At 34.8% G+C, this 144,179-nt stretch overlaps 11 protein-coding genes, 2 long non-coding RNA genes, 1 other non-coding gene and 1 pseudogene across 18 annotated transcripts; 7 read left to right on the top strand and 8 right to left on the bottom strand.

Moving 5' to 3' along the window:
- Positions 1-16,461: 16,461 nt before the first annotated feature.
- Positions 16,462-18,085, bottom strand: LOC107620068 (Ran BP2/NZF zinc finger-like superfamily protein). 3 transcript variants are annotated; one of them, XM_088505203.1, is made up of 3 exons: positions 17,998-18,085; positions 17,267-17,626; positions 16,462-16,869 (listed from the first exon to the last, which is right to left on the bottom strand). In XM_088505203.1, the coding sequence occupies exons 2-3, from the start codon at positions 17,602-17,604 to the stop codon at positions 16,776-16,778; spliced, it is 432 nt and encodes a 143-aa protein (XP_088361329.1). In that variant the 5' UTR covers positions 17,605-17,626; positions 17,998-18,085; the 3' UTR covers positions 16,462-16,775. The 3 variants fall into 3 exon arrangements, with proteins under 3 accessions (XP_088361329.1, XP_088361327.1, XP_088361324.1); XM_088505201.1 differs by lacking the exon at positions 17,998-18,085 and having other exon boundaries at positions 16,462-16,696; positions 16,799-16,869; positions 17,267-17,776; XM_088505198.1 differs by lacking the exon at positions 17,998-18,085 and having other exon boundaries at positions 17,267-17,782.
- Positions 18,086-24,755: 6,670 nt separating this feature from the next.
- On the top strand, positions 24,756-27,203 carry OTP82 (Tetratricopeptide repeat (TPR)-like superfamily protein). Its single transcript, XM_016326173.3, has one exon. It carries the CDS (start codon positions 24,852-24,854, stop codon positions 27,108-27,110), a length of 2,259 nt encoding a protein of 752 aa, XP_016181659.2. The 5' UTR covers positions 24,756-24,851; the 3' UTR covers positions 27,111-27,203.
- LOC107623802 (early nodulin-93) lies at positions 27,200-28,046 on the bottom strand. Its single transcript, XM_016326174.3, has 3 exons — positions 27,816-28,046; positions 27,640-27,701; positions 27,200-27,542 (listed from the first exon to the last, which is right to left on the bottom strand). Exons 1-3 carry the CDS (start codon positions 27,913-27,915, stop codon positions 27,378-27,380), a joined length of 327 nt encoding a protein of 108 aa, XP_016181660.1. The 5' UTR covers positions 27,916-28,046; the 3' UTR covers positions 27,200-27,377.
- Positions 28,047-35,747: 7,701 nt separating this feature from the next.
- Positions 35,748-36,199, bottom strand: LOC148579112 (uncharacterized; annotated as a pseudogene).
- Positions 36,200-41,361: 5,162 nt separating this feature from the next.
- LOC107621998 (early nodulin-93) lies at positions 41,362-42,191 on the bottom strand. Its single transcript, XM_016323942.3, has 3 exons — positions 41,982-42,191; positions 41,789-41,850; positions 41,362-41,687 (listed from the first exon to the last, which is right to left on the bottom strand). The coding sequence occupies exons 1-3, from the start codon at positions 42,076-42,078 to the stop codon at positions 41,517-41,519; spliced, it is 330 nt and encodes a 109-aa protein (XP_016179428.1). The 5' UTR covers positions 42,079-42,191; the 3' UTR covers positions 41,362-41,516.
- A 15,609-nt stretch (positions 42,192-57,800) lies between these two features.
- LOC148579111 (small nucleolar RNA R71) lies at positions 57,801-57,904 on the top strand. The gene has a single exon (XR_015898432.1). It is a non-coding gene; the product is annotated as a small nucleolar RNA R71 (small nucleolar RNA).
- Positions 57,905-65,270: 7,366 nt separating this feature from the next.
- Positions 65,271-67,442, bottom strand: LOC148579110 (protein FAR1-RELATED SEQUENCE 4-like). The gene is made up of 3 exons (XM_088488623.1): positions 66,812-67,442; positions 66,391-66,582; positions 65,271-65,455 (listed from the first exon to the last, which is right to left on the bottom strand). The coding sequence occupies exons 1-3, from the start codon at positions 67,440-67,442 to the stop codon at positions 65,271-65,273; spliced, it is 1,008 nt and encodes a 335-aa protein (XP_088344749.1).
- A 14,405-nt stretch (positions 67,443-81,847) lies between these two features.
- Positions 81,848-83,638, bottom strand: PID2 (AGC (cAMP-dependent, cGMP-dependent and protein kinase C) kinase family protein). Its single transcript, XM_016326831.3, has 2 exons — positions 82,883-83,638; positions 81,848-82,788 (listed from the first exon to the last, which is right to left on the bottom strand). Exons 1-2 carry the CDS (start codon positions 83,518-83,520, stop codon positions 81,912-81,914), a joined length of 1,515 nt encoding a protein of 504 aa, XP_016182317.1. The 5' UTR covers positions 83,521-83,638; the 3' UTR covers positions 81,848-81,911.
- Positions 83,639-91,911: 8,273 nt separating this feature from the next.
- Positions 91,912-92,606, bottom strand: LOC107623214 (plastid transcriptionally active protein). Its single transcript, XM_016325400.3, has 3 exons — positions 92,472-92,606; positions 92,234-92,382; positions 91,912-92,113 (listed from the first exon to the last, which is right to left on the bottom strand). The coding sequence occupies exons 1-3, from the start codon at positions 92,598-92,600 to the stop codon at positions 92,071-92,073; spliced, it is 321 nt and encodes a 106-aa protein (XP_016180886.1). The 5' UTR covers positions 92,601-92,606; the 3' UTR covers positions 91,912-92,070.
- A 130-nt stretch (positions 92,607-92,736) lies between these two features.
- Positions 92,737-96,235, top strand: LOC107623213 (uncharacterized). Its single transcript, XM_016325399.2, has 3 exons — positions 92,737-94,870; positions 95,043-95,133; positions 95,645-96,235. Exons 1-3 carry the CDS (start codon positions 92,930-92,932, stop codon positions 95,827-95,829), a joined length of 2,217 nt encoding a protein of 738 aa, XP_016180885.1. The 5' UTR covers positions 92,737-92,929; the 3' UTR covers positions 95,830-96,235.
- Positions 96,236-100,377: 4,142 nt separating this feature from the next.
- Positions 100,378-102,057, top strand: LOC148579109 (uncharacterized). The gene is made up of 3 exons (XR_015904883.1): positions 100,378-100,515; positions 100,607-100,661; positions 100,750-102,057. It is a non-coding gene; the product is annotated as an uncharacterized LOC148579109 (long non-coding RNA).
- Positions 102,058-106,701: 4,644 nt separating this feature from the next.
- Positions 106,702-108,381, top strand: LOC148579108 (uncharacterized). Its single transcript, XR_015904868.1, has 3 exons — positions 106,702-106,839; positions 106,931-106,985; positions 107,074-108,381. It is a non-coding gene; the product is annotated as an uncharacterized LOC148579108 (long non-coding RNA).
- Positions 108,382-121,085: 12,704 nt separating this feature from the next.
- LOC107622477 (MAP kinase kinase kinase, putative (DUF1644)) lies at positions 121,086-124,187 on the top strand. 2 transcript variants are annotated; one of them, XM_016324385.3, is made up of 3 exons: positions 121,086-121,390; positions 122,750-123,860; positions 123,949-124,187. In XM_016324385.3, exon 2 carries the CDS (start codon positions 122,828-122,830, stop codon positions 123,821-123,823), a length of 996 nt encoding a protein of 331 aa, XP_016179871.1. In that variant the 5' UTR covers positions 121,086-121,390; positions 122,750-122,827; the 3' UTR covers positions 123,824-123,860; positions 123,949-124,187. The 2 variants fall into 2 exon arrangements, with proteins under 2 accessions (XP_016179871.1, XP_016179873.1); XM_016324387.3 differs by having other exon boundaries at positions 121,151-121,390; positions 122,750-123,846.
- Positions 124,188-125,923: 1,736 nt separating this feature from the next.
- LOC107622479 (deSI-like protein At4g17486) lies at positions 125,924-129,003 on the top strand. Of its 2 annotated transcripts, XM_016324389.3 has the most exons (5): positions 125,947-126,490; positions 127,095-127,382; positions 127,965-128,045; positions 128,167-128,322; positions 128,729-129,003. In XM_016324389.3, exons 1-4 carry the CDS (start codon positions 126,337-126,339, stop codon positions 128,304-128,306), a joined length of 663 nt encoding a protein of 220 aa, XP_016179875.1. In that variant the 5' UTR covers positions 125,947-126,336; the 3' UTR covers positions 128,307-128,322; positions 128,729-129,003. The 2 variants fall into 2 exon arrangements, with proteins under 2 accessions (XP_016179874.1, XP_016179875.1); XM_016324388.3 differs by having other exon boundaries at positions 125,924-126,490; positions 128,167-129,003.
- Positions 129,004-130,122: 1,119 nt separating this feature from the next.
- On the bottom strand, positions 130,123-131,891 carry LOC107624268 (Protein kinase superfamily protein). Its single transcript, XM_016326759.3, has one exon. It carries the CDS (start codon positions 131,736-131,738, stop codon positions 130,365-130,367), a length of 1,374 nt encoding a protein of 457 aa, XP_016182245.1. The 5' UTR covers positions 131,739-131,891; the 3' UTR covers positions 130,123-130,364.
- Positions 131,892-144,179: the final 12,288 nt, after the last annotated feature.

Raw genomic sequence — 144,179 nt, 5'->3', positions numbered from 1 at the left:
ATACCAAGAGTTTATCACAATGTCATAGTTCTAAAGTATCCAAGCAGACTACTACAGTATCAGATTGAGCCGAAACAAGCCAAATATCAATAAAAGAGAGAACACAGTTATTAATCATCAGATAAATTAAACTCAGAGCCATCTGCCTCTTCTTCACTAGCAGCACCCAACTCCTCCTCAAAACTCTGCAACATCAGACTCACCCTATCTTTTCACCTTATCCAAGCCCTCTCATGTTCAAAGGCTTGCTTGCGGGTTGCCTTATAGGATTATACCATTAGCTCCGACATGTTGGTAAATTCGGTGGGATTTCTTTGATTGATTCTATTGTCTTGGAAAACTCAGGCCGACTCTCAAACTCACTATCCGAGGCTACTGACTTCTTCCCCTTGGTTCCCTTCATAGCTCCTCCTCTTTTAATCATTGAGACCTTATTTTCTACAGCTTCATTTGTTAGATCAATTTTAAAATATTCAAAAATATTTCTGAGAAACATACCATAAGGTAGACTCGTCTTTTTTGTAATTTTAACAGATTCCCACATGTGCCTTATCATAAGGTAACCAAATGAGATAGGAGTAAAAGTAACAAGAGCAAAAGTAAGAAAGAGTCAGAAACAGTTACTCTGTTATGTGAACCGCTTTGAGGGGTTAGGATATGAGTGATGATCCTGTGGAGCAGGGAGTTTGTGGGGCCGAGTGCCTTGTGAGTTGGAATGGTGCCATCCAAGCCAGATAAATTTTCACAAATATGTTGCAGGGCAATCTTGTATGTGACTCCAACCTGGGAATCCCATTTCTCAGTAGGGGTGGAAAAAGGCCAGGCGGCCTGCCAGGGACCTGCAGCCTGGCCTGTGTTTGGCCTGACCTGGCCTGGCCTATTATAAAATAGGCACAGGCCCAGACTCTTTTAAAAGCCTTAATACATTAATAGGCCAGGCCCAAGCTCACTAATTAGCCTTATTGGCCTGTCAGGCCTGCCTGGGCCTGTTAAAATATAATTAAATATATAAATAATTATTTATTATAACAAAATTATGAGATATTTTAAATCTATTATATTTTATTATAAATATTTTTGTATATTTTAACTATATTAAAAGTTTAAATTTTTTTATAAATATTAAATATATGACATATTACATATAAATATTTTTATTAAAAAATAATTTTTTTAAATAATATTTTTATTTTTGTAAAAATAAATTATCAGGCCTTTTAACAGGCTTCAGGCCAGGCTAGGCTAATAATAGGCCAGACCTAGTACCTTATAAAGAGCCTATAACAGGCTGCAGGCCAGGCTCAGGCCAATTAACTGTATGATAGGCCATGCCTGTTAAGAGCAAAGCCTGGCCTAGCCTGGCCTGTTTCCACCCCTACTTCTCAGTCATGTATGCTCTTGGCCCCTCATCTGTATAGCCTAGGGCAACCCCGATTGTCTCAGAGTTCAGAGTCATGTATACCCTTTTAACATAGGAGTGAATGGTACCATTGATCATCCTCATATTAGCATAGAACTCACGTACCAATCCAGGGTAAACAGGTTTCTGAATATGGAACAGTGGAGTCTATTGTAGAAGTTCAAACAGAGGAGAAATGTTGATCCCTTTGTTTGTGAGTGAGTCGAGATTGACTAGGTAGGTGGCACAAAGGTGGCGTTTTTCCAATACCTCCTTGTGGAACTCATAGGAGGCACATGAATTGAACCTGGCTAGATCAAAGTGTGAATGTGATTTGTTGAACTTGTTTTTGAAATCCAACGATTCCAAATTTGCGGGCTCCCTGGTATTGTGCAACACAAAACTTTTTTACTTCTGGGAACTGCGCCTGGGGGTGGTCTTCTTAGGTGGTGATGGCGGCAGTGATGGAAGAGGTGAGGTGTGGGATTCTTCTTCTTCAGCCACGGGTACCTTCTCCTTCTTTTTCCTTGAAGAAGTCTTCGTTGCTATCACTTTCCTCCTCATGGTGTTTGTGTGTTTGGAGGATGATGAGGGAGAAGATGAAGAGGTAGAATGAATGTGTATATGAGTGTGGGTTTGAGGTGTGGAAGGTTTTTGGGAGAAGAGAATTCGCTCACTTTTTCTTGGAGCGGTTTTCTTTTTCATGATAATGAAAATTGAGAAGTGGAAGGAGGAAGATGAAGAGAGCCGAATTGAGTGGAGAGAAGAGGGAGGTTAGAGACGCATTAAATGTGGAGTGGAGAGAGAATTGGAGGGAGTTAATACTCATTAATGGGCGGTTATTAACCAAAGATAGTTTCTTTTTATTTGAAATGAAAACTAAAAAGTGGTTTTCTAGAATCAAGGGATGAGAAGAGGGAAAAGATTTGATTTGACATTAACCTCTTCCAACAAGATTTGATGAGACATCAAAAAAGGAATGGTGATTTACACAAAGAGAAACTAACAAAACGGTCAGAGTGAGGTCAAAGAAGTTTGGTGGGGCCCAAAAAAATTGATGTCTGCGCAGTCTCCCCCTTGATCATAGCCCTTTCAACAAATCCTGATTTTTATCTCCTACTTTCCTACGAGACAAAACTGAGCAAAATAAAAAATTTCACAAGTTATCAATAGAGCTTAAATCTATCATTCCCAAACTTTTTCTCAAAGTGCAGAATCTGTCTTCACAGAGGGGTTTTGTAAAAATGTCAGCGAGTTGGTCTTCAGATTTTACAAATTGAATATCAATAGTACCCTTTTGCATATGTTCTCTAATAAAATGATATTTGATTTCAATGTGCTTAGTTCTTGAGTGCAGAACAGGATTTTTTGAAATGTTTATAGCACTCATATTATCACAAAATAAGGGTATACTATTGATATTTAATTTGTAATATTTCAACTACGTTTTTAACCAAATTAGTTGTGAACAACATGCAGATGCAGAAATATATTCAGCTTCAGCTGTGGATAGAGCCACTGTGGCTTGTTTTTTACTTGACCACATGTTGAGTAAGCTTCCAAGGAAGCAACACATGCCGGATGTGCTCCTTTTATCCACCCTATCTCCCGCATAATCTGCATCACAAAACTCTACTGCACAAAAATCATCAGATTTTGGATACCACAAGCCATAATCACTAGTTCCCTTAATGTATCTAATGATGCGCTTAACGGCTGAAAGATGGGATTCTTTTGGGTGAGATTGAAACCTTGAGCATACACTCACACTTTGAACAATATCCGGTCTAGAGGAGGTAAGGTATATAAGTGAACCTATCATACCTCTATACCGTGTTTCATCCACATCTTTACCATCATCATCCTTTTCAAGTTTAGTGTTCGGATGCATTGGTGTTCCCATTGGTTTGGAACTTTCTAAGCCAATTTTTTTAATAAGTTCTTTTGCATACTTTTCTTGGTGAATGAAAGTGCCACTAGGAGTTTGTTTAATTTGGAGGCCAAGAAAGAAAGTTAGCTCTCCCATTAAACTCATCTCAAACTCACTAGTCATGAGTTTTCCAAACTCTTCAAACAAGGACTCATTGGCTGATCCAAATACAATGTCATCCACATAAACTTGAACTAGGAGAATATCATCATTAGATGCTTTAATAAATAAAGTAGTGTCGGTGGTACCCCTTTGAAATTGATTTTCCAACAAGAAGGCACTAAGCCTTTCATACCAAGCTCTTGGAGCTTGTCTAAGGCCATAAAGAGCCTTTGAGAGTTTGAAAACATGGTTTGGAAATACTTTATCTTCAAAATCGGGGGGTTGTGCCACAAACACTTCTCTATCAATAAAGCCATTAAGAAAAGCACATTTCACATCCATTTGAAACATTTTAAAACCCTTATGGGTAGCATAGGCAAGAAGCAACCTAATTGCTTCCATTCTAGCTACCGGAGCAAAAGACTCATAAAAATCTATACCCTCTTCTTGATCGTAATCTTAGGCCACTAGTCTAGCCTTGTTACGAACAACTTTTCCATCCTCACATAATTTATTTTTGAACACCCACTTAGTACCCGTAACTTTCTTACCATCCGGATGAGGTACTAGTGTCCAAACCTCATTCTTGTCGAATTGAGCAAGCTCTTCTTGCATGGCTTTGACCCATGATGGATCTTCAAGAGCTTGTTTTACATTGTTAGGCTCTATTTGTGACAAGAGGGCAAAATTGCTTGGTTCGGATTGCCTTTTGGTTGAGGATCTTATTGTTACACCTTGAGAGGGATCACCAATGATAAAGTCATGAGGATAACCCCTCATGGACTTCCATTCTCTAGGCTTCCGTAGTGGTGTTGAGCTTTGATGAGCTTCTGTGGGTCTTACTGTTTCAGTTTCTCTTGCTGGCTCAGGAGACAAAATGGAAATGTCTACTCCAATCTGATGAGACAAAATTGGACTGGCAGATTCTTCATTTTGAGCAGACTTGGGATTTTCTTCACTGGTTTTCTTGTTGATAACATCTTCACAATATGTATCATCTTCTATCACAGTACTGGAAATTGAATTAGAATCACAAAAGAGACATGTATAGATTCTTCTATGGTCCTATGTTCTTTGAGATAAATCCTATAGGCCTTGCTAGTGGTGGAGTATCCAACAAACATCCCTTCATAGGATTTTGGATCAAATTTGCCAAGTTTTTTATTGTTAAGTACAAAGCATTTGCATCCAAAAACATAGAAATACTTAAGATTTGGAGGGGTTCCTTTCCATAGCTCATAAGGAGTTTTCTTCAACCCTTTTCTAATAATGGCCCTATTCAAAATGTAACAAGCTGTATTTACAGCTTCAGCCCATAGAAATTTTAGAATCTCATTATCACAAAGCATGGCTCTAGTCATCTCTTGAAGGCTTCTATTCCTTCTCTCAACCATCCCATTTTGTTGAGGAGTTCTAGGGCATGAAAAGTTATGAGCAATTCCAAAGTCATCACATAATTTTTCAAAGTTTTGGTTTTCAAATTCTCTTCCGTGATCACTTCTCAAATGGGCAATTTTTAAATCTTTTTCATTCTGAATTTTTTTACAAAGGGTGGAGAAAGCATGGAAAGCATCATTTTTATGAGCAAAAAAAAGTACCCAACCAAATCTAGAGTAATCATATACCACCACTAGACCATAGTGTTTATCTCCTAAATTTTGAGTTCTTGTTGGACCAAAAAGATCAATGTGTAATATTTCTAATGGCCTTTTGGTTGAAATTCCATCTTTTGGTTTAAAAGAGGATTTTACTTGTTTGCCTAATTGGCAAGCCTCACAAGTAAGATCCTTATCGAATTTGATATCTGGAATTCCTCTAACCAACTTTTTCTTGACTAGCTTAAAAATTTGGTACATGCTAGCATGACCCAACTTTCTATGCCATAGCCATTTTTCAGATTCAAGAGAAGTAAAACATGTTACATTTTGTTCTTTCAAGTACTCAAGAGTCAATCCATACACATTATTGCACCTTTTAGCCTCAAATAAAATATCCCCAGTTTTTTTACAAACAACCAAACATACAAACTTTCTAAAAATGACTTCAAATCCTAGATCACACAATTGGCTTACACTAAGTAAATTATGTTTCAAACCATTTACAAGAAGAACATCATTTATACAAGATGAAAAGCTTTTACCAACTTTTCCAACGGTCACTATCTTTCGTTTACCATCATCACTGAAAGTGACAAGTCCTCCATCATACTCATCAAGCTTTATGAAGAAGGTTGTCTTTCCGGTCATGTGCCTAGAGCATCCACTGTCCATGTACCACATATTCTCCTTCCGTTTGGATGCTAGGCACACCTACAAAACAAGCTTAAGTGACCTTAGGTATCCAAATCTTCTTGGATCCTTTCACGTTAAACTATCTCTTATGTCCTAATCCATTATAATCAAAAACAACTTTGTAAACTTTATCACCAATCATCCTCTCACCAAAAAAGTATTGAATGAGAAAGTGTCCATTTCGGTTACATAGTCTACAAAATCTTGGAGTTGCTGTTTTGTTAAAACTTGTTGGGTTTTGAAACCTTGTATCATTAGAAGATGAGGCAATGTTTTCAAAATAAGATTTCTCAAAGATTTATAGAAGCCAAAGCCAGCTTTATCATAAAGAGGTTTTTGACTAGCCAAGATTTGATTCAGATTTTCAGAACTTTGAGTGAACTTGGCTAAGTCTTCTTTAAGCCTTTTGACCTCTTTAAGCAACTCTTCATTTTCCTTAAAACAGTTTACATATGCAACAACAGAATGATCACTTTCACAGCTCCTAAGTTGGGCTTTTAACTACTTGTTTTCTTCAACAAGCTCAATAGCAGTTTCGGCCTCCCTTAGTTTTTCTTTGAGAAAACCATTTTTTGCTTTAAGAATGGTGATTTGTTGTTCAAGTTCTTGATTATCCAGCAAGAAGCATCTAATTTTTTCAGAAAGGTGATATATCATAAGATGAAGAGCTTCAGTGTCAGGGTTATAAGTGACTACTTGTTCAACGTGGTCTACCATAAGGCATGGTTGAGACTTGGTTTCAAATTCTTCATCATCTTCAGAATCGTTTTCCAAGTCCTCCCAAGAAGCCATCAGACCTTTCTTCTTTCCCTTCTTTGGCTTCTCTTCTTTCTTCAACTTAGGGCAGTCTGACTTGAAGTGCCCAGTTTCTTTGCAGTTGTAAGATATCACCTTGCTGAGATCTTTCCTTTGTTTCCTAGAGCTGCTTCCCTTGCTTCTCTCCTTAAACTTCACCATTTTCCTGAATTTTTTTGCAAATAACACAAATTCATTTTCAGAGGAATTATCACTGGATTCATCATCTAGGGGGTTAGTAATAGATGTAAAAGCAATTCCTTTCTTTTTTGAATCTTTTTTCAAATAAGTGTTTTCAAAAGCAAGTAGGTTTCCTCTCAAGTCATCATATGTCATGGAATCTAAACTACTACTCTCAGAAATGATTAAGGCTTTTATTTTCCACTCTTTAGTAAGACATCTTAGGACTCTCCTCACAAGCACAGAATCAGGATACGTAATTCCCAGCATCCAGCCAACAATGATGATGTTGAATCTCTCAAACATTTCATCTATTGATTCTCCTTCCTTCATTGAGAACATTTCATATTCTCTGTTCAACATGTCTATCCTTGTCTTCTTTACTATGGTGGTTCCTTCATGATCATTTGAAGTTTGTCCCAGATTTCCTTTGCCGTTGTGCATCGTGATATCCGTCGGTACTCCTCGAAGCTGATAGCACAGTTGAGCAAGTTGATAGCCTTGGCATTGAGCTCCACCTTCTTTCTGTCTTCTTCGGTCTAGCTGGCTTCTGGTTTGAGTGAGATTACTCCTTCAGCACTTGTAGTGGTTGGAAACTGAGGACCCTCAAGGATGATCTTCCATAGTCTGTAATCTACTGCTTGCACAAAAATCTTCATTCTCTCCTTCCAATAGGTGTAGTTTTTTCCATTGAAAAGAGGAGGTCTGTTGCTTGACTGTCTTTCTGTCAGATTATAGGACACCAGAGTTGAGCCACTGTTCTCTGCCATCTGGATCTTTTTTCCAAGCTGCAAAACTTGATCTCTTTGAGACCAAGCTCTGATACCAATTGATGGTTTTCAGTGGCTAAGAGAAGGGGGGTTGAATCTTAGCCCCTTTTTCACTTAATAACACTTGCTGGTCTTTGAAACAGCTTATGGAGACTTTATGATTTTTGTCTCGTACCCAGCCACAAGACTTTTTCTTTTTATCTCGTCACCCGACACGAGATATTTTTCAGTTTTATCTCCTGGGCAGCAGAAACAGAAATGGAGTAGAAGAGAGAGAGAATTACACTAAGATATATCCTGGTTCAGCTGCTAAGTACAAGGCAGCCTACATCCAGTCTCCATCACAACAATGATGGAATTTCACTATAATAATTCTTGATTACAAACACCAATTCTCCCTAGGAACTACCCTTCCTATTCGGAACAAGTCCAGAATCTAAACTCCAATCCTGAACTTGACTTGGTCACTGCCAAGCTTTCAACTGCTAAGTGCTAACCCAACTTGCAAGGAGATTCCCACAGAATCATGAAACACAATACAGATGTACAAAGGACCTCTAAGGACATCTATGGCTTTTTCATACAAACCTCACTGTTTGTCTTTTTCCATGAGACTCAAGACAGACAAAATTAAACAGAAAAATACAAAATGAAGAACATTGAAGGAGAAGAACTTCTGTTAGCTTAGGTAGCTATGAGAACTCTGTGCCTTACACTCTCAACTCCTTACTTCAAGCCTTGGCTGTTCTCCCTTACTTATAGGGGGAAGCCTCCACGGTTGAAACTCAAATAAACCAAGCTAAACTTATTCTTCTTCATGAAAACCGGTTCGGCCAGAGAGAGAGGAGAGATAACCAAATGTAAAACCCAACATGCAATTACCTCTAGTCCTTCCTTGGTCACCAATCTTCATCAATTTGAGTCCTCCATCTTGCCTTGCTCTCCAAGACGGATTCCTAGCCCTTGATGAGTTATGATGATGATAGCTTCATCTGCTCCAACTTCTGCCTCCTCCATCACGTAGCCACTGTAGCTACCTCTTGTGGTGGTTGAGCAAAATCAGAGACAAGCCATCCCTCCAAGGATCTTCCTCTACTGACCGAAATCTTCTTCTTCCATTTTTGGTATGAAGAAGACAAGATCTCTTCACCAAATCTTATCATAAGTGATGAGAATCTCAGCCACAGCATACTTTTTGTTTTCTTTTTCTTGCCATCATTGTGATGGTCTTGTTACTTGTTTCACCTTCTTTTCGGTGGCTAGGCTTAGCTTCCATAGTTTCCTCTGTGATATGACCAAAAGAAGAAGAAAGAGTAGAGAGAGAAGAAAGAAAAAAACAAATCTATGAGTGTTAGATAAATTAATTAGGCGCAACTCTCCATGCTTTGTGTAGTAGCGTGTAAGCTATACTTAATTGCCATCAAATCACTTTGATATTTTCTCTTTCATGTTTCCAAGGTAATTAACTCAAGTAAAGAAAATTTTGAAATCCACCACATGATAGAAATGGAATCCGTTGGAAGCATGAAGCAAAAACATTTGCTTTCTCTCTCAATTGGTTTCGAACCAAGCAAGCAAAACAATTTGGGCTCATAGTAATAATTGTATTCAGGCCCAACTAAATAATTCAGCCAACTTTTGTATTACAATTTTGCATAAGGCTGATTGTTAATTTTAATTTGGGCTTGCTTAAATCAATCTGACCCAATAATCAAAAATTGCTTTAGCCACAACATTTAGCAATTTTTATAACCAAGGCTGATTCACTTCCATCATCTTGGGCTTGCTATTTTTTCAGCCCAATAGCAAAATCTGCACCAACAAAATTATTAATTAAACAAGTATAAATTGAGATCAAATTAATAATTTTGTAAATAATTATATTAATAATGTTTAGTTATCACTAATATTAACTTAGAGTTTTCCAAACTCATCACTTATATATATATATATATATATATATATATATATATATATATATATATATATATAATTTATATTTTTTTTAATAGAATAATGAGTAACAATGAATCTCTAAAGACAAAAGCAGCATAGGACATGGAGACTACTAAATAATTTATTCAAGCATGTTTAGATCAAGTTGCTAAACAGCAACGTAATAGAACCTCTCTTACAAAAAAAAAAGTTGGAAGGATGTTTTGTCTCAATTTAATGAAAAAACTGGAAAACAATATGATAAGATTCAATTAAAAAATAAGTGGGACAATCTTAGGAAGGAATGATCAGCATGGTACAAGCTTTTTGGCAAAAAAACAGGTTTAGGATGGGATTATACTAAACATATCGTTGATGCACCAAATGAATGGTGGGAGAGAAAACAATTGGTACTAGTAACTTATTATTAAAGCAAAAATTTTAACTTTAATTTTGGTAATAAGTCTCGTGTTGATTAGTTGTACACATGCAGAAAAATCCCTTATATGGAAAATTCAGAAATAAAGGGCTTCCTTTTAAGGATGAGTTAACTATATTATTTAAAGATGTTATGACCGATGGCAAATTTGCTTGTGTTCCCTCATCTGGGATGTTACCTAGTGGCATAGAAGAAAATGATGATGGATATCGACCATACTTTGAGGAAGGTCATGTTGACATAGAAGAAGGTTCTGGAGATAGTGAAGAAGGTATAGGTGCTAGTGTGGGAGTTAGTTCTGAATTCCAACATATAAATCTGAGCTCTTCTCAAGAAAATAATAGTCAAAAGAGTACGAAAAAAAGAAAGAGAGATGTGGTTTGTGAAACAACAAAAAAGAAGAAAAATTTTAAAGTCCCTGCCTCAAAACAAATTGCAGATGCAATAAGTAGAATTGCCTTTGCATCTGAATCATGCTCAACTATTGTGTCCACATTTCTAGTACCCGGTGCATCTATTGGGGAAGTAATGGCTGAGATTCAAAAGATAGAAATGATCACTAGTGATCCCGATTTTCATGGTCGATGTTGTCAACTAATGATATTTAAACCTACTAGAGAAATGTTTGTATCCTTAAAAAGATATGAGCAAAGATTGTTAGATTGGCTCAAACATGCAGCATATAATCCATTACCATTCATGCAAATTTTTTTTTTTTTTTTTTTTTTTTGTGATTTTCATGCAAAATTTTATGGGTTGCTTATTTATCATTTTATAATATAATGTTTGTGGTACTTAATTATTGTTCTTATTATATATAATTTATTTCTTAGCTTGGTATTGATAAGAATTTATTTATATTTTTATGTAGGACTTAATTTTTGTTAATTAATTTGGAATGAACATGGAGTACTTGTTTGAAGAGTATGAAAAAGAACAACATGAAGAATTAAAATTACTTTCCATTATAAAAGAAGAAACGGATGAAATTGAAAATATTTCTGCATTAATTGGTCAATATATAGTCAATTATCTGTGCAAAAAACTATGCAGAACTAGTAAACAAACAAGTTATTTATGGGTACAAAAAATTTTATGTGGCCATGGCATTCGTTGTTATGAAATGTTTCGGATGGAAAAACATGTTTTTTTCAATTTTGTGATGAATTAGTTGAACAAGGATTAAAATGTACAAGACAAATGGGAGTTCAGAAAATGGTTGCAATGTTCTTAAATACGATTGGTCATGGAGTGGGTAATAGGATGATAGAAGAAAGGTTTCAACATTCTAGAGAGACAGTAAATAGACATTTTCATGAGGTATTGGTTGCTTGCTTGAGATTATCTATTAAATATATTAAGCCATCGGATTCTAAGTTTCAGAATGTTCATAGCAAAATAAAAAATGACCAACTATATTGATGGTACTCATATCCCAGTGATCAACCCAAATTTATTAGAAGAAAAGGATATCCAACACAAAATATAATGGCTATATGTGATTGGGACATGTGCTTTATTTTTGCTTTACCTGGATGGGAAGGCACTGCGCATGATACTCGTGTATTTGATAATGCTATTATAATTCCTACCATGAATTTTTCGCATCCTCCTCTAGGTTAATTTTTATCATTTTCTTACAAATAAGCTATACTTACTTGGTTATCATGTAACTAATTTTATTCCTCATTAGGTAAATATTATTTGGTAGATGCCGGTTATCCAACACCGAAAGGATATATTGGTCCATATAAATGTGAGCGCTATCATCTTGCAGATTTTAGACGTTCTTCTAGATTTACAAATCATAATGAAGTATTTAATTATTATCACTCAAGCTTAAAATGCACAATAGAAAGGACTTTTGGAGTGTGGAAAAATAAATTTGTTATCTTGCGACACATGCCCAAGTTCAAAATTGAAACTCAAGTGCAGATAGTGTGTGCAACAATGACTATTCATAATTTTATTAGAAAACATTCTGAAACAGATACTGAGTTTAATCAATATGACACATGCAAACATTGTTGATGGAGAAGATAATAGTTATGTTGGTGAAAGCTCAGATCAAACTCTAACTATTAACTCTTCTGCGAAAATGGACCGTGTTCGAGACTCAATTAGGGATCAAATTATTAATCATATGCAGTAAAAATAATAGTGTTCTTATATACTAATTTTGTATAAGATATTATTTTTTATGTATTTCATTAGTATTTTATTTTTTAATTTAATATTTATTAGTGTTTTTATGTATTAAAATATATTTTGTCAATTTTTATATGTTACTTTAATTTAGTAAGTAAATATTAACTTTATTATAAAATGTATTAATAAGATCTATTCAAATATCTAAAGTAAAATAATAGAATAATATAAAAAATTATTTTAATTGATGTCTCTTTTAGTAATTTTTTATCTACAAGTGATTTTGAGTAATATAATCTAAACAACATTTATTTTACTATAATCCATTTTGATATAAAGATTCCCAAACATAAATCACGTTAACACAAACTTACTTCTCATCAAAATCAAGTTTACAAAATCACTTTTATGCAAACTCCCGTTTGCAAACTGTAATCCAAACACACACTAAATTCTTCAAGTATTTATTAGGAAAAAAATATATTAGTAGATATTATAATCAAATTAACTTTTAAGATTAAGTTAAACCTATTTGATTTTTAATATGATATTAAAAAAAATATATTATGAACCATCCTCACTACATACACAATTTCAAATTCAACAAAAAGAGATGTACTAAGTCTCACATTCTCTTAAATTAAAAGCATATTATTGTGACTTGTTTAGTTTTATGTTTTTTTTATTTGTACGTTTCATTTCATTAGATTATTATGTATGCATTTATAATATAAAAAGAGTTTTTGCATAAAAAATGTAAAAAAGTATATATATATTGTCACTCAATAATAATAATAGTGTTGTTCAATAAAGTTATTGAGATTATTCTACAAAAATTTAAGGTTAAAACTATTTGATATTTTTTGTATTTAATATAACTTAGTTTAGCATGATAGTTAGGAATTAAATATAATTAAAGTTATTCTTCTATTTTCACTTGAATTTCAAATTGATCACCAAATTATTAATTAATTCAAAAAATTAATTGAATTTCTACATCATAATAAATACCATATTAGAAATCAAATATGTTTAACTTAATTTTAAAAGTTAATTTGATTATAATATCCACTAATATTCTTTTTCTAATAAATACTTAAAGAATTTAGTGAGTCATATAGAAAAATAGACGAGAGACTATTATGTCTAATAAAAAAAAACATTAGGAATTGGTGAGTATTAATTTTTTTTGAAAACTAAAATATTTGTTTTTAAAATTTTTGGAGACTGATTTAAAAAATTATTTTGTCAAGAAATGAATCAAAAACTAATTTATCTATTAAAATAAAACTTTCAAAATATTTTTGTGTATTACTTTTTCTAAAAAACTAAAATACCTATTTTTAAAATCTTTGTGCATTTGAGTAATTATTCAAAAAATTTCTCTACATCCAACTGGCTTAAAAGAAATAAGAAGAAAAACAAATTGTAGAAGAGCTGCTGTTGAAACAAAAAGAAGGTAAAGGAGAAGAAGAAACATAAAAAAAAAATTGCAAAATAAGAAAAAACAACGAAGGAAAAAGATATGCAATAGGATTTAATTGAAAACAGTTAAAAAAATTTGTTTATCTTATTTAATTCTTATATTTATTTTCCTAATATATATAAAATAATACAAATTTATTATAAAAATAATTAAAAAATTTAGTTATTTTATATTTTAAAATCACATGTTATGAGTATAAATTAAAAAATTTGTGTCGAAAAAATAAAAATTTAAATTTTTAATGTATTTATTTGTACATATTAAAAAATAATTTTTATCAATAGTAATTTTGTTATGCGTTCTAAAATTCTGTATTAGTTAAATCGTAATTAAAAAAAAATGAAAAGCGTTATAGCTTGAATATAAATATAGATTTAAAAAACACGTGTCCGCTGCTAAGGCCCACAGGATATGGCAAGATGATATAAAAGATCGCTATCCAATAACTTCAACTTTCATTTCATAGGAGTGTCACTTGTTGAGTGTTGAACCAACCAAGGTAAGTAACATCTCTTTCTATGCCTTTCTTCTTCCTTTCCAATTTCCATGTGAAAAATATCTGTTCTCTCTGCAATCTTTCTCGGCTACAACTCATATTTATGTTATGTGCTCAAATTTCAGTTGCTACTTATTACAAGTAATGATCCTGGCCTGTTATTGATTATCATGTGCTGAGCCTTGCTTCCACATTAACAATGTTTTTAAAGCAGTTGTTATGTTTGCTAAAATGTGGAGTAATGGTATATGCCCCACTTTATATGTACACCTTATGTGCACCACTTCTCCATTAATATTAAAGTGATCGACAAAAAATTATATTAGAGATATAATTATTCATGTTGTATTCTTCTCAGGTTAAGCTTTTGAGAGAGTGGTTTTATGATATGGTATTATAGGTCTAGGTCCAAAAGGATTAGAGTTTAATTCTTAGTGAACTCTAAAAGTAAAAAAATGAAAGTAAAAAAAATAGCATAAGGTAAATAAAAAGAAAAAAGAAAGCCTATAAAAAATTAAGCAAATCCAAAAGAGATTCTTGTTTGAGGGGAGTGTTAGAGATATAATTATTTATGTTATTTTTTTCTATCGACTTAAATTTTTGGGATGAGTGGTTTCATGATAAGTTAGAAAAAGATTTAGATGAAAAGTTTGTTATAACAAGAAAAAAAAGTGTACATTTAGTGGTGTACCAAATATGGGAAAAATATCATTTCTCTTTTATTTGTAATGAAATTAGTATATTGCATTGCCTATGTTCAAACTTGGGGGGATCACAGCCTTAAACCCTGGTTAATTAGGTTGCTGGGAGAATCATTCTTGCATTTGCATAAGCCATTCTCACTCTTTCCAAGATTACTCAGCCTGTTGTTTGGATTTTAATGAAGGGAAGTTTTTAAGATCATGCTTCTGGGGAAGTCTAGAATGAATTCCTGTTAGAAAAGCCAGACAAATGATTTGTTGCACATGTCTGCATAATCTATCATTTACTGTACTTGTCTATTTTAATATCAATAATTCCTCATGGTAAATTGAATATGTGCTTGGAGACAATAGCTACTCCTCTTTTCTCACTTAAATTGTTCATTCCTTTTTACCTTTGCGTAATTAACTGATGATCATCGAGGTTGATCATTTGATGCACATTATCATGGGGTGAAAGTCAGTAGTAGTGACAATTTTGAACAGTAGTTACAAATTCATTTCACTATGGAACAATGAGAGAAAATGAGTGCATAGTTAAAGTGCAGCTACTTGAACACAAGGTTTGGGTGCATGATTACTCCTATCTTAGTTATCTTTTGTTATATTCCTGTCCCATTGTTCCTTCTCTGCCCCCCCCCCCCCCCCTCCCCCTCCTTTTCTTTTTTTTTTTCCTCCTTCTCTTTTCTCTTTCTTTGCATTCTTATTATAGTCTTGCAATGGATAAAAACATAGCCACTATCTCTAAAATAATAACAGAGTGTCGGACACTAGCCATCGAATGTAGATTTGCAGATTATAGATGCCTCTTCAAAAGTATTATTTTCTTCCTAAAGTTTAATATAATTCTTTTCTTTCCCTTCATCATGTTGCATCTTCTAATATTTATATAAGGTTAAACATTACATTTTTTTTCTTAATCCAGTTATTTTCCATGTATGAAGATACCAATAATAGATAAACTATATAATGAGAGGAAACAAAGGCATCCAACATATGCAGACTACTGGTCCAGCACTTTGGATCCCCTGCATTATGCTGGGGGAACTAGTTCACCAGAAGTGGGGTCCTTTCTTAACATCTTCAAAGCATATAAACAGAAAGCTAGCTTAAAGAAAGCCAAGAATATTTTGAAAGCTAAGTGATAGGGCACACCGAGAAAGAGAGAACATATATATTCTTTTTGACTCAACTTCCACATTCCAAAGTTGCTATTAAGTCAATGAAGGAAGATCACAAAATGATAATGAAGCTCAATGCTTGATTTGAAATTTCGAATTCCTTCCCAATTTTGGGGCATAACAAGGAATCAGGACAGTATTCATGGCCCAGAAACAGATTAATTAGCAACAAAAATATAAGTGACAAGTCTGGAATTTGTTTGAAGCATCTCTACTTTTACATAGTGCATCAAGTTCATGTTTTCTCATTTTCTTGCTCAGATTATATATGCTTAATAGTGGTAAGAGATTAAGCTGGATTTCGTAGTAAATTGTGTGCATATTTCCCTTGACTGTGAACTCATTTTAGTATACCTTCTAATTTGGAGAGTGTTGCTGAATCTATTTCTCTGCATAACTAGTGTTTAAATTATCGGCCTGCTCTATAGCCATGCAAAACCTTCTTTGGACCAGTAGAGGCAACTCATGACTAGTGCTTAAATGATCTCTCTATCTCTTTCTCTCTCTCATGGTGCTTGTCTTGCATTCAAAATAATGAAGCTAAATAGAAGTGTTTTTTAGGAAATGGGTTGTAGACCGTAAATCTTAATTACCTCAGTAAGGAAAAGTGAAAATACAAGGATTTCATAACCTTCTTGTCAGTACATGTAGCAAGAAACAATTACATCTAGAAATTCTTCTAAATGAAAGAACATTGCTTTGATTCTAACAGAGGGCCTTCATCCATGACTAGTCTAGAGCTCAACATAGGGAAAGGAAGATGGAATGTTGTTTGGAGAAGGAAGATGTTAAGGGAAATCAATGATATCACAGATGTACCGAAATTCCTTTAGTCTGCACCACCTGTAATAGAAGCAATATATGTATCATGGAACTGAGAGTGAGAGTTTATCTTAAGATACATTTGGATAATGCTTTTTGTCTAGAACACTAAACTCTTCTCACCAAAATTCCTTGGCATTTTGCACTTAAAGCATTCTGTCCTGCTAGCATAATTATGCACTCCACAGCCAATTCTGTTGCAATAGGATAAAGAAAATAAAGATGAGATACTGTACCTTGGTAAAAAGAAAAAATCATCTAAGAATTTTCGATTCTTGTTTGCATGGTCTTTATTAACTATCTCAGCGATTTATATATCAATGTGCAAGTGCTGAGTAAAGAAAATAGATTCTGCCTTCAGTACAAGACAATGCTGCATTGTAGCTTTTTTGTGTATATCAGTTTACTTCTTATTCAATCACATTGTTCAGCTTTTATGATAGTAGGACATTTATGTGTTATATAGTAGGTCATTTAAGTTGAAAGTTGCAACTGAATGCAGCTTCTTTATTAAATTATTTCACATTAACACCAACAGAAGAGATACTATTTTCAATACTCCAAATATATATAAAGATAATGTGAACTGACCTAGGACAAAGCCAGTCACCGCTCTTCCATCCCGGTGGGAAACTGCAGTCAGATCCATAGCCTACAGAGCCTGCCATGTTCCCTCCATATCCAGAAGAATAATCATCTTTGAATGCACCACATCTATAGCAGTTTGATCGGCTGGCATAGTTGTGAGCTCCACAGTTCATACCGGTGCAAAACCAGTCTCCGGCCAATGCTTCCGTCCTGTGATATCTATAAGTTGAAGGGTCAGGGCCTCCAAACTTGGGATATCCACAATTTTGGCATGCCTCCCTCTTCTTGAAATTTATGTGTTGGCAAGCACCACACATCCAATCTCCTCCTGACCAGCTCATTTTCCCTGTTTGATATGTAACTCTGTAGTGGCAAATGACAAGAAATTTAGGGTTCATAAAATCTCAGAGCAGCAAGCTAAGAGTTATATTACTTGACTCCTTGTGCATGTTGCCTAGAGTTATGTTACATGCCACTAGGAAATAATAATAATAATCCTTCACTTTTTGCTCCTAACCTCTATTAAAATTCAAAAGGCATGTAAAGTGCATAGAAGTTAGTTGCATAATTAAGTAGCTACAGTGTTGAGTGATAGCATACTCTTTCAACATAGCATAGAAGTTCTATCATTATAGTAGTTTCAATAAGTTCCCTAATTTTAAGATGAATGATCAATGACTCTGCATTTACAAGGAAAGAGTGATGATTGACAAACATAGAAACAAGAAATATACCTTATATGAAGAGTTATGAACAAAATTTGTTGCTGCTAGATTACTAGTTTTAAAACAGGTTGCTGGTGAAGATGGTGAGTTTGGTTGCTTGTGTTGTGAGGCTTTATATACTGGTTGTAAGACCTATTGTGGGGAACATGAATGTCCCTTTTAGTTCCCTGGTAATCCATAAGTGGTTTTCTTGATATGAGATTCCAAAAGTAGAAATTACTGCAATCTTTTACTACTAATTCTGTGGTTAATCTAAGAGAGAGTAGGCGAGGCTTGTAAAGTTGGTAAACAATAGTGCATGTATGCACACGTTTTTTTCCATATAGTCTTTTGGCCAATATCTTTACGTGATTCCTATGCATTATTGAGAGGAACATATCCAAGGGAAGCAAGGCTTATGAGGGGTAGCTGCTATGTGGTCTAGAATCCAAACATCCCTTAAACCAACCCCACAACATGAGTATCCGACCCGGCATTTTATCGGATCCATGCATAACGTCTCGTTTAGTAACTGTTTCAAAGAAGAAAATATTTCTGATTAAATGCATTGCTCTATATGTGCAAATAAGCCTTCACTGGTTAGGCTTATGCAGTTATGCAATGGTGTCTGTGGAGTTACACAGTTAAAAAAGAAGAAATAAAAAACATGTACATATGGAGAATAGATGCCTATCTATCTCATGCAACATCTATTTCTTTTTTTTTATTTCCCTCCTCCAATCGCTTTATTACAATAATTGAAATGCCATTCCAAGATTCGTATCCAATATGGCAATATCGACACTTCTTTAATTACTGATAAGTCTATTAAGATGATTTAAGTGTGTTTAAAACTGATGCAATGTCTCTATATCAGGGTAACATGAGTTGAAGTTATATTATATATGCAGTTAAATTCTTTGACATGTAGCCCATATGCCATTGATTAGAAAGATAATAAGCTAATCTTGTTGCTTTACTTACTTTAGTTTAATTAGAAAATTTTTAGACTAATATAATAATTTGTATTTAAAACGAGGTATATTTGTTGAGATTAAAATGAGAAGAAATTATAGTGAAAGAAAAAGGATGCGGCGAGCAGACTTTGGTGAGAATGGACAAGTCATATATAAAAATATAGGTTTCTAAAAAGTGCTACAGTGGAATCAAAGTCCCTTGGACCTCTAAACTGGAATTTTATATGCAAGAGGGTAAGAAACGGATCTAGCAGCATAAACCTTAAAAATATATTTGCCTCCTCCACATCTCTCTATCTTTATTCTTCATAAGTATCTAATCAAACTGTAAGCACAGATGAACACTACTTGAACTTCTAGTTCATTGCTCTTTTTTCTATTAAAAAAATAATAAAATAAACATGACATAAACCTCTTACCCCCACATTCTTTAACTTGAAACATGTTTCCAGAACTAGAAAGCAATGGATTTTAAGCATTTAAGTTCTAAGCTGAACTCCCTTTTCTTCATTTTTATTTTTTATTTTCAGTCTGTGGAATCAGTGAATTATTTAATTTCTCTACTTTCTGGATGGAAGAGTGAAAATACAGATGAAAGAACGAGTGGGTGGTGAAATAAAAACTTTATCCTTCTAGTATTCGCTTTCAAACTCTACCGGAAAAAAACTGGTTAATATAAAATGTAAATTACATACCATTATTTTTTCTTCTTCTTCTAACCCTTTTCTTCTCTAAAAGACTAAAACAAAAGTAGCAAATATCTTAACATCTACGGGAAAAGAAAAAGATATGAAAATTCCTGCATATCAAATTCCTGAATATTGTCACTCATATTTTAATAATGTTATTTGTATTCCCACAAATTTATATAAATATACAAAGAAAAAAATTACGTGTAAATTGTAGAACAATGTTATAAAAATAGAAATAACAATATTCTCGGCCATTTAGTTACCTGTTAGTAAAAATACCCATCGGAACTAGGCTTTGTGGTTAATTTTAAGGAGTAACGTCGGTGAACTTTAAACAAAATGGAATGCTTTGAACATATATCTAATTAGGGAAAGTACGAGGAGCCAATGGAATATTTATACAATGGATACAATAAAAGTTTAGAGAGTATTAGAGATATAATCATTAGTGTTATCTTTTCCCATCAGTTGAAACTTTTGGGATGAGTGGTATCATGCATGGTATTAAAGCGCTAAATTCAAAAGGTCAAAAGTTTGAGTTTTGGTGAATCCTAAAATCAGTTTAAATTTTTGGGAAGATGTTTATTATCGCTAGTACTCGGATGATTATTCTAGATAGTATGGGAGATGTTCATTTTGTAACTCAATAACCCATTATACACATTGTACAAATAGTCCATTGTCTCCTTATAATTCAAATGAGATAATCTTTATATACTTATGTCACAGATTTGAGTCTCATATCTTTGCAAGTATTTATCCATTTCCATCACTTATAACTAACTATATGATCAATCTAATCTTTGGACATAATATTACTTTTCAATTAGTTTTTTTTTCATCATATCTTTATATGAATTTATAGAAAAATGAAAGACATTAAAATATAAGTTATATCATTAATTTTTTTTAAAAAAATTATCTAATAAAAATATCTGGATACTGACATGGCATGTATGGGCAAAGTGGCAGATAAGCGGAATCCTGATTGGCAACCGTGCTGGCGGGGTGGCCCTGGATTCGATAAGAATGTATCCTAATCTCACTTTCACTAGTTTTTAACATGACAAGATCAATATTTCGCATATTTAAAAAAAATATATGGCTAAAATTCACGTTATAACCATTAAATATAAATATTTATTAAGTTAAATAAAAGACATAGATTTAATTTTGATGCAATATAGTATTATATTCGTTTTTTTATAATATAAAAAATAATTATTTTTATTAATATAATATTATTTAATTAAATATTAATGAATAAAATTCTTTTTATATAATCAATAAAAAATCTAATTGACATGAAATAAAACCTTAGACTGACAGTTATCACCGCCACTTTAGTTTTATTCTGAATTCCGAATTCTCTCTCAACGCGTGGAACTATTCTCTAGAGGGGCCATGCCATGCCCAATGCTAATGCCAATGGCAATTCCAACACTGTTCAACAATACCCTAAAAAAAGAAGAGAATCCAACGCTGCTTCTAAAGTATAGCCGTTCCTTTTGGATTTTCAACAACACCAACCACCACCACCACCACAAACTAAGCATATATTATACATACATTAATCTATGTTGTTGTTTACATATTATTAAAACGAACAATCCATGTATATGAGTCATCTTAGTTCATGGAAACTACTTGATAAGCCACCACTTGACAACGAACTCTTCAGGATTTTGTTTATTTTTTTTCAAAGTCACATCAAGACTTTAGTACAAGTGGGAACTTTTTAATGGTTGATAATTGCCATATTTTGTGTGTTTCGTTTTAGAATAAGCCTGCTACATACATGATTTTGTTATTTCATGCACGTGTTTATAAAGTTTAAGTGGGTTTTAATTTGCCTCGAGTTTTAGTTAAGACCTCTTAAAAAGTTTAAATATTCCAAGTTGGATAATTGGTAATGAGTAATTAGTATTAATTAATATACTATAATTAGAAATTAGTTTTTTTTTTTATTTCTAATTTCTCTTATTCATAAATAATTACTCATTCTTTAAAGCAAAAGTCAATTTTCCAATGCGATAAAATTAGTTTTTAAATGAGTTAGTAGGCAAATTCGAACCGACGAGTCAAAATTAGAAAACGAGTTAGTCTGTATTTTAAATAAGTCAAGAAAATGTTAAATCCGAGTCACAATATTAAATCTGACTTGACTCGTCAAAGTTAACAAGTTAGATAAGTCAACTCATTTATTTTTAAACATTATTGTATAATTTTAACAATCTATACAAATAAAAAAAATTATTATACATCCAAATATTTTTATAGTAAATTATTTAAAGTTTAAAATACTAGTTAACAAAAAAAAAAATTTATATGCTAACAAACTATAACTTAAAATAGCATAATCTTCCCTCCTCATTTAGAGATATCCAATTTGAATAATTTTTAAACAAATTGTAATTTTATTAATTTGATGCGCCTATTTTTAGGCATGATATGATGAGCCAGCTCAGGAGCCATCGTTTGTTTTCACGGCTCTAAGATCATGTCCAGTAGGAAACTCATTTCAGTCCCTATTTATGACCCACCTGTCACAAAAAGTAACTCTACATCAGCTTTTGTGTCATAAACAATAAATAGGAACTCAAAGAATCTCTCTCTTCTCCATTAGAAGGAACTAATTTTAATCCCTATTGTGGTCCCACTTAATTAATTAATTAAAGTAATTAAAATTAATATAATTATTATTTTTTTATAATAATATTATTTAAATGTATAAATTCAAAATAATTCAATATTATAAAATATTAAAATAAATAACTTAAATTTGATTAGTATTTTAAATTTTATAAATAAAAATAAATAATCCAACTAAAAATTATTTTATAATATAACAATATAAATAATATTAGATATTGATTTAACATAATTATTTATATTAATTATAATTTAATATAACTAATTATTAAATAATTAATATAAATAATTAATTAAATAGATATATAAGTATTTAATATAATAAATTATTATAATTATTAATAAATTAATTATAATTTAATTATTTAATATATATATTTAATATATTTTTTATTTATTTTTATTAACTTACCACATGGCATAATTTTATTAATTGTTGTAAGTTCCTGTTTAGAGGGACTCTCAATCTTGATCCACGTGAAGAGTTCTCCTTTCCTTTTCACTCCAATCGTAATTGAGTCACAAGAACTCTATTTCTTAGCATTGGAGTTGCTCTAATATTGAGATATGCTTTTGATCTCCATATGCCTTCACTTAATACCTTTTTTTATACCAGGAGAATTGAGTTCTTTATTTATCTACTTTTTAAATTAAAGAAAGCTTCAATTATATGCTACATTTCCCCTGCTTTAGCAATATGTTTTGTAAAACTATAAAGAGGTGGTGTATGAGGCCATGAAAAATAGGAGGGCAAAATAAATAAAAACAAACATATATATAAATATAGTAGGGGACTACTTGAAGCAAAGGAGCAATGTTGAGAAACGTTACATTATAGAATAAAGGAGCAACATGTGACTCATAAAAAGAAGATATTCTTTTGTCAACAATCATTCTCAACTCGCGCTAAAAAATAAAAAGTAAAAATCAAAGAAAACAAACTCTGTTACAAAAGGTGTGAGACTCTTTATTGGATCAAACAAGGGTTTTAAGGAGATCATTTTACAATGAGGAATTCATTCTACTCTTCATCATCATTATCGGTGCTCTTGCTAACTATAGCTACTACGCTTAAAGTGTGACTAAGTTTTCCATTCTTCATGTTCATACGTTATATAGATCATCACCTTGACAGAAAATATTTGGATTTATATTTTAACAAAATGCGTTTTAAATTTTTATCACTTATTCAAATTTTTTAGATGAAATTGTAACTTACTTCCTGATGTCTACTGCTACTAATTAATACAAAGTGATCATATTGATTAATTAGCCTCTGCAGGGAGATAAGTATTTGGTGCATATGATAGGCATAGGAGTACGGGTTTTTTTTTATTTTTTTTTTTCCCTTATACAAAATATAAGACAATTATTTGGTATTCTCCGAAAATTAAAGGATAAGTTAATTGCGTGAAAAATTTAACTATGCACTTATTTCATGTATGAAATAAAATTTTTTATATATTTTATTTTATTTTAAAATATCTTATTTGAATTGAATTATGAACAATTATTTATCATATTATTTTTATTATTATAGAAATATAAAACTTGATTAATATTTTACGTAATTCAAGCGCATATTTAATAAATGAGAAATGTTATTTATCCTTTAAATTTTCAGTCTTTAGTCAAATTTTTAATTTAAATATTATTTAATTAATTTAAATATTATTTAATTAATTTAAATATCTACTTTTATAGGAAATTATTTGATTTTTATAAAAAGTTACTTAGTTTTTTAGTTTCTCTCTTTTAAAGACTGAATGATAAATAATTTTTAAAAGATATTTAGTTGCACGGTCTATGTATTTTCCAAAATTTACTTTTGTCCAAATTTTAAGTTAAATTCTTTAAAGATGTGATAATTTCATGCGTTAAAAGTGAACGTAGTAAACCTATTATATGATTATAGCAAATTAGGTAAAAATTCAGGTGTAGTTAATTTCATGTGAAGTTGATAATTGAGAGTCGTTAAATGATACTAAATTATTATCTATCAGTTCTCATCTATTAACTTCATATGAAATTAACTGGAACTGAATTTTTACCAACAAACTTTACCTTGTAGTTTTGGAAAATATGGGAGCAATTGCCAACATATAGTTTCAAAGGATTTAAAAAAAAATAGAGGTTGAAATCGATCCATACATTATTTAAAAGTGTCTTTGAAAGATCGATATGGCTTAAAAATGAGATCAAATTGTGGTCAAATAAAAATAATATAAAAAAATAAATAAAAATGAAATTACCATTTTGATAATAATAATAATAGAAGAATACTAAGGGGTCAGCAACTTTTGTGATTTGTAGCCATTAATAATGATTTTAATGGTGTAAGATTGGTGTGAGATTTTATCCAATAATTTACTTTTCTTTGCTGGTTATATGCTGGCCAAAATTTAACAAAGTTGGTGCTCTTTAGACTTTTCCATAATAATAATATCCATATCCATGAGGCGCTAACTACCAAGCTCTCCAACCACATTCCAAACTGCAAATAACTAACTCCTTATGCTTTTGGCGCCAACGGTTGCAGCGTCAGCCACCACCACCGCCAACAATGCTTCTCTCTTCACTGCCCCCTCTTCCTCCTGCTCCTGCTCCTTCTTTTTCTTCTTCTTCTTCTTCTTCTTCTTCCATTCTCCACTTTCTTCCCAGCTCCACCGACCCTCCCTACACGCTCCTGGAGAACCACCCATCCCTGATTCTCCTGTCCCAATGCGAAAGCATCCACACCCTGAAGCAAGTCCACTGCCACGTCATCAAAACTGGTCTCCACAACACTCTCTTCGCCCTCAGCAAACTCATCCACTTCTGCGCCCTCTCCCCCTCCGGCGACCTCTCCTACGCTCTCTCCCTCTTCCGCTCCGCCCCCCAACAACCCAACCCCTTCATCTTCAACACCCTTATTCGCGCCCATTCCCTTACCCCTTCCCCTCTCCATTCCCTCAACACCTTCTCCGAAATGATCGCTTCTGGTGTTCAACCCAATTCCCACACTTTCCCTTCCATTTTCAAGTCTTGCGCCAAATCCAAGGCTCCCCGTCAAGGGAAACAGCTCCATTCGCAAGTCATCAAGCTTGGCCTTCAATCTGATCCCCATGTGCACACCTCGGTTATTGCTATGTACGCTAAAGTTGGTGAATTGGGTGATGCAAGGAAGGTGTTTGATAAAAGTCCTCTAAGAGATGCTGTTTCTTTTACGGCTTTGGTTACTGGGTATGTCTCGGAGGGTCGTGTGGATGATGCTAGAACTCTCTTTGATGAAATCCCCAGGAAGGATGTGGTGTCGTGGAATGCCATGATTGCGGGGTATGTGCAGAGTGATCGATTTGAAGAAGCACTGGATTGCTTTGACGTGATGAAGGAGGCAGGTGTTGAGCCTGATCAGAGCACAATGGTGACTTTGCTTTGTGCTTGTGGTCATTTGAGGAAGCTTGAGTTGGGGGAGTGGATTGGTTCTTGGGTTAGAGATCATAGGCTTAGTTCAAATCTTCAGCTTACTAGTTCACTAATTGATATGTATGCCAAGTGTGGCGAGATTGATAAGGCTCGTGATTTGTTTGATGGGGTCGAGGAAAGGGATGTGATTATATGGAATACTATGATTGGTGGTTATTCTCACCTATGCTTCTATGAGGATGCCTTGGCACTCTTTGACCTCATGCTTCGATCAAATGTGAAGCCTACCGATGTTACCTTCTTGGCTGTTCTTCCAGCTTGTGCTTGCCTTGGTGCTCTGGACCTTGGCAAGTGGATTCATGCCTATGTTGATAGGAATTTGAAGAGCATAGACAATGCTTCTGCACTTTGGACAAGTCTCATAGACATGTATGCAAAATGTGGGTCCATTGAGGTAGCGGAACAAGTATTTAGAAGCACAAGTTGTAGAAGCTTGGCTTCTTGGAATGCCATGATATCGGGATTGGCAATGTACGGGCACGCAGATCGGGCCCTCAGGCTTGTCTCCGAGATGACTGATGAAGGGTACCAGCCGGACGACATCACATTTGTTGGGGTGTTATCTGCTTGTACTCAAGCTGGTTTGGTAGATCTTGGGCGGCAGTATTTCAATTCAATGACACAAGATTACAAAATTTCACCAAAGTTGCAACACTATGGTTGCATGATAGACCTCCTAGCTAGATCTGGGAAGTTTGAAGAAGCAAAGAGCCTAATGAGAAGCATGGACATGGAGCCGGATGGAGCTATATGGGGTTCTTTGCTTAATGCTTGTAAGGTTCATGGTGATGTCGAGTTTGGTGAATATGTCGCAGAACAGCTCTTTCAATTGGAGCCGGAAAATACTGGCGCATACGTGCTTTTGTCAAATATATATGCAGGAGCAGGAAGGTGGGATGATGTAGCAAGGATAAGAACCATGTTAAATGACAAAGGGATGAAGAAAGTTCCCGGATGTACCTCTATAGAGGTTGATGGTGTTGTTCATGAGTTCCTTGTAGGCGATAAGTTCCATCCTCAGAGTAAAGAGATACATACAATGTTAGATGAGGTAGATAAGCTTTTGGGGGAGGCTGGTTTTGTGCCTGATACCTCAGAGGTGCTCTATGATATGGATGAGGAGTGGAAGGAAGGAGCTTTGAGTCATCACAGTGAGAAATTGGCTATTTCTTTTGGTTTGATTAGCACAAAACCAGGGACTACAATTAGGATCGTGAAGAATCTTCGTGTTTGTAGGAACTGCCATTTGGCGACCAAGCTTATATCCAAGATTTTCAATAGGGAAATAATAGCAAGAGATAGAAACCGATTCCACCATTTTAAAGATGGGTTATGCTCATGTAATGATTGCTGGTGAAACTTAATTTTTCTTTATATTCAAGGGGGAAAACTTAATGATTTGCATTTCTGAGAGAACTAAATGATAATTGGTACATATATGCTCTCTGTCTCTTGAAACTCTTTATTTATTAATACATATTTTGATGTGTTCCAAGGTTGGTAGATGCTGTAAGTAAATTGTCTAATACAATGTAAGCAACCGAATCCAGCATTATCCAATGGGAAATCATGCATTGGATGGTGGCTTAAACGGGTTCTTTCTTGCAATCCACTGGGAAATAAATCATGGGTTGGTGGGTTGCTTGAAGGAGTTCTTTCTTGCAGTTGCCAAAACGGTTTTGTCAGCTACTATGAAATATGCTGCTCCAGCAACTGTTGAAATTATGAGAGCTTGAGCAGTGTGGTTGAGGTTGGCTTTTGCCCATGGCAGCATCCTTACACTAGCCAGCTGTATATGAATTACCAAGAACGACCCCAATTAGGTTGATTGTAAAACAGTAGAACAAATGAAAAAAGATTGAATAGGTGGTGAAAGAAATAATTACAGTTGGAATTGCAGTGGCAACTCCAGCAGCAATAGCTGCCTTAGCTCCTGCCATCACACCCTCTGTTTACAAAATGAAATGAACAAAGTAATTTTCAGATTTTCAAGTTTATTACCAAGTGAATAAAAGAAAAGGAAGGTTAAGTATGTTAGAGGCATAGATAAGGCATGCATTACCATGAGAACAGCGCTTGGCCATGGCCAACTTGTGATCAAGAGAAGCCAAGGTAGACCTCTCAAGAGGAGAGTGAGGAGCAACATTGTTAATCTTTGCCATATCCACAGAAAAGCTAATATTGTAACAATGGAACAAGTTTTAGTAAGCAGATGATGAGTAGAGTGGATTTGAATGAAGAGGAAGAATGGTTGATGCCATATTTATAAGGGAGTCACTGATTAAGGAAACCATTAACAATTCGCCAGAGAGAGGGAAGGGGGAGTGCATTTTGCATTTGCGCCGTACGTGGCAGGTGGAGTTTGATGGTTTCATCCAAAATCCATCGTCTAAGGCAGCTGTTTTGAGTTTGTGTTGTTGTCTGTCCATTCTTTTGTTATTCCTAAAATACCACTACTTTTTCTAAGCTTGTACTTCCACTGTTGCACACCAAGCATATATTTTTCAATTTAAATGAATAAAAAAATTTGAATATGCATTAATTCAAATAACTTTATTTATTGAATTAATTATTTTTTATATTATTCCTGGTAATAAACCACATAAGAAGAGAACTAAAAAAGATTTCGTACATAATTTTTTAAAAATATTCTTCCTTAAATATAAAATTCTTTTACTATTCTTAAAACTAAAACTTAAATTAAAGTTATTAAAAAATAAAATATTTAACATCTTTATTAATCATATATTTATAGCTATTATTATTATAAAGAAATAATCATTTTTGAAAGGAAATTAGTGTTATTCAAAACTCAAAAGAAAGGAAAATCTTTTAAAAGAGTATGTGAAAAGAAACATTATCCAGTATTGCAGTTGCTTGATTTAGCATCACGTTGATTGGAAGTGCTATTAGATCCAAGATCAGATCCTACGAAAGTAAAGTATGCAAGTTTATTACGTTATCAACTCGTGTCCTAATTCCTAAAACACCCAAAAAAATGCCATTAAAAACTTTGTATTCTTCCCCTGAACCTGAACCTGTTCTTGTGCCTCTTTCTTTGCTAACTTCATACATTTTACTGGACAAGTTAAAGAACGCAACATTTTTTCCTTTAAGCTATGCCATTTTAAAAGAAAAATTGAAAGAGATGATTAAATATTTTGATAAATAAATTAGGGTTATTAAACAAATTAAGATGCCTTGTCTAGAAAATAGAAATGTTTCACATAGCGATGATAGAATTTGAATTACCAAGTAGCTTTTACTTAACAAACTAACTGATAAATCGCTAGGTCATTCTTAAATAGTTAAACTTAATTTTATATATTCTCACAACATTATAAAAAGAAGCTTAGTGATAATATTAGATTTATTTTAAATTTGTTATATTGATACCCTATCCCAACGCTAAAGCCTAGGTCCAAACGAAAGGCTCAACCCAAAGGTTTGAGCCTCACCCTGCACCGACCTTCTCCCAAAGAAGTCGGTTCATGCCACGACCTGTTCCAAAGAAGTCGGGGACGAAGATCAGCAGGCAGATAGACACTCATTCAAATGAGTAACTGTCCCTAAAATCTCTCAACCAACTTTCGGGAGCCATATCTCAACTTCCCTAAGATAAAGGGACGGTTATCCACCTTAAAAGGTGGAACTGCTTCAACGGTGGTTATTGGTTCACCACTATAAATACACTTACACCCCTCAGGTATCTCTAAGTCCCAATACTCTCTAGGCTTACTTACACCCTTGCTGACTTAGGCATCGGAGTGTCTTTGCAGGTACCACCCCCCATTCACTCATACTCACAAGTCGGACGGAGGCCCAGAAGCGCGAATCCCTTCAAAGGCTTCCCTCCTCGAACGATTGGGCCAGCCTAACAAGTCAAACCCATTAATCTCCGGTTACCCATCGTAACATTGGTGCCGTTGCCGGGGACCCGAGAGATCAACCAGTGATGGCGGACAATTCACCAGAAGATGGTCATACAACGTCCGATTCCGAACAAGAAAACCTAGATACTGGAAACAACGACGCGGACCTAACCCTTCACCAGAGAGCCAACGACCAACATAGAGAAGGCACCTCTGGGTTAAAAAACCCAAAGGTAAACTCCTCGGAGGGATGAGAATCAGGAAAGGAAGGGCCACCCTTTGAAGCCGAGCTAATGGGGTTGGTCCATGATCACCAAGGTCGTTTAGAACAGATGGAACAAGAATTAGAACGACAACGGGAGGCGGAGCGAAATCTAAGGGAAGAGATAGAGCGATGGAAAGAGTTAGAAGAAAAACTCTTGAAGCTAGAATCTTCCCTTAGAAGTCGGAACCCCCGTGGCGACCGAGAAGAGTCGCCCCTGGGAGGAGAGGATCCATTCAGTGAGGACATAATGAGGGCAAAAGTTCCAAGAAACTTCAAAAGTCCTGATATGAACCTCTATGACGGTACCACGGACCCGAAGCATCATTTAAGCAATTTTAAAAGTCGGATGTATCTGGCTGATGCTTCTGATGCTTCTGATGCAACTCGCTGCAAAGCTTTCCTGACCACCCTGTCGAAAGCGGCGATGAAGTGGTTCGATAGCCTCCCTCCAAGGTCGGTTACCAGCTTTGAGGATCTCTCGAGAAAGTTCTTAATGAGGTTCTCCATCCAAAAAGATAAAGTAAAGCACGCACCGAGCCTCCTGGGAGTAAAACAGGAGGTCGGAGAACCTTTACGGGACTACATGGAAATGTTCAACAAAGCGTGCTTGGAGATTCAAGACCTGCCCACTGAGGCAATCATCATGGGACTAGTAAATGGACCTAGAGAAGGTCCATTCTCACAGTCCATATCAAAAAGGCACCCCACCTCCTTGAGTGATGTACAAGAAAGAGCAGAAAAGTACATCAACATGGAGGAGAATGCCAGACTAAGAGAGTCGAGTTGGCGACTTGGGCACCCCCACTCGATAAAGGAGAAAGAAAGGGAGCCCAAGAAAAAAAGAAGAGGTCGGTCTCGACAGACCAAGGAGATATCACTCTTATACTCCTCTAAAAGTTTCCATAGTGGATGTATACAGAGAAATCTGCAATATTGAAAGACTGCTGCCTCCCAGGCCCATCAAAAACAAAAAGGGAGGAAGTCGCAGCGATTACTGTGAGTACCATAAGATGTATGGCCACCCAACAAATGATTGCTACGACCTCAAAAATGTGATAGAAAAGCTGGCCAGAGAAGGCCGACTTGATAGATATCTCATGGAAAGGTCAAACAATCATGGGAAAAGAAAGCGAGATGACGGGGACAGAAGAGACCCACCACCACAAACCCCCGAGAGACACATACATATGATCTCGGGAGAATTTGCGGGAGGGGGACTCACCAAGTCATCTCGTAAGAGACACCTCAAGCGAGTTCATCAGGTTGGGAACGAAGCACCCGACATCCCAACTATCTCATTTACAAAAGAAGATGGGCAAGGAGTAATCCCTGGACACGATGATCCAGTGGTGATAACCATGATCCTGGCAAATGCCCATCTCCACAGAACTCTGGTAGACCAAGGGAGTTCAGCAGACATCCTTTTCAAGCCCACGTTCGACAAACTAGGGTTCGATGAAAAAGAGTTAAGAGCTTACCCCGATATCCTGTATGGTTTGGGAGACACGCCAATAAAACTACTGGGATTCCTGCCCCTCCATACGACCTTTGGGAAAGGGGAAAAATCCAAAACTCTGAGCATAGACTTTATAGTCATCGACGTGGGGTCAGCATATAATGCATTGATTGGCAGAACTACCCTAAATCGACTCGGAGCAGTGGTATTTACCCCCCACCTTTGCATGAAATTCCCGACATATGCGAGGATAGCAACGGTACGGGGAGACCAAAAATTGGCAAAAAAATGCTACAATGAAAGCCTGAACCTGAGAGGAAAAGGCAAAGAAGTCCACACCATAGAGCTAGGCGGCACGAGAGCCAAAAAAGAGCTGCAGCCACAACCAGGGGAAAAAACTGAAGAAGTACAGGTCGGCGAAGAGGAAGGAAAAAAATACCAACATAGGAGCTGACCTAGAAGAAAACCTAAAACAAAGGTTGACAAAGCTCTTAAGAGATAATTATGACCTCTTTGCCTGGAAAGCTTCCGACATGCCAGGGATAGACCCCGAGCTCATGTCTCACAGACTCTCAATATACCCTGGATCACGACCTGTGCAGCAGCGAAGACGTAAAATTGGCCCAGAACGAGCTCAAGCGGTGGAGGAGCAGGTACAAGCACTACTGGAAGCCGACTTCATCAGAGAAGTTAAATATCCAACATGGCTAGCAAACGTAGTACTAGTCCAGAAGCAAAACGGCAAGTGGAGGATGTGCGTTGACTATACCGACCTGAATAAGGCATGCCCTAAGGACCTATATCCACTCCCAAGCATTGATACTCTAGTAGACTCTAGCTCGGGGTATCAATACTTGTCGTTTATGGATGCCTACTCGGGATACAATCGGATCCCGATGTACAAGCCGGATCAAGAAAAAACATCATTCATCACGTCTAGGGCAAACTACTGCTACGTGGTCATGCCATTTGGATTAAAGAATGCCGGGGCCACATATCAAAGGCTGATGAATAAGGTGTTCGCTCCCCACCTCGGGAACTTAATGGAAGTCTACGTAGACGACATGCTGGTAAAAACCAAGGAAGAAGCCGACCTCTTGACAGACCTCTCGCAAGTTTTCAACACTATAAGGTTGCATGGGATGAGGCTAAATCTCGCAAAATGTACCTTCGCGGTGGAGGCTGGAAAATTCCTGGGATTTATGCTGACGCAAAGGGGGATTGAAGCAAATCCCGACAAATGCAAAGTCATCCTAGAGATGAAAAGCCCGACTTGCTTAAGAGAGGTTCAACAATTGAATGGACGACTTGTAGCCCTCTCCAGGTTTTTGGCAAGATCAGCATTAAGATCCCTTCCACTGTTCTCTTTACTAAGAAAGGGATGTCAGTTTAAATGGACTCTAGAATGCGAAGAAGCATTCCAAGAGTTCAAAAGGTTCTTGAGCCAACCTCCAATTCTGACCCGACCTCTAGTTGGGGAAGAGCTCGTCCTATACTTGTCTGTAGCAGACAAAGCTGTAGCATCCGCACTAATACGAGAAGATGAGGTCGGGCAGCATCCCGTGTACTTCACCAGCAAAGTCCTACAAGGCCCTGAACTAAGGTACCACAAGCTAGAGAAGTTCGCTTACTCCTTAGTAATAGTCTCACGGAGGTTACGGCCTTACTTCCAAGCCCACACAATAAGAGTCCAAACGAACCAACCTATGAAGCAAATCCTCCAAAAGACGGATGTTGCAGGGAGAATGGTTCAGTGGGCAATAGAGCTCTCCGAGTTCGACTTGAAGTACGAAACCCGGACGGCAATTAAAACCCAATACCTCACTGACTTCATAGCGGAGTACGCAGGAGATCAAAAGGAAAAGCCAACTACATGGGAACTATACGTAGATGGATCCTCAAATAAGACAGGAAGCGGTGCAGGCATAATACTGGTTAATAAAAGGGGAACACAAATAGAGGTTTCCCTCAAATTTGAATTCCCAGCTTCAAATAATCAGGCAGAATATGAAGCCCTGATTGCAGGTTTGAAGCTGGCAGAAGAGGTTGGCGCAACAAAAGTGATGATATTCAGTGACTCCCAAGTGGTGCCTCCCAGATAAATGAAGAGTATCAAGCCAAAGACCCAAATATGAAGAGATACTTGGAAAAAACTCTGGAGCACCTTGGGCGCTTTGCAGAAACCGAGATCAGGCATATAACTCGGGATCTTAATAGCAGAGCAGACGCCCTCTCCAAGTTAGCAAGTACCAAACCAGGGGGGAATAATAGAAGCTTGATCCAGAAAACTCTCCAAGAACTCTCTGTGGTGAAAGCAGAGGACAAACAAAATGTCCTTGAAGTGACCGGGCTAAACCTCGGATGGATGAACCCCTTGGTCGAATACCTAAAATTCGACATCCTCCCCAAAGAGGAAAAAGAGGCCAAGAAAATTCGGAGGGAAGCACAATACTACACTCTGGTGAAAAATATCCTCTATAAAAGAGGAATATCAACACCATTACTGAAGTGCGTACCGACCTCAAGGGCTACGGAAATACTAGAGGAGGTTCATAATGGGATCTGTGGAAACCACCTCGGAGCCAGGTCGCTAGCCAGAAAAGTAATCCGAACTGGGTTCTACTGGCCGACCTTGCAGAAAGCTGCCACAGAATTTGTGAAAAAGTGCCAACCATGCCAGATGCATGCAAATTTCCACGTGGCTCCCCCGGAGGAGCTCATCAGTATAACTTCTCCATGGCCCTTCGCAAAATGGGGGATGGATCTGTTAGGACCTTTTTCCCAGGCCCCAGGACAAGTCAAATACTTAATTGTGGGAATAGACTACTTCACAAAGTGGATAGAAGCAGAACCATTAGCCACCATCATAGCCCAGAGAAGTCAGAGATTCCTCTACAAAAATATCATCACAAGGTATGGGATACCTCATTCCATCACTATAGATAATGGAACCCAGTTCACCGACTCTACCTTCAGAAGCCTAGTAGCCAGTATGAAGATCAAACACCAGTTCACCTCGGTGGAACATCCACAAGCAAATGGACAAATCGAGGCAGCTAACAAAGTCATACTGGCAGGACTAAAGAAAAGGCTACAAGATGCAAAAGGAGCCTGGGCCGAGGAGCTCCCACAAGAGTTATGGGCCTACCGGACGACGCCTCAATCTGCCACAGGGGAAACACCCTTCCGACTTGTCTATGGCGTAGAAGCCATGATACCAGTAGAAATCGACGAACAAAGTCCAAGGGTGATCTTCCATGATGAGGTCGGAAACATACAGGGGCACAAAGAGGAGCTTGAACTGCTCCCCGAAATCCGAGAGCAAGCCCAGATAAGAGAAGCAGCATTGAAGCAAAGAATGACTACCAGATACAACAAAAAAGTCATTCGAAGGAGTTTTTCCCCAGACGACTTGGTCTTAATCAGAAATGACATTGGAGTCAACAAATCTGGGGAAGGAAAGCTCACTGCTAATTGGAAGGGGCCATACAAAATTAGTGAAGTCTTAGGAAAAGGTTATTATAAGGTGACCGACTTAAACGGCACCGAGTTACCAAGGTCGTGGCATGCTTATAATATGAAAAGGTACTATAGCTAACTCTACTCCCTGATGTACTCTTTTCCCAACTTCATGATTTTTTCCCAAAAGAAAAGGGTTTTTTCTGAAGGGTGGTTTTTAACGAGGCATCACAGTAGAGACTAAGGGACCATAGGTAGTCAAAAACCCTTAGTAGCGGTAAAGTACCTTCGCAAATAAATAAAGATCTTTTACAATATCTCTTATAAATTCCTTCTCGTTTTCTTTCTTTCTACGAAACGCGCCGACTTAAACTCGACAAAATGTGAAAATCCCATGAATCGACCTAGATGGTCGTCAGGATGAAACGACGAGGTACAAGTCGGTGTAAAGAGGCTATAAAAGTAGATCGTGAAAAACTCGAAAACACCCGACTTATAAGTCGGAATAACCGAGAAGTAAAGAAACGCATCGCAAAAATAGCCTAAGTCATAAGAACTCAATAAATAAAAAAATTGAGTATAAGGAATACCAAAAAGAGATCAGAAAACCTATTGAAAGCGCCAAGGCAAAAGGCTGCCCCAAGTTCTTAAGGAAAACTTAAAAGAAACTTGAAAGGAGGGGCAGTCAGCCAAGAAAAAGGTTTTTCAAAACAAGGATCAAAAAGGTTTTTCGAAACCTAAAAACAGAAAAGCATGCACACAACAAGACAAAGAAATATAACCTAAACCCTTATCCAAAAAAGGGTCTTTTTTAAATATTTTGTTTACGGCCATAAAAGGCCAAGAAAATGTCAGCAGATCACCACCACCACATAAAAACAAATAGTTTAAAAAAAAGGGGGACCCACAGGCCGGGCCCCCATATAGGCACAACAAATTTTTTCAGCTAGGAAGGACGTCACCACCAGAGTCAGGGAGAGTGGTCAGAGCGCCATCAGGGCCAGGATGAGAAGCGTCCATAGGAGATGGAGTGGAAGTTCCAGGAGCCTTCGAAGAACTCGGGGCATCTTTTGGTCGGGGAGGGGACTCCATTATCCTCTGCCCCGAGTCTTTAGATCAGACTCGGTGACATAGCAGGGAGAGGGAGGAGAAACGATAGCTCCCTCGACCACAATTTTATCCGGATCCAAAGGAGAGAGATCCAGGTCGGGAGCAAGAACCCCGACCTGTTCCTTAAAGATCCTCCATGCTTCTTCAGCCCCATCAGCAATGGAGTCCTCCAACTCTGTGTAGGCCTCCCGAGCTCTCATCAAGTCCTTCTTCACCAACACAAGGTCCTCGAACAAACTCGAATAGCTCTCATGCGCCTTCTCCCTTAGACCCTCCGCCATGGAACACTGGGCCTGCAACTTCCTCTCCCTCTCCTGGAGGCCATTCCTCTCCTCCTTCAATTTGGCGACCTCCTCCCTCAGCACCTTCTCCTGCCCTTGATATAAGCGAAGCCTCCTCTCCAACTCCCCAACCCTCGAGGATGAACCCAAAAAGCTAAGGGGAGTCTTCTAAAAAATATTAAGGAACTTCGTGCACACCCCTGCCGCCCTGATACTCTTTTGAGCCAGAATAGTGAGGTGGTTTCGATCAAAAGCATCATCCATACCTATGTGAGTATGAGGATAGATATGTTTCCGAACAAACTGAGGGGCATCCACATTGGCCTCACCTTCAAAAGAAGAGCTAGACTCTAAAGTCTTGCGCTTCTTCTTTTCTGGCTCAGGGGAAGATCGGGGAGGAGGGGACGGCTGAGAAGAGGCTGAGGAAGAAAGGACAATAGGTTGGGTAGGGGTCCCCATATTGTGAGGAGGAGGGGGAGGAGAAGGAAGAGAAGGACCAGCTGCCCTGGCACCGCCGACTCTGGCGCGTGACCTCGCCTTGACCTCCTGAACTCTCTGGTAAGACTCCTTGGAATTCTTCTTCGCCATTTCTGTAAAAAGCAATTAGGAAGCTAAAGTCAGTAAAACAAGTCAGAGAATACAAGTTGTGCGACCATCAGGTCGGAAAATCTGATAAATAAATAAAATCTACCTAGTTGAGCCTGGACAAAGGTTGGAGACCCATGAAGAAACTTTTTTGTATCCAGGTAAGGGGCTCTCCCCCATACTTCTCGGAGGAACCCCACAATGGTCGCCTCTACCTCATCCAAATCCTCCAAACCATATTTTTCACAAGGAGAGGCCTCTAGCCAGTACAGGGGAAAACGAGGAGAAGAATTTTCATCCAGGAAAAAGGGGTGGTGACCCTCTACTGCTTGAACTTTGAAAAAGAAATTTTTGAAGTCATGGAAGGATTCATCAAAAAGGGTAAAAACTCTCCGACCTTGTATGGTCCGGAAAGACACCCATTGTTGTTTGTTATTTTGCCCACTGAAGGGCTTAGTCATGTGGAAGAGAAAAAAGAAAATCCTCAAGGAAGTCGGAAAGTCTAATGCATGGCTGATAAACTGGTAAATCTTCAGAAAACCCCAAGAATTAGGGTGAAGTTGGGTAGGAGCAACACGGCAGTGGCATAAAACAGCTATCTCAAAGTCGAAAAAAGGAAGAAAAACACCTAAGCGGGTAATCATGTTCTCATACATATAGAAAAAATGAGGGGCCGCCTCAGAAGCCCTCCCAAAGCAAACCTGGTCTCCTGGACCCAGGCAATCAGTTCATATCTCGGCCCATCCTCATCAGAAGTACAGAGCCTATGACGTATGCGGAGGTCGATGATGTAGTCAATATCCACCCAAGGTTCCTCCCCAAGAACCGTACCGTCAACCCATAATGAAAGAGACTCTAAGGTAGACATCTTTCTAAAGGGGGCAACGAATCCTACAAAGAAAAAAGGAAAGAAATCAAAATAAAGTTTAAGGGTCTGAGGCAGAAGTTTCCAAAACCAACGGAACGGCTAAAACTACGATCAAACGCTCCTCCGAAACAAAAACACGCAAATAAAAAGCATTTTGTGATAGAGGAGAAGGACTGACCTTTACTTCTGAAGCAATGAGAATAGCAACAGTCAATCGAAGGCAAGAACGAAGCTTTCTCCAAAAACAAGGATGCACAAATATGAAGTTTTTAGAAACGAAACAACGAAAGAGAGGGAAAGTATTTATAAACACGCTAGGGGCATAATAGTAAAAATGGAAGCAATCATTAATGGGTGCACTGTTACCAACGCAATTAATCCCTACGTGTGGATACACGAATTCCTAACAGACGCGACGGTTGATTAGACGCGACTGTGGAAATTCAAAAAGTCACGTCGGTCCCAAAAAATCACGTCGGTTCCCCTACAGGTCGGCTACAACCCCGAGTAGAATACTCGAACCAAATTCTTGAAAGAAATTGGGCTCGAGTAGGGGCACTGTTCATACCCTGACCCAATGTTAAGGCCCAGGTCCAAACGAAAGGCTCAACCCAAAGATTTGAGCCTCACCCTGCACCGACCTTCTCCCAAAGAAGTCGGTTCATGCCACGACCTGTTCCAAAGAAGTCGGGGACGAAGATCAGCTGGCAGATAGACACTCATTCAAATGAGTAACTGCCCCTAAAATCTCTCAACCCACTTCCGGGAGCCATATCTCAACTTCCCTAAGATAAAGGGACGGTTATCCACCTTAAAAGGTGGAACTGCTTCAACGGTGGTTATTGGTTCACCACTATAAATACACTGACACCCATCAGGTATCTCTAAGTCCCAATACTCTCTAGGCCTGCTTACACCCTTGCTGACTTAGGCATCGGAGTGTCTTTGCAGGTACCACCCCCATTCACTCATACTCACAAGTCGGACGGAGGCCTAGAAGCGTGAATCCCTTCAAAGGCTTCCCTCCTCGAACGATTGGACTAGCCTAACAAGTCCAGCCCATTAATCTCCGGTTACCCATAATAACAAATAGTATGATTTTTTTTACAACTATCTAATCACATTCATATTTTTTAGTTACTAACATGATAATATGCAATTAGATATATTATAAAAAAAATTATACTTAATGATACATACATCGAAATCAAATTTATAAAATTAAAACATGTACTTAAATTTATTAAAGAATCATTTACTAAAATGAAAGTTGCTTATATCTTGACACAGGGAGCCGAATCTTCTCCATTTTGGATGTTATTGCGAATTTTTTTTCTAAAATAAAGAGATTTATAAAATAATAAAATAAAAAAGTAATTACTATTAAATTTATAACATTTATCATATTCAGTTTATAACTTTAAGTTGAGGGTCTTTTTAGATTTTTTTTCTTATTTTGTCGATTTTCTCACTTAAAAAAAGAACTTAATCCACATATTACATATACAAAATATAGGATAATTTATTTTGATAACAAATGAAGTTTAAAATTATACAGATATTCTAAACAAAAATTAGGATAAAAAACTAAAATAAGTCATGGGGAAATACATATTACACGATTCACGATTCAGTCAGAAGAAAAATTGATTCACCAATCAACCAATGCACAATTTAATGTAGTTCGAATCAACTCATTTTGAATTACATAGGATTCAAGTTCGAAATGAGTTGATTCGAACTACATTAAATTGTGCATTGGTTGATTGGTGAATCAATTTTCTTTTTGGCTGAATTGTGTAATATGTATCTCCCCATGGCTTATTTTAGTTTTTTACCCTAAAAATTAGTTACGCATTCTATCTTGAACATTTATATATAGGTCGAATCAAATTGACTCGATTTATGCTATGAGAGCCACTCAAATAAAGACGTCTAAAACGTCTTTTTTTAAAGATGTTTTTTAATAATTAAAATTTAGTATTTGTTTGGGTGTCATTATCTTGATAAAAAAAGATTTTTTTAATAATGAAAAAATATCTTTTATTTTTTATTTTTAACGTGTTTGACAAATTTCTAATAGTAAAAGTAAAAGTAAAAGCACTAGAAAAATAAAAAAAAACATCTTTTTTGAGAAGTTACAATTTACATCTTTTTTTAAAAGATCTTTTTTCCTTAAAAAAAAGATATTTTTTACATAATAAATAAACAAAAAAGTACTTTTATATTGTTATACCCAAACATAATTGATAGATAAAAAGATCTTTTTACATGAGATATCCAAACATAAAATTACTTTTACTTTTTCATAAGATCTTTTAAAAAAGGATAACTCAAAAAAGATCTTTTCTTAGAAGCTTATCCAAACAAGCCCTTAACATATATTATCAATTAAACTGTATTATTTTAGTCAAAATTAGGTCAGTCAAATTAAAAAAATAGTGAATCAAATCTTGAGCTGATTTAAATTAATATTATCTTTTTTTTATAGAAAATGACTACAATATATTTATTATAAAAAATTACTAAAATATTTCTATTATATATATTAATTTTGAGAATCTTAAATTCTAGCCCTTTACTTCTCTGTAGTCATAAGGTTAGGATTTAGAGTTTTTAAAATTAATATATATATATATTAGGAGTATTTTAGTTATTTTTTATAATAGGGATATTGTGGTAATTTTTTATAAAAAAATATTAATTTAGACCGGTTCAAAATTTAATTTATTAATTTTTCGGCTGAACTGGTTTGTCCGGTCTAATTTTAATAAAAATAGAACAATTTAATCGATTATATGTGTTAAATTTTAATTATTAAAAATATCTTTAAAAAAAGACATTTTTGACATCTCTATCTAAGTGGCTCCCGCATGCTATTTGCATGTAAATCGAATTAAGTTAATCAAGAGACTAATTATATTACCAGGACTTTTAATGTTAAAAAGACTAACTATATTTATACAATATGTTATTTGAGAAATAATTCACTATCAAAGTTCCAGTAATAATTTTTTAATTACTAAATACTAAGGAGTTAAAGGATAATTATTAATGAACTTTTAAAAATAGTTTATTATTCTATTTTGAATTCATAAATTTTTTCATAAATTTATAAAAATGTAGATTTTTTGGAATTTGAATTAAAATACAAAAATTGAATTTCTATTTTTATTTATTTTATTTTTTTAATTTTTTATTTGAATTCAAACGAGAATATTTCTTTATTAACATTTATGTTTTAAAGTTAAATTTTTTATTTAGTTAAAAGTTTAACTTTAAAATATAAATGTCAATAATCTATGTTTGTGTTGTACAAATAGTGATTCGATTTACACGTAAATAGCGTAAATTAAATCAATTTGATTCGATTTATATAAAAATATTTAGGTCATGTAAATAATTATGATTTAAAATATTTATTATAATTTTAAACTCTATTTATTTTATCTAGGTGAATTACCCCCAAAAAATTTTATTATTCAAATAGACCAATTGACATTTAGATTTGAATATTAACTACCATAGTCTGACTAAAGCATGAAGATATAAAACTTGGTTTAGTTTAGGATACAATTAATTGAAATTTGTTGCATTGTATATATAAATATTTCAAACAAAGGCACTTAATTGGAATTAGTATATCAAATTAATTAGGTCTCATCACAGTAATTAACCATCAAGCTTGAAATAAAATAATCTGGCCATCAAATTTGCATTCAGATAATCAAAGACAACCATCAATCCATTCATCCATCATCATCAGATCAGTAGTACATATATCTGGATCTGAAATGCAAATTGAACTGTTTCTTTATCTATGAATACATGCATAGATATTTTTAATTTGATAGATAACAGAAGAGTTCATGGATTATTGGAGGGTTGTTGGTTGAAGGAGTTGTTTCTAGCAGTTGCCAAAACGGTTTTGTCAGCCACTATGAAGTATGCTGCTCCAGCCACGGTTGAGATTATCAAAGCTTGAGCAGTGTGATTCAGATTTGCTTTTGCCCATGGCACCATCCTTACACTAGCCAGCTACAATTAATGCAAATAATGTATTTGCATCAATCTTATTATAGTATATAATTAAATCTTAATTATTATTTGATGGAATAATCATAATACTTAATACTTACTGTTGGAATGGCAGTGGCAATGCCGGCAACAACAGCTGCCTTAGCTCCAGCCATCACTCCCTCTGTTTATAAATCATGAACAAACCAAATAATTATAAAAATTAATTAATTAATACAAGATTATTATTATTATTACTACATGCATGGAAAACTATTGATAACACAAGATAAGTGTGAAGAATAATTTAATTACCACGAGAACAACGCTTTGCCATGGCTAGCTTCTGATCCAGAGAAGCCAAGCTGGTCCTCTCAAGAGGATAATTCGCAGTAACATTTCCCTTTGCCATATTCAGATATTATATCTTACTTTGATTCAACAAAAAATTTATAATATTAATGGAAGAATAATACAAGTTCAATTTTAGTAATTAAGCAGAGCAATACAATATATATAACTCAATAGCTTTAATTTGAGTGAAGAGAGGGTTAAGTTGCTGCCATATTTATAACTCCAGAAATGTTTGGTAACAAAAGAAAATCAGTCAAAAACAGTCATAACTTGTCTTATTTAGTATTCATTAATTGTTATGATAATTAATTAATGTTAAATAAAGCAAGTTTTAGCTGTTTTTTTTTTGTCTACTTAACATTACACTCAGCTGCTTCGAAACCATCATATACTAATATATTTCTTGTTTTAATAAATAATACGTTGAAAACTCATTTTCATGTAAAGTTATTAATTAAAAATTATTACATAATAATTTAATTAAATATATCAAATTACTTAATAATTTTCAACTAATAATTTTATATGAAAATAATTGCAGGTGAGTTTTTTTTAAATAATATATATTTTATTTCTTACAACAAATCATTTTACATAATATCACACTCTTTTTAATTAGAGAAAAATATACATTAATAACATAGTAGACAATATAAAAAATAAAATATTAACACATATTTTATGATTTAACTACTTTATCTATTTTTATTACAGAAAGAGAGGGAGTTGCATTGCATCGTGCATGCATTATGCATTGCACCCGTCCTTGGCAGGTGAAGTTTGATGGTTTCTCCTAAATCCACCGTCTCAGGCAGTGGTTTTTCATTTAAGTCCTTGTCCTTGTCCCTTCATTTCTTTTGTCTTCCCAAAAATTAATGCATTATCATCTACTTTATAAAGTTGTAATTCAAATTAATCTTATTTAAACGAATAAAATCAAATGTCTGGTTAACACGTGCTTTAATTGAAATTTCTTTTATGGAAATATGTAAAATTGAAGTTTTTAATACTTTTATTTTTTATTTGTTAAAATAAAAATTTCAAAAACTTTTCTACTAATTAAAATGAAATTTTAAAAGAGAATTTTTTTTAGGCTAGCAAGTTTTAATATTTTTTGTCATTATTTGACCGCTACAAATACTAAATTATCTTTAATAGATAAATTTTATTAATTTATATGTGTAAATTCTAAAAGAATGTAGGTACAAATTATATTTATTCATGTATATAAAATTCTAATAAATATAGGTACAACTATATATTTTATGTACAAAACTCCTATAAATATTGATATAAATTATTACTGACCAAATACTAACAAAAAAATAATAATATTTATTGACTACTACGTAAAATTACTCGTTCTAAAACTAATTAATATGGAATCTAACAAAGTTTAAGTTGATATCAGTACTTTTTATATAATTCATAATTTTATTACTCTCTTCTTTTAAGAAAAAAAATAAAAAACTATATTATTTAATTAATTAGAATTTTTTCATTTAACTATAAAATTGTTGGAGATGCTAAAACTTTGATCTAATAATAAATTAAAAGAAATTAAAAACTCATATAATATGAAGTCTATATTTAATAAATTTTATATAAAAATAATTACATATAACTTTTTATATATATCTCTGACTAGTTTAAAATATTTATTTAAAAAGTCATCGATTTATTATTATAAAATCTATATTTTTCCCTATTAAAATAAAAATTAAAAAATCTCTGGTTACATATATAAAGAAACGAGTTAACCTGGGTAATATATATATAGTAAACAAATACTAACATTAAACATATATACTGACATTATCCTCTCGTGTCTCAAACATCACAAAAGTCATATAAAAAAGATCCCTTTATTTTCTTCGATTGAACCTCACACACATCCTTTGTTTTCTTGATATCAATTTAGCAACTTAAAGAAAGTACACATTTTTCTTTAATCCGCAATGGCAACAGTAGAAGAAGCCAGCGGTTTAGTCGAGAGAGAAGGCTAGAAAACCATGGGCACTGCTCATCCCAACAACAAAAAGAATTGAACTAAACAAAAAAAATTAGAAACTAAAAATAGTACTAATCAAAGGAACGAAATTAAAGCATGAGAATCATTCGGATCGAGTCAATATCATAATATATAATATGTATCTAGATAGTACAAGGGACTGATGCAGGTTAAGTTAATTAAGGCACTTTATTTATTCGTAATTTTTCAACAATCAATATAATTGTTTTGATTTCTTTTAAAAAGTTTTCTTTTCCTCTCAACTATGAAGCACGGATTCTCCTATGGTGTCTGCGTATCCGTGTCGGACACGAATCTGACACCGACACTCGACGAATACTTCAAATGAGCGTATCGGTGACGTGTTTTTTTTTGCGGTGCAGAATTTTAGTGAAGCTGTCACGAATTCGAACGAGTCCGACCCGATTTTGTGGTTTTATGGCCCAATTAACTGTTTTTTTTTCATTTTAAAATATTTTAAAATCAAAACAAATCAAAATTTAAATTTAAAAATAAAATAATTAATAGAAGCAGAGTTGATGACAACAGTCCAGATCTGAGTGAGGTTTCGTATTTATCTTTAGATGAACCAAACATAGAAGCTGTGGTATTTGCAGATGATGGACTTGGAGGAGAAGAAATTGATACATTTTCTGTTAGCGAGATGGCAAGAGTAGATTAAAATTTTTTATTTTTTTAATAATTGCATAATTTTTAGACTTTTTTATGCAACTATATTTCCTCTTATATTTACAATATGATATTTTATTAATTTAATATATTATTTAAATTTTAATTCACAACGTATCCTAAACGTGTCGTATCCAATTTTTTATAAAAAGAACGTGTCGGCGTATCCGTGTCGTGTCGTGTCCGTATCGCGTGTCGTATCGGTGCTTCCTAGCCTCTCAAGTTATGTTATACAGACACTAAAATTAACACGAATGTAGCCGACACAAACTCACTAATTTTAAATTTTTGTTAGACAAAAGAAAATACATATATAAAATATAAAGAAATTATTAAATAATGTACAAACTAACTTTGTTCACTGTTTTTAATTATATAAAGTATTTTGATAATATTTTACATTAATAATTAATAATAATTTATTTTAAACATAACAATTAAGAATAAAATGAAATATTTCTTGTCATTTTCTAAATTCGAAGAATTAGTTCTTATATCATAGTAAATAACATTTGTTTAGGTTCTTTTCGAAACTTTGGTAGATATAGTGAGTAAGGAATAATGACATTTTTAATCTTCATGAAATTTGGCTTCCAGAAAAAAAAATTTGTCTGACATTAGTTTCAGAAAATGAGTTTATGAGTATTTTTAAATTACAACATATGTCCTTCCTTTCTATTCTAAGTGGTTCTTAGAATCTCCTATTTATTGGTACTTTTAAGATTAATTATGATGTTAATTATACTGGTTCTGGTGATAGTGTTAGATTTGTTTGCATTAATAGAGATTATTGTAATGGGAGTTGGTAAAAGGGGTGTTTGAGAATGATTGAAAGTAATAGTATTTTTAAGAAAAATTGTTTGTTATTTGGAGAGGATATCTCTTAATTTGAGATGTGTGTCAACGAAATGTTATTTGTGAGACGAATTGTGTGAAAGCGTTTAATCTTATTACTAATCATCAAGATGATTTTGGGTTTATTAATTGATAAGAGATATCATGCATTGTAATTGACGTGTTGATTTTTGTTTGATTATAAGAGATACAAATATAGTGACAGACACTATAACAAAGATAGTGATAAGATTATAACCTTATCAAATAAAGTTTTGTTCTTCTTAAAAGAAATTTAAAAATAATTTTAAATGGAATTATTCTTCTGTTTAAACAGTTTTTTTATTATTTTTTTATTTAACTTATTTAAATCAGCCAAAAAAAAAAACCTTAAGAATAAGATTGCTTTGTTCAAGAAGTAATTATGTTTTGGTGTGTTCAAATGGAGAAATAATTTTGTTCCTTTTGTTAAGATAAAGTTAAACAAATAAAATTAGGAGTATTTTATATCCTCCCACTGATTACTTGTCAACCAAAAAATTAATTCTTAACAAAACCGTTCTTTATTAAAGGTGCATGCATTGAGATATCTGAAATTAGATCACACGGTCTAGAATAACTAGATTCGCAACACGTATACAAAATTCACGTGCAATACACAGAGCATGGATGACCCTTGAAAGAAAAGCACTAGAGAGAGCTAGGGTGCAAATGTTCCCACAAATAATTTTATAATTCAAATTATTCATATTAAATCACTATGTCATATTACCAAAATATATCTGTATTTATAAAAATAATTAAAGAATTATCTCAATCTTTTTTAATTAATTTTTTTTGTATTTTTGTAACTCTTTTGATAGAGAAAAGGGGGACGGGAATAGTTTTGGTGAATTGATGTCCGAAATTCTAAAATTATTATTTATATTTGAACATGACACTTATAACTTTAAAATTTAAATAAAATAGTATATTTAATTTTATTCTTATTGAATTTTAAATCAAAAGTAATCATGACTTATTCAATTTAGTATTTATGATAATAAATGAGATCAACGTTATATAAGTCATTTATTATGAAATAGCTTATTTTACGATTACAATTGATATATGTATTTGGTGCGAAATTTATAACCCACAAACTAATCGGTAAGTGCACCGGGTCATACCAAGTAGTACTTCAAGTGAACGAGGGTCGATCCCATGAGGATTGATGGACTAAGCAACAATAACTGCGTTATTTACTTAGTTAGACAAACAGAAAATGGTGTTTTGAGAGTTCAAAAGCATTAACAGTAAATTCATAATATTAGAAAGCAAGCAGTAAATTGGTGTAAATAATATGGGAGAAAACAATTAAGGTTTCAGAGATATTTATTTTCCAGATTAACTTTTCTTACCAACTATTTTAATCATGCAAGATTCAATTCATGACAAACTATATGTGACTAAACCCTAATTTCTTAGACCTTTTTAGTCTCTTCTAACCTTCATCAATCGTCAATTCCTTGGTCACTTGATTCCAATTAGAGGGTTAAGTTCAATTCTAGTTTATATACCACAGAAATCCTAATTACCCAAATATAAGAGGATTATATGTCACGTATCCCGTTAAGTCCATATAATTAGAATTTTAGGAGAAATTATTTTCAAGTTGTTGTTCAAGTAAAGAGCTTTTCCAAGTTTTACAAGAACTCAATTAGAACAAGGGTCATACTTCCGTTCCACCCAGATTCATAAGATAAAAAACGAAAACAATTCTTGAAATTGAAATCAATATATGAATTAAAATAGAAAAGTAATAGTACCAATCCATACAATAGATAGAGCTCATAACCTTAATAGTGGAGGTTTAGTTGTTCATGGTTCAGAGAGAAAATAAGAATTCTGTAAAACTGTAAAGTGCGGAATGAGGTATCAGAGAAGAGAGAAGTCCGAAGGACTGATTCTTTTCCCTTTTATATCTAATCCTAATAAATGTAAAATATATTTTCTAAAACTAAATAATATCTCTTCCTATTTGTAAATAAAATAAAGTTTTAATTAAAATTAATAAAATCTTCATTGCCATCATTATTATAGATGCAGGGACCACTCATTTCTCTTGAGCTGGTGCCTAACTTGGATAACTTATCCCAAGTTAGGCGCTGCACTGGCCGCTTGATTATGTGCATTCCTTCATCCTGGCGCCTAACTTGGTGTCACCATGGCCCGTGTGTCATTCAAAGAAAGTGTAGACTATTATATATTGTTGGAAAGTTTTGGAAGTTAGCTTTCTAATGTCACTAAAACTGCGTCAATTGGACCTCTGTAACTCAAGTTATTTCTGTTGGAGTACAAAGAGGTCAGAGTTGACAGCATCATTCATTTTATTCTCTTTTTCTATAGAAACTTCGTCAAATTCATCCAAATGCTACCTGAAACAGAATTGCACACAACTCAAAGTAGCATTCATAGTGGCTAAAAGATATTTAACTCTTGATTAAACTTAACAATTTAGATGCAAATTCACTAGGAAAAGATAGAAAAGATGCTCACGCATCAGTATTCCCCATAAATAAGTTAGCAAATTAATAATTTTCTAACAATCTTTCACTTGGACTATACATATATACTTTTCATATGAATGTTATTTTCTTGATTATTTTAACAATTTGGTCTGTCTCATATATTAGTTATGGAATTACCGCAACTTTTATCAGATTAATATCGTTACTAAACCATGATAACGACGTAGATCAAATTTGGATGAGTAATATAGAAATTACATGTCAAGTAATCTCATGTATTTCTATTTCTAGCTGATTCAACTTTAAAACTTCATTGAGATCAACACAAAATAAATATTGCAAAAATAAACGTTGCACATAACATGAAAAAAACATCAACTTGATTCTGTAGAAAGAAAATTCAATATCTGTCATAAGACATATAGCATAAAATAAGTTCCCACTAAACTAAGGCATCACATATATTGGCATCTATCCGAGTAATGTGCTCATAAAAGACTTTAGGAGATCAATTCCTTGGTTAATGGGACTGCTAGCAATACTCTATTCCTATATGTTGTATAAAAATATGTTTTTCTTGAATTTTCTCCTTGACAACTAAGAACCTGATGTCTATATGCTTCGATTTTGTCAAGCTTTTATTGTTGTTGGAATAGAGTACTGCTGACTTATTGTCACAAAATATCTTCAATGGCCTTTCAATGTCATCTACTATACGAAAATCAGTGACAAAGTTTCGCAACTATATGTCATGTTTGGATGCCTCAAAGTAAGCAACATACTATGCCTCCATTATTGAAGAAGCTACAAGAGTCTGTTTGTTAGACTTCCATGCAATAGCTCCTCCAGCCAACATGAAGACACAACTTGAAGTAGAGCATCTACTATCTTGGCATCCCGCAAAATCGAATCAGAGTACCCAATGATCTCCAAATTTTCTGATCTCTGATAAGTAAGCATGTAATCCTTTGTTCTTTTCAGATAACGCATTACGCGTTTAACAGCTATCCAATGATCTATGCCTAGATTGCTCAAGTATCTACCCAACACTCCCACTATGAATGATATATCGAAACGTATGCAAATTTGAACCTACGTTAAGCTCCCTAGTGCTGATGCATAAGGTTTATCATGCATAGCTATTCTCTCAAGATCATTTTTGGGACATTGTTTGAGACTGAATTTGTCTCTTTTAGTTACAAATGTGTCGATTGGTCTACAAATTTTCATATCATATCTACTTAAAATCTTTTCGATATAGTTCTTTTGTGATAATTCAAGAATACCTTAAGAGCAATCTCTTAGTATCTCGATTCCTAACACAAAAGGGGCATTACTAAGATCTTTCTTTTCGAATTTGTTTGATAGAAATTTCTTAGCTTCATGCAACAATCCTATATCATTATTGGCAAGTAAAATGTCATCAACATATAAGATAAAAAAATATGTATTTACTCCCACTGAACTTGACGTATACACATTCATCTATAATATTTACCTTAAAACCATACGAGGTGATGACTTGATGGAACTTATGATACTGGTACGCGAATTGTTTGTTCTTCAGCAACGACGCCAAAAATTTGGTACGCATAACGTAATCTCAACACTTCTTCACAACTCTGCGTAACTGACCAGCAAGTGTACTGGGTCGTCCAAGTAATACCTTACGTGAATAAGGGTCGATCCCACGGAGATTGTCAGCTTGAAGCAAGCTATGGTTATCCTTGTAAGTCTCAGTCAGGCGGATTCAAATGGTTATAAGGTTTTGATAATTAAAATATAAATAAAACAGGAAATAAGATAGAGATACTTTTGTAATTCATTGGTGGGAATTTCAGATAAGCGTATGGAGATGCTTTGTTGCTTCTGAACTTCTGCTTTCCTACTGCCTTCTTCCAACCATGCATTACCTCCTTCCATGACAAGCTGTATGATCCTCTCGGATGAAAACAAATTCATATTCGCTGTCACCGCACGGCTAATCATCTGTCGGTTCCCGCTAGCGTCGGAATAGGACCATTGTCCTTTTGCACATTGTCACTTGCGCCTCATATTCGCAGGTTTGAAGCACTTTACAGTCATCCCTTCCCAGATCCTAATCGGAATACCACAGACAAGGTTTAGACTTTTCGGATCTAAGGAATGCTGCCAATGGTTCTAGCCTATACCACGAAGATACTAATCTCACGAACTCGGTCCGTGTATTAGATATCCAAGAGAGTATACGCCAGCTGTCATCCAATGACTACGTTGAATATCATGTAGATCGCTTTGTGGTTGTCAGGCACACAATCTTGGCTAAGCGAGTAACGAAGATTTGGATGATCGTCACGGGTCACCCCTTCATTCTGACTTAACTGAATTAAGAACGAGAGTATATCTTGGAGAAGAAGTAGGTGTGAATTGAAGGAAAAACAATAGTACTTGTATTAATTCATGAAGAACAGCAGAGCTCCACACCTTAATCTATGGGGTGTAGAAACTCTACCGTAGAAAATACATAAGTGAAAAAGGTCTAGGCATGGCCGTGAGGCCAGCCTCCAATCCAAAGGTCTAAGGACTAAACATCCAAAGATAGATCCGTCAAAAAGATCAAAGTTAAAAAGGTGATATAAAATAAATCTCTAAAAGTAGTTTTTATACTAAACTAGTAACTAGGGTTTACAGAAAATGAGTAACTAAGTGCAGATAGTGCAGAAATCCACTTTCGGGGCCTACTTCATGTGTGTTTGGACTGAGCATTGAAACTTTTTTGTGCTTAGGCTGTTCCTGGAGTTAAACACCAGATTTGGTGCCAGTTTGGGCGTTTAACTCAAATTCTGGTGCCAGTTTAGGCGTTTTACGCCAAGATATTTTAGGCTAACTTTGAACGCCAGTTTGGGCCATCAAATCTCAGGAAAAGTATGGACTATTATATATTTTTGGAAAGCCCAGAATGTCTACTTTCCAACGCAATTGAGAGCGTGCCAATTGGGCTTCTGTAGCTCCAGAAAATCCACTTCGAATGCAGGGAGGTCAGAATCTAACAGCATCTGCAGTCCTTTTTCAGCCTCTGAATCAGATTTTTGCTCAGGTCCCTCAATTTCAGCCAGAAAATACGTGAAATCACAGAAAAACATACAAACTCATAGTAAAGTCCAGAAATGTGATTTTTGAATAAAAACTAATAAAAATATACTAAAAAGTAATTAAATCATGCTAAAAATTATGTAAAAATAATGCCAAAAAGGGTATAAATTATCCGCTCATCACAACACCAAACTTAAATTGTTGCTTGTCCCCAAGCAACTAAAAACAAAATAGGATAAAAAGAAAAGAATATACAATGAATTCCAAATATCAATGAAGCTCATTTCCAATTAGATGAGCGGGGCTTGTAGCCTTTTTGCTTCTGAACAGTTTTGGCATCTCACTTTATACTTTGAAGTTCAGAATGATTGAAATCTATAGGAATTCAGAATTCAGATAGTGTTATTGATTCTCCTAGTTCAGTATGTTGATTCTTGAACACAGCTACTTTATGAGTCTTGGCCATGACCCTAAGCATTTTGTTTTCCAGTATTACCACCAGATACATAAATGCCACAGACACATAATTGGGTGAGCCTTTTCAGATTGTGACTCAACTTTGCTAGAGTCCCCAATTAGAGGTGTCCAGAGCTCTTAAGCACAATCTTTTTTCTTTGGACCACGACTTTAACCGCTCAGTCTCAAGCTTTTCACTTGACACATTCACGCCACAAGCACATGGTTAGGGACAACTTGGTTTAGCCGCTTAAGCCAGGATTTTATTCCTTTGGACCCTCCTATCCATTAATGCTCAAAGCCTTGGATCCTTTTTACCCTTGCCTTTTGGTTTAAAGGGCTATTGGCTTTTTCTGCTTGCTTTTTCTTTTTCTCTTTCTTTTTCTTCCTCTTTTTTTTGCCAATTTTTTTCTTCTTTTTTTTCGCAAGCCTTTGTTTTTCACTGCTTTTTCTTGCTTCAAGAATCATTTTTATAATTTTTTAGATTATCAATAACATTTCTCCTTTTTCATTATTCTTTCAAGAGCCAACAATTTTAACATTCATAAACAACAATATCAAAAAATGCACTGTTCAAGCATTCATTCAGAAGACAAAAGGTATTGCCACCACATCAAAATAATTAGATTATTTTCAAGATGTAATTCGAAATTCATGTACTTCTTTTTCTTTTTCAGAAAACATTTTTCATTTAAGAAAGGTGAAGGATTCATAGGACATTCATAGCTTTAAGACATAGACACTAGACACTAATGATCATGTAATAAAGACACAAACATAAATAAAACATAAGACATAGGAAACAAAAACAAAAAATAAAGAACAAGGAAATTAAAGAATGGGTCCACCTTAGTGATGGCGGCTAGTTCTTCCTCTTGAAGATCTTATGGAGTGCTTGAGCTCCTCTATGTCTCTTCCTTGCCTTTGTTGTTCCTCCCTCATGGCTCTTTGGTGTTCTCTAATTTCATGGAGGAGGATGGAATGCTCTTGGTGCTCCATCCTTAGTTGTCCCATGTTGAAACTTAATTCTCCTAAGGAGATGTTGATTTGCTCCCAATAGTTTTGTGGAGGAAAATGCATCCCTTGAGGCATCTCAGGGATTTCATGGTGAGGAACTTCCTCATGCTCTTGTTGAGGTCCATGAGTGGGCTCTCTTGTTTGCTCCATCCTTTTCTTAGTGATGGGCTTATCCTCTTCAATGAGGATATCTCCCTCTATGGCAATTCCGACTGAATTGCATAAGTGACAAATGAGATGAGGGAAGGCTAACCTTGCCAAAGTGAAAGATTTGTCCGCCACCTTGTAGAGTTCTAGGGATATGATCTCATGAACTTCTACTTCCTCTCCATTCATTATGCTATGGATCATGATGGCCCGGTCTATTGTAACTTCAGACCGGTTGCTAGTAGGAATGATAGAGCGTTGGATGAACTCCTGGTGCATGAAATTGTGATCATCAACAATGGCGCCAAAGGACTTGGAGCTCTCAAACGTGAATCAAACTTTGTCACAATTCCGCACAACTAACCAGCAAGTGCACTGGGTCATCCAAGTAATAAACCTTACGTGAGTAAGGGTCGATCCCACGAAGACTGTCGGCTTGAAGCAAGCTATGGTCATCTTGTAAATCTCAGTCAGGCGGATTCAAATGGTTATGGAGTTTAAGGTGATGAAAATAAACATAAAATAAAGATAGAGATACTTATGTAATTCATTGGTGGATTTCAGATAAGCGTATAAAGATGCTTTGTTCCCCTTGAACCTCTTCTTTCCTATTGCCTTCTTCCAATCATTCATACTCCTTTCCATGACAAGCTTTATGTTGGGCATCACCATTGTCAATGGCTACTTCCCGTCCTCTCAGTGAAAATGGTCCTGATGCTCTGTCACAACATCGGCTAATCAGCTGTCGGTTCTCGATCATGTCGGTATAGGATCCATTGATCCTTTTGCGTCTGTCACATGCCCCACAATCGCGAGTTTGAAGCTCGTCACAGTCATCCCTTCCCAGATCATACTTGAAATACCACAGACAAGGTTTAGACTTTCCGGATCTCAGGAATGGCTGCCATTAATTCTAGCCTATACCACGAAGGTTCCAATCTTAGATTAGAAACCCAAGAGATACACACTCAATCGAAGGTAGAACGGAGGTGGTTGTCAGGCACACGTTCATAGGTGAGAATGATGATGAGTGTCATGGATCATCACATTCATCAAGTTGAAGAACAAGTGATATCTTAGAGAAGAAGTAGGCGTGAATTGAATAGAAAAACAGTAGTAATTGCATTAATTCATGAGGAACAGCAGAGCTCCACACCTTAATCTATGGTGTGTAGAAACTCCACCGTTGAGAATACATAAGAACAAGGTCCAGGCATGGCCGTGAGGCCAGCCCCAAACGTGTCTAAGATAGCATAAGACTTATCAAAGATTGTGTGAAAATACAATAGCAAAAGGTCCTATTTATAGAGAACTAGTAGCCTAGGGTTACAGAAATCAGTAATTAATGCAGAAATCTTCTTCCGGGCCCACTTGGTGTGTGCTTGGGCTGAGCATTGAAGCTTTCATGAGTAGAGACTTTTCTTGGAGTTAAACGCCAACTTTTGTGCCAGTTTGGGCGTTTAACTCCAGCTTTTGTGCCAGTTTTGGAGTTAAACGCCAGAATTTTTGAGCTGACTTGGAACGCCTGTTTGGGCCATCAAATCTCGAGCAAAGTATGAACTATTATATATTGCTAAAAAGCCCAAGATGTTTACTTTCCAACGCAATTAAGAGTGCGCCAATTGGGCTTCTGTAGCTCCAGAAAATCCACTTTGAGTGCAGGGAGGTCAGAATCCAACAACATCTGCAGTCCTTTTTCAGCCTCTGAATCAAATTTTTGCTCAGGTCCCTCAATTTTAGCCAGAAAATACCTGAAATCACAGAAAAACACACAAACTCATAGTAAAGTCCAGAAGAGTAATTTTTAAATAAAACTAATAAAAATATAATAAAAACTAATTAAATTATACTAAAAACAATGCCAAAAAGCGTATAAATTATCCGCTCATCAACTCCAACCATCCCCTAGCCACGGGTTTGAGGTCAAGCCTTCTTAGTTGAACCGGCTTGCCTCTTGAATCTCTCTTCCATTGAGCGCCTTCCACACAAATGTCCCTAAGAACTTGGTCCAACCTTTGATCAAAGTTGACCCTTCTAGTGAAAGGGTGAGGATCTCCTTGCATCATTGGCAAGTTGAATGCTAACCTCACATTTTCTGGACTAAAATCCAAGTATTTTCCCCGAACCATTGTGAGCCAATTCTTTGGGTTCGGGCTCACACTTTGGTCATGGTTCTTAGTGATCCATGCATTGGCATAGAACTCTTGAACCATTAAGATCCCGACTTGTTGAATGGGATTGGTGAAGATTTTCCAACCTCTTCTTCGAACTTCATGTCGTATCTCTGGATATTCACTCTTTTTGAGCTTAAAGGGGACCTTGGGGATCACCTTTTTCTTAGCCACAACTTCATAGAAATGGTTTTGATGGACCTTTGAGATGAATCTCTCCATCTCCCATGACTTGGAGGTGGAAGAAATTGCCTTCCCTTTCCTCTTTCTAGAGGTTTCTCCGGCCTTAGGTGCCATTAGTGGTTATGGAAAAATAAAAAAATTTAGCTTTTCCCACACCAAACTTAGAAAATTTGCTCGTCCTCGAGCAAAAGAAGAAAGAAAAGAGGAGAAGAAGAAGAAATGGAGGAGATGGAGGGAGGTGAGTGGTTCGGCCAAGAGGGAGAGAAGTGTTTGTGATGTGTGAAAGTTGAGGTAGTGAGGAGGTGTATATATAGGGTAAGAGAGAGAGGGTAGTCGTGTATGAGGGGTTGGGTTTGGGAGGGAAATGGTTTGAATTTGAATGGTGAGATATGTGGGGTTTAATGATGGATGGATGTGAGTGGTGAAGAGATTGTGGGAAAGAGGTTTTGATGGGATTGGTCAATGGTGTTTGGGGAAGAGTGTTATGGAAATGTGTGAGAGGAGAGAAGGAGAAGTGGGGTAGGTGGGGATCCTGTGGGGTCCACAGATCCTGAGGTGTCAAGAAATTCGAGTCTCTGCACCATTCTGGCATTCAAACGCCCATTCTGTAAATGCCAGCTCTGTTACCTTTCCTGGCGTTAAACGCCACTCTGCTGCCCATTTTTGGCGTTAAACGCCAGTCAGATGCCCATTTCTGGCGTTTAATGCCAGCCAGATGCCAGACAGCCTTTTCTGGCATTAAACGCCCAGAGTGCTGCCCATTCTGGGGTTTAACGCCCAAAATGCTGCTAGGCTGGGCGTTAAACGCCCATTCTGCTATCCTTACTGGCGTTCAAATGCCAATAAGCCTGTCCTCCAGGGTGTGCTATTTTTCATGCTGTTTTTCATTTTATTTTTTATTTTTCAGTTGTTTTTATGACTTCACATGATCATCAACCTAAGAAAACATAAAATAACAATGAAAAATAAAATAAATATAATTAAATAACATTGAGTTACCTCCCAACAAGCGCTTCTTTAATGTCAATAGCTTAACAGTGAAGCTCTTAGAGAGCTTCACAAAGACTCAGAGCTTGATGTTGGCCTCCCAACACCAAACTTAGAAGTTGAGTGTGGGAGCTCTATTTGACTTTGTGTTGAGAGAAGCTTTTCATGCTTCCTCTCCATAGTTACAGAAGAAGATCCTTGAGCCTTAAACATAAGGTAGTCCTCATTCAATTGAAGGACTAACTCTCCTCTGTCCACATCAATCACAGCTCTTGCTGTGGCTAGGAAGGGTCTTCCAAAGATGATGGATTCATCTTCATCCTTCCCAGTGTCTAGGATTACGAAATTAGCAGGGATGTAAAAGTCTTCAACCTTCACTAAGATATGCTCTACAAGTCCATAAGCCTGTTTCCTTGAATTGTCTGCCATCTCTATTGAGATTCTTGCAGCTTGTACCTCAAAGATCCCTAGTTTCTCCATTACAGAGAGTGGCATGAGGATTATACTTGACCCAAGGTCACACAGAGTCTTCTTAAAGGTTATGGTGCCTATGATACAGGGTATTAAGAATTTTTCGGGATCCGGTTTCTTCTGAGGTAATTTCTGTTGATCCAAGGTATTCAGTTCCTTAATGAGCAATGGAGGTTCATCCTCCCAAATTTCATTACCAAATAACTTGGCATTCAGCTTCATGATTGCTCCTAGATATTGAGCAACTTGCTCTTCAGCAATATCTTCATCCTCTTCAGAGGAAGAATACTCATCAGAGCTCATGAATGGCAACAGTAAGTTCAGTGAAATCTCTATGGTCTCTATATGAGCCTCAGATTCCTTTGGTTCCTCATTAGGGAACTCCTTGGAGGCCAGTGGACGTCCATTGAGGTCTTCCTCACTGGAAATCACTGCCTTTCCCTCCTCTACAGGTTCGGCCATGTGGGACGTGTTTATGGCCTTACACTCTCTTTTTGGATTCTCTTCTGTATTGCTTGGGAGAGTACTGGGAGGGAGTTCAGTAATTTTCTTACTCAGCTGGCCCACTTGTGCCTCCAAATTTCTAATGGAGGACCTTGCTTCAGTCATGAAACTGAGAGTGGTCTTAGATAGATCAGAGACTACAGTTGCTAAGTCAGAGTGGCTCTGCTTAGAATTCTCTGTCTGTTGCTGAGAAGATGATGGGAAAGGTTTGCTATTGCCAAACCGTGTTCTCCCACCATTATTAGTGAAGCCTTGGTTGGTCTTCTCTTGATCCTTCCAGGAGAAATTTGGATGATTCCTCCATGAAGGATTATAGGTGTTTCCATAGGATTCTCCCATGTAATTCACCACTTCCATTGCAGGATTCTCAGGGTCATAAGCTTCTCCTTTAGGGGAGGCTTCTTTAGTACTGCCTGATGCAACTTTCATTTCAATCAAACTCTGAGAAATCATATTGACTTGCTAAGTCAATATTTTGTTCTGAGCCAATATGGCATTCAGAGTATCAACCTCAAGAACTCCTTTCTTCTGAATTGTCCCATTATTCACAGGATTTCTTTCAGAAGTGTACATGAACTGGTTATTTGCAACCATTTTAATGAGTTTCTGGGCTTCTGCAGGCATCTTCTTCAGATGAAGAGATCATCCAGTAGAGTGGTCCAATGACATCTTGGACAATTCAGACAGACCAGCATAGAATATACATATGATGCTCCATTCTGAAAACATGTCAGAAGGACACCTTCTGATCAATTGCTTGTATCTTTCCCAAGCTTCATAGAGGGATTCACCTTCCTTCTGTCTGAAGGTTTGGACTTCCACTCTAAGCTTGCTCAACTTTTGAGGTGGAAAGAATTTGGCCAAGAAAGCATTGACCAGCTTTTCCCAAGAGTTCAGGCTATCTTTAGGTTGTGAGTCCAACCATGTCCTAGCTCTGTCTCTTACAGCAAAGGGAAAAAACATAAGTATGTAGACCTTAGGATTAACCCCATTGGTCTTAACAGTGTCACAGATTTACAAGAATTCAGCTAAGAACTGATGAGGATCTTCCAATGGAAGTCCATGAAACTTGCAATTCTGCTGCATTAGAGAAACTAATTGAGGTTTAAGCTCAAAGTTGTTTGCTCCAATTGCAGGAATTGAGATGCTCCTTCCACAGAAGTCAGAAGAGGGTGCAATAAAGTCACCAAGCATCTTCCTTGCATCTCTACCATTGTTGTTGGGTTCGACCATCTCTTCTTCTTTTTTGAAAGATTTTGTCAGGTCCTCTCCAGAGTGTTGTGCCTTTGCTTCTCTTAGCTTCCTCTTTAGAGTCCTTTCAGGTTCCAGATCAGCTTCAACAAGAATGTTCTTATCCTTGCTCCTGCTCATATGAAAAAGAAGAGAACAGAAAATAATAGGAATCCTCTATGTCACAGTATAGAGATTCCTTTATGTGAGTAAAAAAATAGAAGAGTAGAATGAAGAAGAGAGAAGATGAAGAATTCGAACACAGAGAGGGAGAGAGGGTTCGAATTATAAGAAGAAGAGAAGTGTTAGTAAATAAATAAATAAATAGAAAGAGATGAGAGAGAGAGAATTCAAATTTTAAATTAAAATAAAAAAATATTTTTGTTTTTATTTTAATTATTGGTTAGTATTCGAAAATATGAAAAGAAATAAAATAAAATTTGAAAACTAAATAAATTAATTAATTAAAAAGATTTTTGAAAAAATGGTTAGTGATTTTCGAAAATTGGAGAGAGAAAAGTAGTTAGGTGGTTTTGAAAAAGATAAGATTGAAATAGAAAACTTTTAAAATCAAACAAAAAGTCAAGTAGTTAATTGAAAAAGATTTGAAAATCAATTTTGAAAAGATAAGAAGTTAGAAAAGATTTTGAAAATTGATTTTGAAAAAGATATGATTGAAATTTATTTTGAAAAAGATTTGAAAAGGAAATTATAAAGATTTGATTTTTGAAATTAAAGGTGATTACTTGACTAACAAGAAACTAAAAGATATGATTCTAGAATTTAAAGATTGATCCTTTCTTAATAGGCAAGTAATAATTTGAAAATTTTTGAATCAAAATATTAATTGTTAGCATTAATTATGAAATAAAAGTAAGAAAAAGATTTTGAAAATCAAATTTTTAAAGTTTTCGAAAATATTAAGAAAAAATGAAAAAGATTTGATTTTTGAAAAAGATTTGAAAAAGATAAAGTTTTTAATTTGAAATTCTGACTTGACTAACAAGAAACAACTTGATTTTAAAATTCTTTGACTAAATCAATTCAAAATTTCAAAATTTATGAGGAATTAAAGGAAAAGATATTTTTTTGATTTTTGAATTTTTAATAAGGAGAGAGAAAAATACAAAAATGAAACAAAACACAAGAAATTAAGATCAAAGCAAGTAATGCATGCAAGAACACTTTGAATGTCAAGATGAACACCAAGAACACTTTGAAGATCCTGATGAACATCAAGAACATATTTTTGAAAATTTTTAAGAGAGGAAAAATATGCAAGACACCAAACTTAAAAATTTTTAAACTTTAGACACTAATAATTCTAAAATGCGTATGAAAAACAAGAAAAGACATAAAATAAGAAAATGCAAAGATCAAACAAGGAAAATCATCAAGAACAATTTGAAGATCAATGAAGAAACCCAATGCATATGTTCTTCGAGAATTTAAAGAAAAATCAAAATATGCAATTGACACCAAACTTAAAATTTGACACAAAAGTCAAACAAGAAACACAATTTTTTTTTGTTTTATGATTTTATTATTTTTTTTGTATTTTACGAAAATTATTTGGAAAAAGAAAAATAAGGATTTCAAAATTTTTAATAAGAATTCCAGGAATCATGCGATGTTAGTCTAAAGCTTCGGTCCAAAAATTTAGACATGGCTAGATAGCCAGCCAAGCTTTATGTGAACGCTTCGGTCCAAAAATTTAGACATGGCCAATGGCCAGCCAAGCTTCAGCAGAGCATTACATACAACAGCTAAATTGATGAGAAATCCAAAGAAGCTCTTGTAAAGATAAGTGGAAACCTCAGTCCAAAAGATTAGACATGGCTTAACAGCCAGCCAGGCTTCAACATATCATGATGAAACTCTAGAATTCATTCTTAAAAATTCTGAAGAACGAAATTTTTTTTTTGAATTTTTTTCGAAAATAAAAAGCTTAAAAATAAAATAAAATGACCTAATCTGAGCAACAAGATGAACCGTCAGTTGTTCAAACTCGAACAATCCCCGGCAACGGCGCCAAAAACTTGGTACGTGAATTGTTTGTTCCCCAACAACGGCGCAAAAAACTTGGTGCGCGTAACGTAATCTCAACACTTCTTCACAACTCTGCGTAACTGACCAGCAAGTGCACAGGGTCGTCCAAGTAATACCTTATGTGAGTAAGGGTCGATTCCACAGAGATTGTCGGCTTGAAGCAAGCTATGGTCATCCTTGTAAGTCTCAGTCAAGCGGATTCAAATGGTTGTAAGGTTTTGATAATTAAAATATAAATAAAACAGGAAATAAGATAGAGATACTTATGTAATTCATTGGTGGAAATTTCATATAAGCGTATGGAGATGCTTTGTTGCTTCTGAACTTCTGCTTTCCTACTGCCTTCTTCCAACCATGCGCTACCTCCTTCCATGGCAAGCTGTATGATCCTCTCGGATGAAAATAAATCCATATGCGCTGTCACCGCATGGCTAATCATCTGTCGGTTCCCGCTAGCGTCGGAATAGGACCATTGTCCTTTTGCACATTGTCACTTGCGCCCCACATTCGCAGGTTTGAAGCTCTTTACAGTAATCCCTTCCCAGATCCTACTCGGAATACCACAGACAAGGTTTAGACTTTCCGGATCTCAGGAATGCTGCCAATGGTTCTAGCTTATACCACGAAGATACTAATCTCACGAACTCGGTCCGTGTATTAGATATCCAAGAGAGTATACTCCAGCTGTCGTCCAATGACTACGTTGAACATCATGTAGATCGCTTTGTGATTGTCAGGCACGCGATCTTGGCTAAGCGAGTAACGAAGATTTGGATGATTGTCACGGGTCACCCCTTCATTCTGACTTAACTGAATTAAGAACGAGAGTATATCTTGGAGAATAAGTAGGCATGAATTGAAGGAAAAACAATAGTACTTGCATTAATTCATGAAGAACAGCAGAGCTCCACACCTTAATCTATGGGGTGTAGAAACTCCACCGTAGAAAATACATAAGTGAAAAAGGTCTAGGCATGGCCGTGAGGCCAGCCTCCAATCCAAAGGTCTAAGGACTAAACGTCCAAAGATAGATCCGTCAAAAAGATCAAAGTTAAAAAGGTGATATAAAATAAATCTCTAAAAGTAGTTTTTATACTAAACTAGTAACTAGGGTTTACAGAAAATGAGTAACTAAGTGCAGATAGTGCAGAAATCCACTTCCGGGGCCCACTTCGTGTGTGCTTGGGCTGAGCATTGAAACTTTTTCGTGCTTAGGCTATTCCTGGAGTTAAACGCCAGCTTTGGTGCCAGTTTGGGCGTTTAACTCCAATTCTAGTGCCAGTTTGGGCGTTTTACGCCAAAATATTTTAGGCTAACTTTGAACGCCAGTTTGGGCCATCAAATCTCGGAAAAGTATGGATTATTATATATTTTTGGAAAGCTCAGGATGTCTACTTTCCAACGCAATTGAGAGCGTGCTAATTGGGTTTCTGTAGCTCCAGAAAATCCACTTCGAATGCAAGGAGGTCTGAATCCAACAGCATCTGTAGTCCTTTTTCAGCCTCTGAATCAGATTTTTGCTCAGGTTCCTCAATTTCAGCCAGAAAATACCTGAAATCACAGAAAAACATACAAACTCATAGTAAAGTCTAGAAATATGATTTTTGAATAAAAACTAATAAAAATATACTAAAAAGTAATTAAATCATGCTAAAAATTATGTAAAAATAATGCCAAAAAAGGTATAAATTATCCGCTCATCAGATACCATTGACAGAAAGCTTATTTGAGATCATAGATGGATTTTTTTAACTTTCAAACCATAAATTTTGAATCCCCTGATACAAAATTTTATGATTGTATCATATACATCGTTGTTCGGAAGGACACACATTCCCAATCTGAACCTCTTGAGACGTGAGTTTTACAACTAAATTTTAACCTTCTAATGTTCTATTTTAAGAGAGTTTGTTAACTTTTTAATTTTTTCTTGGTTAGAGTTCCGCTTCAAGTATGTATGCCTCCATCGGAGACGAGAGCACCAAGCCCTGTGGAGACTGAACCAACCCCTCCAAAGTCTCCGAGCAAAAAAATTAGTGAAGAAACAATTAAGGGGTAAGGGATAATATTTGGTTACATGTCTTTTATATATAGGTATATTTGGTACTTATTTGGGTGTATCTCTGCCGAATTAAGGTGGAATTTGTTTTTTTTCTTATTTAAAACTTTTCTTTAACTGTGCAGCACTCCACAACCCCATCAACCTGATGATGGCACACTTGCAGTGGCAGCAGCTCCTTCTAAAATGTAAGTTGTCCACAATATAACTCTCTTTTGATATCATTTGTAATTCTTATTCTTATACTATTTTATATCTTACCATGTAGTCAACCACTCCCTCAAGCCATTGTTGCATTGATGATGATCACCAAGGCAACATCCTTTGTATGGAAAGAATTTCTGGTGCCATCATTCATCCTTAGCTTTACTTATTCGAGTCAGGAAGAAACTCTGACTCAGGAGGGACGGGCGGGATCTGAAAAGGGAAAGAGTCAAGAGAGCCCGATTCAGGTTGAAAATTTAGAGGAACTGGCAAAGTAAGTTGCAAACACAGGGGTTGCGACAGCCTTAAAATTTGTAGAGGATAGAACTCCCCCGCTCCAAAAGGTGCAGCCTGACAACCATTTTTTTGAAAAGTTTGAAACTCCTGCGACAAGGACGGAATTGTCAAACGACCTGAAAAAAAGTGCTACCTCTGGGCAACACATGTAAAGACATATGAGGATGAAAGCACTAATGAGTAGGAACCAGTATGCATCCTCAATGCCGAACAACCAATGCAATTGTCTAAAATTCACTACGCGTCTCTAAAAGCTCGTTCACATATTGAAGCTGGGGTAATACTAGAATAAGATTAATGATTTTATTATGAGCGGTGACTACATTGTTGATGTAATTAAATTGGATTTTTTGTTTTTTTAGATTGTGACTGCTATGTATCTGATTCTGAACAAACAAAAAATTAAAAGATTTAAAGAACAAATTTACTGTCTCCTCCTTAGTATTGTGGTAAGGTGTATTGAACTCAATTTTGTGTGTATTTATGTAATGTATTGGGTGTAGTAACTATTTCTTTGGGTGTTATACAAATTCTACAGAATATGGCTATTAGGAACCATGCCGGCGGTAAGTTCTTACATACAAAATCACAAAAGTCATTTGACATTCAAGACTATAAAATGTTCATCCCTTTCTTGGACTTGAAAAAATTGGCATCCCATCCGTTCGTAAGTTTTCATTTCAAAAGCTTCTTATCACAATTCTTTCGTTATGTGCCAATTAAACTAAAATACTGTGCAATTTGGCCAAACTTCAGATATTTGTACCTGTTTGCTACGCAGATCATTGATGGATACGGATGGCTGATGTCAGAAAGAAAAAATTTTGTATTCTTGACCCCTATAACAAGAAGTGTCTCGCCTCATCCAGAATGAAGCTTAATACATTTGTTGTAAGTTGATTTTATTTTCTCTAAAAAAATTCTGGGTATAACATTGTTGTTAGCATTATAATATTTGGGTGTGATGCTGTTTAAAATAAGGTGTACTATGGGATCTTTTAGGTGTAAACAGATTTTAAATGTAGTCTTATATTTTGCTTTGTTTTTGGTTTTTAGGGGTATGTAGTTTTTAGAATGAGGGTATATGCGGGTGGACAACCTCTCAAAAAAGATGATGATAAAATTCAACCACCGTATATCAACATTTCTGGCCAGAAAACGAGGTATAAATATTTCTCTCTAAAAAATTTGTGTTTTCTCTTACTGTCCAATTTTATTGTGCTAATTTATTTTTTGTTTTCAGCTTTGATTGTGTCATTTATGTAATGACATGGCTTGAGATAATCGAGCCAGAAAACATTAAAAAAGGGAGATATGACTGGGACAATTGGACACAGGTAATTGTATTTAAAAATATATAACTCTATATTAATTTACTAAATTAACAGAGTTCAATAAAAGAAATTTCTTTAAACTGTAGGCAGAGGTGGACCACTTCAAGGTTGAATATGCTTCGCAGATTCTATTTGATGAGATAAATCGAGACAGAGATACAGCCATTTCAGAAAGTGAAGCAATAAGATTGTCCAAACCATCTGCAATTTTGTTGAGTTCATATTGTCAAATAGATTCAGATGATTTTGACACTGATTAGTGTGAATGTTGTGTAGTATGTGAATAGTTTGAACACTTTTTGTATAATTTATGAATATTAATCCAATCTTAGTATAAAGTTTGTTTGCATAAATTTTGTTTGTCAAAGCTGTCTCTGCTGTATTCAAAAGCTGTCAATTACAGGTTCAAAAAAATCAAGAAAAACAAGACCAAACATACTAATACGCCGAATTACTTTTATAATGCACCAAAAAATAACCGGAATACACCCAAATTGCGTGCTTACATATTTCCATGGAAAATCTATCCAGGATTTATGAGAATTAAGAATTTTGAATTGTTACCCTCCTTAGGAATTGAATTGTATATGTATTGTAAATTTAAAATAAACAAATCCCTTCAGATAGTTCAATACACTAATTTTTAACACAAACAACAGCATCTCAAAAAAATATTAAAAAAAAAGAAAAATGTCAAAAATAAGAGAATGCATAAATACATCCAAAAAATTTATCGGTCGTACACCAAAATACTGGCACTCTACACCAAAAAATCTATCATGTGCTACTGGGTCTCTGAACTGATAATTCATAACATGTCCATGATATTGGCTGGAATTTAGTTGCACCACTGATACACCATTAAAATGGTTCAACTGGAAAAAATAAACTCACATACTAGCAAAACTATTAACAAAAATAAACTCAATTACCCTCTATTTAAAGAACATCACTTTTACCTCACTTAGAGCTTTCGTTTTCTTTTTCTTTGAGGCATTTACAATCTGTTTGTCCAACTCTGAACCTAGTCTATTTTGGGACGTCCCCTTATTCTCATCTGTGGAGGGCTTTGAAGCTCGTTAATGGATTCCAAGTTAGCATCTTCGTGAGATAACGAACATGTGCCCTTGCTTTTGGCTTTCAGTTCTTGCATCTCCACCACGACGTTATCGTAGGCGTGGTGCAGAATCACAGTGAGCTCCTCGAATTCTAATGTAAATTCGCATATATTTTGCGAACAAAACACCAATTCGTCAAACCTCTTGCATCTTGGCTCCAACGGTGGCTCGTCATGGCTGCTCTTGATGTGTGTGTGTCTCCTCTTTACGTTCTTGCTCCATTGTTCTAATATGTATCTCAGTGATACTTTTTTTACTCGTTCAAAGCTTAACACGCTTAGGGCGTGACATCACAATATCCCTCTCACTGACATTTCACTTGGGCTGCTACAGTATCATATGTAACGGAAAACTTGTTAAATATTGAGTTGGAAACTTGTTCTACAATTTTGTATACTGAATAGCCTAGAGCGGAGTTCTTTAATCTTGTGATGCAATTCACCTCCCCTCTGAATTGTGCTTGAACTTCCCTGAACTTCTAGTGAGTATACACGTGTTGAAACTGAGCTTCTACTGAGAATTTTGTTGCACATGGTATGACGGTGTGAAAATCTGTAACATCTGATTCTCTCTCTCTTTGCTCCCTACTTTCGAGGTAATTATGGTATTGTTTAACAAATTGGATAAGTGAGTTATTTCACGTAATAAATTTGTTAAAAAAATCATGCATGCTTTCACTCCTTTGTGTGCTTCTCATCTCGGCCCAGAAGTGGTGATCGAGATAAACTGAAATTCATATATGACGGCCTTCGTAAAGTTCTGCAGAAAACACCTAAATCAGAACTATAATACACCCAAAAACATGCAATTTACACCTCTGCTGTAGATTTTAAAAAACATTACCTGAAAGCCACTTGTTGTCCACAAGACCATACTTCATCAGAAAATCATTCTAATTTCTATCAAATAATTCTTTGGTATGAGAGTTCTAAACAACATGGCTCATATCTTGTTCGATTTCTAGGTGTCTCTTGTAGCCGTTTAATTTGCTTGGAATCTTTTTCATGATGTGCCAAATACACCAACGGTGAATTGTTGTGGGCATACAAGCCTCAATATCCCTTTGCATCGATGTGCATTGATCGCTGAGAATCCCTTTTGGAGGATTTCCTCCCATGAAACGAAGCCAACAATCAAATAACCATTTGAATGATTGAATATCCTCATTTTTTATCAAAGCGTATCCCAGAAGTGTTGACTGACCGTGGTCATTCACCCCTACAAAAGAACCAAAAACCAAATTATACCTGAAACAGATTACGAGAAAACAGAAATAAAGTCGTTAAATACACCCAAATAATAACTCTCTAAACCCAAAAACATCCAATGTACACCTCTGCTGCAGATTTATAAAATAACATTAATTCAACATCATAAACCAGAACAGCATATTACCTGTTTGTATTGTAGGTGATGTCGAATGAAATAACATCTCCGAAATACTCACAGGTGGCCCTTCTCCTTGCGTCTGCCCAAAAAGCAAGCTTAATCGACTGATCGTCCTCGAGTTCGAGCTCAAAAAAGAAATTATGATTCTTCTCTATCATTCTTAATAAGTATTTTCCGAATTCTTTTGCATCATCTAGTTCCGAAACATTCCGCACTTCTCTCGTGATGTAATTTCTTACGTCTTTTTTGATAAAATTTAACTCGCGGTGACCCCTGACTGCTGCCACAAATGATTGGTAACTTTTGCTTGGTATGATTCTGGCTTCCTCGTTATTCTCTATTGTACGACGCACATACATGCCTAGTTCTCTGTGCTGTTTAAACATCTCTACTTGATTTGCACAGCAAGGATGTGAATGATGCAACACAACCTTGGAAATGATCCAAACACCGATGTCCTTCAATATGTATATATAAATTCTTGCGGGACAATTTAATCCTGCTAAGGAATTTGTCTTCTCCGTCGGAGATATTTTCGATTTCCATTTCCCCTTTCTGCTACATGTAATCAATTGGTTCTTAATTTCATTTCTCTTCTTATTTGTGCTTCGAACTCTTGTAGAAAAACCTGCAGCTTTCGAATAATCCTTGTAGAATTTTGCAGCATCTTCAAAGGTGTTAAAAGTCATCCTAATCTTGGGAATAAACTGCTCATCAACATCACAGAGGAACTATAAAATACACCCAAAATAGTCCACAATACACCATATTAAAATAAGCATAAACTATAGAATGCAAATACAACTATAAAACCATCATAAAAAATAACAAAAATCAGATTCATGACTCATCATCAAACAGAAACTAAAACAATTCAATTAAAACAATAAAACAATTCACCCTCAGTCAATTGAAAAGTCAGAACCTGTAAATACACCCAAACTTTCCCATGTTACACCCAGATATTCCTAATTTATATTCGAAAGTTTGATATAAAATGCAGAAGATTCATCAGAACTAGTACATTACATTCAATTCAAACAATGAACAATGAACAAGAAATTTCACAGGCAAGGTTCACAACATTATTCAGCTCCACAATCATAAACTACTAACAAAAATATTAACTGGAATTAAACCACACCGTAGGGACTTCATTGGATTCAAATTCAAAATGCATTTTGCTCTGGTTCAGCTGGCAATCTGAAGTTGAATAATCCATTATCTTCAAAATGATTTCAGAGCTTGATTCCAGAAACAATAAAAATCGAGAAAAAGGAACAAAGAGAATGCACGTAAACGCCAAAAGAGAACACAACAAGAAATGCACGAAACAGATCGTAGAGAGAAGACACGAAAACACAGAAGAAATTCGAAAAAGAAAATGAAATCCTTTCGAAAAAGGAAGTTTTATATTCGTGCGTTAATTGAAAAATCTGTTAAAAGGTGCGTGGATTAGACGTTCCAGAAGAGGCACGTGTTAGGTGTAATTGAGTATATGGACTTATAAGACTTGGATAGCAAAAACGCTTGTATGTGGAGAATAACTGAAAAATATATTGATATTAAAATAGAAACGAAAAGGATAAGTTAAAATTAAATATACAAAGAGAAACATTTAATTTTTTATCTAATTTCTTGATATAACAAAAAATGAAATTCTCAATCTAACTTGTTCATACCATAGTTTTATCACAAAATCCAAAATAGGAGGTTTTTATATCTCTAATCACTCAATATGACGACTACAATAGTTTATGAGGTATTTAAGATCTCTTATTAGGTTAAAAAAAAAATCTTATGTCTACAAACATAAAAGCCAATTTAATAACTAAATAAACAAAATCAAAATATATAAAATTAAATTGAATATTTTAAAAATATAAACTAATAATTTCTAAATAATACTTAGAACTTTTTATATCATGAACATTTAAAACACGTATCATTCTCCTCCTCTTTAAAAAAGATTCATCCTCAAATCTTGTAGTTAAAAAAAATAGTAAATGAAAAGAACAAATACAAATTTTTTTCTTTTTTTTGCACGATATTTTTATATTTTTTTTAAAATAATAAAATTAATAAGAATGACAAAACAATAATGAAACACAAATAAAAAAGACAAAGATAATAAGAGCACAAAGAAGGATGCAAGAGATACTGAATCTTTTTTTGACACAAGAAGAATAAATATAGATTAATAAGGATTAATCTAATATTTGAAATTTGATACCAAATAATAATAAACAAAAGCGCATGAATTGAAATTGAATAAAAAATTAAAATTGAAATTGAATTAAAAAAATTAAAATTAAAATTAAAACAAAAATAATAGATTGAAATTGAATACAAAGAGAATTTTTTAACTTTTATCTAATTTTTTGATGCAATAAAAAAAGGAATTTCTTAATTTAATTTATCTACACCATAATTTAAAAATTAAATTAAAATGACTAACTCAATCTTCTACCTAATTTTCAGAGCTAACAAGAGAGACTTACTCAACTTCATTTGTCTACACTATAATTTTATTATGAAATCCAAAAAGAGACCACTCAATATGACGACTATAATAATTTAAAAATAAAGTAATTTATAAATTTTTTTATTAGATTAAAACAAAAAAAAAATCTAAACTCATAAATATAAAACTTAATTTAGTAACTAAATAAATAAAATTAAAATATATTAAATTAAATTAAAAATTTTAAAAATATAAACTAATAATTTTTAAATAATACTTATTTTTTTTTATATTACAAATATTTAAAGCATTTATTGGTACATTAATCCCACGGTTTTGAGTTTTGACCCATCACGATGTGGAAAATATTGAAAGAAACGAACAATGAAATTAATGAAATGGATAATCAAGTAATAATAAAGTTAATGAAACCTTGATGACACTGGGCTTCGCTCATTGGCTTTCCTTAAATAGCTTCAATCGGTTCTAACTTCTAAACCCTTAATCCTCTTATTCATGGACTCCTTATTTCTTCAATGATAATCAAATGAGTCTATTTCATCTTTATGTTTTTTATATTTTAGCTGAAGATGAGTCTATTTACAATAAAAAATTTAGTATAATACAATAGAACCTGATGAATATACTATAGGTTTAATATAATAACTAATAAAATCATCAGCTATTTTTTACTGTATATAATGAGAAATTAAATAAGAAAGATTTACTGTACAATTTTTCAAAATACTATTTATTATATATGATTCTTAAAAAAATATACTTTACAATGTTTAATATTTAAATTCATGACTTTTAGTATTTACCATTTTAACTAACATTTTTTTATTATTATACACAATTAATTAATAAAAAAGGTAAATTAAAAGATATATTAGTGCCACTTCTTATAGTTTAAGATATCGTTTGTTTTGAGGTAATGAACCGAAATTGGGAGACTAAAATTCAATATCATATTTGTTGGCTTAGAAACTAATATTAAAATTTCAGTCTCTGTCTAAAAATTGTGTATCATATTTCAGTACCTCCAAAAAGTGGAGATACAGAGAACTGAAATTTTTAGAGACAGAGTCTGAAATTATAATAACATTTTATACTTAAAATACTCTATTTTAATTCATTAATTCTAACTTTATCCTTTGTGTAAATTAAATTAAAACTTCATTCTTATTTCATTCTCCGTCTCCCACTTTACACCAAACATAATACTGAAACTTATTTCAGTTTCTGTCTCTCAATCTCAGTCAAAAGTAGCGTTTGTTTTGAGATAGTGGGACGAAAACTGGCAAACTGAAATTCAGTATTATGTTTGTTGGTCTAGAGACTGGTATTAAAATTTCAATCTCTGTTTCCAAAATTTTAGTATTTCAGTACCTCCAAAAAATAGGGACACAGGGGACTGAAATTTTTGGAGATAGAAACTAAAATTTTAATAATATTTTGTACATAAAATACTTCTATTTCAATTAATTAATTTCAATTTTATCATTTGTACAAATTAAATTAGAGTTTTATTTTTATTTTAATCTCTATCTCCTACTTTACACCAACACAATATTAAGACTTATTTCAATTTCAGTCTCTCAGTCTCTATCTATCAATTTCAGTCTTTCAATCTCTATCTCTCTTCACATATCAGCTATACTGGTCAACAACCTGCACAAACCATGTTGGTTCATATTACTTGTTACGATATGTACATCCAAATTTACATATAATATATCCATGTAGCTAGGTCAGAAAACATTATTCTACCTCTTTTTTGGACAAGTTAACAAAATGCAATAATGAGCGTTTGGCGACACAGTTTAACTATTCTGCTTTCATGATGCGATATTGAACGAGACTTATATAAGGCAAACATATATTGCGTTAATTAATAATTTCCTTAACCTAATTACTCTTTGTTGTAGTTGTTAGCGTGTGGTTATATCCTTGAAAGTTGAAAGTTGAAAATTGAAAGGCATGAATGATGAATGCAATGCCCACTGAGTTTTACTTTTACCTTTTCGTGGAGCAGGGCCAGTCGCAAGTTTCAACTATGTCCTCCTAGGATTCTTTTCATTTCTTCAATTTTTTAACCACACCTTCAATTTCTTACCTTATTCAAGAAGCCTACTCTGTCAAACTTGTTACACTGATGGTCCATAGTCAACATTAGACTTTCACATTTTGACCCCAATTTTATGCTTTGACCGAGTTATCAATAACTTCTATTATTTGATTATCTTAAAATAGTAAATCTAATGTGAAATTTCCTTTTAAATAATATTATTGAAAAGAACAACAGACTCGAATTTTCCGCACCATATAGTATGCTGAACTGGTGATAACTTAACATATGGGATATGCATGGTTGTTGATGAAAGTGAACAGGTTGCAAGGAATAGGATTTAAGCGACAAGTTAGGGTTGCATTATTGGTTTATTGCTATGATGGCTCCAAACATAATTAATCTTTTTCACACGATTTGTGCAACACACACATGCAATGTGATACACTTTATTTGGAGCCTAATTTCTTTTGTTCTTGTTAATTATTAAGTTTCAGTATTTCTGTTATGAGTCTCTGCAGTTTGGACATATTGTAATAGTTAAGGGTATGTGTCTTCAAATGTATGAGAATATAGACAAAGGTATTTGTAACGAAGAAAAATAGTAGAAGAAGTACTGAGGCAAGTAATAATGATAGTTGTGTCCAAAATGACAAGCCGTTATCACAAAAAAAAGAGTTAGTTACTGAGGCAGAACAGATGGCAATTGATTTACAACAAAAAAAATAGCGGAAAAGGCACGAGAGAGAACCTTAAATAGAAGGTTGGAAGGCTATGTGTGGCAACGTTGAGTGGTATTGCTCTCTCTTTTTGAAAATTTTTCTCTGACTTCTTTTTCCTTTTGAATATTGCTTCCTTATTCTTCTTCTTTTTCATCATTCAGGTATTGTTGTGACAATGGATGAGTAACAATAATTCTCTCTTCCCTTAACACTACCTACGAGACTTCTCTTATAGTATTGATTATTTGATTATGTTTTTTCTTGTCTTCTTTATACTGTTTCATTGTTATTAGCACTCAATGGTTCTTGTAATACTCCTCTATGAGGCATTCATGCTCTCTTAGTTAATACCACGAGATCTTTACCCTTCCATTTGGTGCTTTCGTTGATCATGGCCGACAATACTCGGATGAAGATTATGGAGGCTGACATCAAGCGTTTGTATCAGATGATCGAAGCGGCCACCGAGGAGGGCAAAGCTGAACGCGCATACGCCACAGATGCTACGGATCTGAAGCTAGAAGCGATCCAGTCCTCTCTCACCCAGCTCCTTTCTGATCCGAATCGCGGCCATTCCGTCGTGTGTGACTCCCCGCAAGGCTCGTACTCTAGAGCCGATCATCACCAGCGACAACTACAACCGTACAGAAGGGTGAGCTTTGATCTCCTGAATTTGATGGAATGGATGCGCTAAACTGGATATTTTCTGTCGATCAATACTTCAATTTCTTTTGAGTTCCGGTGGAAGAACAAGTTGGTCTCGCCGCAATGCACATGACCGGCATGGCAGTGCCATGGTTTCAAATGGCTCAACGTTCAGCTCCTTTCCGATCATGGGCCCAGCTCAAACACGACATTAGGATCGAATTTGGACCTCTCTCTTTGAGTCCCCGCGAGAACTCTTATTCAAGCTTCAACAACACGGCTCTGTGTCCGATTATTATGCCAAATTTGTTTCATTGGTGAATCGATCCAGCATCGAACCTTAGAATGCTCTACGTGATTGTTTTATCAGTGGATTGCGGGTGGATATTCGCCATGAAGTAAAGACACAGTGCCCCCGTCCTTGATGCGAGCGGTCAGTCTTGCGCGCTTGTATGAAGACAAATTCTCATCCACCACAAGGAACACGCACGACCCTTCTAACTATAGGCCCCCTCTTGCTTCGCCCCAACACACGACACCGTTGCGACCACCACCCCGCAGCACTCTGCCTCCGTTACTACCTACACCACCGCAACAGCAGATCCCTACCAAGAGTTATATTAAGCGTTTGACACCTGCCGAAATCCAGAGCCGCCGCGACAAGGGATTATGTTACTGGTGTAATGAGCGGTTCTCTGCCACACACAAATGCCCAAATAAACATTTTATGCTCTATCAGGTTGAGCCAGAGCCAGATGCTTCCCCAGGGGTTTCAATTGAGGAGGTCCCCAGTGACGGCGATTGTTGCAAAAACTTGATCAACAAGTAATTGAACATCATCTGTCTTATAATGCGATGCACGGCACTTCTGGACCTGCATCCATTCGAATCAAGGCTCGGATTGGGGGTTTAGACGTTCAAGCTCTCATTGATGGGGGTAGCTCCGATAGCTTCATCCAGCCGCGCATTGCCAAGTTTTTAAACCTTCCCGTCAAACCAGCTCTGGGTGTTCGTGTTATGGTGGGTAATTTCACGATTATGGATGTAGAGGGGCAAATTCTCTCCCTGGAAGTGACATTGCAAGGCTGCAAGATTACCATTCCGGATGTCTTTGTTCTCCATGTCACTGGAGGAGATTTGGTGATAGGCACCCCATGGTTGAGGACCCTGCGAGCTCATATTGTGGATTACGACGCTACTTTTCTTCATTTTTGGCACGAGGGACAATTTGTGACAATGCAGGGTGAGACTTCTTCAGCCCTGTCTCAAGCTCAATTTCATCATATTAGGCGATTGGTCAACACCGACGCCATAGCGGAGGCATTCACAGTTCAGCTCCAGCAAAGTGATGAAACAGCAGAAACTCTTTTACAGCTTTTGGAAGGGTTGAACCCAGAATTAACCATCCTTCTTTACACTTATGGCACAGTTTTGCTCAACCCAAGGGACTGTCACCACAACGGGCGCATGATCATTCGATTCCTCTGACTAAAGGTGCCAAACCGGTCAAGGTGCGGCCATACCGGATCCTCATAGCCAAAAGAATCAAATTGAATTGATGGTGAAACAAATGTTGGAGGACGGAATCATCCAACCCAGTAAGAGCCCATTTTCTTCTCCAATTCTATTAGTAAAAAAGAAAGATAGAACATGGCGTTCTTGTACTGACTATAGAGCCTTGAATAAAATTACTATCAAAGATAGCTTTCCAATCCCAACTGTGGATGAGTTGCTTGATGAACTATTTGGTGCTACTGTTTTTTCTAAACTTGATTTACGATCCGGGTATCATCAAATCTTGGTGACGCCCGAGGATAGGCACAAGATAGCCTTTCGCACCCACCAAGGCCTTTACGAGTGGCTTGTAATGCCGTTTGGACTTACCAATGCCCCAGCGACTGATGCACCACTATTTCGTGGTGCATTTTATGTTGAATTGAGAGGATTTTATCACCTTTTCTCACACTCATTCAATGAAATATCATGATTTTGTAATTCTCCCTTAATTTGTGCTTAAATGTAAAAACATACTTTTTATGCCTTTAATTTGCTAGTTTTAATTCACCTTTGATTCCACTAGATGCCTTGATGTGTTTGTTAGTGAATTCAGGTTGAAAAGTCTAGGAATGGACAAAGGAGTGAAGAGAAAAGCATGCAAAGTGGAGAGATTATGGAAAATCAAGGATTTGGAGTGCACTCATCGACGCGCACGCGTGAATATAAAGTCGCATGGCAACGCGTACGTGTGACATGACGCGTACGCATGGGAAAGTAAAGGTAAAGGAATAAGAAATTAGAAAGGAAAAGTAAATGAACAAGAAATTAGAAAGGAAAAGTAAATCAAAGCATGAATTAAACCTAGATCTAGAGAAATCCTAATCTACATCTAACCTAATTTTAGAGAGAAGAGAGAGCTTCTCTCTCTAGAAACTAACTAAAGCATGATGAAAACTAGACTATGTGCTCTCCCCTCCCCCCCCTCTTGACTCCTCTTGATTTCTGCATGTAATAGGCTCAGAAAATAAGTTGGATCTGGGCCTGGGAAGCTCAAAAATCGCCCCCAACGTTTTTACTTTAATGAGGTTACGTGCGAGCTACGACGCGTACGCATGGGTCACGCGTACGCGTCGATTGGCATTTTTACTTCCCATGCATACGTGTCATGTCACGCGTACATGTCGCCTTGCGACTTCATATTCACGCGTGCGCGTCGATGAATGCACTCCAAATCCTTGATTTTCCATGATCTCTCCACTTTGCATGCTTTTCTCTTCACTCCTTTGATCTATTCTTAGCCTTTTCAACCTGAATTCACTAACAAACATATCAAGGCATCTAGTGGAATCAAGGGTGAATTAAAACTAGCAAATTAAAGGCCTAAAAAGTATATTTTCACATTTAAACACAAATTAAGGGAGAATTACAAAACCATGCTATTTCATTGAATAAGTGTGAGAAAAGGTGATAAAATCCCCTCAATTCAGCATAAAATGTACCACGAAATAGTGGTGCATCAGTGACCTTCCAACATTTGATGAATGATGTCTTTGGGCCTCACTTACGGAAGTTTGTACTTGTATTCTTTGATGATATTTTGGTTTATAGTTCCTCTTGGGCATTGCACCTACAACACCTTGAGATGGTCTTACGAATTCTGCAACGGGAGTGTTTATTTGCCAAGCTCTCTAAATGCCTCTTTGGCACGGCAGAAATCGATTATCTGGGGCATACCATTTCCGGAAATGGAGTGCAAATGGAGCAAGCCAAAGTGAAGGCTGTTTGTGAATGGCAGCAGCCCCAGAATCTCAAGCAGCTTAGCGGATTTCTAGGCCTCACAGGTTATTACGCAGATTTATCAAGGGTTATGCGACTTTGGCAGCACCCCTTACCGACCCTATTAAAGAAAGATGCTTTTCTATGGAGCACTCAGGCATCGGCGGCTTTCTAACATCTTAAGGATGTTATTACTTCCTAACCTGTGCTAGCACTACCCAAGGGAAGCACCCAATTGCTTATTTTTCAAAAAAATTGTCCTCCACTATGTAGCAATAATCAGCTCATGTCAGGGAGTTTTATGCAATTACAGAGGCAGTGGCTAAATTTCGACACTATTTATTAGGGAGGCACTTCATTATCCTCTCGGATCAGCAAAGTTTGAAAGCATTGGTTGACCAAACATTGCATACACCAGAACAGCAGAAGTGGCTCCACAAGTTATTGGGTTTTAACTTCGAAATTCAATACAAACCAGGCCGGGAGAACGTCGCAGCTGATGCTCTTTCGCGGTGCTTCTTTGTTGCATTTTCTACACCTCGACTTGATTGGGTCACGACTTTAAAGGAGGATCTTCAAACCGATGATTCACTGAAGGCCCTATTGCTTCAAGACAGGCAAAATCCTCAAGGTGAGGGTAATTACTCTTCAAATAATGGCCTTCTTCTTTGGATGAACAAGGTTGTTATTCCTTTAGGCAGTAGCTTGATCAAGCTTATTTTAAAGGAATACCATGATAGTATGATCGGCGGTCACCCAGGCATTGCCAAAACAATTGAGCGGATCGCCTCCAATTTTTATTGGCCTAATATTCAGTGGAACATCTGGCGTTATGTGCTAGACTGTGCCATTTGTCAACAAGCCAAAACCGAAGTGAAGTGGCCAGCTGGTTTATTGCAACCGTTGCCCATTCCTGCTCAAGTTTTGGACCAAATTTGTATGGATTTTATCACTGCCTTGCCTCAGTCTCACGAGCATTCGGTTATCATGGTAGTGGTGGACAGACTCTCTAAATTTGTCCATTTCATTGCGCTGAAACGTACGTGATTTTGATAGTAGGACAGTGGTTGAAGCTTTCATAGGAAATGTGGTTAAATTGCATGGGTTCCTAACTCCATAGTTTCAGACCGAGATCGCATTTTCATCAGCAAATTTTGGCAGTATCTATTCAAGTTACAGGGCACTGAGTTAGTTATGAGCTCTGCGTATCATCCTCAAACCGATGGCCAAAGCAAAGTTGTTAACAAAACTCTGGAAATGCACCTTAGATGCTTTTGTTTCGACAACCCAAGCAAGTGGAAGGACTTAGTTCCTTGAACTTAATTTTGGTACAACACATCGTTTCACAGTAGCATTAAGATGTTGCCGTATAAGGCCCTTTATGGTCGGGATCCCCCTTTACTGATTCGGTATGAAGTGTCTTCTCGGGATGATCAATCCTTGCAAGACATTTTATTGGAACGCGATCGCACTATCGAGCAGCTGAAGCGCAACTTGGCCCGCTCACAACAATTCATGAAGGATTTCACTGACCGAAGACGCTGACATGTTACTTTCAAGGAGGGAGATTGGGTGTTAGTTAGGCTACAACCGTATCGGCAACATTCAGTCGCTCTACGGGAGACTCAGAAGCTTGGTATGCGCTACTTCGGTCCGTTTCAAATTGGCAGAAAAATTAATGAAGTTGCCTATAAGCTAAATTTACTGCCAGAGGCCCAGATACATGATGTATTCCATATTTCAGCTCTGAAACCATTTAGGGGTAAAAACCAGGACCAGTATCTTCCTTTTCCACTACAGACGTTGGAGATTGGGCCGGTTCTCCAGCCTTCTGAGGTCTTGGACAGCAGAATGGTTATGAAAAATGGGCACGAGGAACCCCAAGTGAAGATCCGCTGGGGTCCAAGCCAGGCAGCAGAGGTAACTTGGGAATCTGTTGCAGATATTACTAGTGCTTTTCCTCAATTTAACCTTGAGGGCAAGGTTATGCTTAGAGAGGGAGGTAATGTAATGAAGAAAAATAGTAGAAGGAGGACTGAGGCAAGTAATGGTGATAGTTGTGTCCAAAATGACAAACCGTTATCACCAGGAAAAGAGTTAGTTAATGAGGCAGGACAGATGGCAATTGATTTGCAACAAAAGGATAGTGAGAAAGGCATGAGAGAGAGAACCTTAAATAGAAGGTTGGAAAGGCTATGTGTGGCAGCGTTGAGTGGTATTGTTCTCTCTTTCTGAAAATTCTTCTCTAACTTATTTTCCCTTTTGAATATTGCTTTCTTATTCCTCTTCTTTTCCATCATTCAGGTGTTGTTTTGACAATGGATGAGTAACAATAATTTCCTCTTCCCTTAACACTACTTAGGAGACTTTGCTTATAGTATTGATTATGCTTTTTCTTGTCTTCTTTATACTGTTTCATTGCTATTAGCACTCAATGGTTCTTGTAATACTCCTCTGTGAGGCTTTTATGCTCTCTTACTCTCTTAGTTAATACGACGAGATCTTTACCCTTCCGGTATTAGTCAAAATTAAAGACTTAAAAGATCTACTATAGAAAACAGAATTCAGATTGTTATTTAAGTACTTTCTTTGGTTTAAATTATTGTTAAGTTAAATATTCATGAAAAAGTTATTGACTATTATATTAAAACTTTTTATCAATAAAAATATTTAAGTATATTTAATAAATTAGTACCGATCAATTTGTGAATTAAAATATATTTATAGATTTAATATATATATTTATATAATTTTAATGTATGTATCATCAGCATAAATAAATTTATTTTATATATATATATAATTTTTATATTAATAATATGAATAATTATTCAAAAGAAAATATATAATTATGATTCAGCATTATCAAGTATGCATCATATGTATGTAATAGTCATTAACAACTCTAACCCATAATAGACTCTTGAGTGTTGAATCCCTTCATAGCACAAATAAAGAAAGAAAAAGAAAATGAGAAAAAAGTGAGATGAGTACCTGACTACTTGGACACATACATGTTACAGCTCATATATGTGTTTAAAGAAGTGTATGAGATGAGAGTCATGATAAAAGCTTAAAGCTGATCCTTTCCTATTAATATTGTACTCCATTACAATCCCCTAAATCTAATGGTGACTTATTCTGTCTTCCCTTTAGAGATATATGACAAAAGTTTATCACTTAAATGACACAGATCATGATCTTCAAATTAGAAACCTCTCTTTTATGGTGGGAGAAAGTTGAACTGCCATATATATTTGAGTTAAAGGGATAGTAGTCGGTGGTGTTAGTTTTTATTTTCTATACGATCACCTTTTTTACCTTACCCTTTCTCAATAATTTTCTTTAAGGAAAAAACTCTATACTAAAATACATTTACAAGTTTAATACTAATTAGTTTAGTGTGCTATATTCTGTTTTGTCATCATCAAGTAAATTTTAAACCATAATTTTATTGGATTTAGGAAATTATTTAAGGAGTAATACTATACATTTAAATACTTTTATGAATTAAGTCCAACTAAGTTAAATAATAAAATTTAAAATAATACTAATTATAATTAATTTTTGTTATGTTAAATTAAATTGGTTGAACTTAATTAAAAAAAAAATTGTGTATATAATATTACTCTTATTTAAAAGATAAGTCATTATAAATACTACCTAACTAATGAGAGTTTCATTATTATGCTGGCTCTCTCATGGAAGAAAGGACCAGTTGGATTATATATATATCGGATAAGAATAAAATTTTTATATAAAAATGTGAAAATATATTTATAGTTATTAAATTAATTTAAATTATTAAAATTAAATGTGTCTAATAAAAATAAAAAATAATAACTATAAATATAATAACTATTAAATATATTTTTTTCATAAATTTAATAATTATATTAAATATATTACTTATATATCATTTATTAATCATATTTATTTTCAGTTACTTAAATTAATCAAATGACTATAATATAAATACATTTTCGTATTTTCGTATGAGAATTTTATTCTCATAACCTATATACACACTAACAATGACTATGATTTATTTATAGATACTTTAGTCTTTAGGTAAGAAAAGGATTCCTTGTGCATCTTGATTGGTTTCCCTCTAGTTTCTATGTCAGTAAGATTAAACAATAAAAAACAAAAAATTGCTATGATTTTTTACTATATTAAAAAGTACGGTAATACTAGAAAAAAAAAAAAAAAAAAAAACTATCAAAATTTGTCTTATTTAATATTTTATTAATTATCGTAATAATTAATGAATGTTAGATAAAATAAATAATGACTATATTTTATTAATATTTTTTAGGAGTGAGCACAAATAGTGCATATCCGATTACTCGTTCGAATCCGAATCAAACCAATTAAATTAGTTTTGGAATCAACGGGTAATCGGTCCAATCCGAACCAAATTAAACCAATGGTTCTTTCTAGTAATTAGTTTGGATAACGATTTTGGGATTGCGGAACCCAAACCAACCCGTGTACTCGACTATGCATTAATTAAATAAAAAAAAATAAAATTTAAAATATATATATATGCCTTTTAATGAAGGATTATTTAGTGAAGACTTTAAAAGATTGTTCCTTCGAAGGATTATTTCTATTACATTTTTGTATTTGGATTTTAATGTGTTTGGTGTTTAACATTTTTGGATTTTAATGTCTAATATGTTTAGATTTTAATGTGTTTAGTTTTTAATATATTTGGTGTTTAACATGTTTAGATTATTTCTATTGATTTTATATGTTTATTGTACTTACAGAATTTTCAAAAAAAAATATTTTATTTTTTTTATGAATTTCTGTTTCATCGGGTATTCAATTATCTGAACCGAACCAATCCGTTTTTAATCGATTTAGTTTGATTCGAATACATACACAAAAGAATATAAATTCAAACCAAACTGAACCAATTATAATTCAATTGATTCGATTCTATTTTCATCCTATACTCGAATCAAACGAATTCGTGCTCACCTCTATTTTTTTTTTTTTTTGTTATCAAACGTTCTCCTAAAAAAGTATATGGTCCACACAGCCTACAGTCCTTTTGTTCCCTTCTCTTACCTCATCATTACACTTAGCAACACAATTCCCAAATCTCCTCTCAACTTTTATTATTATTAACCAATTGCTAGATATTCATTACCCTTGATTAGAGTAAGCTTTTGTTTAAGTACATTTCTCAACCGTAAAATATGAGCAATCATAACCGCAAATGAGCTTTTAGAATCTTAAATTCTTATTATAATGACTAATAGATAAATACCACAGTTTACCAAAAAGAATGAGTAGATAAAGTAGCTCAGGAACCATGTACTTTCTGTTCCTTTCCTTCGTTCGGTGAAAAGGACATACGAATGCGCAGATATGAACACAGCCATAAGGGAAAATATAAAGTATACAATGTTCTATACATAAAAATATTGTTAAACTAACTAAAAGTTTCTTTTTCTTTTTTAATTTCTCCTCCCTTTTCTTTTCTTCCTTCAATTTTATCGTCAATGAGAAGTGTAATTATTGTCATCACATGAATTCATATAAGCTTTCATGGGAGTCACATTAGGACAATTATGTGATCCCACTTTTCCTTTGGGTACATATGGGGATCACACTTTTTTATACCTACAAGTCCTCAACTACCCGATAATTTATTGGTTGAGACATTATTAATATCATTATAATGAGTGAATAAATTGTAAGTTCAATGCATAGTGCCCTTGGTCATTCATACAATAATACTAGTAATAATTAATCTTATAACCAAGCATATATTGATTGTCTCACTAATCTCCTTAAATAAATATTAAGATTTAAATTCTATTTATTTATTAATGATAAATTTTTAAATAAAATTTGAATTCGTCTTGAATAGAATTTTTAATAAGAAGAAAAGGAAGAGCTATGTTGATGATAAGGAAGAAACAGATATATATGTGGTGAGAAAAGTTGAGCTAAAGTATTTACATTCTTAGAAGTATTGAAAATGATGATGACTAAGCTTATAGGGTTGATCTCTTTCTTTCTTGGTTAATCTACTAGGCATGAAAACCCTACTCCTAAGGATGTTATTATTGATATGATTAGGCACCTCGGGTGGCTTAATAGACCTAATCAAAGCCCAATTAAGAGGCTTAAAGAAGTCATGCCTCTTAATCTCAAGAGAACCCATGCAACTGCCAATCCTCTTGTTTGGATTCTTGACCAAAAGCTTGCTTATAAGATCTTGAACCTTCACCATCTCCTCATACTCCTTGCTACTAGTAACCGCAATCCTTGGAAAAACCAATGGCATCTTGAGAATATTCAACAGCGTCTTCTCATTATTCTCGCCTTTGAACGGCGTTCTTCCGTACAACATCTCATACAAGAACACTCCGAAAGTCCACCAATCCACGGCGCTGCCATGGCCTTGACCTAAGATCACTTCCGGCGCCAAATACTCGTGCGTTCCCACGAACGATTTCGACCTTGCTTCTATTGGCTCCGCTACGAGCTCTGGATCGAGTTCTTCAACTTGGTTAGCGTTTTCTGTTATGACGGTTGTAACGGTCGGGGAACGTTTCTTGTTTCTTGATGAAGATAGTGAGAAGCATGAGAGTACTGGCTGGATGGGTGCGGTGGCGCAGGATCTGGTCTTTGTGGACTTAATGGTGCGTTCCAATCTGGTGGTGGTTTTTGTCCTTAGGAGCTTGGGAACGACGTCGCATTTGAGAGAGAGATCGAAATCCGATAGCATTATGTGGCCGTCTTCCCTCACCAGAACGTTCTCCGGCTTCAAATCCCTGTACACTATCCCCATCATGTGAAGATATTCTACCGCCAAAAGTGTCTCCGCTCCATAGAATCTATCAATTTCTTAACTTAATTAGCACCATTCTATCATGCATATATTAAATATGATTTAGTTAAAACATGTAATAAGAGAGAGAAAGTGCTTACTTAGCGGAAGCAATGGAGAAGCGCTTCCCGGGCTGGCGTTGGCGAGCGGCGTACAAGTCGCCGCCGGGGCAGAACTCCATGAGCAAGCAAGAGTAATGAGAAGCTTCAAACTGAGTGTACAAAGTTGGCAAGAAAGGGTGATCAAGCATTCCAAGAATCTCCTTCTCCATCTCCGCTCTATGAAGCTTCTTCCTTATGGCAAGTGCTTCTCTGTCCACAACCTTCATGGCGTAGAAGCACTGCGGAAGCCCCACCACCGGGTTCCTTATCTGGCAAAGGTACACGTTCCCTATGTCGCCGCTCCCCAGCCGCCTCAGCAACCGGAAGTGGTCCAGCCCCACGCGCCCGTGGTGGCTGAGGAGCCGCTGCATGGCCTCCCATGCAACTTGGTTTGCCTTGTGCGGCTTGCTTTGGAGAGAAGAAGAAGTCAGAAACAAAGGGGTGTCTGTGATGGCGGAGGACGACGAGAAAACGGAGACGGAGCTCTGGCGGCGGAGGCTGCTGAAGCTGAGGTTGCTCATCCAGCTGCGGGTGGATTCAGGGAGGGTGGTGGTGGTGGTGACGGAGGAGGAGCTGCTGTCGTAGTCAGGTTCATTATTATTATCTCTTGAGGGTGTGGTGATGATGGTGGTAGCCATGGTGTGTTCTAAGGTAACATATGTGTTATGGAAGTGTGTGTGGGTGTGGGCTTCACATTTTATACGCACAACCAACCCTTCACTTTAATTTTGTTGCCATTCAAATCTTGCACATGCCACACATCAAATAAAATGTGACCTGGAATAAGAATCAATATAATACATCAACTAACTCTTTATTATCATTACTATTTCTTTATAATAAATTTTCACAATATTACTAGGATTCTTTCTAATATTTTCAAAATTGTTTACCTTTTTTCTATAATTTTTAAGAATTATATTTAGTATAAGAATGAAGTTTATTATTAATTCAAACTAGCTAACAGGATCACGTACAACAAAACAAAAGTTTACAAAAGGAGTGTCTGCTTTTACTAACTTGAAATGTCATTAAGTCTGTGTACAGTATATTGAACACATTAGAGAGCCCATGTTTCTTTCGGTATCAAAAAGTGACACTTTTATTAATTATCATTCATACATTTCACTCGAACAAATATACATCCTTAATTTTTTTTTTCCGGTGTAATTAATTAGTTTTTCTGATAGCGTTTATTCATAGGAAAATAAATTGACATCTGTCTTAGATATAATTAAAATTAAAAGAATCTTTTACTGAATGAGAGGCTACACGGGCAGCAACATATTGATCCTAATTAAGAAAATTTTGTTTCATTAAAAATTATTATTATTTTCTGCGGCAGGTAATAACGTTTAGCCTTAAATGAATCTTTAGATTTTTATGGGAGCCGTGGAAAATGTTTTTATTTCTACTTCATTCTTTATTGAAATGAAATAATATTTTGTTTAGGAAGGAGTGGTGGGAAGAGGGGTATCAAGGCATTTTTTGGATAGTCCTCACGTTTAATTCTTCTTCTTCGGATTTGTATAGAAAATAGAGACAGCCAAAAAGGGATATATGAAGTAACTAAAAGCTTTTGGTTTTCTTTCTTTCTTTCTTTTGTTTGAGGCATGCTCTTAGTCTCAGGCAGTCAGGCCAATTGCTGACGAACCCACTAGTTCTTGTTCTCTCTAAAGCGGTTTTCCAAAAAGTAACGCCCATCAATTCTAATATTATATATATTTTTCTTGCTAAATGAATATTTATCGTTCTCTATATATGTCTCTTTAATTGAGGTATGCTTCAAACGATTCTTTATTCTTCTATCTCCAAACTTCTCCATCCAAACATATTCTATAACCACATTTCGGGGATGCAAACGTATATGCTGATGAAATTATCAATTTATCATTAAAAACTTTTCACAGATAAAGTTGTTGAAACATAAAAATAAATTATATAGAACTAGTTCATACATATACAAATTTTCATTCTGTTTTTACAAGAGAAATACTAAAAGGCTATTAAAATTTATTATTTTTGACAAACAATTAACAAAAAATATAGATTAAAATATATTGTTGTCAATGACTAAAAATAATAATAAACTCTAATGATCTTCTAATATTTTTCTCTCTACAGGCTAATGTTATTCATCAAGAATGTGCTGGAAAGCTAATTTTAGGAGTTGAGAAGCATATTGATGGATGTTACATATATGACATTTCCTGGCTAACCTTGCCATTGGTAGAACAAGTCCAGAAACACTTTTAGGAAGACATCATTATGGAGTGCACCGTATTATATATAGAAAGAGCAGAGAGAAGTACATAATAAAATATTTGGTAATAATAGATAGTGTTATGCCTACAAATTATTCTCTCTCTTATTTTAGTATCCACTGTTCACCTTCAATTCATATTTGGTAAATGATTGTCAAAAATGATCTTTTTGGGTGCATTACAGATATATAAATTACTTCAGTCCAAAGTAATTAGTAAAAGGATATATAAACTAGTAATTAATTAGTTAATTTTATTATAAACCGAAGCTTTTAAAAGTGAATTGGTCAAAAGCAAGCTCTCTTTGTGTTTAAAGCTTATGTAAACCGCATATCAAGAATAATTTCTTTTCTTTTTCTATTTATTATTCGAATAACAAAGCATAGAAAGCAGGAGCAGCATGCAAACGACATCGTAAACTCTGCCATATATTGATCATAGAGATACCTGGTTCTTCTTGTCTAATACTCCATCATATATTGAAAAAATTAAATAAATGGTATATAGCAGCTAGGAATGAGGATGCACGAAGAACCCGTGTTCCAAATTGAATTCACCACCTCAATTTGAAATGGGGGGTTGGAAATTAAAGTAGAGTTAGTAATATAGCTTATGTGTCTACGTATGAATGATGATGAGTATATGCATAAGAAATTACGGTACGGAGTAGTAGTAGTAGAGTAGTGATGTTAATTTATGATTTATGATATTCTTGCTATGCATGTGAACTAATTATGAATGTAGGGGACCTGTCTTTGGTCACTTTTCTTGGGTCCATACTTGCGCCCACCACCTCTCCAATTATATACATATCTATATATCTCTTGTATTTGTATATACTTAGTGTATGTGATGCTATTTGATGATGTATATATGTAGTACTTGTCAATGTAGTTGCTGATATATATTCCTATAATTTACTCTCTTAAATTTTGTGTTTTTAACCTAAAAATTGGTGTAGAATAATATTTTGAGTAAATCACAAAAAAATGGACTCGAATCATTTGATGTTGACAAAAATATTTTTGAATTTTGTTATTTTTTATCTATTAAAAAAAATATGACATGACTCAGTCATTAATGTTAGAGTCTAAATTGTCATATCGTTCTTTTTTATTAACGTAAAATGTCTTAATTCATAATACGTTTTAAAATAATTTAAAAATATTTTTGTTGATAATAAAAATTAAAGATATTCTTATCAATTACAAAATAATTTAGATATATTTTTTATAGTTTACCTGATGTGTTTATAATAATGTGTCTATGTATGTCATCATATTTGAAGAATGTATATCCTAGTTTATTAGCTTCAAGAGAAACTAGCTAACTTCAATGTGATGAGTGTTAATTATTAAATCTAACTTTGTTAGTATTTTAGGGAGGCTTGGCTGCATCATATTCCTCGCTTTTAAAACTTTATACATCAGTCAAACAAAGAGTTATCTCTTCCTAAGTCTTATGTATCTTTTTTTTTTTTGTTTCCCCCTAGAGTAGAGTACATACACTACTACTAGCTGTCACATATATCCCATTTCATTATGCTGATCTTGTGGACCCATAAAATATACACTCTTTTTCTTTCACATTTTCATTTCCATTAAATTAATAATAATTTGATCACATGAACAGGCAGGGAAAGTAATTATCTAAAAGAGAGGAATTCAAGCACAACTTATTCATGCAAAATATTTTGAGGATGGATTAATTTTGAATTGGAATTGGATGCATCATGTATATATTTTGTGGCATTGATTATTCAATGGCAACACAAATCTTGTTTCCTACTTGGTGGATTATCTTACTTTGAATTCTTGCTTCATGAATTTCACATAAAGCCAATAACTCTAATCATTATTCCATACATGTAGCTCTATTAATGTAGTTTTTAGAATTTGTTGGACTTTATTTTTGTTATCTGCAAGATCTTGTCCTTTTGGTTACAATTTGAGGCAGCAAGAACTGAATGATGATTTTAATTTTGCAGTGATTCAGAGTGGCAAATATATAGGAAGACTCAAAGGTCCATAACATACTTCTCCCCAACCCTTCAAAAGTGCCATCACTCTACACCCCACCACCCTTTTATGATGTCTTCTTGTTTTTATTGTATAAAGGAAACGAACCCGCAATCAAATTGGGACAAAAGTTAAACACAACAAATAAATGTCATTCATATTGAATAGACAAGTGATGTACTTACTGCCTTGCTCTGGACTTGGATGCATGTTGGGTCATATTTTAAGTAATAAAAGATGTAGTCTTTGATAAGTTATTGTTTTTTTTTTTTTCACTTAATCTATTGATTTGAACTCTTCTTAGGTTTTGAAACTTGATGTTGTTGTTTTTTATGGTACTAAGAATAGGGGTTGCAATATGTATCCTACCCACGGGTATCTAATCCGACCCCACCCGATCGGGTAGGGTTGCCAACCCGATCCGCAGCGGGTAGGGTAGGGCGCGGGTAGAGTTTTCGTGCGGGTCGGGTAGGGTGAGGGTTGAGCCTCAACCCTACCCGACCAACCCGCACTCTATATATGTTTATGTTATATATTTATATAAAAATATGTTTTAAGTAGATGTTGAACCAAAGACCTCTCACTAAATGTAAAATATCTTTAACCACTAAAAGAAAATCATTAATTGATAATTTAATATCTTTTTTTACATAAAAATCAGTTTTATTTTAAATTATCATCCATTTATATAATAATGTTATATATTTTTTATAACCTGCGGGTAGGGTCGGATACTCGCGGGTTAAGAGCGGGTAGAGTTAGGGTTGGAATATTCTCAACCTGCGGATAGGATTAGGGTTAGATCCAAACCCTACCCTACCCTACCCATTGCCACCCCTATCTAAGAATCGGACTGAATTAGTCAATTTAACCTTTATAAGATAAAACTGTTTGAGAGCGAATTAATTGAAAAATTGGTTAATCGATTTATTTTAAAAGATTATATATTTTATACATAATATATTATTTTATTATTTAAATTTTTGAACTATTTAAATTTCTACCGGAACCTTGGTTCATGGAAGATGGGAAATGGATGAGTATTAGAGTGAGATTGATAATAACTTTTGACCTGTGAATAAAAATAAAGAGGTAATCACTAATGAGACGTATTTAATTTGATAAAGCTGCTATACTATATGAAGTGGGATTGTACTTGATTTGTACACAGGAATCTGAGATATACCCTCTGATCAAATGTATTGGCATGCACTTGGCAGAATGTGGTTAATTTAATGAGATGATGAATTGGAATAAGATGAGAGCAAATTAAAGCAAGGATGACGCATGCAGAAGAAAGAAACAAGTTCAGCATATCTTAAGAGCAGAGTGTGTATCAGAGTTCCACTCCTCTTCTTCAATAATTTGGAGCATGCACTGAACAAAGTGTGGCCAATCTGGCAAGATAATGTATCATATAAAAACCAGAATAACATGTATGAACCAAGCAGCACAATTTAAATGAATGTGGCATAATCAGCACCTTATTATAAATGCTAAACTAATTACATGTGTATAATATAATGGGGAGAGCATAAATTTCAGTGAAAAGTGAAGGAATTGTAGAAGGACACGTACCCGGGAATTGGGGAAAACAGCAATGGCAACCTTATGCCGTTATGCGATCTTGATTTGTTCTTGTCTCAGACATAACATCATGGGCATGGCAGCTTCTGAATCATGGGGTCCAAACACAACTAATTTCTACTCCTCCCTCTCTCATAATGTTTCTCTTTTGAATTGAACTACATCAATGCTTTTCAGTTGCATGTACATCTATATCCAACATTATATTTGTAATTAGCTTAGTGAACTATTTAGTTTCTTTCTTTTTCCCTTTTTTTCTTTTTTAATGGAATTAAAGACTTTTATTTTATGCAATCACAAATATCCTACACATTAGCTTCCATGAAAAAATTCCAAGTCAAACTTAGTTGGAAATTCAGCAGATATAAAACCTTAAGAAAATAAAATAGTGAAAGTGGCTACTTGCCACGTGTCATGTCAAAGTTAGTAAATATATCAAACTATCTTCGCAACTATTATTTTCACGAATAGTCATTATTTATTTAAGGGTAAAGTTCTTTTTTTATCTTTAATATTGATGATTTTTTTTTTTTAAATATTCTTAACACTTAGTTGTATATAATTTTTTTTTAATATTTTTTATTTGTGTTAAAATTATTCTTGATGTTAATTCTATGCAAGATATTAGGGATAAAATTGTAAATTTTTAGGGATAATTTTGATACAAATCAAAATGTTAGGGACAAAAATGAATAAATTGAAAGAGTTAGGACAAATTTGTGAGATTTAACGTTATGAATATTTTGAAAAAAATTGTAAAATTTTGGGACAAAAAATGAGTTAATAGTCAAATTAATTCCTAAAAATAGCTCGTTCTTTAAATTCATCTTTAAAAATTTTATCAATCAAATTGGTCATTCAAAAATAATAAATTAATCATTTTCGTCCTTCAGTCACTTAATTAATAGTTTTCGTAAATGATTGATGATATGGAACGTTAACTCACATTATACATGACACCTAGCATATACATATTTATTACAATTTATCACTTTAGTGTCGTTAGGTTATATTAGGATTACGGTTAATATAATTGGGAAAATATATTAAATTGATAGATTTTTATAAACATATTTATTCATCGTCCAATTAGACATGTTAGGTATCATATATACTATTAGGTTAATTTTTTATATCATCAATCATTGATGAAAACTATTAATTGAGTGACGGAAGGACAAAAATGATTCATTTGTGATCTTTAAAAGACTAATTTAATTGATAAAATTTTTCAGGAATAAATTTACAAAATGTCTCATCTTTTAGAAATTAATTTAACCGTTAACCCGACAAAAAAGAATAATGATACACATCCGAATCTTTTAATGAATCAAGTCCAACCAGGTTAAATAATAAGACTAAGAATAATGCTAGTCATAACTGATTTTAATTATGTTAGACCAACTTGATTAGACTTGATTAAATAAAAAAAATACTTTATCCTTTATTTAATTTAAAGTAAAGTATCGTTTTTGTCCCCAACGTTTGGGGTAAGTTCTATTTGTGTTCCTAACGTTTAAATCGTCCTATTTGTATCCTTAACGTTTATAAAAGTGATTCAATGTTATCCTACTATCAATTATACTAACAAATCAGATTATATTTTTCAATTATTCTCACTTGGATGTATTCATTCTCAATTAGGTCTCACTTGGATGTGTTCAATTTTAATATTATACCTACTATTTGTGTTTAGATTCAATTATGTCCCTAAAAAAGTGAATTATGTAAATGTTGTAGGAATTAGTTTCAACATTTGATGAGCTATTTTTCGGAGTAGATCATCGATTCTATCCCAGGCATTTGTATTATAACTTCAAGAGATTTTTAAAACTCAAACTAAAGTGCTCATGATGTGTAATTGACGGCAGGATAACATTGAATCACTTTTATAAAGATACAAATAAAACGATTTAAATGTTAGGGACACAAATAGAATTTACCCCAAACATTGAGGACAAAAACGATACTTTACTCTTTAATTTAATCTAATGTTGTGGTGCTCTTTCCTAACTAACTTCAACCAAAAAAAAAAAAAAAGACTTATCATCTTAAATGACTGGAGCGTAAAATGATAAGCTGACCTTATTTGATAGGTCTAACATGATAGGGTTGATAATATAAGAGTCTAATAAATATCACTTTCGTAAAGAATTTTACTATTTCCTTTTAACCTCTTGTGAAAAGTCTAAAACTGATTCTCTGACCGTGATAGTTCATGGACAATGATGTTCATGCATCAAAGTTCCATATACTACCCATACCTGTAACCTTTAGGGACAATAATGCTACAACGACAAAACAATATAGCCAAATCCACCCTCCCCTCTCTGTATTTGACAGCTATTACGGAAGCCGGATGAAATAGAAATCTTGGTAAGAAGTTACATGCTAGTAGGTGAGAACTAATTTTTTTTTTTTTTTAAATCTACTAAACTATGGTAGGAAGTATTATTATTTTTTGGGTTGCCGTTCTAGGAAATATCTTAATGGTGTATTTATTCTTTTTGATTAAATCTTAGGGGGGAACTTTTCTTTTTAATTACAATAAACACCTGCATTACACACAAAAACCGATTCATATCCACTAATAGGCAAAGCCACAAGAATAGGGTGGCTTTTCGCCCACGACCAAACCAGTAACCATAGTCATGGAAAGGCAGAACGCTGGACCATAAACATTTGAAGGCCCTGAAAAAGAATCTAGGCCTTCACGGTTAAGAACTAGTGGCCTAAAATTAAACTTCAGCCCACTTGAGAGATTCTCTCTTGCGTTTATTTCATTTATTTATTTCATAAAACAAGTGGCGTTACCTGCATAGATAGCCTTTTGAATTCCATAACGATAGTTGAAATTTTATAATTTACATGTAGGCAACAAGTTGAGTATCTAGACTTTAGAGTCTAGACTTGGCATCTTGGTCAAATTGTTGTTAATATTCTCCTGCAACACACTTTGTGATTGACACTCTGCAAAGTGCAGGATCAATTTGATTGTTCTTATTTCTTCTTTTTAATCATGAATAAACGTATTAACAAGTAGCAGCCATAGGTTATTAGAACCTCGAAGCAAATTAGCAAACTGACCCCAAACAAGCCTAGTCCTAATAACGCAAGTGCTAGTGGCATTAGACACACTACCACATTATGCAACAATTCATTCTCAAAATGCCAGAAATAGTGCATAGCTTGTATAAAAAAGGGTACATCTGAACATAAGAAGTGCAGCATCTATCTCTTACAATATGTGTTTTAAATGGGGAACACAAATTTCAACCAAAGTTTTGAATTGTACCCTTCCTTTGGACGCTCGTTGGAATCAGTCATAGCCTTTTCCCAGACAATTCAGACAGCGTTGGACCCTACAAAGCCATGAAACATGATGAGGATAACTCGCAGGTCACAATGTAACCGCAATTATCAAATGATCTTGTGATGCTCAATTGGTATACTAGAGAAGAGAAACAAGGAAGCAAGGTAACCTGTTTCCCTCACAAGTAGGACAAAGGCAAGGGTTGATTGCAATGGGATCATACATTGGTGACCATGAAATGGTGGCATTCCCTTTGCACAGTTTGCATATGTAGAATCCCTTCCCTCTACAGGCCATACAAGGCAACGCTGTCTTTTTCTGGGGAAAAAATGTCAAATATATGAACATATACACAAGAGCATGATTAAAGAACCATGGCAGAAAAATAAAAGAAAACGCATCTTTACCCGTTTCTTCTCAGAAACAAAGGAAATCGTTTTTAGGGTCACAGTAGAAGCCAAGTTCAAAGCGGCTATTCCACCCAATATGATTCCAGCACCGGTAATCACTGTTCTCAAAGGCCCTGAATTATTCATCTCTTCTTCTCAGAGGAAATTTATCAAACACCTGAACTGCAGTTTCCACAATAACAACATTTACCCCCCCCCAACTACGTGTCTTGCGATGGGGTCACAAAATGAGACAACTTTGAGCCGTTAAGTACCTACCAAGTTGATGATATAAACGACTTACCGTTTCGCGGGCATGTTTACTATACGATGTCGTTTTCATACTTGGCTTTAACTAACATTCTAACAACATCATCGTTCTGCAACAGAAGATCGCGTTAGTGTACTATGTGGACTCAGCTAGAAGCCTAGAACTACTCCAACGACAATAGCCTGTCTTCCATCAACACTCCTCCATGAAAATCGTATTTTCGAAAAACCCAATTAATATTCTAAATTCTCGATCTACTTCTTCTTCCCTTTTTCTCTTCCATTTCCGTTCCAATGTTTTCAAAAGACGCAGCTTTGTTCTCAGTTCCAGCAGAAAATGGACCCTTGGAACCAAATCTCTCAAATTATCGTCTTCTCCCTTAAGAGCTTCGTGTGCTCCTATCTCAACTGTCTATGGCGGCTGGGACGAGGTTGCAGTCGCCGGTGACTCCGATTCGCTGCGCAGTTTTCTCGCTTCCATTGGAATCGATGATAGGAAGAATGTTTTCGTGTTCATCTTGGGCGTTGTTTGCGCCATGGCGATTTCCAGGGTTAGGGTTTCTTCCATCATTGTTATTCCAGCTTCAGCTCTTGTTTTTGCGGTTGGTTTCGCCGTAGGGTTTTTCCGAAGCGGTGCCTTCGGTGACGCCAGGATTAGCGGGACCAAGAGGAAAGAGAAGGACGAGAATTCGAAGCTGTTTTCGGAGAAATTGAGGAGCTTGTTGGAATTCTTCGATGAACTCGATGGTGTGGTCAATAACATGAAGAGCGATGTACAATTTGCCATCAGGAATAAGAAAATTGAAGAGAGTGATTTCTTTGGGTATGTTGATGTCACAGATAAAATAAAGTTGAAGGCTTTGAATGCTAGGAATATTGTGAAGGCTTTAATTGATAATGAGGGAAATTCTAATGGGGCTTTTGTTGAGAACAATAAAGGTAGTAGAAGAAAGAAAGATGCTGGAGAAGCTGGGTACCAGATGCTACAATCTATTGGAAGTTTGTTTGGAGAAAAATCAGTTACCTCGAATTCTAACAAAGTCAGAGAAAATGTTAAGCAAGAGACAGTGGATAGAGCATTGGATCAAGCACCAGGAAATGGTACTGTGCCTCCTGTTGAAGATAAGGCTTCAAATTCAGATAGTAGAGGGAATGGTAAGTTGGATTCTTCTCTAGATTCTTCAATTAGCTCTGTTTCGGATATGTACAGAAATGGAAGAAAAAAGGGTACTGCTGAGAATGATGATTTTGGATTAGGAGGTGTTGGCAGGAAAACTAATAAATTTCGTGATGAGAAAGAATATAGTTACCGGAACAAAGGATTGAGGTTCACAAATAATCGCAGTTTCTCTCTGAAGATGGATTCGAGCAGTGTAACAGACATGTGGGAATCTCATGACAATCTGCTTGATTCTGAAAGCATGAAAGTCAGAATGGAACACATGGAAAGTGAATCTTCCTTTGTGCAGGAGCAGTTGCTCAATCAAGGGCACAAAACTTTCACGTCTTCTTATGACAAGAGGGATGATGAGCCTCGTAGGTCTCAATTTGAAGAAGATGCAATGAATTATGATCATCGCAATCAGCATCATGATGATGACTTGCCTGGGCGTGAGAGTGAATTCAATGCTTCTTCATCTGCAAAGACATCAGATGATGAAATGTTTGGTAGGTTCCTTGCTGAAGCAACCGAACTTCAAAAGCAAGCAAAAGTGTTTATAAAGGCTAGGCATGATGAAGAGCAAGCTGAAATCATGTTATATAGGTCTGCTAACCTATTTTCCAAAGCTTTAGACCTGAAGCCTATGAGTTTATTGGCTGTAGGCCAGTTAGGAAACACTTATCTTCTTCATGGAGAATTAAAGTTGAAGATCAGTCGTGAACTGCGAGGTCTACTTTCAGGTAGCATCCAACCATCATCTGGGAGACGTCGTAGAGTACTGAAGGGAATGCAGAAAAAAATCACTAGTAAAGAAGAAGTTGCACCATTGCTTATTGATGTATGTGAAGAATGTGAAGAGCTTCTGGTTGAGGCTGGCAGAAAGTATAGGCTGGCATTGTCAATTGATGCGAATGATGTGAGAGCCCTGTATAATTGGGGCCTTGCTCTCTCTTTTCGTGGGCAATTGATAGCAGACATTGGTCCGGTATGCATTTCTTGACATCTTACTAGAAAGCAGCCTGCTTAAATTCATATAAAAGCTTCTGTGATTTTGCTGTTTGGTTGGCATGATTTCATATGCCAGTTTGATAAGCTCACTTTTGTTGTTTTATTATTTTGTTTTTGTTTGAAGTTATTGTTGTCTTCAAATATCACAGGGTGCTGCTTTTGAGGCTGAAAGAGTATTCCTGGCTGCTATTGACAAGTTTGATGCTATGTTGTTGAAGGGCAATGTTTATGCACCAGATGGTAATGTCTGTACTCCTGAATTTTGAAATTTATAATTTCCACATACAAGTGCATCTGTAAAATATTTTGCTGACAAATTTCCTGTACAAAGCATATGGGGGCCGTATATGACCCTATTTGAATTTTAAGGTAAAAATAGTTTTGAAGTTGTATCTCTGAGAAGAACCACACTGGAGGATCGGAATATAGGTCTTGAAAACAAAAACATGCATAATAGATGGAGACACATTTGAAGTAACTTATGGATAAGTTACACTCTATCAATGTTTGATGGCCTCATGCTGTTTGTCTGTTTGAATTTTTGCTTAGTGAAAAAATAATAATAATCAATCCGCAACATATAAGGCTAGGTTGTTGCTTATGATATTAAATTGATCTTTCACATCTCCTCCCCCCCCCCCCCCCCCTCTTTTTCTCTCCCGTCTCGTTTTGCATATATCTTTTACTCGATGGTACCATTTCGAAAGTCCTAATGCTATGTTTAACTTGGATCTCAACATGGTTGAAGCAGCTTTGTTCAGATGGGGTGTGGCATTGCAGCAGAGATCTCGGTTAAGGCCAGGAACCAGTAAAGAGAAGGTGAAGTTGCTGCAGCAAGCAAGAAGGCTCTATGAAGATGCCCTTCATATGGATTCCAATAACATGCAAGCTAAAGAAGCTTTATCCTCTTGTCTCTATGAGCTCAATTACCGGTAATTCTAGCAGTCAATTCATCATGGAAAGGAGTTATCCAAGGGAATCAATCTGCTTTCAGTCCCCTGGTTTGCATAATAATTTGGGCATAGTGGAACTTAGCCATGCATGATTCCTAGTATTGTCTTTTTTGTATTGATTCTCCTTATAGTTAGACAGAGACACCAAAATAATAATAATTAATAATAACGAGGGTGCTACACAATCTACAGAATGAGTTCTATTCTTGGAGAGCACTTAGGAGGCTAGGAGAGTAATTTTGACTACCTGATAATAACAACGGGGACATAGCCTTGGTTTTGGGTTTTTGGGTTTACATTGTATTATATGATATGAATCCTGAAGTGAAGATGGAAAAAAGCATGTGGTTTTGATTATGGGTGAAAGAAATAAATTGTAGTTGTGAACACGGTTGATGGTTGATGGTTGTTGGTTGATTAGCATTGTTGTGTGGTTTAGGCGCGTAGTCGTTCACGAGTTGAACTTGATTGAAGTGCTCGTACCTTACCTACGTATGACATCCATCAAATGTGGCCTTCTTTTTTGTCTCTACTCTCTACTGTTTGTTCAAACTTCAAACTGCTTCAATTCCTGGTACATCATCATCGTGATTTCAGGATTAATAATTTAATACTTTCTCAAATTCATAAATAATAATCATCATCATTGGATACAGTCACAGGCCCCACGCGCACCTTGTCTCGTATTTTATTTGACTTAAATTTTAATTTTGTTTTTAATGTTTGACGTATTTTATTTTTATTTTGTTTTATTTTATTTTTATTAAAATTAATTTTTTAGAAACACCAAAAAAAATGATTTTTTTTTAAATATTCTATTATTGTTATAACTTTTTCTAAGTACAACGAAAATTATAGTGATAGTGGTTATAGTAGTAGTTGTAGTGATTTAAGAGTAATAGTGACAGAATAATAAGAACAAATATATAATAATAGAAAAAAAATTATTTTGAGACAAAAATAAAATGTTTTAAACGTTACGGGTGAAATTAACACTTAATCGAAAGTTCGAAATGTTAAGAATTAAAATAGTATTTTATTTTATCATAAGTATTTGTATTAGTGACGGATCCAGACAATTTTAATAGTGGTGGCGAAATATATATAATATGATAATAATTTTTATAATAAAAATATTACGTTTACATAAAAAATTAGTTATCAAATTATCTACTATAAATTTGTGTATAAATACATATATCATTTAATTTATTTTTAATGTGTATTTTGTATTTCAAAATTTGTATTTTTAAAATTTATTCTGTGCAAGTGATTATTTTATGTATACGTAGTATAATTGTTGTTATAATTATATTTTGTTATTGTAAAATATGATTAGGTTTCAAAATATCTAATTACAAATTAAAATACTAAAATAGTAATTTAAATAATAACATATAATTTAAAATTTAATTTTTTATATTTTATATTTTAAAACCTTGACAATATAATTAAAATGTCTTTTTTTTTGTATATGTTGTTAAACAATCATTTAAAACTCAACTTTCATACCATTAACTCTTGATGATATTCATAGTTGAAAAAGTTCATTTAATTAGTGTAGTTATTATGAAAAAACTAAAACTAATTTTAAAAGAAGAAATACAAATGGACAGATAATATTCTTTCGAGTCGATTTCTAAGAAAGAACATCAATTTTATTTAAATTTGAAACTTGATCATTATAATGGACATCTAATATGAAGTTTTTAAATTGGCTATCAAGTATAGAAAATTGAATAAAAAATTATTGTAGGGTCAAATTTAATAATTTAGTAGGGGCAAATAAATAATTATTATATACTACTCAATAAAATTCCAAATTGTAGTGGGGCAAGTGCCCCCACACCCTAAGGAGTGGATCCGTCCCTGATTTGTACTATCTAGTGGAAAATTAATATATTCTTCATGGACGATAATAAATATATATCTTCTAATTTTAGTCCTTAATATTTGAATTAAATCTTAATTTCGTTTCTAGCATTTGAAATATCTTATTTTTATTTTGTCTTATTTTTGTATTTTGAATAAAATTATTTTTTTAAATATCTTTTTTCCATTATGATTTTTTCTTAATTGCGACAAAAATTATAACGATAGTGGTCATAGTAGTAGTTATAATAAGTGTTTATTTGAGCATAATTAAGTTGATAAAAAATATTTTTTTAATAAAAAATATATTTTTTATTTTTTAACGTATTTGATAAATTTCTAGTAGTAAAAGTAAAAATACTAAAAAAATAAAAATATCTTTTTTAAGAAACTACAATTTACATCCTTTTAAAAATAATTTTTTTCTTAAAAAAATATTTCTCATATAATAAATTAACAAAAAATACTTTTATATTGTTGTACTTAAACATAATTAACAGATAAAAAGATCTTTTTGTATGAGATATTCAAACATAAAATTACTTTTATATTTTTAAAAAATCTTTTAAAAAAAGATAACTCGAAAAAAGATATTTTCTTAAAAGTTTAGATAAACCCTAATTTGAATAATAATAATAATAATAATAATAATAATAATAATAGAAAAAAGGTATTTTTAGAAGAAAAAAATCAATTTTTACTAGAAATAGAAAAAACAAGACGTCTGGGACAAAAAAAAATATTTTAAATGTTATAAATGAAATTAACACTTAATTAAAACGTTAAGCACTAAATATGTATTTTATTCGATCACAAGTATTTATACTATCCAGTGAAAAATTAATATATTCTTCAAGGACAATAGTAAATATATAACTTCCAAATTTTTATGCAAGATAAAGTATTAGGATTTGATGTCTATATTATTCATACTAAACTTAAGAGAATCAGATTTTTTCCCTCAAAACCTTATGAATGGACTAAGAGTCCGTTTGGAAAGAGCAGAAGCTACTTTTTTATTTTTGGATTATAAAAAGTTACAATGTGTGTGTTTGGCACTATTTTTAAAAAAAGTTTTTAATTTTTCAAAAAGTTAATTTACAGTTTTTTGAAGAAGTAGAAATATATGACTTCTCTACTTCTCCATAAGTCATTCTACCACTTTCTTAAAAAAAATTTAATTTCAAAACAAAAAAAATCTATTGACTCTGTGAAAAATACTAACCCTTCACCACCATTTTCACGCAAGGAGCCAAGGACTCTTAGAAGCACTGACCTTCCATCATCACTCCACCATCATTCTCACGCAATATTCCAAACCTCACCATTTTTACGTAATGATTCATCTGATGGATATATTCCTTCTAAGTATTTTTTTTTATCATTTTATCACTCTATTTTTTATTATTAAATTTGTATTTAATTATGGTATAAAATTTTAGTTTTAATTTTTTTTTTCATATGTGATTTTATAGTTTGCTATTATTTTCATAGTTAATTATAGCAAGTTCTTGACCTCAATAAAGAAGAAGGGAGTTCTAATATGAGTAAAATAAAAAAAGCAACAAAATATACATTAACACACATTTTATATTTATTTTTTATTTTCACCTATCATATCATATACAATATTAGTGATTAGGTTATGTAAAATCAACATTTAATATTGGAAAGTATTTGTTATTATCATTATTTTAATATTCATTCTCTTTTGCAAAAAAAAATTATTTTTTGAGTTATTTATCTAAACGTTACAATTTTAAAATAAGTACTTTTATAACTAAAAATACAAATACAAAATAACTTATTTATAAGAATAAAACCCAAATCAGCCCCTGACAATTACCTCGAAAGACAACGAGGTCCCTGACAAAATAAAAACCTCAACCCGGCCCTTGACAAAAAAAAAAACCCCAACCCGGCCCCTGACAATTACTTCGAAAGGATAACGAGGCCCCTGTGCCAAAAAAAAATTAATGTTATTTTTTTTGGTACAGGGGCTAATCAGTCCTTAAAAAAAATTATCAGGGACCGGATTGGGTGTTTTTTTTTCTTGGGAGCCTCGTTGTCCTTTCGAGATAATTGTCAGGGGCCGGATGGGGTATTCACTCTATTTATAAGCTACTATTAATAAAAGTCATTATGATTGAAGCTCTTTTTTCAAAAAAATTTATTTAAGCTTTTTACGGCCTAAAGAGTTCCATAAGCAAACCTGTTAGACATTTCATCAGAGCATCTCGGGCGGATAAGGCAAGGTGTGATTTTTTTTTTTTTTTTTTTTGGCTTCTTCAAGTTTCAATGTTTTCAAAAATACACTAAAGTCTCCACCACCCCCCACGCGCTAACAATCAAACCAACTTGAAGGCATGGACTTATGTAAACCCCGGTTAAATTAGTAAATAATTAGTCAATAAATTAGTTTTTAATAAGAAGGATTAGAAATGTGAATATTATATCAAATTAGGATAGAGCTCATCGAAACGAAAATTTTGACACTAATTTTGAGAAAATCGGTCCAAGATTGGACCGAATGGACCGAACCGGTTGAACCGGATCCAAATCGGACCATCGGTCCAACCGAACCGACCTATTAAATGAACCCACGCATTGCATCTCCCTCATTTCAGCAACGTGACGCTGAAAGCTTGCGTCCAGGGAGGAGAAGAAAAAGGGGTCCGAACCCTCGTTCCAAGTTCAAGGCGCCGTAACTTCCCGATCCGAGCTCCGATCGCCGCACCGTTTGCGACCACGCGTCCACCGCGTCGAGCTTTACATTTCTACCGGAACAATTTTATAGGTAAGCCCTTAAATATTCTCAGCCACTCTTTTTCCCCAATTTTCGAGTTTTGAGAAGGGGTATTGAATTTCTTTGATTTTTGATGTTTTAGGATCCAATTAGCTTGAGAAAAACGTTCACTCTTGCTTATGTGAAGCTTGGGTAAGGTGAGGATACGATAATTCTATTTTATTTTCATTGAATTTGAGCTTTGAGTATTAAATTGGATATATATGTGTTATGAATGTGTATTAGGTTGTGAATAAATAATTGGAGCTTGAAATTGTGAATACTGGAACTTGGAGAAAGCGGATTAGTTGAGTTTTGAGGGGCTGTCTTGGTTTTGAATAAATAGCTTTGGTCGTTACGTGGAAATCGGCCAAGGTATGGTTTAGGTTTCTTGCATTTAATATATAATGTTCTGTGAAAACTTAGGCTAGATGACCATAGGATAAGTTGGAATGCAGGTGTATGTTTAATATTTAGTAATTTGTCGATGAATATAATTGGTTGAAGTTTATTGGATAATTAGTTTTTAATTTTGGATGGTGAATGTTGTTATGTTAATTTGGAGGGAATTATGGTTGAATGTTATTGTTGATTAACTAATGATTTGGTGAATTATTGATTTGAGGTATAACTATTGTGGAGGTTGTTGTGATAATGAGGTATTTTGTGTTAAAAGCTCAGGAATTGTGAACTATGATCCTTAGTTGAATTTTGGGTTGTTGGATTTGAATATAGTATGAGTTTAATTGTTTATCTGAGGTAGATTTATCGTGGTGGTTGTTATGATGATGAGGAAGGGTATGTTGAATTGAAAAGAAAGCAGGTTTGGACCCGAAAAGGGTGGCAAAGTCCGAGTTTTAGAGGAGATGCTACCGAAATTCTATAAAAATTAGAGATTTAGTTTATATGATTATTTATAAAGATTTAAGATTCAAAGGTTATATGGTTTGATTTTGAGTTATTAAGAAAATGAGCATGTTTTAAGTTTGATTCATTTGGAAAAGAATGAATTATGTTTTGAATTAGAACTATTGATGGACGGAATGAGAGATGTGATAATGAAGGATAAGGATTGAATATGTTTAATGTATGATGATGAATGAGATGCAATTAAGAATGATGTGGATGTTGAGGAATTATAATTGAATTATTTATATGGCTTATGAATTTGAATAATCTGAGATACGAGATTCCCTGGATTAAGTGCCGTGGCTTGCCACCACGTGTACCAGGTTGAAAACTCGATACTCTGTTGACCCTACGACGTAAGTGTGACCGGGCACTATATAAATTCCCGGGAATGTTACCCCCATTGAGCAATATTGATTATTTGAGAAAAATCTATGCATAGACTCTTGGGGATGCACGTCGGGGGACAGTCTAAGGACAATTCAGACTTGTCGGGTTGGCTGGATAACCGACAGATGAGCCTCATCAGCCATAGGACAGGCATGCATCATATGCATATTACTTGAATTACTTGCTTGTGCTCTAATTGGGTGTGCCTATCTGTATTTGCCATGCTAAATGTGTATTTGTTACCTGCAGTAGTTGTAACCTTCTTGTGTTTGCATTTATCTGTCTATTTGTCTGTGAAAATACATGATGGAGTTGGAGGTATGGAGGAATGGCAGTATAGGACTTAGATTTAATGGACTCTTAAGTTAAGTTATGATTAAATATTTTTAGGAAACCACCTTTTATGGCTTCTGTTTAATACTTTTAAGCTCTATAATCTGAGTGTCGATGTTCTAGGATTGCCTCTGGCATTCCCAGGACCTTATATATTATGTGTGAGGCACCTTTACCATACTGAGAACCTCCGGTTCTCAGTCCATACTATGTTGTTGTTTTTCAGATGCAGGTCGAGAGGCATCTCGTTAGGCGTCTGGACTCTTGAAGCGGAGTGGTTACTGGGATATTTTGTTATGCTATGATGTATATATATGTACTTAGCTTTCTCTCCGCATGACTTATTCTTTTTGATCCTCTTAGAGGTTTATGGAGAGGCAGGATTGTGTATATGTACTTTTGGATTTTGGATATGTATGTATATATGTGTAAATATTCTCCGGCCAGTCTTGACTTCGCAGGCTGAGTTAGGAGCTTGTTATTTTGTATCTTTGGTATTCTACTCCTACTTCTGTTATCTTATGTTTGATAGTTATGATTTTCTTAGCACGTAAGTTAACTCGTTCCTTGAGCGTAGCGCCTTTATTGTGCGATTTTTATTTCCCCCTTTTCTTCAAGGCTCCTAGCATATTATAATTCTTCTGCTATTATATGTACTCATTTTATTTTAGAGGTCGTAATACCTCACCACCTTTGTTTTACGACTTAAGCGTAAAGCTTAGTGTGGTAGGGTGTTACATTATGGTATCAGAGTAGTTCGTTCCTATAGAGCCTAAAAGACGGACTGATTGTACTTCTGTGCATTCTCTGTATATGTGTTTATGTGCTATTAGGATATCTGATTGATATATATGGCATAAACGTTTGTGAGCATGTATTTGGAACTTAAAAGCATTAGACCTGCGATATTGAGACTGATCAACTTAATATTACTTGTTTGATGTGTATAAGGACCAGATGTCGACTCGCAGACGCGGTCGCGGGCGAGGTAGAGGTAGAATACGCATCGTTACTCCTAGCCCGGTAGGGAATGATCCAGTAGACTTTATGGCTACTCTAGGAAATATGGCTGCAGCTATGTAGACAACAGCCGAGGCACTGGGTAATAAGATAAACCAGGATAATCACGGGAACAATAATGATGAGGGCGGTCCTATGACACTTGCTATATTTCTGAAAGTTCATCCTCCGATCTTCAGGGGAACCTCAAATCCCACTAACGCAGATAATTGGATTCAAGCTATGGAACGGACGTTGCAGGCCCAACCGGTTCCTGAGAAGTAATTGGTTGAATTTGGAATTTATCAACTGCAAGGTGAGGCTCAGTATTGGTGACAGGGGACACGATGTATCCTGCAGGCAGATGACGCTGTGATAGTCGGGAGATTGGTTATTTAAGAGCCATGTTTTGCTTGATTATTCTGAGAAGTCAGTACAGTTTATGTTAGAAAGGTCAGAAGCGCCGGTTGTGGTGAATAGTTACTATTTGAATTTTATGATAGTAAACTGTTCTGGAACTGAATGTCAGGGTATTATGTTATTAACTGCGAGAATATCAGGTGATGATCAGAGTTTAGAGCAGATTTCGGTTGTATGTGAATTTCCAGATGTGTTTCCGGATTATATTAATGAATTTCCCCCTAACCGAGAGGTTGAATTTGCAATTGAGTTGGTACCTGGATCCGGTCCAATTTCAATTACTCCTTATAGGATGTCGCCTTTAGAAATGGCTGAACTGAAGGCTCAGCTGGAAGATCTGTTGGGTAAGCATTTTATCCGACCAAGTGTTTCTCCGTGGGGAGCGCCAGTATTACTGGTAAAGAAGAAGGATGGGAGTATGCGGCTGTGTGTCAATTATCGGCAATTGAATAAGATCACTGTGAAGAATAAATATCCGTTGCCTAGAATCGATGATCTAATGGATCAGTTACAGGGTGCCGGTGTGTTTTCTAAGATTGACCTGCGATCAGGGTATCATTAGATAAGGGTTAGAGACGAGGATATTCCGAAAACTGCTTTCAGGACACGTTACGGTCATTATGAGTATACAATGATGTCTTTCGGGTTAACTAATGCCCCGACAGTATTTATGGATTATATGAACAGGATTTTTCGGCTGTATTTGGACAAGTTTGTTATTGTCTTCATTGATGATATTCTTGTTTATTCTAAGACTGAAGAGGAGCATGTTAATCACTTACGAACTGTATTACAAATCTTGAGAAATAGGAAGTTATACACTAAGTTATCTAAATGCGAGTTTTGGAAGAGTGAGGTAAAGTTTTTCGGTCACGTGGTGAGTAAGCAGGGAATAGCCATGGATCCTGCTAAGGTAAAAGTAGTGATGAAATGGGAGTGATTAACTTCAGTAATAGAGATTAGAAGTTTCCTAAGTTTGGCGGGATAGTATCGAAGATTCATTAAGGGACTTTCATAACTCGCCTTACCTTTAACTAAGTTGACTAGGAAGGATACGCTTTTTATTTGGACCCAGAGTGTGAAGAGAGTTTTTAAGCATTAAAGCACAGATTGACTACTGCACTCGTGTTAGTATTGTCTGAACCAAGTGAGCCGTTTGAAGTGTACTGTGATGCATCGCTGAAGGGCTTGGGGTGCGTTTTGATGCAGCACCAGAATGTTGTAGCATACGCCTCACGGAAATTAAGGCTGTATGAGATGAACTATTCGACACATGATTTAAAACTTGCTGCTGTTGTGTTTGCTTTAAAGATCTGGAGGCACTACCTCTATGGCGTTAAGTTTCATGTTTTCTCAGACCATAAGAGTTTGAAGAATCTTTTTGAGCAGAAAAAGTTGAATATGTGGCAGAGGAGGTGGATGGAGCTTCTGAAAGATTATGATTTTGAATTGAATTATCATCTAGGAAAAGCGAACGTTGTGGCAGAGGCTTTGAGTCGAAAGTCTTTATATGCAACTTGGATGATGCTACGGGAAGAAGAATTACTAAGGGCATTTCAAGGTTTGAATTTGGGAGTTAGAGAAGAATCTGGAATTCTGTGTTTGAGTCAATTGCAGATCTCAAGTGATTTTAAATCAGAACTTCTGAAGGCTCATCGAGACAATGAAGCGTTACGTAAGGTATTACCAGCAGTCAAACAGGAGAAACAGTGGAGAGTGTTAGAAGGACAGGAAGGTTTGTGGAAGTTCAAGAACCAGATTGTTGTGCCAGATATTAAAGAATGATGTGGCATTGCATGTATCTAAATGTTTAACATGTCAGAAGGTTAAGATTGAGCATCAGAGACCATCAGGGACCCTTCAGCCTTTGGAGATTCCACAATGGAGGAATTGGCTCGAATGTATATCAAAGAGATTGTCAAATTGCATGGTGTGCCTTCTACTATCAAATCTGACAAAGATCCTCGCTTTACATCAAAATTCTGGGGAGCTTTTCAACGTGCATTTGGGACTCAGTTAAGCTTGAATACTGCGTATCACCCTCAGACAAATGGTCAATCAGAGAGAACTATTCAGACCTTGGAAGATATGCTAAGAGCTTGTGTATTGGACCAGTCGGCGAGCTGGGATCAGTATATGCCATTAATAGAATTTGCTTATAATAATAGCTATCATGCGAGCATCGGAATGGCTCCATATGAGGCTCTGTATGGCAGAAAATGTCAGTCTCCACTATGTTGGTATGAAACTGGAGAAAGGAGTTTATTAGGGCCTGAAATGATAGCTGAAACGACTGGGCAGATAAAGAAGATTCGTAGTCGAATGCTTATAGCCCAAAGCCGCCAGAAGAGCTATGCTGATCAGAGGCGAAAGCCTTTAGAATTCGAAGAAGGAGAACATGTCTTTCTGAAAGTTACACCAACCACTGGCGTGGGAAGAGCTATTAAGACCAAGAAACTGAATCCCCGTTATATTGGACCGTTTGAGATTCTGAAGAGAATTGGACCAGTGGCTTATAGAATTGCCTTACCGCCATATCTTTCGAATTTGCACGATGTGTTCCATGTGTCACAGCTTCGGAAGTATACTCCTGACGCAAGTCATGTTCTAGAACCAGAACCAATCCGAGTGAGAGAAGATCTAACACTTCCAGAAATTCCGATGAGGATTGATGACACCAGTGTTAAACGATTACGAGGAAGGGAAGTATCATTAGTAAAAGTAGTTTGGAGTCGAGCTGGTATCGAGGAACATACCAGGGAACTCGAATCAGATATACGAAAGGATTACCCACATCTCTTTTCAGATAACTGCTGACTACATCTGAATTTTGAGGGCAAAATTCTTTATTAGGTGGGTAGGATGTAAACCCCGGTTAAATTAGTAAATAATTAGTCAATAAATTAGTTTTTAATAAGAAGGATTAGAAATGTGAATATTATATCAAATTAGGATAGAGCTCATCGAAACAAAAATTTTGACACTAATTTTGAGAAAATCGGTCCAAGATTGGACCGAATGGACCGAACCGGTTGAACCGGATCCAAATCGGACCATCGGTCCAACCGAACCGACCTATTAAATGAACCCACGCATTGCATCTCCCTCATTTCAGCAACGTGACGCTGAAAGCTTGCGTCCAGGGAGGAGAAGAAAAAGGGGTCCGAACCCTCGTTCCAAGTTCAAGGCGCCGTAACTTCCCGATCCGAGCTCCGATCGCCGCACCGTTTGCGACCACGCGTCCACCGCGTCGAGCTTTACATTTCTACCGGAACAATTTTATAGGTAAGCCCTTAAATATTCTCAGCCACTCTTTTTCCCCAATTTTCGAGTTTTGAGAAGGGGTATTGAATTTCTTTGATTTTTGATGTTTTAGGATCCAATTAGCTTGAGAAAAACGTTCACTCTTGCTTATGTGAAGCTTGGGTAAGGTGAGGATACGATAATTCTATTTTATTTTCATTGAATTTGAGCTTTGAGTATTAAATTGGATATATATGTGTTATGAATGTGTATTAGGTTGTGAATAAATAATTGGAGCTTGAAATTGTGAATACTGGAACTTGGAGAAAGCGGATTAGTTGAGTTTTGAGGGGCTGTCTTGGTTTTGAATAAATAGCTTTGGTCGTTACGTGGAAATCGGCCAAGGTATGGTTTAGGTTTCTTGCATTTAATATATAATGTTCTGTGAAAACTTAGGCTAGATGACCATAGGATAAGTTGGAATGCAGGTGTATGTTTAATATTTAGTAATTTGTCGATGAATATAATTGGTTGAAGTTTATTGGATAATTAGTTTTTAATTTTGGATGGTGAATGTTGTTATGTTAATTTGGAGGGAATTATGGTTGAATGTTATTGTTGATTAACTAATGATTTGGTGAATTATTGATTTGAGGTATAACTATTGTGGAGGTTGTTGTGATAATGAGGTATTTTGTGTTAAAAGCTCAGGAATTGTGAACTATGATCCTTAGTTGAATTTTGGGTTGTTGGATTTGAATATAGTATGAGTTTAATTGTTTATCTGAGGTAGATTTATCGTGGTGGTTGTTATGATGATGAGGAAGGGTATGTTGAATTGAAAAGAAAGCAGGTTTGGACCCGAAAAGGGTGGCAAAGTCCGAGTTTTAGAGGAGATGCTACCGAAATTCTATAAAAATTAGAGATTTAGTTTATATGATTATTTATAAAGATTTAAGATTCAAAGGTTATATGGTTTGATTTTGAGTTATTAAGAAAATGAGCATGTTTTAAGTTTGATTCATTTGGAAAAGAATGAATTATGTTTTGAATTAGAACTATTGATGGACGGAATGAGAGATGTGATAATGAAGGATAAGGATTGAATATGTTTAATGTATGATGATGAATGAGATGCAATTAAGAATGATGTGGATGTTGAGGAATTATAATTGAATTATTTATATGGCTTATGAATTTGAATAATCTGAGATACGAGATTCCCTGGATTAAGTGCCGTGGCTTGCCACCACGTGTACCAGGTTGAAAACTCGATACTCTGTTGACCCTACGACGTAAGTGTGACCGGGCACTATATAAATTCCCGGGAATGTTACCCCCATTGAGCAATATTGATTATTTGAGAAAAATCTATGCATAGACTCTTGGGGATGCACGTCGGGGGACAGTCTAAGGACAATTCAGACTTGTCGGGTTGGCTGGATAACCGACAGATGAGCCTCATCAGCCATAGGACAGGCATGCATCATATGCATATTACTTGAATTACTTGCTTGTGCTCTAATTGGGTGTGCCTATCTGTATTTGCCATGCTAAATGTGTATTTGTTACCTGCAGTAGTTGTAACCTTCTTGTGTTTGCATTTATCTGTCTATTTGTCTGTGAAAATACATGATGGAGTTGGAGGTATGGAGGAATGGCAGTATAGGACTTAGATTTAATGGACTCTTAAGTTAAGTTATGATTAAATATTTTTAGGAAACCACCTTTTATGGCTTCTGTTTAATACTTTAAGCTCTATAATCTGAGTGTCGATGTTCTAGGATTGCCTCTGGCATTCCCAGGACCTTATATATTATGTGTGAGGCACCTTTACCATACTGAGAACCTCCGGTTCTCAGTCCATACTATGTTGTTGTTTTTCAGATGCAGGTCGAGAGGCATCTCGTTAGGCGTCTGGACTCTTGAAGCGGAGTGGTTACTGGGATATTTTGTTATGCTATGATGTATATATATGTACTTAGCTTTCTCTCCGCATGACTTATTCTTTTTGATCCTCTTAGAGGTTTATGGAGAGGCAGGATTGTGTATATGTACTTTTGGATTTTGGATATGTATGTATATATGTGTAAATATTCTCCGGCCAGTCTTGACTTCGCAGGCTGAGTTAGGAGCTTGTTATTTTGTATCTTTGGTATTCTACTCCTATTTCTGTTATCTTATGTTTGATAGTTATGATTTTCTTAGCACGTAAGTTAACTCGTTCCTTGAGCGTAGCGCCTTTATTGTGCGATTTTTATTTCCCCCTTTTCTTCAAGGCTCCTAGCATATTATAATTCTTCTGCTATTATATGTACTCATTTTATTTTAGAGGTCGTAATACCTCACTACCTTTGTTTTACGACTTAAGCGTAAAGCTTAGTGTGGTAGGGTGTTACAACTTACATACAAGAAAGCATAAACGTAAAAAATAAAGAAAAAGAAAAATCGATTTTAGCATCAATGAAAATGTTGGTAGAACAAAATGATAGACCCAACACGGATCAAATAAAAAATAGACCTGTTATATGATGGTCCATGTGCAAAACAACAGAACCGACCTAATAATTACACATGAATCATAGAGGAAAATTGAGTTTAGGAGAGGAGTTTTCTCTCATTTCTTATTTAATTAGTTGGAAGAGATAACTGAATTTAATGTCTAATCATGCCAAACAACATTACCTCCCCTCGAAAATATATGCAGAAAAGGGAGGGGAATATAAGGCAACAAATTCCATTGCGAAAGTCAATGTAAATATCTGAGAGGAAGCCATAGTTAATTAGTTATCAATCATATAATCTTATAAGCACAATAAGGCATGCATCCTCACAAAAAAAAATTAAAGAACGTGTGTTTGGTTCCGTGGGATAGTCAATCAACACCCTACAATTTGCAATTTTTTCTTTTCTTTTTTCTTAAGTAATGAAAATACTCTTCTCTTGTTCAATTTTCTTTTTAATTTTTTTAGTTTTATGTCACGTTTATTTTTGGTAGGTGATTAGAAAAATAAATACTGAAAATTTAATTTGCAACATCAAATTCAGTCACTGTTAAAGTAATGTTGTTATTAAGAATCAAACTTTTAATTTAAAAAGAGATTCTTATAAATAATAAGTAATGTTATGAAACACTTAATAAGTACTTGAGTGATACTATGAGATTTTTTTTCAATTTATAAAAAAAATTGGTTTCTAAAAAAAATAATTGTATTAAATGAAAATTTTAGACAAATCTTTATTATTATTTCATGAGTGTTGTCGAGATAAAATAATATTATTATGAATTCATGTTATTTTTTATATTTTTGTCAAGTATTCAAATTAACAAAAATCACATTTTTTTGTGGGTACTACTTTTGATTAAGAAGAAGCAAAATAATTTGATGAATGATTTATAAGAAAAAATATAAATGGTGATCAATTTGAAATATTTCTTCTAAAAATATTATTATTTCTTGTTTAGACCAAACATTTAATAAGTTGAATGATTTTTCTTATTCAAATATTTTGGACAATTTATTTTCAAATGATGTTTTCAAAGCAAGAATTATATTGACTCATATATTAAACATTGTTAAAGAGGTCAACAACTATTTAATGTGTATCATTTTTAGAGATGAAAAAATTATATCTTAATTCATATTCAATTTATATGGATGAAAAAATATAGAGAGTCAATTATATCATTTAATAATATAATATTGACCAATCCAATAGCCTCTTAATAATATAAGGTTATAAATTAAGAAATTTAAAAATTATATCACAAAATATAAAATTTTAATAAATAATACGTTAGTTATATTGTTTTGATTATACAAATAAATATAATATTAATAAACAAAGTCATCATAATTAGATTTTAACAAAAATAATTTTTCATCTAAATATCTTTTGTCATGATAATTAATAAATTTTAAAGGCAAACTTTATCTTATATATATGTTAGATAGTACTTGTTTAAACCGATTTTTACTTATAGCTAATTATTTATAGCATTTTTAAGCGTTAAGAATAAGTGTAACTTGAAATAAAGTTTTATTCACAACTCATAAGATAGTATCTGTAAATTTAACAATCAATATTATTTAAAAAAAATTTTAACAAATATAATTATGTGTAAATTGATTTGGACCATTTCTGTAATTAAGTTCAATACCAAAAATTAGGTTTTAGAGTATGAGAAGTTTTAAGAAATTAGTTTGATAATTAAGGTTTAGCTTGGTAAAATTTTTATTTTTTTAAAAGTAGTTTACAAAAATTAGCTTTTAAAAGATAACTTTCTAAAAGATAACTTTTTAAAAGTTGTAGCATCTGTATTTAGTAAATTAAATTAAAAATAACTTTTAATAAGTACAAGCAATAAGAAGTGTGTTTGGTAAAATAGTTTTTAAAATTTAAAAATACTATAATAGACATTAATATAAGAATTAAATGTGAATATTAATTAATGTACGAGTTTATATTAGACTTTTTAATTTTGATAAGCACAAGTCAACTTTAAAAGTTTTCCTTTTAGGTGCTTTAAAAATTACCCCTAACTTTTAAAAGCTGCAAACACAAACACATAAACTTTTTAATTTACCAAACACAAAACGAGGTGCTTGTCCTTAAAGCATTTCTTCAAAAAGTTTTATCAAACCGAGTCTAAGTGTTCTCTCGAATTCCGAAAAAAAATGTTACAAAGAGAACACTAACTCCTCATGATTGCTTTTGATATCTAATAAGAGTCAATAGTCAAAATCGTGCCTGAAAGATACACCGATCTCCATTTTCGTCCCCGAAAGATAAAGTTAATCAAAATAGTTCCCGAAAGATAACCGAGTTGTTCACGTTCGTCCTTCTGTCATCTCTTTCGCTGAGGTGGCTAACGTTGACTTACGTGTGACGTTAACTGCCAGCGTGGCAGACGCCTAGGTGTACCCTACTATTGCTGACAAGGTAAGTATGTTAAAACAGTTCAAATCAGTCCCTTAGTTGATGAACCCTAATCCTAAATTCGATGATGAATAAGTAGTGGCCAACAATCAGAGGGCCATATGCTTGGGTAGAACTTGAAATTGTTGGTTCATGGTGATCATGGAGATAGAAAATGGAGGTGGTAGTGGTGGTGTGTCATTTTCGTCACACGACAGTAATGGTTCCAGCGCTTCAATGCGAACTAGGAGGAAGACTCATAAGGAATCATGTTTCTGTGGGTTGAAGGCTGTGATAAAAAAAATCTGGGACAGCGGAGAATTCAGATAGATTATTCCATGCATGTCCAAGGTACTGGGTGAGTGTTGTGAAAAAAGCTAAAAGTTTTCCATCTTGTTCTGTGTTGTTGGGTGTTTTTCAATTTTTTCTTTTTTGATTTTTCAACTTGCAGAAGGGCAGTCACTGTAATTACTTTAAGTGGGTCGATGATGATGACTATCAAGGAGTGGCTGAAAGTGGAACAAAGAAAGATTATAGAACTGATTTGCAGGTTGAAAGAGACTATGATGAATGGAGGGTGAATGTGGCATGGAGATTGGATAGTTTGGAAGTTGAAGTTAGAGCTTTGAAACTGCTAATAATTTTCATGTTTGTGATAGTTGTAATTAGTGTGATCCTTTGTTGTTTATTATGTACTTTCAAGTAAACCAAATTCTGTTGAAATGTCATGGTGTATTGAATTGCATGGCTTGAATGAGAATAGATGTTCAATTTGGTTGTTTAAGATTAAGTCCAAACTATCCATTAAATGTTGCAAACTAATAAGAATCACTATTGCTATAAGATATATTAAGCCATGAATAGACTTAGTAATCAAAGTAAGTAATCTTAAGATTGTCTTGCCATTGAAGGCTAATTGTCACATTGTCTTAAGCATAAATACCACAGTAAATTCATAAGGTTTTGCAAGAGGATACAAATCTAAAAAGAAGGCTACACCAAAATAAAAGGACAGATACAACTTTCAAATACACAGATACAACTTCATTTGCCTTGTGCAAAAAATATAAAATAGCCCCATACAAAAGGAAAGTCAAGCAGAACACATTGCTTTCTAATCAAAGTTTTTTTATCAGTCTTCCTTGGGTGCTTGTAGCCTGGAGTAAGCACGAAGGACATAAAATTGGACAACTTCTTAGCAGTTGCTGAACTTGTCCCTTTGATTGTCTCCGCAGATATAGCCACTGGTGCAGCTGCAGTAGGTTTAGGAGAGGATCTAAGTCTGGCTTTCTCCTTAATCACTTGTAAGCTACAACTTGTTCGTACATAATTTAATACCAGCTGCATTTGTTAGATTATAAAAGAAAGCATATATTTTTTACAATAGAGTAGTGATTATACAATCTGTTATGTATCTTGGGTTGGTGGAATGCTTTCAGATTGGCTAATGTTAATCTCTGTTGGAGGCTGGCTTGGTGATGGAAGTGCAGGCAATGGTGCTATTTCTCCTGGAGCTGGATCATGTTCAACAGGGATAGAGTTTACTTCAGGCTCAGCCCCATTTGCACCAGGGGCAATAACTGCTAGTTGCAGCTGCATCTTCTTGGCATGTTCCTTAGCATCTACAGTTTTTTTCTTTGCACAACTTCTTTTGTTGTGTCCAATCTCACCACAATACATGCATCTGATGTAGTTAAACTTCCTCTTCATCTTTGTCTTTGACCTAGTTGGTTGCTCATCTTTGTCCCTTCTCTTTTTTTTTGTCGGTCTTCCAAGTTTGGGCTTAAATGTTGGTGGGACTGGAGCTGGGTGTGAAGTTTTTTTTCCATAGATCCTGTTTTTTGATCGGATTGATGTTGAAACAATAAGTCCTCCTATACGCTTCCATCTTCAACCATTCATGACAATACTCTTCAGCCCTTTTGTCATTCCTATACTGTATTGCTAATATTGCATGCATACACGGCATTCCTTACAAAACAAATTAAAAGATTAATTAAAATTTCATGCTTGACTGAAGAGATCATAACTAAGTGTTGAACTTGTTACTTGTGAGTTGCCAAAACCTACAACTGCATGTGTGCTTTCCCAGGTCAACCACCATATTGGTTGGCCAGTCATGAACTTCGTACAATTCTTCTTTTTTATTGCCAGACCACTGAGGAGCCCAATGGCTAGACAACGTTGTCATTGCTTCAAGTCTACTTTGCTGAACAGGGGAGAGAATTCTTTGATAGTTCTGTAATTTTTTCTATTGTCAATTATACTCTTCATGATGATTCTTTTAACTTCCTCAGGTAAAGTCAGGATGGGCTTGCTCCTTTCGTGCTTGATTTTTGCATTGAACGACTCACAAGTATTGTTGCATATGTTATCCACTTTTGGAACTTCACTGAAATGCGCCTTTGTCCATGCATCTTTCGGCCATTTGTCGAGATACTCCCAAACTTTCTGATTGATCAACTTCACTCTATTCATGTTTCTGTTGAATTCATTTGTTGTCCTTGACCGAGCACATTTCCATACCAAGTCTTTTAACTCACAGCTTGCTCACTGCTTTAAAAAATTGCGCCACAAATGCCACACGCAGAATCGATAGTGAACCCTTGGAAACAATTCCTAAACAACATGGATTAAACCCTTCACCCAAGCAAATATATGAAAAGATAGTAAATTAAATTAGTCCCTCAATGATTTTCATTAAATCAAAATGGTCCTTCAATGTTAATCATTAAATCAAATTAGTCCTAACAGTGTGTTATCGTGAATCAATTACATCCTTACCTTCTGCATGTCTGAGATGAAGCACCATTTGTTGTCTCTGTAGTCTCCTAGATCCATGCAAAGCAACTCCAGGAATCACTTTCAATTATCTTTACTTTTGACGCTAACAATCGCATAAGCAATCACAAAGATGTGATTGTTAGCATCCTGTCCACACGCTGTCAGAATTTGTCCCCCATGTAATGTCTTAAAAAATGCTCCATCCAACCCAATTAAAGGTCTACAACCTGCCTTAAACCACCTATTGCAGGTATCAAGATAGACATAGAATCGATCAAACAGGGAGAACTCTCAAGCATGGGGATGACACCTACTTGTATTGTGGATCCAGGGTTGCTAGTCAGTAACTCATTAGCATAGTCCCACACTAATCCATACTGTGCTATCTCATCACCCTCCACAACCTTTCTAGCAGCTTTCAAAGCTTTAGTAATGCATGTGCTATTCAAATGCACATTACATTTTCTTACAAACTAGTCATAAATATCTCGATGCTTCATGGTAGGATGTATCCTAAGTTTAGGTACTAATTTACTAAGTGTCCAGGTTTAGGTGGCAGCTCTATTTTTCCTCCTTTTTGGACAGGTGTGAGTATCAACTAGAGTGTTAATTTGCCAAGACCCATCTTGTTTGTTACATGCACAATATACTTCCCATAGACAATCTTCAGTCTTACAAATAGCTCTAACTCTAACCTTGTTATTCTTTGTAAATAAAATATTTCTACCCCCATTGGATTGTATAATTCATAGTTGCTTGCATAAATTTAGCTTTTGACTTAAATATCATACTCACCTCAAATTTCAACAGTCCAAACTTGATTTTTTCATTAAACTGAGGATATATAACTGGTGATTCCTCATCAGAGTCCAACACTTTATCAAAATCCTCTGAATGCCATGAGTCAGCATCCGAGGCACGATCAAGGTTATCATCACTGTCATCTAAATTTGCCAAGAAAAAATCCAAAACATAAGCTACCCTAACATTTGCCAAATAAATCAATAAATAAGTAACCCTAAGAAAATTAACATACCAGAGTCAGAGCTTTGTTCATCTTCAAAACCCTCATAGCTAGAGTCATCAGTATCTATTTTTTTATCCCCTAATCTGACCTTAGGAGGCTTGTGCTTCTCTCTGACATCAAACTTGATGTCCCTTCTTGCACTTCTTTTTATATTGCTAGAGTCACATCACTGTTACTACTATACAGATTGTCTCCTAGAACTTTGGGAGGCCTGTACAGTTCATCTTCAGCACTCTCATATGAGTCATGAGAGTCACTGTCATCTTCCTGAATGGGAGCTTCTTTCACTTGTCTTCCAGATCTGGTGAGTCTGCAACCACTGCTACTTTCTTTATTCTTATTACCTTGTGAGTTCTTGGCTGTTTGAGATGATGCATTGGATTGAGGTGGAACTGTATTGCCCTGATGGGTGGTCTTCTTGGGCCGAGGGTCGGATTTCATGGATTGCAAGGGAGCCTTCATGGGCTGAGATGTAGTCTTGATGAGCTTATAGGCTGGTTAGTGGGCTGAGAATTGGGCTTCATAACTAGTTTGTTGGGCTGAGAATTGGGCTTCATTGTTAGTTTGTTGGGATGAGAATTGGGCTGTGAGGTTGGTCTAGTGAGCTGAGAGGTTTGCTTGTTTGATTGAGGGTGCATTGTTGTGGGCATCTTGGCAGGTTGAGAATGACGCTTCTTAGCTTGGGAAGAGTTAATCTGCTTGAAGCTTTCTACTTCCACATTGACTACATCCTCCTCCATATTGTTTACTATACATGGCTGTGAAATACAGTTCTCAAGGTACAGATTGATCACATTTTGGTTTCTCCTACAATCCTTGCACATTGCAAGCAAGTCTGCATCTATGACTAAGCTTCTCAACCCAGATGAAACGGGAATTCCAGGAGCTTTCCACCAACAGTTTCCAGCTTCAATTTATCCCAACTCCTTATAGTAACTCCTTACAAAGAACATATCAAGCGTGTCTCCTTCAACACCCATCAACACTTCTGTATTGTCAGATTTATATATCATGTCTCCATCAACATTCTTTTTAAATAATCCACCATGGTGAAACACAAAAGTCATCGGAGGACCTTCCATCAACAATAACAGAAATGAAAATACCCTTAGCCCATAGATTATTACTAGCTATTCTCAATCATAAGAAAACATACCCTAAATCAAAATGTACATGTAACAAATGAAAAGAACCATCATTAAAATGAAACACCCCTAACTAAAAATCATCACAAAGCCACTAAAAGCAAAGCATTCTAACACACTCAAATTCTTTAAGAATAGTCACACAAACCCTTAGTCACCCCAAACCCTGCCCTAAATTAGAGGAAAACATACAGCACACCACTAGGAAGACATCACGCCACAGAATGACTCAAAAAACATGAAAAATGTTTCATCCTTACCTCTAACCGTCGTGATGGCTTCCTCCACAATCAATGTTACTCCAGGAGATGATGAACTCTGTATTCAGTAGCAATACCTCTTCTGCTTTAATTGTCAACCAATACTGACAAAGGTTGATGGCGTGGTTCAAATGCAGGGTGAAAGGCTTAGGGCATAGCTTGAGGGAGACGATACATTTTGGAGCGAAACATAGAGAGATGGTTGTTATGAGATGGGGTGAGGCTTTACAACGTTTTGAATCTCTTTTGGATATTAAACGACGACGCATCAAGGCTTAGAGGCCATTTAATAAAAACTGCGTCGTTTTCATTGTCTGCCACGCTGGTAGTTAACGTCACACGTAAGTCAACGTTAGCCACCTCAACGAAGGAGATGACGGAAGGATAAACGTGAACAACTCGATTATCTTTCGAGGACTATTTTGATTAACTTTATCTTTGGGGATGAAAATGGAGATCGAGGTATCTTTCAGGAACGATTTTGACTATTAACTTCATCTAATAACTCAATTTTATGGTTTAATTGCTACATTGTAACCTTCATTCTACTATTAAAAGGATTGTTACAATATAGACTATATATAGACCTAAAATCATGAATAAGATATTAGACGAGAGAAAAAAAAGGGTATTTCATAAAAAAAGAAACTCATGAAAGGATAATTCATATAAGAGAAACTCACAATATACAGGGTTTGTTTGGGTGAATTTTTAAGAAAATATATTTTTTAAAATATCTTATAAAAAAGTAAAAGTAATTTTATGTTTAGATATTTCATGCAAAAAGATCTTTTTATTTATTAATTATATTTGGGTATAACCATATAAAAGTACTTTTTTGTTTATTTATTACGTGAAAAATATTTTTTTTAAAGAAAAAAGATTTTTTAAGAAAAAATATAAATGGTAACTTCTCAAAAAGATGTTTTTTTTTCTAGTACTTTTACTTTTACTATTAGAAATTTACCAAACACGCTAAAAAAAATAAAAAAGATATTTTTTCATTGAAATTTTTTTTATCAACTTAATGGCGCTCAAACAAACAATATATTATTCCAAATAATACATTTAGGTATGATCTCTAATTTAATATATCTCGCGATCTATACTAACTTGAATCAATAAAGCTCTACATCCAAGCAAAATACTTAACCAAGTCTAATCAAGTTGTTATAACCGCTTTTCAAATCATACGCCTTCTCCTTCTCCTTCTCCTCCTCCTCCTCCTCCCCCTCCTCCTTTCAAATTCGTGCACGCAAGTTCTTCTTCTTTCCATTTTCTTCTTCTTCTTCTTCTTCTTCTTCTCTTCTTCTTCTTCTCCTCCTCCTTCTCCTCTTCCTCCTCCTCCTCCTCCTCCTCCTCCTCCTCCTCCTCCTCCTCCTCCTCCTTTCAAATTCGTGGACGCAGGTTCTTCTTCTTCCCATTTTCTTCTTCTTTTTCAAATTCGCGCATGTCTTCTTCTTCCCTGATGCTGCGTCTTCTTCTTCTTCTTTTTATTTTTCGTTATCTTTCTCTTTTGTTATCGTCATCACCAAAAATACCAACATTTTGCTAACATCTTTATCGATTCTGATATTCTCTGGTGCCATCATTAAGTAATTTCGGTTCATTTCTTAGTTTATTTTGGTTCATTTGTGTGTTAATTTGAGGTTCACTTGATACTACTGATAAATATTGACTAAATTTTTTATTTCTTAAGTAATTTCGGTTCATTTCTTAGTTTAATTGAGGTTCATTGAATCCAAAAATGAATTGGATGTATTTTTGTTGATGATTGAGATTTTTTTACTACTTATTCAAAATTGAACTAATTTCGCTTCATTTGTGTGTTAATTGAGGTCCACTTGATGCTGCTGATAAATATTAACCAAATTTTTTAGCAAAGATGAATGAAATTATTCATTATTACTTTATTCAATTGCATTAGATTTCACTACATTCCATTCAATTAGTTCAGTTTTGAACAAGCAGTCAAAAAGACTCAATCATCAACAAAAACACATCGAATTTATTTCTGGATCCAAATGAATCTCAAATAAACTAAGAAATGAACCGAAATTACTTAAGGAATAAAAAACTTCGTCAATACTTACAGCAGCATCAGGTGAATTTCAATTAACATACAAATGAGCCGAAATTAGTTCAATTTTGAACAAGTAGTAAAAAAGACTCAATCATCAACAAAAATACGTCCAATTCATTTCTGGATCCAAATGAGTCTCAATTAAACTAAGAAATGAACCAAAATTACTTAAGGAATAAAAATTTTCGTCAATACTTAATAGCAGTATCAAGTAAATCTCAATTAATTCACAAATGAACCGAAATTAGTTCAATTTTGAACAAGCAGTAAAAAATACTCAATTATCAACAAAAACGCATCGAATTCAATTCTGGATCCAAATGAACCTCAATTAAAAGGAGAAAAAGAAAAAATGCAGCAACAATAATAGCAATAAAAGAACGACGATTCAAAGAAAACATGCGAAGAAGAAGTAGGAATGAGGAGACGAAGAAGGAAAAATGCGAAAAAGAAGAAGGAATAACGCGAAGACGAAAAAAGATATGTTTGTATTAGTGAAACGCGCGTGTGTACACGCTAATATAATAAAAGTGATTTTTGTCGAATTTGAACCAATTTAGTTGGATTTAGTTATCAAAAAAATTTGGATGTAACTAAACTTAAATATCAAAATTCTTATAAGTACAATCTTCTACCATTGAAAATAAAAAATTAAAAATATTAAAAACTTGAAATAAAAAAATCGTGATGACTTTGTGTCTCTAATCTACTCTTAACTCAAAAGGACTAAATACTTCCGAACATAAACATTATCATGTATTACTATCCATGTATAAATGTTCCACTTTGGAAAAACTTAAAATTCTTACTCTTATTTTTTAGTTAAACGTTGATTTTGATGGTAACTTAGTAAAGTTTTTCTAACAACATTTGTTTTGTGCGTTTTCACTGAACATTTAAAAAAATAAACCTTTAATATTTTCCTATGGAAAGTATATATACTAATTTTATTTATTAAATGTGTATAATAAAAATAAATATTAGGTTAATCAAATTAAAAGTATTTATATTTTAATTAAAATATTTTAGATTTAAATTTTTAAAAATAACAATTTTTATGGACAGCGAATGTATCAAAACTCTTCTAATGTGTAAATAAAATAAATGTATTTGATATATTATAAGTAAAAATAAATAATGATATTGTTGGTTGGGATTGAATTTTTCGGTTTCCAATCTAAGGCTTTGTTTGGATATAGAAAAGAAAATAGAAAGAAAGAAAATAAGAGGAAAAAAAATGAAAAGAAAGAAAATAAATAAAAAAGTAGAGTTATTTGTGTATTGTTTGGATTGAGAAAAATAGATAAAAAAAAAATTTATATTGTTTGGATAAAAAAAAGTTATAATAATATAAAATTACATTAATATATTTATAACAAAATAAAATATAAATATTTTTATATATTTATATTTTATTATATTTTATAAATATTATAAAATATTATAATTTTATATATTTAAATTAAATTATTTATCTAATATATATAATATTTAAATATTTTTATTATAATAATATATTAAAATTATTAAAATCAAAAGAATAAATATAGAATTTTAATTATGTTTCTCCTTCTCCACTAATTTTCTTGGCAAAATTGAGGAGAAAATTTTTATTTTTCATTTAATTTCTTTTGTGATCCAAACAAAAGAAAGTTAAATTTTCCATCCAATTTCATCTCTTATATTTTCTTTCCTTCTAAATTTCACTCATCCAAACATAGTGTAAATGTACCAGAAATAAGATGGAATTCAATTTAAATGACTGTTTGAATGGTTTGAATGTGAAGATTGCTACTATTGTCCATTGGGGGGGAGGAGAGCGTAGATGCACGCTCCAAGGAGACAGAGCGGTGAGGCGAATGTCAGTGACTCAGTGAGGTCTGAGGTGAGCGGCTCTACTCCCTCCCAAACAAAACAAAAACGGCGCCGACTCATATACTAATCTTTTATTTCAAAAATAAATAAATCCATAAATATTACTAATTACTAATTATACTAAAATTCGGGGAGAAATGTTTGGAATTTCGCCAGAACAAACATTTTAGCAAAATGCCACGAGCGAACCCTTCAGTGCCACGTCAGCAGCAAGTTCTACTTTTTATATGATTCTCTCTCTTTCTCTCACTTCTGCTCCTATAATTACCACATCTACCTTGTCACATTTTCTTCTCTTTCTCATTTTCTCTCTCCTCCTTCTCCCTCTTCTCTCTGTCTAGCTTCAGGAGCAACCAGCTCCAGCAGCACCCTTTCTCTGACTCTCCCTCCCTCTCTTCTCTGCTCCGAAAGCTAGAAGAGACTTGTTGCTTCGGACCTTCCAATCGCATCTACCGACTTTGATCTTCCTGAATCCCCGCCCCAGATTCCACCTTTTTTGGTAACTAACAAAAGCCCTAATTTTTTTCCGTTACCTAATCGATTTCCGCTGGTTGGGGTTATGTACCCAAAGTTCTAATATTTTTTAGGTTTTGTATCTGGGTTTCGATCGGCTTTGCTAATTGTTGTATGGGCAAGTTGGAAATGATTTGTGTGTTCTGGACTTTGTGTGATGACGGACTTTTTTTGGACTTTGTTTCTGCTTCTAATAGGGGTTTCTGCGTTTTGCTTTGTGTAAATTGTTTCTTTGTATTTTTGTTGTTTTAGCGCGGCTTTAGTGGTACTCGAGGGTTTCTGTGGTGGTTGTTTTTCGGGTTGCTTCGAGAGTTCGATTGTTGTGCTCCTAGCTCTATTGTAACTTTTTATTTTGTTTTTTTAATTATTTATGTCGGTGTTTATAATTCACAGAGACGGAGGTTATCTAATATGCAGTGTTAAGCTCATCTCATGGTTTAGATATATCCCTTAAACATTGTGAAATTAACCTTTGTTTTATGAACTGTTCGTCTAATTTACTACTAGAGCTATGTTAGGACTTTGCAATTCATGTTGAATCATTTGAATCTTCATTTTGTATTGTGGATTTGGCCTGTGTCATTTCATATTAGTTTCCTACATATTGTATGACAAAATTGAAAGGACTGATGTTATACATCCATCTGTACAACTGTAACATAGTTGTTGTATATTCTGAAGTTAATGTGTATTGATGATCACTATGCAAAAAAGACTCCTTTTCTTCCAATATGATCATCGATGCATCTTTTGTCTTGTTCTTCTGATGGTGCAGGCTGGAGTTATGCTTATTAAGCTGGAAAATGTGTACAAATGCAAGTACATAATTTCATGAAAAGTGATATTGCATATGCTATTCAATAGAGTTTGTATTTCGTGAATGAACATTTGATATAATCTAAATTTGTTATGTGATGATATATAAAGATTGCAGAAACATGCCATTTCGCAGTGGATGGGGTAAATATGAAGCAAGGCGGCAAAAAGTGATAATACAGATATGTTTTGTGTTGTATGGCTGAATTATATAATCTGGTTCCAGTTGAATAAGTTAACCTCTGAGGCATACTTTTATGTGATTATAACTATAAGTTACAGCATTTGGAATGCTGCTAATAATATAGTGCATATTTTTCTGTGCTTAACTGATTATATTATTTAATGATCTTAGCCCTCTCGTTCATCTTAATGACAACTAATCCTACTTGTTAGATAGACACTGATGTTAGCCCTCTCGTTCATGCTGAATGTCTTTTGGGTTCTGTTGCTTTCAACTTGCATAAATTAATACAGTATTATTTTTCAGTTTTACCAATTTTTTTATATTGATGTCATCTATATGTAGATCCAAGTCTATTTGATTGTTCGTGCCGGTGGTGAAGATCACCTTAGTGTATTTATTAAACGACATTGAATATTCAGAATGCCAAAGGAGAGAAGAGATAGGTCTTTGTCGCATGATAGTACCAGAACATCACCTTATCCAAGCAGCTCTAGTCGAGTCCGAAGATCGGCTCCTAAAAGTACTTTTGAATCTGAGGAAAACGTTAAAGAATGGGAGGACGCTAGATGTCCAGTCTGCATGGAGCATCCTCACAATGCTGTTCTCCTCATATGTTCATCGCATGAAAAGGGCTGCCGCCCTTATATGTGCAATACTAGCTATCGCCACTCAAATTGTCTTGATCAGTTCTGCAAGTCATTTGCTGAAACCTCTTCAGCACCTCCTCAAGTAGAATCTCAGTTAGAAAGTCAAATTTCAAGCCCAAATTCATCTCATGTCCAAAGTACTGAAGCAAATACTGATGATACGCAAGAAGAAAGAAGTGAAGGATTTGTGACAATGCAATCTTTAGAAGAGGGGACTGGAAAACCAAAGCTAGTATGCCCTCTATGTAGAGGTCACATAAAGGAATGGAAAGTGGTGGAGGCTGCTCGTCATTTCATGAACGAAAAATCAAGGAGCTGTTCCTGTGAGACGTGCGCCTTTACTGGGACATATACAGATCTCAGGAAGCATGCAAGGATCGAGCATCCTCTTGTACGTCCATCTGCAGTAGACCCAGAGCGTCAGCGGAACTGGAGGAGGTTGGAACGACAGAGGGATCTTGGCGACCTGCTTAGCACTCTGCAGACTTCCTTTGGAGAAAACAGGGCTGATGATGGTCTTCCTCCCATAGATGATGGTGGTTTGCTGGCTGTGTTTTTCCTTATTCTTCAACCGGCATCCGTGTCTCGTGGTGGTGCTACAGGAACTAGACTCCAAATGCGTATAAGGAGACCTAGGCTCTGGGGGGAAAGCTATGAAGGGGAATCTGGATCTGCATCTAGAGATGATGCAAATGAGTCTTCGGATGGAGGATCAGATAATAGAAGGCGTCGTGTCCGTAGACGGATGAATCCCGAGGATCAGCAATGATGTGGAAAATATTTGCATTATTTGTAAGAGTTCCCAAGTGGGTGTCCCCTCTGATCCTTTCCCCTTTTCTTGCTCTTAGCATATTCAGAGATAGGCATGAATCATGAGACTTTTATTTGTTGCAGGTGGAAGGAAAGGAGAAGGGGGAGGAGTTATCGGCTTTGATGCTCGAATATGCTCCATGATTGTGCAACAATTCTGGGTTTGCATTGCTGATTGTCAGGGGATGAAGAAAAAGATGTTACTCGCCGGTGATTCGGTGATATCTGTATATTTAGCATTTTTATCCTTCCCAATCTGTGCTGCTATTTCTCGAGGATTTTGAACTATTGAGTTTGAAATAAAAATCTACTGTTGTCTTCAATAAGTTCTTTTACTCATTGTCTTGTTGCTCGCTTTTGCCTCTAGCAATTGCTAGTTGCTAGTTACTAGTTACTAGTTGCTGCCATCAAGTGTAGAAAACCATTCTATGTGCTATACCTTAACTGTTGAGGTGTGTAGTAGAGGAATAATTTCTCTTAAGTGCTCCACAAGAACGTTTCAACGCGATGCAAATCTTTAGGTGTCAATGATTGCCAGTGATTTATAGTAACGATTAGTGTCACTGACTGTTTGTGTAATAAATTTTCTATTTTATATAATCAGAACAATAAACAAGAAGGGGCATGATCACAGATTCAGGCTTGGTTTGGTAAAGCTTTTTGAAGAGGTGTTTGTGCTTTTTAAAAGTTCAAGCTCCTCATTTTGTGTTTGGTAAATAAAAAAGATCATGTGCTTGTGCTTGTAGCTTTTAAAAGATCGGAATACTTTTGAAAGCACCTAGATAGAGCTTTTCAAAGTTGGCTTGTGCTTTTCAAAATTTAAAAGTCTAATATAACCTCATATGTTAACTAATTTTCAAATTTAATGTTTGCATTTATATCTATTATAGTATTTTTAAATTTTAAAAGCTATTTTACTAAATGTAATTGTTGTTGCTTGTGATTATTAAAAGCAATTTTTAATTTAATTTACCAAACATAAATGTTATAACTTTTAAAAAATCATCTTTTAAAAATTAGCTTTTATAAGCTACTTTTAAAAAGTAAGAGCTTTACCAAACTAAGCCTCAATCAGCCGGTAGCCAATAGCACAAAAGCAAATTTTATCCATTGAAGTATAGCCGAATAAATGTGGAGGAGGTTTCAATAGGACTTGATTGCCAAAGATATGATAATAATAAAGTCAAGTCAATAAACAAACGGGTAGGGGCCTAGAGGGAGCAAAGAATATTCATAAAGACTAAAAAAGTATTTGAGTATTAACAAAGAAATTAATTTTGATGTATCATTAGTATAAAATAGTTTTATGTGTATTAAATATTAATGTAGTTTTTATATGTGTATTAAATGATGTAATGTCATGCTAGTAAAAATAACATGAATTGTATGAATGCTAATTTAAAAAATTAATGTTATTTTATACATATCTAAATTGGTAATTTTCTTATAAAATTTTTTTGATAGATAACTTTATCATGTCTTTAAAGCATACGTTAATTATATCTTAAAAATATTTTAAAAAAAAGTGTTTATCTATTTTGGACACATATTATGTTTACAAATTGAAAATTTTTTTTATTGAAAATATAAAAAAATTTTGAATTTTTAATATATTTATTTTTATATTTATTAAATAAAAATATTTAAAATTCTTTATTCATGGTAAGTAAAGATACATATTAGCTAAAGTTTTTTAAACAAATAAAGAGGGAAAAAAAGAGTTTCAAAAGAAAACAAAAATGTACCACTTAAACAAAAAGAATTAGTGCCTATTCGGTTACCTCTCAAGTCTCAATAAGTCAATAGTAGAACCGGAGGCTATAATAAATTTTGGAGAGAGATCAATTTGTATGGCTCTTTTTAATTCTCTCAAAATTAATTTTGAGGTATCTAAAAGTATTTTTCAGTTGAATTATCACTATATTACCACTACATTTACAATTACTCATTATCTCTTACAAAACTACGTACAGTAAAGTAGTTATTTACACAATATTTTTATTTTTAAAAGTAGTTATTTAAATTATTCTATGAAAAAAAAATCATTTATTTTATAAAAGAAATCCTCCAAAAGAAAAGGCCAATTATTTCAACTTACTCGATTCAATCATAAATTTCCCAACAGTAAAACGAATGAGGCAAAGAAGAAAAAGTTAAAAAATTTGTTTTATTGATTGATTTTTAAATTTGTTTACAAGAATCCGAATCCAGCAGGAGCGCCTCCCTGTCGATCTGAAAGAAGAAGAGCAAAGAAAGTCGTTTAACCTTACGATTAAGTTAAGGTTTAGGGTTAAGCTTGTGCGTGATTTTGTTTGTGTTCAAGGTTCCTTTTTGACAGGGACAGGAGGTGGATCTGTATCTATTCTCCAAGAATTTCATTTCTTTCCCCACTCCCATCTCCATGCCCATGTCAATAATCGATTGATTCCTTGAAACCATATCACATCATATCTATACTTGTTTGGTTTAAGAATGGGTACGGAGAAGAAGAAAGAGAAGGCGTCGAACTCGAATTGCGGCGGTGATGGTGATGGCTCGGCGGTTGTGTTGAATGTGTACGATCTGACTCCTATCAACAATTACATGTATTGGTTTGGACTTGGAATCTTCCACTCTGGCATTCAAGGTCCTCTCTTTTCTCTTTCTTGCTTTATTGTTCTTAGCACCACATTCAATTCATGGCACATTAATGTTGCGTTTTCTGGTTCGGATCTTCTTGGACTAAACCGGATTTTACTCCCCTTCCGCTTCAAGATCCCAACTTGGAAATGCTCCCCTTTGATTAAAACAAGCTAAGCTACTCAATATGAGATAGTTGCTTTGGATGATTTGATTGAAGCCTTGGGAATCCGCATCTACCACAGAATTTTGACTTTATGTACTACAATGATTCATATGTGGCTAGTGTGTTTGGTGCTGGATTTCATTTGTCTAAATTTGGGTTATGGTTGATTGGGAATCTGTGTTCAACAAATATATAATCAAGAAGGAATGAGTGTCTATGAATTTAATAAATTTATCTGTTTCATATACAGCTGTAGATCGTTTAGTGAATTCTTCCGGATAAGCATGGCGTTTTGCATTATTGTTTGGAAAGAATTATTCATGTTGGCATTCAGACTTGTTCTGAAGAATATTAAGATTCTTTCAACTATGAACTCTTTTGTTCTGAATTTCTATGTTGTTTTAACTGATACAAGGCTTATTTTTCTTTCTTTTCTCTCTAATAGTGCATGGTAAGGAGTATGGATTTGGAGCCCATGACTTCCCGGCTAGTGGAGTCTTTGAAGTGGAGCCACGGAATTGTCCTGGATTTATATATAGAACTTCGATCACTTTGGGCCATACAAATATGAATTCTTCTGATTTCCGGACATTTATTGAGAATATGGCCTGTGAGTATCATGGGGATACTTATCACCTTATCTCTAAGAATTGTAACCATTTTACGGATGATGTTTCGTTGAGATTAATTGGAAAACCAATCCCAGGTTGGGTGAATCGTCTTGCCAAGCTAGGTAAAGCCATAAGAGAAATTCTCAAGTTAGCTTTCTTTATACCTCCTATGTTTATATTTATCTTCCTGTTATTTATTATTAACTAGTAAGACGTTGCTTTCAGCTTTATCTTTTTCTCTCTAGCAACTGAAATTAAATATCCAGCATTAATCTTCTATTTATCCAGTGCTTCTTATTTATGAAGTTTAAATTTTTCCTAAAATTTGACTTGAAATAGAAATTGGAAAAAAAGGAAAAACTTAATCTCGAAATAGTGTCCACGTATAAGGTCCATAATATCTGCATTTCTTCAAGTTATGTTCAGGGAAGGAATTGTTTCCTCTGAACATATAACTATAATTGTTATTCTGTCTATCTGGAAAAAAGTTTCTTTTCGAAGAATAACTAGTCTTTAGAAAATTTATCATGTTAGAATGATAGCAGTTTTTTGGGCAATGGATCCAATCTACTACACCTTTTTCTCTCTTCTACTTCTCTTCTGCACTTTTGACATCATATACACCCAATTCCAGCACACCATTATGGCATATATAAACATAATGATCATAAATCTAAGTTAGTCTTCTGTTGAAAAAATTTCAGGTGCTTTGTGCAGTTGTCTACTTCCTGAAAGTCTTCAAGTAACTAGTGTTAAACAGCTACCTGAATACCATGAATGCTCAGGTGTGTATATATTCTTGTTCCTTAAAATTTTCACGTCCAGCATTATCTCGAAACATGGAAATTTCGAACTTGTTAATATTTGTAACTACTTATGCTGCCAATTTTTGGTGACTCTTTGCAGATGACGAATTTGTTGAATCCCTCTCAACCGCAACACCCCGTGAGTCAACAGAAATAGATGATGAACCAGAAAAGCACCTTCTGTCACCATCATCTAGAACTGAGGATGTTACTTTCATTAAAGAGACTCCAGTAAAGTGAATATGTTGTGTTTGAGGTGAGAAACCGCCTCGTTAATACAGGATGTGCTCCCTTGAATAGTTATCCATTTGATTTGCAGTGATTCTTTTCCCACAATGTTCTGACTCTTCCATTGTTTTCTGCATTCTAGTTGGTTCATTTATCATAGCTAAAGAATCCAAACTACATAGTGCTATGTTGCATTTTGTGTATGAAAAAGGTTTTTGTGTGAGGCTTATTTGTGTTTCATTTTCCCCCCTTTTTTATTTTTATTTTTTTTAATATTTTAGTTGGAAAATGGGGTGGGGGATTATTGGGGCTTTCAAGTATGTAATGTAAATGAATTCCACTTTTGGGAACTGTATGATTTATGGAATATTGTTTTTCTAAGTAGATAAGCCACTTTGATTGATTGATTTTTGTGACAAATCTTCCAAGCACAGATGTGAATGCTTTCCTGCACAGTAGTAAAAGAAAGAACTGCCCTCTGCAAGCATATGAGGGTCAGAAATCCATTTTCTTTCTAGAAACTTCTGTTATTTAGGTTGGTGAAGTGAAAGATGGTTGCAGCATACAGTTTGGTGAATTACATGTACTCACGAGTTTCAATTGTAGAAAACTATTATTGCATTGTAATATGTTGAATGTCTGTTATGGCCATGTTTATTTTTTACATAAATCTGATAAATATATCTTGCAGCCATTGGTTTTTGGTAAAGTATGGAGTCATTATTGATAGGATAGGCGATTTACATTTTACAATCTGTTGGGAAATTCTCATGGAAAATTATTATAATGTATATTGATATTTACTCTAAAATCACGCAACATGTTAGAATTTGTACTTGATTTGATGGTCATTATTTACTAGCCAGCGCCTTTTTGAGATATTGTTAGATAAACTTTTATTAATTATTATCAATTAGTAGGACTATAATTCTTGACATATGGATCCTTGTGATCATTGGACCCTGTTTATCTGGCAACGGCTCAACAAATATACGCTTTATTCCCACTCCAAAATATATTTGTCAATGGAGTTTGATGAGTAATAAACACAATGAGTCAACACTTACTCAGTTACTCCTACAAGTAAAGGTTTTCAAATTTCAACTATTAGATCGTTTATCCATGAATTAATTATGGTGAGTAAAATACAAGAATTGACTTATTCATAGAATTTTTTTTACACTCTATTATTAAAATATCGTCGGTTAAATTGCCGAAAAACATTGGAAAAATGGCAATAGTAATTTGACTACCCAAATAAACTACTACAAAATAATTCCTTTTTTTTTTAAATCTTTTTATTCATCTTAATCTTCTTCTCTCTTATGTATTGAAAGAGGTGTATTGAGTAGTGGTTAGTTGTTTAAAACTTAGATTGTATGAACATAGCATTACCAAAAAAGTGTTTTGTTGAAGATGCTTAAAACACGATGAAATATACAAATTAAAATATGTATCAATATAGTTTGTTGGTAGATATGTTATTATTATTCGAAACGAAGTCAATACAAAAATCATTATCAAGTAGTAGTATAGAATATCTCTCTTATTAAAATTGGACAACAGAAAATGCGGAATGGCGGTTGGCTGTTGCACCACCTAATTTCTATTTTTTCTTAGTCGCATGTTTGCAAGGATAGACTGGTTCCATTCATTTTACTGGTATTATATTTACAAGGGTTAAAAAATATGTTCTTCTATAATAAATATAAGACACTGTCGGCAATAGATTCGGTCAAATGAACCTTCAAGCCATTGACAAAATAAGAATGCCGGAACTGATGACTCATGAACATTGTATTTCAGGATGAGAGAAAGCAAGTAATCATGGGGAAAAAAGAAATAACCTATGTATATAACTATATATAAATTTCTCACTTAAAAAAGCTGTAGAACTAAGTTTCAATTTATAGAATCAAAATTAAACCAAAAGTAATCAAAAAAAAAAAAAAAAAAAAAGAAAGGCCCTCAAGTTTAAACTATGTTTGGACTAGAAAAGGTTGTAGTTTAAAAGATTTATAAGATTATGGGGAAGTGGAATTCTATACAAGTTTACCTAAAGCCTTTCTACTATCTACCAGATAGAATAGTGGTAGTTCCCATTGAGTAGGTTGATGAACAATCTTCATGAGTAGACATAGATGTCAATAACCTTGCCATGTTATTCTGATTGTGATCCAGAATTGCAGGGTTGTCTTCATCTTGAGATAAGAAATCAACAAGCACCATTCTACTATCTGGTGGCTCCTCAACTGTGACACGCCCTTCAAGCATATCAGCAACTTGTGCCATACTAGGCCTCATTCGTGGCCTCTCTTGTATGCACCACAATGCAACATTCACCAACCTAACCACCTCACTCTCCTCAACACCACCAGCCCCCACCACCAATAATCTCTCATCCACAATCTCCATCAACTTCCCTTCCCTCACTTTCTCATTCACAATCTTTGGAAAAAACTGCAACTTCTTCTTACTCTTGTCCTTTGGATCTTCCACCTTACAAACGTTCCTTCTCCCTCCAATCATCTCCAACAAAACCATCCCATAGCTATAGATATCAGTCTTCTCCGAAACCCCTCTTTCCAAAAGCCACTCAGGCGCTAAATACCCTCTTGTTCCTCTCAGTGTTGTCATAACTTGACTAACATCCTTTCCAACCAGCTTCGAAAGCCCGAAATCCGCCACAACTGCTCTGTAACCCTCATCTAAGAGTATATTCTCTGGCTTCACATCAAGGTGAAGAATCCTTGCCCTGCAATCATGGTGGAGGTAGCTAAGTCCTTTCGCCACATCGATTGCCACTTTGTACCTTAAGCTCCAAGGCAAACACCCTCCAACTCTTCTTCTACTATTGTCACTTTCCTTTTTCGGAAAAATCCAAGAATCTAACGAACCGTTTGATATGTACTCATAAACAAGGTACCTTGGTGAAGAAGGAGCATTGCAGTAACCATACAAACGCACGAGGTTGACGTGTTGAACGCTAGCAATGGCTGCAACCTCTGATCTGAACTCTCTTTCGCCTCTTTCGGCTCCGTCGTCGATTCGCTTCACGGCAACCGAAGTTCCGTCGCTGAGGATCCCTTTGAAGACCGTTGCGGAGGAGCCTTTTCCAAGAAGTGCTTGAAAACCGTCGGTTGCTTCCTCGAGCTCCGTGTAACGGAATTTAGTTGGGACCCCCGCCACTTTGCGCAAGAAGCTGTACTCTATTCGGAGCTCTCTCCCTTCTGACTTGAACCGTGACTCTAACTGCTTCCTCCGTTTGTTGTAACGGTTTCTGATTAGGACGAAGGAGACGACGGCCACGATCACGGCCACGTCAGCACCGCATATGAGGAAGAAGGCCTTTGAGAGCTTCAACGCGATGCGAGCAACCATGATCACTATGATCAGTGTTACCACTGATACCATGGCTATTGTGTTGACTTTTCTGTCCTCCATTAACAACGCTTCATTGCTTTCCTTTTTCTTTTCGTTTCAAAGAGAGAAATGCTCCTCTTATTAATTAGTTTAGTGCTTCTATTTTATTGCACAAGAAAATGTGTCACTTGTGGATTTAAATATATAATATTTGGCTAGTGAAGAAACAGATAAAAAGATGATACTATTATATTCCTTTTAGAGTATTTGATTATTAGTAGTTTATTAAAGATTAGAAGCAACCTAGAAATTGAAGGTAAATTGGGTAATGCGGCTTTATTAGAGAGAAAAGACATAAAGAAAATGGTGGCCGCGGTTGCAATATTTAGAGTCACGACCAAAGAATTATGACAAGCGTGTGCTTTTTTATTTGGTCAATAAATGAGTTCCCTAATGATAGTGAAGAGTAGAGCCGGGGAATTTTATGCCCTTTCTTTGTATACAACGTGGCTTTTAGTGTGGTCAAAAGTTGAGTTCTCCACCCCACTATGACTTTTTGTAAGTATTAGCTAATACAATTATATTTTCTAGTCTTAGTTAATTCTCAAGCACAAATTCACATTAAATTGTTTTCGAGGGCGGATACGTCTTATTATTTGGTCTAAAATAATTGGTTTATTTTATATAAATAATTTAATTAAAATTAATTTTTTTTAAATATAGTTATTTGATTTATTCAAATCGATTTTTTTAATTAAATTATTTATATAAAATAAATTAATTTTTTTAAAATTAAATAATAATACATGTCAGTCATCCAAAAACAATTTCATCATTTTCATGTGAAGTTAACTGCAGATAAATTTTTACTTAATTCTTATCATCTTTTCACTGTAATGACTAATCTTCTCTATTTTCAATTATGGGCTCTTTCTCCAATCTCCGTAATTTTGAACTTTAGTACATTCGTACGCGATGCTTTTATATGTTTTTCGGCTTCGTCTACCTTGATTAGGAAAGGATGTGCGTTCGTGGAAAATATATATAGTTATACTCTCTCCTGAACAGGTTTCAATTTTTTTCGATGTCAAACTTCCTTTATATTTCAGACTTCTTGCTTTGTCTAACCTTACTTTTTTATTGGAAACACACACACAGACCACCAGACACCATGGGAAAGATCAGTTCGATCAACTCAAGTTAGTTTTAAGTTTCGTTTTTTAGTCATGTATCAACACTACAAAAAAAATAAGGGGTTTAGCCACACAAAAAATCGTAGCTAAACTCTAAGATAATTGTAGCAACCATATATTGGCCACAAAATAATATTTGTGGCTAATCAGGAGTTGCATTTTCAATTTGTCACAATTATAGCGTTATTAGCCACAGTTTAAACATCGTGGAGACCTTCAGAGAGCCACAGTTTATATATCATTGTCCACATATAATGCCGTGGCTGAATAAGAATAATCAAATCGAAAAGTATAATTCTATCATACTTCATCCGTAGCTAATTTGTGCAGGCCGGATTTTTCGACCACAATTTTTTTTGTGGCTAACGTTGGGTTATTTAATCACACTATTTTCATGGCTAACTCATTCTATTTTTCACATACAATTTGTGGCTAATTTGTGCTAATTTGCTCTAATTGAACAATTTTATTAAATTAAAATTATATTTATATATAACATTAATAACAAAAATCAAACTTTTTAAATATATAATATCTAACATTTTTTCATAATAATAATAATAATAGTAATAATAATAATAATAATAATAATAATACAAATCTAAACTTATATATAATAAGAAATAAGAAAAATTTTAACATAAATAAAATAAATTCTAATCCTTCTAGAATAAATATATTTAAAATTTCAACTATTACTTATTAAATACACCAATTAAATGTCTGGCATATCACTGGATAAACTAGACACTTTATCACTGTATTTTGATAACAAAAATTTGTACAGAGCTGCCAACTGAATTTTGGTTTCTTTATATTCATAGCTTTTTCTCTAAAGTTTCAACCAGCTTCTCTAAATTTATCACACGTCTAGCACCAAAGACCTTTCCATTTTACAGCGTTGCTCTACGGGCCATTACACCCAGAAACCGTACCAATAAATTTGCGTCATTATCTTGACTTTGTCCATGCCCATCAAGTTTCATAATGTCTTTTTCATCATTTTTCAAATGCCAAACTTGAATTGTCGTCCTTTTGACAGTTGTGATTTCTCCCATAGAAGTGTCTACAACTGAATACAAAATTGAATAAAAGAAACAAATCAAATATTAGAACTCAAAAAATCACGTAAAAAATTGAAATTTTATATACCTTTGACATTCACAACTAAAGGGTCATTATAATCTTTTCTAGTAGGTATAGTTGAGACTTATTTCATCCAAACCTTCTTCATTGTTGTTGATATTCTGTGGTTATCGTAGTTCTGCTAAAACAGCATCTCTTGAATTATTACGTTTTTGCTTCACGAAAAAATATGCAAAAAAAACCAACAAATAACACAAAAATTAAGAAAAAAAATCTGTATTTTGAGTTTGGAGGATACCCTTTCATATGATAGGGTTCATATAGTGTGGTTAAAGAAAGTACTTTCAGGTGCTGCAGAAAAATAGGAGTTAAAAGACAACGTGAATGAGAAAAATAGGAGTTAAAAGACAACGTGAATGATGGGAAGTTATATTAGAATTTGTCCGTAATTACTTTAACTTTCCGTCAAAAACTATCTCAAAAGTTAAGCGCACATTAACATTTTTAAATCTTAAAAATTCAGCTTGATTAGATCGTCTTTTAATTTTCTTTAATCTTGAGAATATTTCTTTCTATTCTACTGTTTATTATCTACTAAATATACTTTAAATTATTTTATTTTTAATACAATAGTTATTTATTTATTTTTTAATGGTCAAATATAATTAAAAATTTAAATTTAAATTTAAATTTTGGGTTTGTAATAATTTTATCTTTAATTTTTATTATAACAATAAATAACCAAAAAACTACTTTAATAAATATATGACTCTCACAATCTCTCGTTTCATGCCGTTGATAGTTGATGATTCAAACAATGCACTATCATTTAATTATCTACCTATTATACACAAAATAATATAATAATAGTTATATATTAAGTAAGTTTTGCAAATATTTTTATCTGAAAAATTTAATGTTTAATAAATTTTAATTACTAAATTAGTTACTAAAATTTTATTACATTAGATTTGTTATAAAAAAATTTACAAATCAATTTTTTTGTTACTTAATAAAATTATAAATTTTTATATAAGTGACTCATAAATTAATTAGAATTAATTTTTTTATAACTAAAAATAATTGTAAAATAATTAATTAATGGAATATATCAATTAAATAATAGTATAAATAAAAAATTTAATTCATAATTTCACAAAATAATTTTTAAAAGAGTAAACTACCATTTCTACCCATGGAAGTTGAAAACACTGACAAATCTACCCACAAAAGACGGAAACTACCAAATGTATCCATCAATTATGAGTTCCGTGGGACAAAACTAACCAATCTATATTCCGACGTTGACTCCGTCAGTAACACTCCCTACGTGGCACTTCACGGCGTGACATGGCTTGGGGGGATGCACACGTGGATATTATAATTATAATTAGTTAAAAAATAGTTGAATTTTGAATTTTTTTTGAAAAAAAAAGGGAAATTAGAAATGAACAGTTAGCAAAGGTTTTCCATCTTCGCGTGTTTCAGAAAACAAAGGGTAGAGCCCTAGGAAGAAACTGTTCATCTTCAACAATCAAAGAAAACCTCCCAGACCGACGATAATCTCCGTATTGAAGAGAGGGTGCTTGTTGGTGTGGACCATTTGGGCGGGTGGAGTTGCGTGGTGTCATCCATAGGTAAGTAGTAACCGTTGATCTCTATGTTATGGTTTTCTTGTTTTCGGTGCATGGTTGTGAAAACTGGGTTTTCATTAGGGTGTGCTTGTATTTGCTATGATTTGGTTGTTAATTAGGGTGTGTCTGTTTGCAGATGACAATTATCCACATTACGTTAGTCATTAGTCACAGAGGAAAATTTCAAAAGGGTGATGATGGCAGAGTGGCATACGTTGGGGGTGAGAAAACAGAGATTGAACGAGTGAATATCGATACCCTAAATAGGTTCTTCATGAATGACTTAGTAAAGGATATAGGGTACACTGACGTGAGCGAGCTTTACTGGCTTGAACCTGGGAAGGAGTTAGATGGTGGGTTGAGGTTGCTTAGACTTGACATGGATGTGGTGACTATGTACGAAGCAGCCATTGCTAATGAGAGGAGAGTTGAGGTGTTCACTGAGCATCCAGTTAACCTTCCTAAGTTTGCAGAAGAAAACAATGAACTTGAACCAGATCTTGAGATTTTAAATGTTACAAAGACCCCAGTGAAATACAAAACCAAACTATGTGTTAGGAGACCCCCAACACCAAAGAAGAAGCACAAGAGAGTGGTGAAGATCAGTGAGACTGAAGGAGGTATGGCTGGACCGGATACCCATACAGAGGATGATGCGGTGAAGAAAGATGTCCATCTTACCACAACAAACACAGAACAACCAAAAGTAGGCAGTGACGAACCAAATCTCCCCACACACTCACCAAAGGTAACCTTCGAAGAGCCGTTGGACAAGACTCCTCCAGAGCCTCAACAACCACGTGTGACAGTTGGAAGTCAAGAAACTGGGCACTGAAATCCAGTGTTTGCGGAGTCAGTGGCTCCCACAGTTGATAAAGGCCTGCAGAATCTAATGAGGTTTTCACACAATATATTCCACAACCTTGCAATAAACCAGAGTCTCAGGAGCAGACCATTCAGAATGAGAATGAAACACTTTGTGAAGAGAGTCAACCTAGCAGTTCACAGCCCGAACCGTTTACAAACCCAGATGTGGGTGGTGGTAGTCCAAAGAAGCGGAAGAGACGATCAACAGTCAGGCCTCCTCTATCAGGGCAAACCTTCATACCTAACTAGGATCCAAACAAGCATCCTTCAATCTTTATACCTGTGGAGGGTGAAGATATGTCTGAGCCAAGTGCAGGGATGCATTGTTACAAGTCTGAAGAGCTGGATTCTATTGCAAGTGATGATGAACACAGTTAGCAAGCAGCATTTCCTCAAGCTAATCCCGATGCTCCAGTTAGGGAGGTAAGGCTGGAGGTTGGGATGGAATTTGAGAATCTGGAGCATTTCAAGAAGGCAGTTAGGAAGTTTAACATCAACCTAGGGCGAAGCATATTCTTTCCAAGAGTTGATTCAACTAGGTGCAAGGCCATATGTTATGACGAGGATTGCTCATGGCAGATATATTGTGCTAAACGGTCGTTTCCATTAAGCTTCCAGGTGAAGACCTTTGTCAACGAACATACCTGCAGCAGGGTTAATAAGAACAAATCTGCAGATGGAAAATGGGTTGTTGAAGAGCTTGAGGACAAGATCTGTGACCATCCAGACATGACTCAAAGGTAGGCACATGATTTTTTCAAGAAGGAGTTTGATGTGATTGTCAATGAGAGGAAGATATACCGTGCAATGGTGAAGGCGAAAGAACTAATAGAAGGATCAGAGATAGCTCAGTATGCACTTCTACGGGATTATGCTAATGAAATAATAAGGACCAACCCTGGCTCCACCGTAAGGATTAGCACTAATTATGTCGAAGGGACTGGGTATAAATTCAAAAGAATTTACATATGCTTAGAAGGGTGTAAGAAGGGTTTTTCGGTTGGCTGCAGGCCTTTTATCGGGTTAGATGGTACTTTTTTGAAGGGATACTACCCTGAGCAGTTGTTGACTGCCATCGGCCACGATGCCAATAACCATATATACCCTATAGCCTATGCTGTGGTGGAGTGCGAATGCAAGGATAGTTGGAAGTGGTTTCTCGAATTTCTCTAACAAGACTTAGGGGACGCAGCTATCAATGGAATTAACTTCATGTCAGACATGCAGAAGGTAATGGTCTCAATTCTTATTGTTCGTGTATGCCTTTATAATTAGCAGTTTACAATGTTCTTTAAATAGTTACTGCTGTCTTATATGAACAGTTCTTCATAGGGGATAATGATTTAGTTGCTTTACTTTTCCCCACTAGGGCCTCATCCTTGCTATGCGTGAAGTAAACCCAGGTGCTCATCATAGATATTGTGCTATGCACATATGGCAGAACTTCAGAAAACAGTGGGGTGATACAGAGTTGAAGATGGCAATGTGGAGGTGTGCCAAAGCCACAACCTCCCAAGAGCTCAATGCTGTACTGGATCGGATCAGACGGGTTAATCCACATGCTTGGGAGTATTTGAACAGGATTCCTCCAAGTCAATGGAGTAGGTCTGGCTTTAGCGAATACCCAAAGTCTGACAATTACACGAACAACAACTGCGAATCGTTCAATTCTAGGTCAAGAAGATGAGAGGGAAGCCTATTATAACTATGCTGGAAGAGGTGAGGGTTTACATGATGAGCATAATTGCTAGAAACAAGAAGGCGTTGGTGGGATATAACGGAGTTATCACTCCGGTGCAGCAGAGTAGGCTGGAAAAAGAAAAAAGAGAGAGCAATAAGTGGCGGCCGTTTCCCACTGGAGATGATCCTGGAAATGTGTATGAAGTTCAGTGCTTGCCACCATAAGGTTATGGTGGATTTAGGAAAGATGACTTGTAGTTGCAGATTTTGGCAACTGACTGGCTTGCCATGCAGGCATGCATGTGCTGCCCTTGCATACCAGAATAGGCGACCAGAGGAACATGCACACAACTGGCTTTCCATGGGGGCATATAACAGCACATACCAGTTCGTCATCCAACCTGTTCCAAGTCAAGAATACTGGGAGCATGTTGACTTACCATATGTACTGCCACCAGTATACAAGAAGCATATTGGGAGGCCAAAGTCGAAAAGAGACAAAAGGAACGACGCCCCAAAGGAACCCACCCCAAATCCACATAGGGCCCCCAGAAAGTATGGCCTCATCACCTGCAAGTATTGCCTAAAGGTAAATCAGACTTCATATGTTACATCACTTATGAATTCATGTTCCACTTATTGTTTCATGCCACATGTTACTGCAGACTGGACATAACAGTCGCAGCTGTTCCAAGAAGAAGGAGGCAATGGCTAGGAGTGCTGGGGGACAAAGTGCAAGTCAACACCCACCTGCTGCGGATGACGAGGAGGAGGCGGCAAGACTGGAGGAGATATTCTGGGAGGAAACTCTTGAAGCTGTTGAAGCAGCTGAAGCAGCAGCAACTCAGCCCCCGCCTGTAACTTTATTGATTTATTTTGCAATCCCATTTTACAAGTTACAAGTTTTATGTCATTATGTCACTCATACGTTTCTATCTGAACAGGAGACCACCCCAGTTAGGCCACCCACTGCAAAAAGGCCACCAAAGAAGAAGAAGAATGTGAGGAGACCGCCACCAACTAGTCAGCAACCACGACCTCCTTTGCCTATCGTCAGCCCAACAACACCAACTACTACTAGTCCATCACCCCCAGCCTCTGATGTGCCACCCACTGTGACACCTCAAACTATGCAAGCTGCCTCCCAGAGTACTACTTCAAGGTTCATGGAGTTCATGCCAACTCCTACAGTTAGAGTATCAACCTCAAGGAGGTGGCCGCAGCCAGCCTTTCGTCCGCCAGCCAAAAAGGGGTCAACAATTGCACACTTGAAAGAGGGGTCAAGCGGAAGCAGCAACTTCACTCCAATTCCGTGAAGCAATAGTTTTATAAGTTATGTTTTTTTGTAATCCTGTTGGCAGTTTACCGTACAATTGTTGGACATGTCACATACTATGCCTTATTTTGTTTACGTTTTGATAACTCTTAGCAGTATCTTGCACATTTCTGTAAGCCAGCAACTACATACTTATCAGGATATTATGCATGTCTTTGATGTTATTTTGGACCAGAAAGTAAACAAGAATTGCAATTAGTACCACATAATTTTTGCATGTTACATAATTTATAATGCTACATCTGACATTAATTGGATACCAAGTGTGCACAAATGACATATTTAGAATCGATCATGGGTATTTTTGTCATGATCTTACATTAACAATTAATAAGGATCAAACCCTCATAAGAATCAGATACACAGTGCACACAACATTACAAATCACAGCCATTGATATCATCAAAAGCCAAAACCTAATTTTGCTAAATTCAGCTTCAAAGCTCCCTAATCTGGTGAGCATCTTCACTTCAGCCTCAGCCTCATCAACATCTTCCTGCATCTTTCTTTCCGACAGTGCTCTCCTCAAACCCTCACCCTCCCACTGCCTTCGATTTCGTCTACCCATGCAAAGAAGTTGCAGTCCGAGTTCTATCCATCGCAAAAAAAGTAAAATCAGATGCACATTCAACTCCCACAAAACAGGGTGTACAACGGGTTACCTTCCAATTGGGACAACGGACGAACCACCTCCCAGGATTCATCGCCGTCCCGGACTGTAACAGCGTCACCCCCAACCCACAGAAACATCTGCCATTGAACTTCCTATCATGCACCCATTTTGAAATTGAGCTTCCAGACACACTACCGCTGCCATTCGAAGGTGGAGTAAAGAGTCTTCGCCTCGACATTGGTATAATTTCGAAGATTATTGTGAATCTAGGGTTCGTGCTTTGGATGAAAGAATGTTTGAATTTGGGAAATTTTGGGGTTGAGGGTACATTATAACTGTCAGACATGTCAGCAATCCACGTGTGCAGCCCCCCAAGCCATGTCACGCCGTGAAGTGCCACGTAGGGAGTGTTACTGACGGAGTCAACGCCGGAATACGGATTGGTTAGTTTCGTCCCACGGAACTCATGATTGATGGATACATTTGGTAGTTTTCGTCTCTTGTGGGTAGATTTGTCAGCGTTTTCAACTTCCATGGGTACAAATGGTAGTTTACTCTTTTTAAAAAGATAATTATGCATATAATAAGAGTACAGTACTTACAAAAATATATAGTGAGTACTAAACCATGTAAATAAAGACTAATTTTTTTTTAACTTATCCTCTCTTTTTTAATTCAAAAAATGATAAAATAATTTATTTTTAATAAAAACTAAATTTTTTTATACTTAAAAATTATTCAACTTTTTATTATCTATTCAAATTATATTATTTTAGCTAAATAAATTTTATCTTTATAATTAACTCAAATATTAGAATATTATTTTTATTTTTATAATTTTTTATTTTATTTAAATTTATTTTTTTTATATTTTTAGATTTAATTTTATAAATATGTATTAATGTCAGAATATTTAAAAAAAATGATACTATACATTAATAAAGTTATTTAAAAAATTAATTTATTCAAGACAAGATAATTATAATACGTTAATGTAAGCAGGAAGTACAATTACAAAAATTATTGTTTGTGGCAAAATGTTAAATTTTAACCACTGTGATAATGTTTCGTGATAAATAGAAGACACGCTCATTTATTTTTATCACAATTTAGTATTTGTAGTTAAATTTTGGTGGCTAAACCTCCGTTTTTGTGATAGTGCAAGTTTTATTTGGTTATGACGCTAAAGCCTTGTTGTTGCTTTCTTGATTTGGGCTTCTATCTTCTGATGAGTCCAAAAATATCATGTTTTGGGTTGAATTAATCCAGATCATATAACAAAAACAAAAATCCAAGATCAAGTCCGAAACAAACATTACAAGAAAAAAACGAATATCATGGTTATTAAAAAATAATAAATAGTATACCAAAATAAATAAATAATTCAGACGATAATTTTTTTGGAATAAAATTCAGGCTAAAATACAAATAAATAACAACTTGCGGTTCCAAGAAGGTGGTTGTCACTTGTCAGTATCTCTGTTTTGAGTTGGACTATTTTTATAGTTATGATAGTTTGATCCATATTTCGTTACTTTTACACTTGAATGTCATAGTTAATGTAACTCTTCTATTTCCATAGGTATGATCAAGTTTAGAATTCAGAAAATGTAGTTTCAAATTAAAAACAAAGCATGTTATGGTAGAAATTCCCCCTACATTAAAACCTTTGCTAGCTACCTAAGTTGTTAGAAACCTGTACGCTTGTCAAAGGAAATAAAATTTAACACGTATTTGAAGTCATGGAGGGCTCAAATGGACCAACTCGCCATGGTAGAAAGTTCATAGCTATAGCCTATAGAATGAGTAATCATATATATCTGACAGCCACTGGGTCCAATATTAATTATATTAGTAGAGTTGACTTGACGGATCCAAAAATTTTGTATAGTAAAAGTAAAATATATATAATACGATAATAATTTTTTAATTTAATTATTTTATTATTTTTTATAATTTATCAATTTTTTAGTTAGATTCTTATAATTTAAGAATTGATAATTGAATCATTATATTAGAGAAAAAATTTAATTAATTTTTTAGTAGTTGTTATTTTTCAAAAAATACACACTAATCGTAAAATATTTTATAATTCATTATACATCAAATACAAAAATAAATATTTAAAAAAATAAAAAAGATCCTTATTAAAATTTTTTAGGGCAAAAAACCCATATATACCAAGGAGAGTTCAAAATTACCAAAATCAGCCAAACCAGAAATTCATACCTGAATCAACCAGGACGAATTATTATATAATTCGAATCAATAAGATTCGAATTAAACTCTCAAGTAATTCGAATTGATATAATTCGAATTATCTCCATGCAACAAATGAACGTAATTCGAATCAATATGATTCGAATTATAGTCATCCAAAAAATCATGTAATTCGAATCAATACGTTTCGAATTTACATAACCTAGTTCGAATTTAGTTAACTCGAATTACTAGGAGAAGTTTATATTAGAGAGGTTCGAATCTAGTTGATTCGAATTAGGGTTAAAACCGATTTCCATAGTAATTCGAATCAAGTTGATTCGAATTACAACTGTTTCGGCTATAAAAGGAGTTCGAACCAAGTTCATTCGAATCAGTTTGTCTTTCTCTAACCCCACCAAATCCCAGAGAAAACGACCAACCTTTCTTACGAGTAAGAGGAGATCGCCTTTTTTTGTCGATGGGGGACGATCCGGGAAGGCTTTATCGTTTGGATGGAGTTGCGCATATCGCCGGTGTCATCAACGACGAGGTTAGTGGTTTATGAAAGCGTTTTATGATAGCGTATTTGTTAATGGTTTTTGATAATGGTTTATGTTACTGTTAGTGGTTTAGGATAGTGGTTTAGGAGAGTGGTGCAGGCTAGTGGTTTATTGTTAATGGTTTTTTATAGCGGTTTATTTTAGTGTTAGCGGTTTAAGCAAGCGGTTTAGGCCATTGGTTTTTGTTAGTGGTATTTGAAATTGGTTTTTTTAAGCGGTTTGTGCTAATTGTTTTGGATAGTGGTTTTAGTGATGGTTAGCGGTTTAGGGGGTGGTTTGAGTTGGTGGTGTATGGTAGTGGGTTTTTTTAATGGTTTTTTATAGCGGTTTATTTTAGTGTTAGCGGTTTAAGCAAGCGGTTTAGGCGAGTGGTTTTTTTTAGTGGTATTTGAAATTGCTTTTTTTAAGCGGTTTGTGGTCTTTGATTTGGATACTGGTTTTAGTGATGGTTAGCGGTTTAGGGGGGTGGTTTGAGTTGGTGGTGTATGGTAGTGGGTTTTGTTAATGGTTTTGTTATAGCGGTTTATTTTAGTGTTAGCGGTTTAAGCAAGCGGTTTAGGCCAGTGGTTTTTGTTAGTGGTATTTGAAATTGGTTTTTTTAAGCGGTTTGTGCTAATTGTTTTGGATAGTGGTTTTTGTGATGGTTTAGGGTTTTAGGGGGTGGTTTGAGTTGGTGGTGTATGGTAGTGGGTTTTTTTATAGCGGTTTATTTTGTTAATGGTATTTGCACTAGGTTTGAGTGAGCGGTTTCTGTATAAAATGTTGGTCGTTTGTTTCATTTATCTTTTACACATGACGATTTATTTTCTGGTTCCTTATGAAACATATTGTATATGTTAGTGGGTTGTGCATCTCTTCTAATTATGCGGTTTATGTACTGGCCAGCCTCGTCGTTGCATATCCAGCGTTAGGCGGCAGCAGGGGATGCGTCTTGATGAGAGGTACGTTCCGTACCTGCAGATGGCCGGATTGTACCATCTTGCGAGACTGAATGACAGATGGTTCCGACTAGACGAGCCCCTAGTCAGCGCATTCGTCGAGAGGTGGCGGCCTGAGACGCACACCTTCCACATGCCGTTCGGAGAGTGCACCATCACTCTTCAGGACGTCGCATACCAGCTGGGGTTGCCAGTGGACGGAGATTACGTTAGTGGTTGCCTGACAGACTTCCACCTTTACATTGAGGGTAGGAGACCTGCTTGGCAGTGGTTCCATGAGTTGCTCGGTGTTTTACCTCCCGAGAACCAGGTGCAGAAATTCGCAGTCAACTGCACCTGGTTTCAGGAGACATTTGCAGAGTGTCCAGACGGGGCTGACGAGGAGACAGTTAGGCGCTTTGTCCGGGCCTATA

The sequence above is a fragment of the Arachis ipaensis genome, chromosome B10 (genome assembly GCF_059453495.1).
Source record: "Arachis ipaensis isolate K30076 ecotype BB chromosome B10, ASM5945349v1, whole genome shotgun sequence".
In the NCBI taxonomy this organism is placed as follows: domain Eukaryota; kingdom Viridiplantae; phylum Streptophyta; class Magnoliopsida; order Fabales; family Fabaceae; genus Arachis; species Arachis ipaensis.
This window is presented reverse-complemented; position numbering and strand designations above follow the sequence as displayed.

Excerpts from the sequence above, each read along its gene's own strand:
- LOC107620068 (XM_088505198.1), bottom strand. The coding sequence starts at position 17,661 with ATGAACCCTAAATTTCTTGTCATTTGCCACTACAGAGTTACATATCAA. Across the intron at positions 16,870-17,266 it reads GGTGACTGGCTTTGTCCTAG|AATTGGCTGTGGAGTGCATA; the intron begins GTCAGTTCACAT and ends CTATTGCAACAG.
- OTP82 (XM_016326173.3), top strand. The coding sequence starts at position 24,852 with ATGCTTCTCTCTTCACTGCCCCCTCTTCCTCCTGCTCCTGCTCCTTCT.
- LOC107623802 (XM_016326174.3), bottom strand. The coding sequence starts at position 27,915 with ATGGCAAAGATTAACAATGTTGCTCCTCACTCTCCTCTTGAGAGGTCT. Across the intron at positions 27,702-27,815 it reads GGCCAAGCGCTGTTCTCATG|AGGGTGTGATGGCAGGAGCT; the intron begins GTAATGCATGCC and ends TTTTGTAAACAG. Across the intron at positions 27,543-27,639 it reads TTGCCACTGCAATTCCAACT|CTGGCTAGTGTAAGGATGCT; the intron begins GTAATTATTTCT and ends ATTCATATACAG.
- LOC107621998 (XM_016323942.3), bottom strand. The coding sequence starts at position 42,078 with ATGGCAAAGGGAAATGTTACTGCGAATTATCCTCTTGAGAGGACCAGC. Across the intron at positions 41,851-41,981 it reads GGCAAAGCGTTGTTCTCGTG|AGGGAGTGATGGCTGGAGCT; the intron begins GTAATTAAATTA and ends ATTTATAAACAG. Across the intron at positions 41,688-41,788 it reads TTGCCACTGCCATTCCAACA|CTGGCTAGTGTAAGGATGGT; the intron begins GTAAGTATTAAG and ends CATTAATTGTAG.
- LOC148579110 (XM_088488623.1), bottom strand. The coding sequence starts at position 67,442 with ATGACTTTTAACACCTTTGAAGATGCTGCAAAATTCTACAAGGATTAT. Across the intron at positions 66,583-66,811 it reads CGCAAGGAGAAGGGCCACCT|GGGTGAATGACCACGGTCAG; the intron begins GTGAGTATTTCG and ends GTTCTTTTGTAG. Across the intron at positions 65,456-66,390 it reads TATGCCCACAACAATTCACC|AATTCGAGGAGCTCACTGTG; the intron begins GTTGGTGTATTT and ends AATTTACATTAG.
- PID2 (XM_016326831.3), bottom strand. The coding sequence starts at position 83,520 with ATGGCTACCACCATCATCACCACACCCTCAAGAGATAATAATAATGAA. Across the intron at positions 82,789-82,882 it reads TTCTCCATTGCTTCCGCTAA|ATTCTATGGAGCGGAGACAC; the intron begins GTAAGCACTTTC and ends AGAAATTGATAG.
- LOC107623214 (XM_016325400.3), bottom strand. The coding sequence starts at position 92,600 with ATGAATAATTCAGGGCCTTTGAGAACAGTGATTACCGGTGCTGGAATC. Across the intron at positions 92,383-92,471 it reads TTGTTTCTGAGAAGAAACGG|AAAAAGACAGCGTTGCCTTG; the intron begins GTAAAGATGCGT and ends TTTTTTCCCCAG. Across the intron at positions 92,114-92,233 it reads CCTACTTGTGAGGGAAACAG|GGTCCAACGCTGTCTGAATT; the intron begins GTTACCTTGCTT and ends ATGGCTTTGTAG.
- LOC107623213 (XM_016325399.2), top strand. The coding sequence starts at position 92,930 with ATGAAAATCGTATTTTCGAAAAACCCAATTAATATTCTAAATTCTCGA. Across the intron at positions 94,871-95,042 it reads TGATAGCAGACATTGGTCCG|GGTGCTGCTTTTGAGGCTGA; the intron begins GTATGCATTTCT and ends CAAATATCACAG. Across the intron at positions 95,134-95,644 it reads CAATGTTTATGCACCAGATG|CTTTGTTCAGATGGGGTGTG; the intron begins GTAATGTCTGTA and ends TGGTTGAAGCAG.
- LOC107622477 (XM_016324385.3), top strand. The coding sequence starts at position 122,828 with ATGCCAAAGGAGAGAAGAGATAGGTCTTTGTCGCATGATAGTACCAGA.
- LOC107622479 (XM_016324388.3), top strand. The coding sequence starts at position 126,337 with ATGGGTACGGAGAAGAAGAAAGAGAAGGCGTCGAACTCGAATTGCGGC. Across the intron at positions 126,491-127,094 it reads CTTCCACTCTGGCATTCAAG|TGCATGGTAAGGAGTATGGA; the intron begins GTCCTCTCTTTT and ends TCTCTCTAATAG. Across the intron at positions 128,046-128,166 it reads TGAATACCATGAATGCTCAG|ATGACGAATTTGTTGAATCC; the intron begins GTGTGTATATAT and ends GACTCTTTGCAG.
- LOC107624268 (XM_016326759.3), bottom strand. The coding sequence starts at position 131,738 with ATGGAGGACAGAAAAGTCAACACAATAGCCATGGTATCAGTGGTAACA.